At 33.5% G+C, this 134,271-nt stretch overlaps 2 protein-coding genes across 17 annotated transcripts; one reads left to right on the top strand and one right to left on the bottom strand.

The window, feature by feature from the left end:
• Window positions 1-18,369: 18,369 nt before the first annotated feature.
• LOC143229672 (tripartite motif-containing protein 2-like) lies at window positions 18,370-63,752 on the top strand. 12 transcript variants are annotated; one of them, XM_076462339.1, is made up of 3 exons: window positions 18,383-18,472; window positions 46,909-47,057; window positions 56,053-63,752. In XM_076462339.1, exon 3 carries the CDS (start codon window positions 56,072-56,074, stop codon window positions 58,118-58,120), a length of 2,049 nt encoding a protein of 682 aa, XP_076318454.1. In that variant the 5' UTR covers window positions 18,383-18,472; window positions 46,909-47,057; window positions 56,053-56,071; the 3' UTR covers window positions 58,121-63,752. The 12 variants fall into 12 exon arrangements, with proteins under 12 accessions (XP_076318456.1, XP_076318458.1, XP_076318454.1 ...); XM_076462334.1 differs by lacking the exons at window positions 18,383-18,472; window positions 46,909-47,057 and adding exons at window positions 21,429-21,676; window positions 55,115-55,214; XM_076462340.1 differs by lacking the exons at window positions 18,383-18,472; window positions 46,909-47,057 and adding exons at window positions 21,429-21,676; window positions 51,037-51,166.
• Window positions 63,753-68,137: 4,385 nt separating this feature from the next.
• On the bottom strand, window positions 68,138-109,638 carry LOC143229671 (uncharacterized). Of its 5 annotated transcripts, XM_076462326.1 has the most exons (10): window positions 109,141-109,500; window positions 107,059-107,153; window positions 99,035-99,304; window positions 96,090-96,252; window positions 89,237-89,378; window positions 83,947-84,071; window positions 80,022-80,120; window positions 75,929-76,364; window positions 73,141-73,631; window positions 68,138-68,383 (listed from the first exon to the last, which is right to left on the bottom strand). In XM_076462326.1, the coding sequence occupies exons 3-10, from the start codon at window positions 99,298-99,300 to the stop codon at window positions 68,318-68,320; spliced, it is 1,788 nt and encodes a 595-aa protein (XP_076318441.1). In that variant the 5' UTR covers window positions 99,301-99,304; window positions 107,059-107,153; window positions 109,141-109,500; the 3' UTR covers window positions 68,138-68,317. The 5 variants fall into 5 exon arrangements, with proteins under 5 accessions (XP_076318441.1, XP_076318440.1, XP_076318443.1 ...); XM_076462325.1 differs by lacking the exon at window positions 107,059-107,153 and having other exon boundaries at window positions 109,141-109,638; XM_076462328.1 differs by lacking the exons at window positions 107,059-107,153; window positions 109,141-109,500 and adding an exon at window positions 106,892-106,911.
• Between the last annotated feature and the right edge of the window lie 24,633 nt (window positions 109,639-134,271).

Genomic DNA, 134,271 nt, shown 5'->3' with positions numbered 1-134,271 from the left:
TTTTGTTTTGTTTTGTTTTTTTGGAATTTCGCGCAAAGCTACTCGAGGGCTATCTGTGCTAGCCGTCCCTAATTTAGCAGTGTAAGACTAGAGGGACGGCAGCTAGTCATCACCACCCACCGCCAACTCTTGGGCTACTCTTTTACCAACGAATAGTGGGATTTACCGTCACTTTATTTTGTCCCCACGGCTGGGAGGGCGAGCATATTTGGCGCGACGCGGGCGCGAACCCGCGACCTTCGGATTGCGAGTCGCACGCCTTACGCGCTAGGCCATGCCAGGCCCAGTATATATGCAAAAACGGCTCGTTTGGGTTGAGAAAATATTTTACATAGAAGAGCAAACAACGTTTCGACCTTCTACGTAAAATATTTTCTCAACCCAAACGAGCCGTTTTTGCATATATATTTCTCTACAAGTGGGTTTTCTCGACATCACAATGTTATACGACCCACAAAAACCAAAACTTTGTTAGCTGTAACATGAAAAAATATGTGCACTCAATTTTACTGAGATTTATCGAAAATGAATATAATTACAATTAAAAATTATGAAAGTGTGGTGGCTATTTGTTGTGATAACAAAAGAAAAATACAAAACAGCTGCATAATATTTCATCCTGTGTTGTAAATAAGTCTTCAAATAGAAAACTCCTTTTCCACTTGCTCTCGTCAACATATTCATGGCACAGATTGAAACACAAGTCCTAGATTCCTCGCTTGGTCACCCTCTCCCCTTATACTTGGCATTTTTGCCAGATTCACTTCTACCAAATGCAAGCTTTCTTTGAATATAAATTTTATTCATCTCAACATTCAATATACCACAAAATATGAAAACGGCTAACAATCATCCTAACTTAATATCGATATAATTAGATCCTAAAGATAATTAAAGACAAAAATTTACCATAGCAATACTTACAACGACCTCTACATTCCCTAGAATTCAGCTGATGAAATCAAGCAAAAAATTAATACGTTGAGAAACCTCATAAAGATTACTTCAGGATCCTACTCAACAGATATTGATGATGAAAACAAATTTTTAAGTCACTTTTTTATTCACATCAACATATTTTTCTTAGCTATCGTTGAAAAATATCACACAATCATCAAAACAAACACCTAAAAACTCAACTCGTGAACAAAACTAATGAACCCAAACATCATCACGTGTCGCCTTTATTAGGAAGGTTGGTTGTCAGAATCCTCCGCTTCTGTCTGTTTTGTGATTTTATAACCAGTTCTTTATATTTTACTAAGTCCATTCTTTAATATTTGTTGTCCTCTGTTTTTCATCTACCCCTTATATATTTTCCCTTCCATAGTAGTAATCACTGGATGTCTCGTTTCATAATATGACCAAAATATGCTACTGTCTTTTTTCTTGACGTTGATACAACATATCTTTTCACATTTACCACACTGAGAACTTCTTCCTTTGTTATTTTGTTTGTCCAGGAAACTTTCGTTATCTTTCTTTATACTAAAACCCAAAATGTTTCCAGTTTGTTAACCAATGGCCAAGGCTCATGTTTCACAGCCACATAACAGAGTTGAACATATATAGCACTTTATGATTCTCTTCCTTGTTTTTACGCTTAAGTTCTTTGATGTCAAACTTGTTTTTATACTATTAAAGCCAATTATCACCTCAGTTCTCTTCACTATTTAATTTTCACACTGAACCCAATAGCAAACCATTAAACTGGAATTTGCCATTCACCCCCGAAATTACTTTTAAAATAATTCACATTTGAACAAAACTTGCCGTTAGAGATGAGATTCCTATTTACTTCTAATTTACTCAAAAATTCGGCCACAATTTAAAATATTTACTAAATGTAAGTTATGTAGATTCAAACAATTTCCTAGGATTCTACATCGAGAAATCAGGAAATATTTGGAAACTAGACTCATCGAGCATAGCTATTTTTACAACTATCGTAACTGTGCGTGTGTGTTTTCCTTATAGGAAAGCATCAATGGGCTATCTGCTGAGTCCACTGAGGGGAATCGAATCCCTGATTTTAGCGTTGTAAATCTGTAGTAAATAAAAAAGTATATCTATTATGAAAAACCAAAAATATCCGCAAGTGTAAAATAAAAAAAAACATTTTCATTAAACAACATCGCCTTACTTTAAACCAGCACTTTGAGATGTCAAGATACCTTAAAGTGTAAACATTCTCTAATAATGACATGTATATATATATATTATATACAAAATTAATACTGATAGAGTTAAGTAGGGCCTGGCATGGCCTAGCGCGTTAAGGCGTGCGCTTCGTAATCTGAGGGTCGCGGGTTCGCGCCCGAGTCGCGCCAAACATGCTCGCCCTCCCAGCCGTGGGGGCGTTATAAAGTGACGGTCAATCCCACTATTCGTTGGTAAAAGAGTAGCCCAAGAGTTGGCGGTGGATGGTGATGACTAGCTGCCTTCCCTCTAGTCTTACATTGCTAAATTAGGGACCGTAACAAAATTAATTTAAAAATAAAAAACGCTGCTAGCACAGATAGCCCTCGAGTAGCTTTGTGCGAAATTCCAAAACAAACAAACAAAATTAAAATACAGCAAGTATTCATAGGGTAACAAGAAAAATGAGAAGCTAAAAGTAAAATCTGACAGCGTTTTCATATTTTAATTTTTGCGATAATTATACTGGGTATCCTAGATGACACATGACTGTTTGTTTGTTTTGAATTTCGCGCAAAGCTACTCAAGGGCTATCTGCGATAGCCGTCCCTAATTTAGCAGTGTAAGACTAGAGAGAAGGCACCTAGTCATCACCACCCAACGCCAACTCTTGGGCTATTTTTTACCAACGAATATTGGGATTGACCGTCACATTATAACACCCTCACAGCTGAAAAGGCGAGCATGTTTGGTGCAACCCTCGGATTACGAGTCGAACGCCTTAACACCCTTGGTCATGCCAAGCCCGCCATATGACTGTGTTGGACGAATTTGTTTGTTTGAAGTTAAGCACAAAGCAACACAGTGAGGTATTTGTGCTCTGCCCACCACTGGTATTGAAACCAAAATTCTAGCTTGAAAGACCATGGACGTATCGTTGTACCACTAGGAGGATGCACGAAAGATCTGCTCAAGAATATTTACTACAAACGAAGCATCAGAAAAGAAACCCAATAACCTAAGAATGTTTGAAAACTGAAATTTTCCTTCCTCACGATTACATGGTAAAAACAACAACAAAATTACAAAATATTTCAGCTCATTTAGAAAGAGATAAAAGTGTCAAATATTACATTAAAATGGAAAATACATCATCAAAATTTTAAATTTTGTTAAAATTGTAGCGATTACACAATGAATGTTTCTCAAAAATTCATATATTAATATTTCAATATTTGAAATGGCTGATAACCCATCTTATGAGTGTCCCTTTAGGGATACCTTAAATTCTCTGCTTACATTTTCCTTCATTGTTATACATTCGTATTTATATTCAAATAGTTAATACATTAGATAACATTAAATATTCAAATATCTATTTTTGTTTGTTTTAAAGCACTAAGCTGCACAACTGCATACCTGTATTGTACCTATTGCAAACACTAAACTCTAAATATGAGTAACACTGAACCACTAGGAGAAAATTCTTCTTTCTTGCAGTTTTTTCTTTTGAAAATTTTGTTATCAGATTAATGCATTTCTTAACACACCATTAACATTTCTATAGACTTTTCGGTTGAATTAATAGTTGTGTAAATGCTATTTGAACTTGGTTTTATTAAAACACAAACAGAAAATAAGGCTAATGCATGTCCTTAAAAATACTTGACCACAGATAACCTTGGTGAGCAAAGCATTTATAGCGTTGTGCTAAATTGCAACAAACCAAACCAAAATGCTTAAAGCAGAACTCGCTAAGGCAGATGGTAAAATTTCCTAATAAACAGTCCTTATGTATATATATATAAAATGAACCACCCTTTAAATTTACTCAAATAGATTACTTAAGACCAGAAATTCCAAAAATAACAATAATAACAAAAAGGTAATGCATGTATTCGCAGTTTTAAGGCTTTCAAAATGTTGTCTTTACTAAACCATGAAATTAAAATTCAAATGTCATTTTAGGTGCAATTGCATAATTAGGTGACTCAGCAATTTTACAAATTTTTTCAGTTCAAATACCCTATAACACTAAGCTTGTTTTTTTTTAATTTCGCGCACAGCTACACGAAGGCTATCTGCGCTATCCGTCTCTAATTTAGCAATGTAAGACTAGATAGAGGGAAGGCAGCTAGTCATCACCACCCACCGTCAACTCTTGTTTGTTGTTTCCAACCCTTTTCTCCTATTGGTATTACCCAATATTACCCAATGTGGTAATATAACCACAAAATTTAAACTATCAGGAGGGAATATTTCTGTATGTGCTTCCTTACCCTGAACCCATGTTGTGAATATCCAGATTGCTATTTAAGTATCCTGGAAATAAATTATCCACCTTAAACATAGTCACTGGTTGGTTAATTTATAAGCAGCTTTGCCTTTTTCAGAAAAATTATAATGTCCTAGACTATTGTACCATCCTTACAATGTGTATATTAATGTAAACGGTAATTGTGAGCCTTAAGAAATTACAAATCCTATTGCTTTGACAAAAAAAAAAAAAAGAAAAGATGTGAACTTTGGTATTTCAAGGTACATTTGACCAATGAATAAGTTAATTACTAGAATAAAAAATATATACGACATGTTAGTAAAGTTTAAATAAGCCAAACAGTGCAAAACAAACAAACAAACAAACAGCCAATATGTTTATTTGTTTTTTGTAACAAAGAAAACATTTTAATGATAAACATGAGCAGCTGATGTAGTATGCAAGCGTACTATACAATTTCTACTTTCTTATATCAGTATAAGAGTTTTCAAAACTTCTTCTTTAGTCTGATTATTGGCTGTTTTCGCATAAATACGTAATACAGAAAACTGTTGACATTTTATCATTCTTATTATTCTTTTGTTGTTCTTCAGTATCCAGATTTTCCTCTAGAATATTGCTGTAACTACACACATTATGAGAAAAAAACAAGTTAGTGACAGCAATGTTTTTCACTATTCTAGTCAGAGCCTTAACTCTTTTGTAAGAGAACAACCATCACGTATAACGCGCATCGTTCTGGGTAAACCTAATGATTCCTGTTCGCTGGAATATATTTGATTAATTTTACTTGACCGACAGTGAATAAGTAAACGGAAAGACTTCTGGACAGTAGAAAGCTGTTTGCTGATTTCCTGCTTTTGAAAATGGCAACTTTCAGTGTCTACGTAAGTACACAGACGGTCTTTGTGCTTTGCATCTACTAAAAACATTGTGCTTCATTTAACATGTAGTCTGGTATTTTTTCGAGTAAATTCAGCCATTGGGTTAAATTCAGGTACTTCATATTTATCCTGATCGTTCCTCCTGTTATAAATTGAACCTATCTTACACTTCTGCAGAAATCAGTTTCGCTTAACAATACCACACAGATAACTTGTTTTGATATCAGTGAGTTTGTTTTCAATAAAAAAAAAGTGATAAATAGTGTGGATCTATTTATGCCTCATTATAACGTATATAAACTAGTGGATTTAAGGGAACATTTGTTGAACAATTGTAAACACGGATACATACAGATGAGAGTATATAAAGATACCAAACTCGAGAGACAATTCGAAACGGCTAACAACACTCAACGAAAAGCATCCTAAAACCGAGCAATACTTAAGCTTCAAATATAATTACTCCTGTCATTACGTATCACTTTAAACTCAGAAAAGTTTCATGAATTTGAAAAAAAAAAATTCATCTCCTATAAGTTAACAATCGTCTTAAACAGATATTTCCTGACGTTCCCATTGTCTCCTTCAGAAAAAGGAGAACACTAAACGATATACCTATTCGCACAAAAGTGACTTACATCCCACCAGAAAATGGTTGTCATCCATGCAGTAAAGTTCGTTGTCAAACCTGTAAGTTCATAAAACTGGTGAATCATTTTCTGACAACCGCAACCAAAAGAAATCACTTGTGGAACACAAAACACCGTTTACCTTAAACAGTGTAAGAAAATACAGTCACCAATAGGTAGACATATACAAATAACTCTTAGAGGACATTTCAACGATCGTACATATTATATTAATACTAAAAAAAAAGATCTTGATTCTTAACACTTTAACCAACTCGGTCATTCTATTAACGATGTTACTTTCATCAGCATTGAAACAGGACATGAAACTAAAGTTGAAACAAAGAAAGTTATTGGGTTGCTAATTTAAACACTCTTCAACCTTGTGGTTTGTTTGTTTTTGAATTTCGCGCAAAGCTACCCTAATTTCGCAGAGTAAGACTAGAGGGAAGGCAGCTAGTCATCACTACCCACTGTCAACTCTTGGACTACTCTTTTACCAACGAATAGTAAGATTGACCGTTAATTTATAACGCCCCACGGCTGAAAGGGCGAGGATGTTTGGTGTGATGGAGCTTTGAACCCGTAACCCTCAGATTACGAGTGGAGTATTTTAACCACCTAGCCATGCTGGGCCTTTTAACCTTGCATAATCAGTGATCTCTGATCATTGATTTAATCTCTGTCAGAAAAATAATTTTTATTCTTTGGTTATTTCTTTCATGTACTGTGAACCATACTTTTACTACAACTTACTATTTTAGATAATTTTATATACCTATTTGCTTACGTTAATTAGCTCAACATCTATTTTTCAATCAGTCTTCAGTGTCACTTTGATTCTATTTAAAAACTTAAGTATAGTTTTATTTATTTTTCTTAACCATTTCTGAAGCAAAATATCGCGAACACCTTTTTACTATACAACGCTTTCATCGTGGGCTACGATGTACCGGATATAAAATACATTTACAAGAACACATGGAAAAATATATTAAACATTTCTTGGAAAACCATATGATCTCCATGACGTCACTCAACTTCCTTTATATATCACTCATTCGTTTACACCATCATTCCCAGTTTGACCTTGAAGAAAAATGTTCACCTTTGGAAAGCGTTCTGATTATAGGGTTTTTATTATTTCTTGAACCTACGTGTTTTTCTTATCATGAATATAAAAAAGAATGGTAGGTTTCGTGGAAAATGCAGAAATGAGTTTTAAATGAGGTTTTGAAAGTATATATATATATATATATAGGTAAATATAAAAGAAGATACTGTTTAAAAGTAAAGAGGTTTGGTATAATACTGTTTAAATATGATATACTGTATAACCTGTATCACCATAATGCTTCTAACAAGGATATTTCATTCTTGACGACGAGAAACCTACTTGAAGTAAAAATGTATCTCAGAACGGCTGGTATGGGTATTGACGTTTTTACTAATAAAGCAGAGAACAACGTTTTGACCTTCTTAGGCCATCTTCAGGTTAACAAAGAGAGAGTTTGCAACTGACCGTTGCCCAGCACATGTCTGATGGACGAGAGCATAAAAGAGTACTGGATTGTAGGGGCGTTGCAGTTAGATGGGTGTTTTCTGTGGTTATGTTGTTTTGATTTGTAGTATTCAACAATGTGTGAAGGTATTTTTTTGTGTTACTTGAGTCTGGTTTTCATTTTTCTACTTGTTTCTCCAGTATAGAGGTCGTGGCAGTTGCATTGTATTTTATAAATAATATTGGTGTTGTGTTTATCAATGTAGTGTTTATATAGTTTGGACTTTAATTTTACACCTGGTTTTTGAATAAATTTGGTGTTTACTGGAATATTGTGTTTTAAGTTTTTCTAAATGTTGGTTATTTTTTTCGCTGATGTCTAGAATATATGGTATGTAGCAGTGTAGGGTTGTGTAGTTTGTTGTATCTTGGGATTTATTATCGTTTGTTTGTTGTAGATCTAGGTGTGTGCGTATAATTTTTTCAACTGTTTTTGGAGGAACTTTGTTGATGTTGATGAAGTGTTGTTCATTTTGTTGATTTTATGGTTAATTTCACCAGGTAAGCATAGTTTTGTGGCTGTGTTTATTTGGTTTCTTAAAATGTTGAATTTTTGTTTTGTTTCATGTGTTAAGTCCCAGGAAATGTATAATCCAGTGTAGGCGATTTTTCTGTGGATTTCTGTTTTGAATTGTGTATTTTGAAGTTGAAAAATGCTATGTGGTTAGTTTTTTCTTGTTCACGGGTTAATTTAACGTTCGAGTGTTTGTTTGTTTTGAATTTCGCGAAAAGTTACTCGAGGGCTATCTGCGCTAGCCGTCCCTAATTTGATAGTAATTTGGGCTACTCTTTTATTAACGAATAGTGGGATTGACTGTAACATTATAACGCCTCCGCGGCTGAAAGGGCGAGCATGTTTGGTGCGACCGATTCGAATCCACGACCCCAGGATTACGAGTCGAATGTCCTAACCACTACGGGCCATGTTGGGGTGTATAGAGTTAAGATGGTTGAAAAAAACTAAGTGTATGTGTTCTGTAGATGTGAATCCAGCAATTGTATCGTCAACATACATGTACCACTATAATAGTGGGTGTAAGACTGAATTAATCTCAAGTGGAAAGTTGGAAACATTATTAAAAAATGTAAAGTGTAAGAATGAGTGCATCAAAAAGTGAGGAAACAAGGTAGGAATGGGCAAACTCAAAAGGGGGCATGTCTAACAACCGGCTCATGCCTACTTCATTTATTCTTTTTACCCTATATATAATAAGCCAAGTGGACTAAACTTTCAAACTTGACTCTGCTTATCATACGATGAATAGAGGCTTCTGTGAATCGAATTGTTGGAAGTGATATATGTGCTCTAAAGTCTATTTATACGACACCAGAAGAATCAAGTATTCCTGTAGACCAACAGACTTGTGTGTTTTTTTTTATGTACATCTTGTCCCTTCTTTTGTAACTGCACGAGAGGTTAAAAGGATTTCGTACATTAGCTGTATAGGTGGATTAAAATTCAAAAATAAAAACAATTCTGTGCATCAACGTCATGGATTCGTTACTATCTATACAAAAATAAAAGTACCATGGATATACTTTTGTATGTACATGTAAAATATATAATATCATGAATACAGGTAAACGAAGTAGCTGTAGACAGGTTGTACAGAAAAAGTTTTATCATACCTTACCCATTCCTACCTTGTGTCCTCACTTTTCTGGTGCACTCAGTCCTACATTTAGAATTTGTTCCACTTGTTCATGTACTTTTTTATTACAGGGTGACATCATCTTATGTATCTTTTATTCATTTTTTGTTGTTATTCGCTATGCTTATCAATAGTATTTGTGTAGACATTGTATTATGATATGTGCAAATAATGTTGTATTTGTGTGTTCTCTTTATTTGTTATGTGTATACACATTGTGAGTGTGCATATGTGCTAAACATGTGATTGCAAACAATCTATAGTGTGCAATGTAATTTGAAGTGTGATTTGTAGTTATGTGCATATACTGATGGTTGATAGATTATGTTAATTTAACTAATTACTTTACACTAACACTAATAAATGGTCCCTGTATTATTGTTCTACTTTGTACACTTGTAATTATGGTAAGTTTATAGTTACATAGTTAAAAACGTTCAACAGTGTCAATCAGTGAGAGTGAGAAATTTTGTGAGAGGTTTTGTGAAATATATGTATCTGTTCCGCAGCCTTTCTGAAGTGGATGTGACTTGTAATTTTGTACGTGGTTCGTTTATGACCTAAGATTTTCTTTCAAATATTTTTGAGTACTTGTTATTGGATTTTTCAAGACGTATATGAGTAAGCAGTTTCTATTGCATGTATTGTGTATCCGCCTCGTTCCTACTATAAATACTACCATACTCATATAATGCGTATGAGAAATTACAGGGCCCGGCATGGCCAGGTGGGTTAAGGCGTTCGACTCGTGATCTGAAGTTCGCGGGTTCGAATCCCAGTCGCACCAAACATGCTCGCCCTTTCAGCCATGGGGGCGTTATAATGTTACGATCAATCCCACTATTTGTTGGTAAAAGAGTAGCCCAAGAGTTGGTGGTGGATGGTGATGACTAGCTGCCTTCCTTCTAGTTTTACACTGCTAAATTAGGGACGGCTAGCACAGATAGCCCTCGTGTAGCTCTGCGCCAAATTCCAAAACAAACAAACAAGTTAATGTTTTGTATAACATATACTGCATGCTTATAAGCTAGATAGGCACAGTTTGAAATTTGTTATGACCAAATATTTTCATTGCCGGATCCAATAACATCTACAAACTGAAAAGAAAAGAAAAGAAAATTCATAAAACAATATCAAAACATTGTGGCTCCACCCACTTACCAAATATAAATATTGATATACAATACTTATAACATCTAAGATAGTAATAGAACTTGGATTACTCGGTACATGCTATCCCTGTCAAACAATATAACATACATGGTAAAGCAATTCTTTTTTTGTTAGCCTAGGAAGGTCGAAACGTTGCTCTCTATTTATCAATAAAAGTGTTAATACCCATACCAACCGTTCTGAGATACAGTTTTACATATATATTTTTTAATTTCACGCAAAGCTACACGAGGGCTATCTGAGCTAGCCATCCTTAATTTATCAGTGTAAGAATAGAGGGAAGGCAGCTAGTCATCACCACCCACCGCCAACTCTTGGGCTACTCTTTTACCAACGAAGAGTGGGATTAACCGTAACTTATAACGCCCCCACGGCTAAAAGGCCGAGCATATTTGGTGTGTCGGAGATTTGAACTCGCGACCCTTGGATTACTGGTCGAACACCTTAACCACCTGGCCATGCCGGGCCTAGCACCATTTGAAACTCTAATCAGTTCTATATCACTGCACTCGACAGTGGACGAAGATACCGAACACAATAATAGCACGTTTTGCTCGGAAACTATAATTCATATCTGACATTTCTTTTCAAGAAGACGTATCTCCACGGCAAGAGACTAATGTTACTATTCCAGAAAAAAACACATTTTATTGTGTCTGTTTCTGCGTATGTCTACTATGTCAGACACCGTCGAAGAAAATAACAACTTATCTTGTGCACTGATCACTTACAGAAACATATCACATCTTCATTAGTCCTGACCTTGAGTGATAGCTTGAGGGTGAGATTAACGCTGTTCACAACTGGATGCTAAACCCTAATAAACAATACTAAAATTTTAAAAAGTTGACTTGCATATATTAAAATACTAATACATTTCTTTCTTGTGGATCAAAGGATTACAGTCATTACATTTGTATATTACAATGAATTAAGTAATTTACAGTAACTGTCAAAAGACTGAGTTTTAATTAACGTATCAACTTTCAAGATATGTTGAAAAAAAAAAAAAAAATGTTCTGCATTACACAACACGTTAGGGCCCGGCCCGGGTCATATTGCAAATCATATTGAATATGCAGTTTGTTTTTATTTATTATGGTTTGGGGCCTGGCATGGCCTAGCGCGTAAGGCGTGCGCTTCGTAATCTGAGGGTCGCGGGTTCGCGCCCGAGTCGCGCCAAATATGCTCGCCCTCCCAGCCGTGGGGGCGTTATAATGTGACGGTCAATCCCACTATTCGTTGGTAAAAGAGTAGCCCAAGAGTTGGCGGTGGGTGGTAATGACTAGCTGCCTTCCCTCTAGTCTTACACTGCTAAATTAGGGACGGCTAGCACAGATAGCCCTCGCGTAGCTTTGCGCGAAATTCCAAAACAAACACAACACGTTATAACAATTATTAATAATAATAAATCGATTTCTTTCAAAATAACTCGGAGAATGACTAGCATGACTAGTTACCTTCCCTCTAGTCTTACATTTTATATAATCTATATTTCTTGATTTTTTCACAAAAATATTTTAGTGTCCAAAGGATATTTTTTCTTTTGTCATTCCACAGCATATCATTCCATTTGTTCTAATTTTGATGACTCTGTTCAAAGCTTGAAAACTTCATCCTGTTCACACGTGGAATTTATGGTTTTTAATGACGAAGATGAAGATGGTCGATAAAACATTTTATTTACAAGTTTCAAACGTTTCGGAATAGCATATTTTATCTTTAATAAATTCTAAAAATCCTGCTATGGAGATTTCTATGTTTTGAATTTTGTGCAAAACTACACGAGGGCTACCTGTGTAAGAAAAGGGGAAAACAGATAGTCATCACCATCCACCGCCAACTCTAGGGCTACTTTTTTACTAATGACTAGTGGGATTGATTGAAATGTTATAACACCCCCATGGCTGAAAAGGTCGTCTTATAAACCATGTATGAAATGTGAACCTTTAATCCTGTGGTGTACGGTAAGTTTATACTGGTGGATCCGATACAATCAGACAGTAAGGCTGATGTAAGTTTATACTGGTGGATCTGATACAATCAGACAGTAAGGCTGATTTCCAATATATTGGTGATGGAATAAAATCAAAATGACAAGCCAGATCTCCACTGAAGAGTTTGGCGAATATTATATAATATATTATATTTTAATAATAAAACTTAGTCTTAGTACTATTCAACACGCCAATCATACAGTTAGGCATCTTAATTAGTTGAAATCAGGCGTATCTGAAAAACTTCTGACGTCAGATGATGAATAAGATTTTGATTTTGAAGGATTTTAATAACTCATGATGATTTTAGTTGAAACTATCGATAAAACATAAACCTATAAAATGTTTTAAACTCTAGTAAAACATTTATCTTTAATATGTTTTAATTACTTATATTCTGTATAAAACCATAAAATGTATTGTACTGAATGTATTAAACATATTCAGTAAGCATGTATATTTTCTTTTCTTTCTATAGCTAAGGACTATAGCGCCTCACAGGTTCATTTGGTTCCACTAATCAAGTGCACGATTCGGGAGTTCGTTTTAAATGGCAAGTATAACCTGAAACCTAGACTTTAACTTGAAATTTACCGGGTGTCGTCATATACGTCCAGTCGCTTGTACGCCAGGACGGTAATTCACATGGACAGTTTTCTAGTCTCTCGTGTTCATTATAACATAGAAAACTGTTGACTATCGTCGGACCCAGCAGGGATGCCAAGATTATTTCACCAACTTGGTCACAAATGACATCATTAAAGAGGAAATTGTTTAACTTTATGGGGAGGACAAGAAGTTCCAGGAATTGTTGACGGGTGAAACCAAAATAATGTTCAGTGTCAGTAGGAAAGAGGTCATGACCTTAGAAGGTCGAAATGTTGTTCTCTCCTTATCAATAAACGTGTTAATATCCGTACCAGCCATTCTGAGATACAAAGAGAAGGTTTAAAGTTTCAAGGCAGATATTGATATACAGAGATTCAATATCAAAACTTGTCATGACATATTGACCAACAGAGAGAAAATTAGAAATTTCAGAAACAAATATAAAAGAGTCGGTAATCGTAAATTCTTTAAAGGTGAGGTGTTTAAAGATAAAAAAAATATACATTTTGACAGGTTGTAAATGCAAGGCTGAGAGAATAGGCTGGGGGTAAGTACCCAGTTTTGTGTATTTTAGATAGCCCATAAACAATGAGGGGTTTGGTGCCGCATGGGAAAGTTTGTTGAAAAGTCGTTTCAAAGAAAATATTTTGACTTTTGAGGGTTTTGAAGTGACATAGGACTTTATCTTCTCTCTCAAAGGTTAATGATAACGAATCTATATCTAGTTTTTAAATCTACAAGAGTCACTGAGCTGGTGGTTTATTTTATCAACATGTTCAACTGTTATTCATTATAACAATACAATTAGCTTTGTCTGATTTAGTAACAATAATGTATTCATTTTTAGAGAAACCTTTAAGGGCTTGCAGTCCAGCATAATTTAATAGAAAATTTGTAGAGTGAGGAAAGAGAGATGTTTTTAGTTTGGTTTTTATATTCACATCCGAACTTGACGAAAAAAAATCTTTACCATTCTCAGACGTCAGGATTACCAAAGAAGATGAACACGTTGCTACCTCTGTTTATCATAAAAGAAATTGCGCTGGCCTCTACATTAATTTCAATAGTTTTAACCCAACTTTTTCAAACGTGATCTGATTATATAATTGTTAAACAGAATTTTCCATTTTTGTTCTAAATATTTTATTTTACACGAAAAATATCCTATATAAAAAAAATGTTAAATAATGACTACCCGACTACAAACGGTTTCCTAAACAGCAAATTCCAACCACCAGACAATGAACACAGATTTTCTCTTATTATCTCCCTTCCTTTTATGGGTTCGCAATCCTTACCAATTAAAAAATAACTACCTTTCCTAAAAAAAACTCCAACCATTAAATTCAGATTAGAATAATGCACAGATCAAGCCTTAAACACTTATTTCAGTACAAAGATCAAGTGCCTAAATTTCTTTCTATGTTCATGGTTCGTTTAATGACTGTAAGGTAACGTTGTTTAGCAAAACGAAATGCCTTTTAACTAAAGTCTGTGAACAATTAATAGTATCTAACAGAACCAACCATCTACTACTAATACCCACCCAGTCACTCATCCATTCGTTAACATTTTGAAACCACAGGTTACAATTTGACAATTTCTCTATCATTGTCACAGGATCTTCACACCTTGAACTCATACATTAAAGTCCACTCGTAGATAAAGACAACCCGATTCTTAACGACTCATAAAGCTCTTTAGATATAAAATTATTCTAAATTTTCACACCTAATTTAGCTGTTATGTGTTACATATATATATTTATAAACATCGTTTTATCCGTCCATTTACCGCCTTTATTAACAACTAAGTAAAGTAATGATTATATTTTTATATTTTAATTTTAACAATATCCATCTCTGAAACACGATTTTCAGAATTCGCTGAAGATGGAATAAGTTATTCTGAAACGTTGTTCGAACCTTGTAAAATAGAATGTTTTATCAACCGTTTTATCTTCATTATTAAACTTCGGTTTCCCCATCATGAATTATGCTTTTTTGTATGCAGCTCTTCCATGTAGGCTACTTTCATTGGTCTGTAACTAATCCCAACGCCATGCATATCCATTATGTCCAAGAATGTATTGAAATAAGTTTAGTGTTAAAATGATACAGTTTTCCATTTTGAAACACTAATTAGACATATATTTTTAATTATACTCTAGCTTTCCAGTTACAACAAAAGGCTCTAATCTTCTTCGGACCGTATTCTTTCACATATTTTGAACAACAAAACATTGAATTGTACTTGTGTTTTAGTTATGAACAGCACTAACTGTTTCATATTTTTCATTGTTTAGTTATATATTTTTTGTGTGTGTATCAATCAGTTTTACCAATGTTGAAACTTATAGTCTTTGAACAGTTGATTGGCACCTTATTGGTCAGTTACTCAATTACATTTATTGTAACAATTGTTGTTGATCTAAAACAGGCGGAAACAATAAATATAGATGAGAAAACTTATTTAAATGGTACTTAATAGTGATTAATGGGTATTTTCAGGAAAGGTCACAATATTCACACTACAGATAAGCACTAAGTCTACAGCATTGAAGGTTCGGTGGATATCTTATCATGCTCAACCAAAATATCAGGAACTGACACAATGATTCAACTACGAAATAAGACAAACATTTTATTAATAATCAAAACAGCAAGTGATATCTTGAATTCCTTCTTTGCAGGTTTTCGACTTTTCTGAATTAGTGAAAATGTAACTTCTAGAAAACTGCACTAAGTTGACAGGAACTTTTCTGTACCATATGAGCTAATTTTTAGTGAACAACTAAATTCGCTTTGAACTACCTTCAGGCTCAAACATTGTTAATACTTCATACAAGCAACCTGATCAACTACCAGAATAAAGACATTCGTTTTTTACGTTATTAAAAAGTTGTAACCATAAACTACATATTACAGTGAGCACTTATATAGAAATAGTATTCATAAAATGTCATTCTTGTTATTGTAATCATGAACTAATCTACGCATTACAACTGTTAACGTGTTGTTTTTTGGTTTCGACAATTTTTCACATCAAAATTTACCAGCCAGGTGGTTAAGGCACTCGAGTTGTGGATTCGAATCCCCGTCACACCAAAGATGCTTGCCCTTTCATCCAAACACATCGATCATTTGTAGTGTTGAACTGAATTGGCTTAATTATGAAGGAAGGTTTGTTGTTCACTTGTAGTTTCATTGTATTTTGTTGTGGATCCACTGAGGTCCATCTATGTACCTGGGTTTCTAAAATTAAGTAAATATTCGTTGTTTTACCACTGTTCAATCTACTGGTAGTAATACGGCTCAGTATGTCTTCCTGTTAGAATTTTGCATTAAAATATACATATTTTTCTGTCATCTTGTTTCTCAAGACAGATAAAATCCAAAAATATTGAATGTGAAGATGTCATATGTTTTTGAATGATCTTCTGATCTATATGATAGCCATTTTGAAAACTGGATGCAAAGGCCCTAAACGTCCAAGCTAATTGAAGACTAAAGTAGAAACTGATTTATTTTCACTGACTGAGATATACAAAGTGATATATGATTGCTATATTTATCCAAATATATCAAAATGAAACACATTAAATCGGTCATGAATCCAACCTTTAAGAACAAGATCAACATTTCATGTCCTCTGACGTGTCTACTCTCTTAATTAAACGACACTTTTATTTACAACAAAACACTTCATCTGTTTTGCTCCGCGTTCACGACAATCAGTTCACATTCAGTACAATATATCGTCAGAAAAACTGTAGTTGGCATTCTTATTGTCTAATTACCAGTTTAATCTTTCAAGGAATGTTACTTAATGCCTATTGTCTTCCAATTGGCCGTCTCTAATTGTGTCTAGATTCGTCTTTGTCAGTATTGGATCTGTTATAATCTTCTGCTTGCTCGTAGTCGTTACATTTCCATGGTATTCTTACAAAAACAGTTATTTCTGACACATAAATAATCATTGTTACCAAAACATTGTCCACAACAGTAATACATGATGTATTTAATTATTTCTTGTGAGTCTGTCGATGCCAGAAAGAGAGCTGCTAAATAGATGTTAATGTGTACACTTTAGGCTCACGACGAAATACTAGTATTGGGTGTATTTTCAAGTATTATTCAGTCATGTTCTATCAAATATTAGTAAGTTTACATAAAACAGACTTACAATGTATTGTCTGCTAGTTTATGCCTTCATACTAAGTACATTATGAAAATTATAACTTATGTGAACGTGTTTACCAAAATTATAGTTGTTGTTTTATAAGCAAAAGATATTGCTAATTAATATATTTTGAAAACATTTGGATATTATTCATGTGATTAGATAAATAGTTACCCATCAAAAAATTTCAGCGTTTCTCTTGTTATCTATTTTAAATTGTTGGGATCTCAGTGCAATATGATATTGTATGCATAATTCATTACATTTGTTATACACTGTTAGAACAAGTATTAGAATAACAATTATCATGTTAGTTAATAATAGCTTACTTTGAGCTTTATGATAATAGACTACATTTCTTGATATCAGCCTTTGTTTGTGTATACACACAGGGAGATTTAAATGCTGGATGTCAGCCTCTCTATCTGTGTATACACAGAGGTAGAGAAACTCGATGTCAGTCTTTGTTTATGATTATGGGTGGTCTATAATAGCCTTGTCATATTATTTTTGTCAGATTCATAGATGAGGTATGAACACGTCAAATATTGTCAGTAACATTTATATTTCCACATTTAGTTTTTATTTACGTTTCTTTATGGTGTTTGTACTATAGTAAACTGTGCAAAATAAACATTTCAATCGGTTCCAAGTTGTCAAGGTGATCAAATATGTTTTCCCAAAACTACTGTTTCCTCTCCAGTGACTTCCAGAAAAACGTATGGAGGTCAAGCATAACACATACGCTTTAATTTTCATATTAATCTACGCTTATCTTTCTTTTTCCACTCATATGATGTTATTAATAATACAGTGCATTTAATACTGCCAATTGTAAATCACAGGTTTTAGATGTTTTTGTTCCAGACCTTGATTGTGTGCGAGTTCACAAAGATATCCTCTATCTGACTACTTCTTTCAGCATCAGGCAAACGTACTTACAAACTTGTGAAATTCCTGGAACTAGAATACAGCCAATAATAAACAATGACTTTACTATTCCTGGTTCTTTCCAACGTGCACATGAATTAAGTGAACTTTCTCCCTCCAAAAACCACTTTAGAGCAAGCTTTGATTTTACCTACCTCTTTACTGACATACCTTTAAATAAAACCATTGAAATTTATATATCTGAACTATCACGTAATAATATCTCGCTGAAGAGTTTTCAGTAACTTAAATTAAGTCTATGTTGGACCTTACAACACGAAAGTAACATTTCGTATTCAATAACACCCTATTGAAGAAATAGATGGCGTAGCGATGGGCTCCCCGCTGGGGTTAACGTAAACATATATTTATTTCGTATCACGAACAGAAACATCTCGGCACCTGACCCATTGACTTCAGGCTTATTCTTTACAGAAGGTATGTAGACAACACTTATTATTTTCACAATAAAAATCGTTGTTCTAAATTCTTAGATTACCTGAACATCATATCATTAAGCTCACTTGCGAGGTTTAAAATAATAATTTACTTTCTTTAGAGATCCTTATTAATCGTAATACTAACTAATTTGTTACATCAACAGATAAAAGACAGTTACTAGACTCCTAACACAATTTAACAGTTTTATCCAACCCATATACAAGAGAAATCTGGTAGCATGATTATTAAACAGAGCTTATGATTTATAATCTATGTACGTTAAGCTATACTCTGAAATTTCGCACGTGCAGGATAATTTAGAAAGTAACGGATTCCCACAACATTACTTACAAAAATATCTAATAATATGTTTCTAATTCACTAGTCTATCCAGGCTACCAACTGTATCCAAATTTGCTATATACTCTTGTCTTACGTATAGTTAGTTTTTTAAAATCACATTCCACATTCAGGAATTTTTCTGTACTAAAAACCTTATAATTTCTCTTTGTTCTTGACTTGTATATACATACACGATTGAAGACTGTAAAGCCTCCTATACTGGAGAAACCAACATTTACTAGCTAGAGACAAGGAACATAAGGAATGTTATAAAAACACAAAAAAGAGTTGAATAGCTCCTATGCTTCCTTTGTGTGTCATAAAGGTGAAAAAATAGAATATGAGCTTAACCTATCAAATTTCAATACCATTTGCAAAGCTAACACTGATCTGGAATTACTGATTAAATAATTCCTCGATATCGAAACAACTTTCCCCAACACTGATCAACAAATAGTCTTTTATTAAAGTACACATTTTCTATTATGTTTAGCATTTTGTTTATTATTCATTTAGTTTTATGTCGTTTCAGTTTTGATTAAATTACTGCTATTATAAATGTATTTTAGTTACTTACTTCAGGATGATGTAGTTCTTTAGTTTTGCTTTACATACTGAAGAGAGGATCTCTTGAATTCTAAAGCGTTTGTGTGTATATGTATGTTTTTCTTATAGCAAAGTCACATCGTGGAATCTGCTGCGTCTACCGAGGGGAATAGAATCCCTGACCGTAGCTTTGTAACTTAGTAGACTTACCGCTGCACAAGCGGGGAACCGAAGTATTTATTTGTGTCTCTTTGTGTTATGAATGAACAATGTTGTTTACTCTTAAATAAGAATCTTTATCCTTTTTATTGTGAAACGTCGGTTTTCTCCTAACATCAATTGCCATTTTTTGTTGTTTTTATCTGAAGCATACTTTCCTGAATTGGTTCAGTTCCAACTTACTTCAAGCATAGAATGTGCTTCATATTTTTTTGTTATTGAAGTAACATCCTGGTTTATTTTTATTAAGATTCAAACATAAGAACCTCTATCGTGAACTTCTGAAATAGAAATTACAGAAAACGTTTAACAGATTAAAATTCATGTCTATTACATGGACTAAAACTTCCAACGTATTAAAATGTAAATATCCTGTTAAATGGTATTAATAATTCTTTCTTTCCCAAGTGGTACCTCGTTTGTCACTTGTAAAGCACAAAGCTACAATATGTTATCTACACTCTGCTTACCGCGGGTATCAAAACTCAACTTTTAGCATTATAAGCCCACTGACTCATCGCTTAGTCACTGGCACGAATGATATCCACAAAATTCTATATAGGAGTTTGGCGGAAAGTCTACTGATTCACAACGCTAAAATCAGCCGTTCGATTCCCCTTGGTGGACTCAACAGATAGCCTGATGCGACTTTGCTATAAGAAAATCACAAACACACACAAACTCAAAAGTAGCAATCTACACGAGTAAAAACTGAAGCCGGGTACTTTCTGTTAAAAATGCCATGAAAAATGAGTCCTGAACTGGCAATAAAACACAGTAAAGAATAAATAAAACTGGCATTAGAATAATCATAGATATCAATATTTTAAGGGCATAATATGTAGTTATTTGCTGTATGTACTACAGCTACGTTTTTCTTGAGATTTGTAGACTTGTTTAACCTCTTTTGGTTTTTAAATCGAATGTTTTAAACCCTTAGCAACTTCACTTTATTACGTATGTCATAAAATAAATCCTCGCTTACACCTTAATCTTATCATATTTTCTACATTTCCTTTAAAGCTTCTAATTATTAATACCTGAGCAGTAAAACGATACCTGGATTGGAATGATTTGGTAATCTAAAACCCGCGGGGTATTAGGGTATTATAGTAAATGTTAACCTCTAGAACAAAATGTAAGCCGTGGAAGGGAAATAATACTATATTGAAAATAGGATTCTGGTCAAATTAAAAGGTGCATAAGTTAAAATCTTTGGTTAAAAACACTTAGAAATGGTAGTTTTAAGTTGGTGTTTATTTATTCCAAATTTAAAAATAGCAATAACTTTTGAGATTAATATTCAAGAAAATCGACACCATTAGTTTCTAACAGTAATATTTTAAGATAACAGCCATATTGCTCGAACATTGTTTAAGAAATATAGCATCCATTCGATATTTTTGCATATCATGAGTCAAGGTGAGAAAATGAAATTATGAAATCAATTTTGTAATAAAATCTAAAGGGAGCTTTAAATTCTTTATAATGAGCCATTCTATGGTTTCAACTTTTTCTTTGTTTTCTTGATAATTAATGCTTTTCTGGAAACGAAAACTTATTGACATTTTGAATAAATAATTTTAACATTACTTCTGTTAGATATTCCCTGATTGATAGAGTTTATAGTTATTATAACGACACTATTACACATAGATTAAAATACTTAAAAATAATATGATTCCATTTCGCATTATGAAAGTTTATAAAAGGACTGTCTATAAGCATGTTTTATAATTGCAAGATATTAATTTGAAATTATTTTTGTTGCTATAGTATAGTAGCGTCCTCTCTCAGCAGTATTTCGTATTATAATAATATTACATCCGGGCTTTTAAACAGCTGCAGAAGATTTATTGATTTTGGAGAGGTTGACGAGTGAAATTGGACGGGGCATGAAGTAATAATATATGTAAAAGATATTTTGGGTCTAGGTCTAGGTCTAGGTCGAAAAGTAAATAGGTTTAGTTGTTGAAATGAAGAAAACAATCGATAACATTAAGCTATGCGACATGCTGATCGTTGTCACTGTTGGGTTGTATTTTCTGTCGGCTGGAGTACTAGCTAAAGACTTCTGAAGATTAGTAAATATCGGTAGGGGCCGTACTGGCATAGTATTCGCTTAGTTACACAGTTGTTTACTGTTGTTAGTAAATATTACTGTTGCAAGTTTTTATTTTATTTATGTATAACTGATAGATATAGTTTACTTATTAACGTGAACAGAAGAGTGGTTGTATATTTGTATAAGTTACATATAATATATATATATATATATATATGAAAGTTTCATTGATGTCCATAAATAAGGTGTGACTAATATAATTAGGTATGTATATTTATATACATTCACGCTATATGAATTACAATTTACAGATTATTCTACTGAAATGGAAGGCGATATAAAGTACGATGCTCAAACGGAATGTATATATATACATACACTTGTTAAATATTGCACAGTCCAGAAACCTTGCTGTTAGCCATGGAACTGTCTAATTTTAAATTGCAATACTTCAGTGTGTCAGCATACAAAAATAAACGAAAATCGTGTTTTAGTTATCGTAGTTTGAAGTCTATTAATTTCGTCTTGCATGTATAAAGAAAATAATAAATCAAAACCAAACATTAAAAGTTTTACTATTTACAGGGCTGCAAGTGCTGATGTTGTTTCCTAAGGGGGTCTTGGGACATGTTTTCCCTATATTTGTTAATTAATGAAAGAAAATGGTACAATTTAGCCATTGCATTTCCTGGATCAGTGTGGTGATGAATTTGGCCTGGGTCCAGCTGGTCAAACATCAAAATGTATTATGGAAAGCAGCCAGTTTGAGTTGTGTGTGTGTGTTGGTATGTCTGCATTTAGTTGAGATGTCATGTTTAAAAAAAAAATTGTTTTACAGTACTTTGATATGGAATTTGATAACCAAATTTTATTAATCATTTTTTGTTTTGTAAAAATAAGTGTTTCATTGAAGGTATTAATCAAGTGCATAATTTTGTTTGATCAAGTTAATAAGTAATTAAAAAATATATATATTTGTAGGGACATGTGTATGATAGTTTAGGATGTTACTTGTTATTTGGAGGACAGAAAGGGTGTGATTTAGTGTACTTTATTTTTTTCTAGAAAAAATTGATAAAGTGCTACACAGAAGATTGGGTAAAAAAAATCACATTTGTGTTTATTGGGGGAATATTAGTTGATTATATGGCATCTGAGTGAAAGAAAACTAAAATGTGATACTGATGGAATCCAGTCAAACTGCAAACTGTGCTTATAGCTGCGTGCCTCAAGTGTAAGCCTACGTGTATATTTCTAGCTATATTAAGAACACTGAGGCATTCAGAATGACTTAGATCACTTGAAAATTTAGAAATATGCTTATTAAATGACTTTATAGAGTGAAAGATAATGCATTTGGGTCATTGCAATTTGTGTTATACATTTTGTACAAATGGTAACCCACTCAGTACTGATGAAAAGAGTCTTGGCATATTGGTGATAGAGACACTCAAGCCAAAAAAGAAGAGAAAGAGGTAATTTTATTTTAGTTCACAAGCTTATAAGGGGAACTAATAGCCTTTGATTTCTTTATGTTATATACTGAATGAAATAGATTGGTTTGTTTTGAATTTTGCAGGAAGCTACAAGAGGGCTATCTGCACTAGCCATTTCTAATTTAGTAATGTAAGACTAGAGGGAAGGTAGCTAGTTTATCACCACACACTGCCAACTCTTGGTCTACTCTTTTACCAATGATTAGTAGGATTAACCATCACATTATAACACCCCCAAAGCAGTAATAGGATGAAAGGATGCATTTAACATTTAAAAAGATGAGCTAGGCTTCACTTAAGTTAAACAGTTTTATTTATCTAACAGTCTTATTAGCTTATAAGTTGCTATTAGCAATGATGCAGGCTGGCACATAAGAAAAATTTAAGAGGAGAATCAATGAATTTCTGAAAAATTAAAGATGGTTTAAATTTTTTAAAATGTCTTTTCTTCAGGTGTGGATGTGCAAGGACAGCCCTGAAGGATCAAGTGCTTCTTAATTGTCTTTTTACAATATTAAATATCATTATTTTAATTTTACATTATATTAGAAGTGTTGTTATCCTATCCCATATAACACAGTTATCAAATGGGTTAATAATTTTATTATTATTTATTACATACATTGTACTCAAAGGTTCTTTATTGTTTATGTAATAATAAACATACCACAATGTTAACACTTCTTCCAATTTTTTTGTTACAGTTTTTTTGTACTGACATTGTTGGGATGGGTTAATCTGAATCCTTAAGCACAAGTTTGGGTTCCAGTTAGGGCAGAGCTGTTAACTTTCTCTAACTAACTGTATAAAAGAAATTTCACATAAATACAAGGATTTTTTCTGAAATATTGTCATTTTCATAATGAAGCTCAATAACATACTGTTTCGTACATTTTCATATTATTTAACATGTAAACCTGTTTAGATAACAAATGTGCAGTAATGCATAATAAAGGATTATTAGCCTATTGGATAATTATGAGGCATGATAATATAGCTTTCAATACAATGTATATGCAAAGTTAAATTCAGTGTAAAAATAAGAATTAAAACAAATCTTCAAGATTATTTATAAAACCAAATAACAGAACTAACTGGTACAATATTGCTCTCTCTTGGATTGAAAACAGGTTTTAGTAGTCATTTAAATAATGTCCATAAAACAGATGTCATTGCAAAATAGTGACAAGTCTTGACAAAACAAATGTGCACTTATACTGAAATTGTAGATTTGTTGTGGTTCCACAGTTACAGTATTTTACTTCTGTATGATAAATGTATTGCTTATTGTTAGTGGTAATGCAAAATGTAAATTACTAGAAGTATATGTAAGCACCTTTCCTAGTTTTAATAGGTTCACAATGACAAATTATTTTTCTTCTAACTGAATGTTGTTTGCTTTATTAAGTTACTTACTATTTTTGGATTGATTACAACCTTATGCTACTCATATTTACATGCTCTTGTATACATGTTATTAATGTCCTAGTAATAGAACCTATAAAACTTAAATTACATTTAGGGTGTACATATTAAAATACTGTATTCAATATTTAATATGTATCTTTATACATATTTTTTTTATTCTGCACTATGGCATAAATACACATTTGACACATACTTCTCATAGATATATCAATTTGGAATCTGAAATTGGGAGGAGCACAGGATCTATATTGTATAGGTATGGCTTCCCCTAGCAGAGATTAGAGATAGTTATTGTTTAAAACTAATTATTTCATTTAAATATGCTTCTACATTTATCAAGAAAATACTAAATGCCAAAACAGAATAAAAGATTTTAGATGGAAAAGAAAAACCTTGTCAAATTTAAAATGTATTATATTCACCCTTCCTGGAAACTGTGCAAAATAAACTCACAATTGATAAACATGAATTACTGATTAATAGTAGTAAATAAAATACAAATGCCACAAAATTCAAATGTATTCTCATGTATTAGAATTGTAAGTATTGTACAAGATAAAAATTCTCTTTTCAGATAGAAGATTAATTATAAAGCAGACTTTTTCCCTACTTTGTAGTTTTTTCACTTAGTCACTTCCATAATAAGAAAATGCTTAGCAGTGATAAGAAATTTTTCTCCATTGGAAAAAGGCGGATATGGCTGCTAAGTAAGTCAATAATGATTCTGAAAACCAAGAATGTCTAGTAGTTATATATAAATATTTATTTATTTCATAATTGTGACAAGTTATTGTGAGTATTAGATATATGCTAACACAACATTCGAATTATGGAACAGTTTTGGGAACAGGTACAAAAAATAGTGGTAATGCGTGGCATGAAGTTAGTGGCACGCTTATGTTATCATGTACTACTGATGATGGACATGGTGTAAACTTAATTTTTTTATTTAGTATTAAACCAAGAAAAATTTCTTCTTTGAGAAAAATATTCAACTTTACTGTTAAGTAACATTCAGTGTATTATCCATTCAGTATAAGCAAAGTCTCCAAGAAGATTGTTTTTAGATGGTATTTAATAGGGGGGTGCTATGGGTCAGAAATTAGGGTTTCAGAAACTGAGTTTAACCAGTAGGTAGCCTGTTTTGATTATGAATATACAGTAAGTGAAATTTAACATTTTAGATGAATATATGATTGTAAACTAAAACAAAATTAAGCACAACATGAGTACTTTTAATCCTTACAGAAAATGAATAGTTTTTACATGACTGGAAGATGTAAAAAAAATCATCTTTCAAGACCTTGGTTTTATTTTTTTATAAATTTAGGAAAGACCTCTGTCAAGAGATTCTTAGGATGACTTAAAATCTTGTGAACAAGGGCACATACTACTTTTGTAAATTTCAAAGGACTTGGTGTGTGATAAGTTTTTATGTGTATAGTAAAGTTTATAGTCTCTGAAAGAAATACAATTTGTAAAAGCTATTTTATTGTCTCCCAAAGGGACAGTGGTAAAATATTTAAAAAGAAAATAATTGCCTCAAAATTGAGGAGCAGGGCTAGTAAGTTTTACAGTATTTCACTTGCTAGCACTCAATATTCAGGTATTGTTGACTCATTCTTAAATTGCTTTGATTTACATTTCTATTAACATAAACTATCTTAAGTTTTTAAACAAATTATATACTGCAAGCATATGCCATTGGCTCATAGGCCTGACTAGGAATAGGTGACATAAAAAGGTTAAAACTGATGTGTTACCATCTACTTAATTAAAGCATTGTGTGTAAGTATTACATATTGTGATAATGTAATATTAGGAGAGTAACAAATAACAAAAAACCTTTTAAGATTATTTACAAGATGGGAAAAAGTGAATACATTTGATATTACCAAACATGCTGTTAATGTTTAAATCCAATGCTTAATGTAAGTAAATGATTAAAATAAAATATATAGTCAAGGTTAACTACTGATAATTGTACTAATAATTTGCCAGATGTTAAATGAATATGTTTTAAGTAAATGGATAGTCAATAAATTAAGGACTACATTAATTTAAAATTCTGGTATAATTCTGTTTTTTGTTACAAAAAGTATTTTATCAGTCAGGACATTAAATTTGATAATTTTAAAATGATGATGTAATTTACAGAGATGATGTTATAATATGTGTCAAGAGTTATTTATAAAGGTAAAGTGTATGTTAAGTAAATATTTCCTGCAATGAACAAGGTAAAAAGGAAAGCATATACTGCCTTTTATGACACTCCAGTTTTGCAGATCAAATTTAAGTGCATCTGTGTGTATATAGTCCTTGTGTAGCATTGCAAGAAAAGTCTAAAATAAAATGTTGTAAGGACCAAATTCATATGAGTGTCTATTGCATGTGTGGTTCAAAAGTTAATTGCTCCAAAGCAATATACTAATTCTTTTTTATTTTAACATTTCAAATTAATGTAGAAATGTATATCGAACACTATAATAATGACATTTAAATTGATAAGAAGACCAATGAGTTTTGGTGCTGCGTATTAAAATGCAGGTCAACTAACTTTCGGGCAACTCTGTATATGTATGTACGTGTAACGTACTGTTTTGCTGCAGGCTGCCTCAATATTATTATTACTGTTAGTGATATACATGCACTCCGTTGGTTTTCTTGTTTGAATATAGCATACTTTTATCATTAATATATTTTCGTTATTTGTTACTATTTTAAAAAAGAAAATAGAAATAAAACTAAAATTTTAGCTTTTTTACATATGCATTTACTGAAATTATAAAACTTTCTCAGTCATTTTGAAGCTAGGTATTTGATATAGTAGTTCATATTGTTTGATATAATTGTCAGTTTACAGTCTGTTACTATTAGACAAGAAAATATACCAAAAGCTTGGCCCGTGTCCAAGGCACTGCACAATGTTTCTAGTAGTATGCAGTTGTACATCTAGAACTGTTTTTATGTTGTTTAGATATGTTACGTTTATAAGTCTAGTCGCGTTGTTGTTCACGAACGAGGGGTTGAGTTAATAAAACATTTTTATAATGAAATTCGTGGGTTGAGCATGAGTTTATCGTTCGAACCGTTGAGGAGGTCAAGGCTGTATCCTAGAGTTTGAGAAAAAAATTAACGTAAAAGAAAATAACTTTTGCGAACACTTTAACGAAAATGGTTCTAGCGTAGAACACCAACGAGAAACCATTCTAGTATAGAACATTAAATGTTCTATTGTAGGAGAAAAAAGTACGGAATGTAAAAGTAGTGAAAGTTTATTTTTTATCTTCATTACTCAATGGTTTAAGTCGAAGTCTAAAGTTAATTAGGACATGAAAGTTCAGCAAGAAACATATTTTTCATGTCTTTATTTATAATATTATCATAACGTTTCAATTGATGAATTAGTTATCAAACATAACCAGGTCTTATGCCTATGTTAAAATAATAGTTGTGCAATGAACTATAGTTTGCTTAATGACGTATTTCAAGATAAAAATAACCAATTCTCCCTGTATCTGATAGTATGCGTTTTATTTTAGAAAACAGTATAGCATGAATAGAGGAAGAAAAAATTATATACGTAAATAGTTTTATGAAGGAGTTTTTGTTGAAAAACGACCTTTGTTGCTGAGTGCGAGTTGAACGTCCATGAATTATACCGGCACCTGTTTATTTCAGTTTTTACTGGCGTCAGTGTTGAACTGTAACGTTACAGATGCTTATTTAAAACTGTTACATTGTTCATGTTCTCTGTTTCAGTAATACAGGTGTGGCATATAAAAAATGTTGCAGTTTTCTACGAGTGTTTAATTTTAATATTCGTCATATTACGATTTCTCTAGTTAAGGTCTCTCTCTTATGGTTATTTGGGTATTTGTATACCCGTAAAGGTCGGGTTTCGTCGACCTTTTCCTCCTCCTTTTGTATTGTTTTAGCGACTATCAAGTGTATTTATACATTCTACACGAGGGCCAGAATAACTTGTAGTTAGGCCGCTATCAGGGTGATGTCCATGCACTATCTACATATACACTTGGTGCAAATATATTATTTCTCTTAATAGTTCCATAGCAATTTGCACTATCACTAGATAGGCCATAAAATATTTACATAAATCCCTTTCAGTGTTTATTAGTTAACCCCTAAACTAATGTGGAGTCCAGTTTATAGGTGGCCTTTTTGTTTTATTTGAATATATGTGTATTTACTGGGGAAAGGTATTTAGGACTATCCTCATCATGTATACGGTATCTGTCTAGTTCGCTTAATAGTTTTTTGTTCTCTAATTTTTGTCAAAATAATTTACTATACTATGTAGGAGTCTATCTGCCATTGTTGCTATGTGTGTATATTTATGCATGAATTCTGATGAGGTAGTTCTGGGTACCTTATAAGTTGTGAGAAGAGTATTTTGTATTGTTTGTATTGCTTTTTACTTACATTTATCCATCCGGGGGCTGCAATGACAATTACGGGTCTAATGTATGTTTTGTATATTTTTAATATCTTATCTGCTGTTGCTCCACTATTTTTACCAGTTAGACTCCTACCATAGTTTTTTCCTCACCAATTTTTTTTGTTTTAATACTATTTATGTGGTTTATCCATGTTAATTTAGAGTCTAATGTTAGTCCTAAGAATTTTGCAGACATAGCAGTCTGAAGGAGTGCTCCATTCATATAAATTTCTAGTTATGCTTTTTTGTGTTTAGTTAACTTTGGGAATACTGCTAGTTGTGTTTATTTCGATTCTGTATTTTTTACAGTATTCACTTATTATATTTAATTGTGGTTGCTATTGTTGGTGTTGGTGCACTTTTCCAGGCTGCCACATCATCAGCGAGCTGTGAGGGGAGTACCCATGATTTGGATCTTTCAGAGGCGTACTGTTCACGTACGTGATGAATAAGATAGGGCTAACCACTCTTCTTTGAGGGACGCCTGCTTCTGGAGTAAAAAACACTCTGAGAGGGTCCCTTCAACATTAACTCTGCATATTCTGTCTTCCAGAAAGCTGTACAGCCAGCGAATAATTAATTACCCGCGGTGGTCCAATTTCTTTCATTCGGAACCGGAGTCCATTATGCCATACGGTGTCGAAAGCGTTCTCAATATCGAGAAAGCAAGCGACAGTGCATTCTGTTTTGTTAAAACTATTTACTATTGCTTTTGTTAGTCTAACTAAATGGTCTGTAGTTTGCCCTAATTTTCTGAAACCGTTTCGTTCTTCTTGTAATTTTGAAGTTTTCTACAGGAATGTGGAGAGTCTGTTACTGATTATTCGTTCAAGAATTTTGCTTACACAGCTGGTCAAGTTGATCGGTCGGTAACTATTTGGGTTATTGGCTGGCTTTCCTTCTTTATGGAATATTAATACATTTGCATTCTTCCAAGAAACTGGGATATCAACAGAGTATAATGATAAAGTAAAAATTGCTATTAGATGTTCAAATAATTTCGGAGTTCCTAGTTGAGGAATGGTTTGTTTGTTTGTTCTTTTAATTTCGCGAAACGCAACACAAGGGCTATCTGCGCTAGCTTTCCCTAATTTAGCAGTGTAAGACTAGAGGGAAGGCAGCTAGTCATCACCACCCACCGCCAACTCTTGGACTATTTTACCAACGAATAGTAGGATTGACCGTCACATAATAACGCCAACGCCCCCATAGCTGAAAGGGCGAGCATGTTTGAAGTGACGGGGACTCGAACCCGCGACCCTCGGAATACTAGTCGATCTCTTAACCACCCGTTTCATGCCGGAATGGAGTGTAATGAAAATTTCTTACATACACTTGAGTACAAGTTTTATTTTAATGACATATTTGTTATATTTGTTACATTAATTTCAAAATTTTCAAGAGATTATAGTATTTTATTTTTTTTAATTACAGCATACAAGTCAAAATTGCCCAAATTTCGGAAAGAAAGAAAATTGAGAGGTGTTTAAATTACCGAATTAAATATTTACTTTTTTATAGAAACAAAACAAAACGCAGGTTGTTGGCTGATAGAAGCAATAAAACCTGTCATAATTTATACAAAAACATGCGAGACAAGTTACGTTAGGTTTTCAGAATTTCGTGGAAAACTATACATGTACTATGTGTGTATATTCGACCCTAATTTTGAACAGATAGACAAGAGGGAATGAAGCTAGTTAATAGCATTCATCGCCATATCTTGGAGTTCTTTCGTCTGATCAAATATTCGGATTTTACTTTGACTCTTTTGATGCATCTTCGGCATAAGATGTTGCAAACCATGAATCTACAGATTCTTTGTCCGAGTATGTGTAATACTAAGACAAAACAGTTTGCTGAAACGTATTTCGATATATATATGTATGTATGTGTACGAGGGCTGTTCAAAAAATACGCGGACTGACGTCATAAAACAAAATGTACTTTATTTAGAAGTTACAGGTCTGGGACCCCTTCAAAGTACTCTCCTCCCCAACGCACACACTTATCCTAACGGTGTTTCAACTTGTTGAAACAGTCCTGGTACGCTTCTTTTGTAATGTCCTCCAGCTCCTTCGTCGCATTTGCCTTAATCTCGGGAATCGTCTCAAATCTTCTTCCTTTCAAGGGTCTTTTGAGTTTGGGGAACAAGAAAACATCGCAAGGAGCAAGGTCAGGTGAGTAGGGGGGGTGGGAAAGAACAGTGATCGAGTGTTTGGCCAAAAACGCACGCGTTCTGAGGCACAAATTTCGCAGCAACACGGTGCATCTTCAATTTTTCGGTCAAAATCTCGTAACAAGATCCAACTGATATCCCAAACTCTTCAGCAAGCTCCCTAACAGTCAGACGTCGATTTGCCCGCACCAGGGTGTTGATTTTGTCGACGTGTGGGTCGTCAGTTGACGTGGAAGGACGTCCAGGACGCTCATCATCTTCAATGGACTGTCGACCATCCTTAAAACGCTCATGCCACTTGAAACATGCCGTACACTTCATAGCAACATCACCGTAAGCCGTGTTAAGCATAGCAAAAGTTTCAGTCGCAGATTTTCCAAGTTCAACACAAGATTTCACAGCAAGTCGTTGCTCCTTCAGGTCATTCATTCTCAAATCCGCCAAACGAAAAAATCGCACTTCACTTAAAACCGCGTAGCTAATACACAAATGAAGATATTTGCAATCGGGAAATGGCGTCGTAATCAGCTGATCTGTGCGAACCTAGCGACACCAAGCGGATTTCACTGGAACCAACTGGAGCCGCGCAATTCAAACAGTCCGCGTATTTTTTTGAACAGACCTCGTATTTTACTTTTAAGTTGAAATTTGAACATTCTCGCAATTGAGTTTTGGATATTTTTTGTGTTAAGTACGTTTTTCAGGTAGAATGCATTTGAAAGGGCGAGTATATTTGGTGCGGCCGGGATTCGAACCCGCGACCCTCAGATTACGAGTCGAACGCCTTAACCCACCTGGCCATGCTGGGCTGTTATTAACAAAATATTACTAAACAAACTAACAAACTACATTTACTGAACAATAAAAATAAAATAGTTTTTTACTTATTTTACAAATATCATCTAGTTTTCTTTGAAATTTATATCGAAAACATTAATAATTTAAAACAATAAATTAAAAAATCTGTACATTATTTGTAAAAATTATAAATTATGTTTAAATTATTGTAATATTTATATTTCGTTAGCAGTTTTTTATTATTCTGGTACAATTAATTCAACGTCCATTCCATGTAACAAAACATAATTTTAATTTTATTGCTGTATCTTTACACACTTGTAAACCGTAACTTGTTTATAGCCACGATATCTACATGATATTAACAAAAAATAAACTTACTTGTATAGGGCAGCTCAATGTACATTACCTAACACAGATCCAAAAACGTAAACACTGATTGATTCTCTTTACTGGCTAGAAAATAAAACAATACATAATATTTATCTTCATGGTACCTCACTGTTTCATCGCAATCTAATTCAGCTAATTAACTTGCTCACCCATGTTTTAGCACATTTTAATAGTTGTTCCAGATATTTCGCAAACCTATCATTCGTTAATATTCCAGAATATTGTTGGCCTAACTTGATCTTAACGTGATGTGCCGTCTGGCTAACATATAAATTATGATTCTAAAAATATAAATGATAAATGGGCAGCAACTGTTTGTTAGAGAACACTGTAGAATTATATTGATGACTACAGTCGAGATGCATTAGTAGATTGTATAGAGAACAACGTTTTGAAAGTCTTCAGCTTTTCCTCTTTGTGTTAGTTTGTGACTACTTTCCTCGAGATAATTGGCAGGTATTTGGACGTTGACATCCCGGGTGTTCTAAAATAAGTAATTTCTCTTCGATCCACTAGTGATAAGTTTTATGAAGTAATTGGTTTAGAAAAATAATGAAAGAAATAAGTCGATAAAGATTTAGGGCTAGGTCGTGTCTATAGAGTGAAAAGGTGGAAGGTAAATATTTAAGATTGGTAGTGGCAGGAACAAACGGCCTTTGTTAGGGTGGTAGAGGTCTATAAACCAAATGTCAAGAACCTACATTGGACAAACAGGAAATCGAGTCGAAACAAGGAAGAACACAAGACCAATGAAAATCACAGAATTCAGCCATTGGAAATTATATTATGTCAATTTGACCCAAGACAGAATGGGACAAAGTTAGAATCATCAACTTCAACAAAATTTCAATCATATATATGCAAAAACGGCTCGTTTGGGTTGAGAAAATATTTTACATAGAAGAGCGAACAACGTTTCTACCTTCTTCGGTCATCGTCAGGTTCATTAAACGATTCATATGTGGACATTATTGGTCGTAATGGACAATCTGGTTTATGAGGTTTGGGGATGCCGTATATTTGTGGTGTGCGTGAGTCGGTTTTACGTAGGTAGGAATAAAGTGTTTGTGAAATTGTGTTGGCTTTTTTCATTTTTAGTAGTAATTTGTTCAGTTGCGTCTCGTGTGTTTTTGTTGGATTTGTGTGTATTGGTTTACATTTGTTCGTGTCTGATAGGATGTTTTTCATTTTTTGGATGTATTCATTCGTGTTCATTATGACTATAGCGTTACCTTTATCTGCTTTTAGAATTTTTATGTTTTTGTCTTGTTTTAGGTTTTTAATGGAATTAATGTCTTTTTCTGTAAGATTGTTTTTTAGTTTTCACAAAACATATGAATCGTTTAATTACAATCTTGGTAAATACATAGCATGGGTATTCTCCAAATATGTAACATCAGCCAGCTCATTCATCAAAGACTTTTAATTTCAAGTCTAATTTAAATCCTTAATCATAAAGCCTTAATGGCCAGTTTCGATGTTATATCCCTCTTTACAGAAGTTCCAACCACTGAAGCCTGCAAGATAACCTTAGAACTCTATATCCGAGACCCTAACCCAACTATAGACATTCCCAGCAATCAGTTAGCAACCCTAATAGAATTCACCACGATAAAGACAAACTTCATGTTCAACAACCACAACTATATACAAACAAATGGCCTAAGCATGGGCAACCCAGTATCACCAGTTCTAGCCAATAGTTTTATGACACAAGTTGAAACACAAGCAATTAACACAGCATTACATCCACCACTATACTGGTACAGATATGTAGATGACACGGTTGCTGGATTCAAATCTACAGAACACATACTTAATTTTTTCAATCACATTAACGCTATACATCCCAACATTAACTTCACATGTGAACAGGAAGAAAGCAATCAAATATCATTTCTTAACCTCAAAATTATAAGAACCGACACACAATTCAAAACAGAAATCCACCGAAAAATCACCCATACTGGACTACACATACCTTGGGACTCAGCACATGAAACAAAACAAAAACTCAACATACTAAGAAACCAAATAAACACAGCCATAAAACTATGCTTACCAGATAAAATTAACGATGAATTAGACAAAATAAAACAATACTTCATCAACATCAATAAGTTTCCTCCACAAACCGTAGAAAACATTATACGCACACACCTAGACAGAAAGCAAAATCAACCAACAAAAGTAAATATATCTCACGAATCAAAAAATCACGAAACCATATACTGCTGCATACCATATATTCCTGACATCAGCAGACAAATAACTAACATTTGGCAAAAACTAGTAACAAAATATGACATTCCAGTTAATACCAAATTTATTCAAAAACCAGGCACAAAACTGAGGTCTATACCATGTAAAAACTACACTGACAAACACCACACCAACATTATTTATAAAATACAATCTGATAACTGCCACGACTTCTATATTGGAGAAACAAGTAGAAAAATGGAAACCAGATTCAAAGAACATAAAGTAACCTTCACACGTTTTCGAACACTGCAAGTCAAATAAACACAATATAACCATAGAAAACACTCAAATACTAAATAAAGAAACACATAAACAAACGCAAAATTAAAGAAGCCTTACTTATACAACAACTTAAACCCAAAATAAACCAATATAAAGGAACGCCTTTATACCTATATTAATATAATAAAATAAATAAAATTATATATTCAAACATCTAACACCGCCCTCTACATTCCGACACTCAGGTACACAACCCCTTTCAAACATGTGGTCAGCTTCCGGTCAGTCACCTCTTTCTTTGTGAACCTGACGATGACCGAAGAAGGTCGAAACGTTGTTCGCTCTTCTACGTAAAATATTTTCTCAACCCAAACGAGCTGTTTTTACATATATAGATAAAGCTCTTGCTCTATGGAAGTATCAACAATAACGTACTGCTGAATGACATGTCGCCCACTGTGCTTCCAGCTATAAAAATATGTCAGTTTCTCTCTGATGTTTGATTCTGTTATTTTTAATCAAGAGAGACAAATATTTCACTGAAATGACAGTTATAGAGTCTGAAGGTTGGAGACAGTGGAATAATAACTTGAGCATCATTTTTTCAGATTTTGCCTGTTGTAGCTTACTTAATCCTCTGTCTCTTTGAAAATGACCAACTTAACTGATATCAAAATTACATTAAAATATTATTTTGACAATTATCATCAAAACTCTTAATTTCATTTTAAATCAAGCTTAGAGCCTTTGCTTCTATTTGACTTGGCTAATAATAATGCCAGTCACTTACATTATCAAGTCACTTGGAACAGTACTTGTCTTTAGTCACGTATGAAGATGAATGTTCTTTGGACTGGATACTTCAGTCACAGAGCCTTCAAACAAACTGGTTTACCACATGATCCTCAAACCAAGAATACTTGACAACTTCACGCCGTCAGCACTCGGCGCGACTTCGGATCTCCTCTTACCCGATCTTCTTACGGCTTCACGGACAACTAGCAGTCACCGCAACAAGTGCAGTTTTAGACACCCCTTTTTATATCCTTCCATATCTAGCAGAAACATCCTAATCCAGTAATAATATCCTTCAGCTACAAGCGGGATGAAGAGAGTTTCCTTTAAATTGAATATCCACTTAGGACAATTTAAACCAAATTATTACTTCGACTATCACTCAAACTGACCAAACCGAAACTCCGTCATAACCCGCCAACCCTGTCTCTTCTCTTCAGGTTATCTCAGGCACGGATCAGTTAGAATTTTCGGCACCTGACTCGTGAAAGTGACGTTTCCTCCCACATAGAATTTTAGGGCGTTGTATTTAGTGGTCTCATCCTAGACATAAGATTTACACTTTTCTGCTTCTCTGAAGGACCATAAGTAATTTACGGGTAACTTGGGTTATTGAGGACGGTAGGAATCAGGAACTATAACGCCCCTCAGTGGCTCAGCGGTATGTCTGCGGACTTACAACGCTAAAAACCGGGTTTCGATACCCGTGGTGGGCAGAGCACAGATAGCCCATTGTGTAGCTTTGTGCTTAATTCGAAACAACAACAGGAACTATAACAACCAAGGTTTTTCCGGATTTCTTGAGGTGGCTTAGCATCACCCCTGTGCCTTTATGATAACAATAATTTACATTTCCAATTAATTATTCTAAATCCTATAGCTTGTGCACTGTCGAAAGGTGGACGTTTCTTCTTTATTGTTTTATATCAAGACTCGTTGAGCATCCGCGTTTTTCTGACATGTATTTAAAATAAGAGTTACAGTGAATCGGAATAGTTATTTAAGATTGTAAAGAGGATTGATAGTATTGATGCATTATCTCTTTTATGTTTAACTAACAGAAAGCTTGATAAGTATATTAATGATAAGGACTGACTTTAATATTTTTTTAATTTATTAATTAATAATTTTAGCTTAGAACCTGGAACAGCTGAGATGGACCAGTAGACCCCATATTGTCCCAAAACGTTATGGTATAATAATAAAACTCCATGTTTATATTCGAGTAGTATTTCACAATAATCCATAAATTGTAAACGAGGCAAAGAGAGATTTGAAGATTTCTGAACTCCCATGGGTATTTTTCTTAACCTAAATGTCTGACATGAAACTGACCTAAAGACAGAATACTTTCGAAACGTCGGCTTCTATATTTAAGCTGCGTATGCATATTGTTTAGTTGCCACTGTATTTCTACAAGCGTTTATCTAAAAGGTAGTTGGCGTCCATTTAACGTCAACTCAATACTGTGCCTAAACCTGCTGTTAAAAGAACATGTTTTCAGATACGTTTTGTTGCTGTAGACCCATTTTTGTAATCAGTTGTTGTTCAATAAAGCATATTCAGAAAATGACGTGTAGCAAACAAAATGAAAATCAAAATATTATATTTGTACAAATTTGACTAGAAGTTTGTAATAGGCTAGAACAACAACGAAAGAGGGAATCCATGAGGTCGACGTAACGTCACAGTCATGTGATTTTGACTGGTAACGCGATCGCCATCTTGATGAAGGTGTAACAATAACAAAGCGAGTGCAGCTGCTTGTACGCAATTTATATAGATCTACCATGTATAAATATTACTGCTGAAGTTGCTATACATATTACTCAATTATCATTCATATGTTCTTGTTTGATAGTGAAATTATTAATTGCAGTGTCTTACCAATACGTATTAGGAGTTGTTGGACGAGGCATTAAAGTTGCAGCAAGTAAAGTTACAATTAATTTAATTTCATGCTTTTCCATAACATCACCTGACAGAATAGCCCAATATGTAGTACCTAGTCGTGTACAATTGTCTTGTGTTCAGAAAATCTAAAACAATATTTATATGATGTAAAATGAGCTTGAACACATGTAGTTACGGTCAGACTTTGGTTCTTACAACTTCTTTGTTTTTGAATTTCGCGCAATGTTACACGATGGCTATCTGCGCTAGCCGTCCCTAATTGGGCTACTCTTATACCAACGAATAGTAGGATTAATCGTAACATTATAACGCCTCCACGGCTGAAAGGATGAACATGTTTGGTGTGACGGAGATTCGAACCCGCGGCCCACAGTTTGATAGTCGAGCGCCATAATTACCCGGCCATGCTGGACCCCTTTCGCAACTTTCCTATTGCTTCTTCTGTTCCGCGGTTGGTAGCTTTCAAACATAACAACACTCTTCTCGTTCGAATCTTAGTACAAGGATTTATATATTTTTGCCTGGCTCTCTTAAGGTCCGTTTGTTGGAGTATTTTGTCAACAGTGTTTCTTCTCAATGGACCTACCTGGCTGGCCATGGATTCAAAACATTTTAAGTAGCTTGACTGGGTACCAAATAGAAGGAAATTTCAGGTCTTTTCGACTTGTTATTGGTACATTTGAACCCACAACAACTCTTCACCATATTTGCAGGTTAGGAATAACAAATGTTTGTCATAACCACAAAGAGCCGTTGCGAATACGAGTTTGTATAGTGGGCAGGTGTACAAAATGAACGAAATTTTCCATTCGGCACCCTATTAGTTTGCTATTTGCCACGGTTACCATGGAGACATTGCATTGTTGCAGAGCAAGTTTTCTAGATACTTTCAGGTATCATCAATAGCCTCGGCACTAGAATTGCTTTTAGGAAGGATTAGAGTAAATTAATCTATAATACTTTTGCTCCTTTTCATTAACCATGTTCTTGTGTGCCAGTAATACCAAGCACGGGCGCACGTATATCCTATTAGATTTTATGACTCATAAGGATGTCTACTAACCTGCCTTCAAATTGGAATTATTTTAGGCAGAATTAGGTTAAATTAATCTTTGAGATCTTGAGAGTGTTCAAACACATGAATCAAAAGTGTTTGATCTCCTGAGTCCAAAAATTGTAAAAAATAATTACATCGCAAATCAGGCAAGAGGTGACGGAGTTATAAGCTAAAGGTTTGTACTTAAAATTAGTCTTGTAGCCATATCTATTAGTCGCGGATAAAAACTTACGTCTATCATGATGTTTCACTACATGCACTATACCTAAACTGATGAATATTTCAAACATTTCCTACTAAATTACGCCAGTTTCAAAATTACAAATAAATTAACGTACTTAAATAAATTGATATTTAAAACTACTGAGAATTCTATAAATTGAAACATAAATATTTTATTCGGAGAGGAAAGTTATATTTTACATCAAGAATACCTTTAAATAACTAGAAAATGTAATGGTATAAATTGTGTGCGTTGGAAGGTTATCGGTTTGGGTCGCGTTATTGCCTCTGAACACGCTTTACAAAATTCGCCTAAAAGTATATTTTTTCGTTGTTGGATTTCTCGCAAAGTTCCACGAGTACTGCTGAGCTAGGTGTCCCTAATTCTGTACGTGTAGATTAGAGAGGAAGTAACTAATGAACACAACCCACCACAATATCTTTGGAATATCTTTGTCAGAGTAAATAGTTGTTTTTGACCGTCATTCCTATAAGGTATTCACCATCCTTTTGTGCAAACCACGGAATCTCACCTTCATAGTCCAGTACTGTCGGCGAGGAGGTGTTCATAACCGAGGTGGTCATTCTCATTTCTCACTGGTTCTCCCTTCAGTCATTATTTCTAACTTTGCACTGGTTATATCGGTTTTTTGAGAGGTCTGATCTGGTCGCCTATTCCATGTGTCGCTGAGGTTGAAATATCAAGTAGAAATCTGCGTCTTTAAGAGTAACGTAAATATGTATATATGAAGAGTATGGATTTTGTGAAAGTTTATGTAAAAACATATATTATATGATCTTTTATAGTGTGTGTGTAATAAACGTTTCCACAAAAAAGGATGGAAAATATTGGTAAAAGTGAGTATTATTATATGGTTTCATATATATACATATGAATACTGAAGTAACCCCTTAAATTTGCTGAAAGATCTTGAGTTATATCGTAGACGGAAAGTTATTAAAGAATGTTTAAAAATCTTTGTTTCAGTTTGATGGATTTTATGGAAATGCAAGAAAAATTTCCTGTGAAAATATTTTTGATTTCAGTTTATTTCTACAAAATTTGGCTCAACTGATTTTAATAGTTGCTGTTATTTGATATTCGGTACAAATGTTTCCAATAAATGACATAATTAATACATAAATACACATTTCACGAACATTTTATTCTACGTATAGCCACATTACTTTATACAATTGATAAGTTAATTTTAATCTCGTAACAACATGTAAGAATGCTTGTGGATGAAGCTATCTTTTGTTTATTTCTTAGCAGATTGAAATAACTAATTATTCACACTTCATCATGCTTGTATAGGGCTGTTGTTCAAAATAAAAGAGTCTGTACTTGATATGAATGAGCGTAGGAAGTAAATAATACCAGTATTTATTTTTGTAAAACGATACAAACTTGTAAAGCTGACCATTAATGAAATATTGTAACATCTGGTGTTCCACTATTCACTCACCCTAAGTGCTCTAGTATAATATTTGAGCCATTCGAATTTTCTCCCTGAAATACAAAACGTAAAAAAAAAGAAAAAAAAGAGAAGAAAACACTTAAGAACTTTTAAGTAATCGTAGATTCTCCTTAGAGTATCAACTCTATAAAAATTAACCAAATATAAGTTACTCTACGTAAATATTGCCACTGTAGGCAAAGGGGACAGGTGTCACCCCACTTTGAATATATGTTTAACAAAACAAATTTCTTGTTCCATTTCTAGCACGTTCTTCCTTGCTTCCTCCCTCACACTTTTGAACAAAGCTAGGTGCCAGTAAACTGTAAATGTAATTATAGTTTAACTGAATAGCGTTATGTATAGATAAAGGAAGCGGTGGATGCCACTCAACTTTACACAGGTTCTGTAAACGTTGTATATCAACTATAGTAGCATACGCTGTTGTGGTTTACTACCATTTTGATGAAACAAAGAGACCCATTAGCAGGGATTTCCCTACAACACCCAAGGGGAATGGAAATACACCCTTATGAATCTTCCCATCAGTCTTCATAACAGGCAGCTAGTCATATGACTTTGTGCTAATTTTGTTGTTTTCGAACTAGACCTAGTAGTTTCAAAAGTGTTCTCATTCATTAGAAATGTTGTTGTATGGTATAATTTGATATTTCAATTAAAATTTTAAGATGTTATTAAAATATTGTACGAAACATTCATAATGATTTTTTGGTTTAAAAACTTGAACCAGTTTAGAAATTCATATTAATTTTATATAATTAACTTCGGCTCAAAAACAGTTTATAATTAACCCATTAAGCAGCTGCAGATTATCTGAACACAATAATTCTGAGGTGGTTTCAAGAATGTCTGATTACACCCCACTCACCCGGCGTGGTGTAAGCTGTTATGTATTTATTATAGGGAAGTAGTGTAAATGCCACATTTGTAATGTGTGTAAGAATAATTATTTTTCAGAGTAATTAGATATATGCTTCATTTTTTTTATTTAATATTGGTGCTTTTGCTCAAGATAATGGACTGTTCTAATATTGATAATGGTCCTAAATATGTCCTGGGTGGAGTTTAAAAATTAATATTCACAAATTGAAAAAACATGTATGAATTTATTATGTTTAATAATTAAATGCTATCTGGATAAGTTTTATGAAATATTTCTATTTTACTTTCCGCCTCATTTAATTAATTGAAGCAATATTGTTTGTTTAAGAGCAATGTTATATTGAACTATCTGTTGTGTTCACCGGATTTTAGTGTTGTAAATCCCTATATTTACTCTTATTTCATTGGGAACAAATAATTTTATAAAAATGTTCATCTGATAGAATATTGTGTTGTGATGGATACTGAATTTAGATGCCTCTGAATTCGTATTCTCTCGCACAGTTTTTTTCCGGTTTGACAGATATAATTTTCGCAGCAATTAGAACGTGTTATATAATATACAAAATCGTCATAATAACTGTGTTCATGTTGGCGTAAACTTCTTAAGGTTTTTATTTATCTATTTATTTAAAGGTGTTTATTTCTCTGTTTGTTGGTACTCATATGTTCCGTATTGTTAGTTCCGCAAATGTTCCCCGTCACTCCTTCCTTTCTCCTCGTAAACTTTATACAATTATGAGTTTTATTATGCACTCACTAAGAGGCAGAGCAGGACATTTTAGTTTTCTCCTCTTCAGTCGTCCGTCTCGATCTTGTGAACTGGACAACTCAGAATTGGGTGGATGGATTTTGAACTACAATTTTACAATAAGTACAACATAAAAAGATCTAGGCCATAAAGTTGAAGGTCATGAGTCAAAGCTCAAGGGTAGAGTTTGGCATAGGTGTTTCGTAAACACGGTTTGCACATGTTAATTTCTGTCATTGTCTTCACGTGTTTACGATGTTAGAAAAAAAGAAAACGTGGGTTCAGAAAGTCTTGATAGAAATAAATAAAACCACATAATCCGAGCGCTTTCGACAGATGGATCTTTCTTCTTTTGATAGCAAGTTTGCTCTTGAAGAAGAAAGGTCCACCTTTCGAAAGCGCTATTGTTTTCGTCTGTGTGTTATTCTAGATGTCTTTCCTTTTTTAGCCAGTTTTATCAGTGTGTGTGTGTACAGTATTTACACAGGTGACATTATTGTGAAAGTATAACTCATAAAACGAATACATTTTAGTTTCTGAAAGGTGAATGACTCTTTCGTTTTTCGTTGTTATTTCAGTAAACTATACAGGTTGAACACAACCTTACTGACTAGCGCATCTAATTGCAGCATTGAAGTTCTGTAGTCTGTACCTTGTTATCACTGAAAATAAGTCTCACTCCGCATTTAAGCTGTGGGTACGTTATAAAAGTGACAGTCAAATCCCACTATTTGATTACAGTAGCCAACAAATTGGCAGTGGGTGGTATTTGACTAGCTGCGTTCCATCTAGTCTGTCACTTTAAAATTAGGGATGGCTTCTGCAAGTAGATCTTGAGCTGTTTTGTGTGAAATTCAACAGATAAATGACACACTGCGTGAGTAATCAACCACTAGAACAACTGGCTCGTACGCGATGATATTAATTCGGTAGGGGACCCGGCATGGCCATGTGGTTAAGGCACTCGACTCTTAATCTGAGAGTCGTGGGTTCGAATCCCCGTCACACCAAACATGCTCGTCCTTTCAGCCGTGGGGGCGTTGTAATGTGATAGTCAATCCAACTATCGTTGGTAAAAAGTAGTCCAAGAGTTGGCACTGAATAGCAAAGAACTGGGGCTTAATGATGATAAAGCACCCAGTCGCATGCAAGCACCTTTGTATAATGCGACTACAAGCAGAAATCATATACCATTCCATTTTCAGATATCTCTTTTGTACTTTAGTGTTAATCAAACAGATCTTCAGAAATCATCGCCTGGGCACGATTTACAGATTTTAAAAATAAATAATGATGACAGGAATCACATTAGCTTTAATTGTATTGTGTAAACGTCTTCTGCATTGGAAAGTGGACTGAAGAAATAGCCCATATCCAGGCTTCCACACTAAACAACATCAACCATCAACCTAAAAGCAGCATTTTTACACCAAATAATCGCTTTCAAGCTGAGTTATTTTCATCAAGTAGTTTAGTTGTTATTTGGTTGCTGTTTGTTTCAATCTGATAAGAATGCAGCAGTGAAATAAAATATGAAACATCGTTAAGTTATACATAATCAGCGTACGCTGTGGAATTCTTCAAGTGTTGGCGCTGTGACAGAATGCCAACAATTTCTCATGAAGGAAGTATTCTAGAATTAATTACCAAAGTGGTTAACTTATTCGATCCGATAAGAATACTTAACAGAGACAAGGGAAGTATTTGATTCTAGATTTAATTTCTTGAGAATATGAATAAAATATTTTCAAACCAAAGCAACCTGTATATAATACATGTAGTATCAGTGATGTGAATGAATGGTTATATTGATAATAAATAATGACTTATTCTGCAATAAAAACGGGAATAGCTCGTGGGCTGTCCAATGTAATTCAGTCAAGTTACATACTACTTTCTGTAACAAAAATTCGATTAATGTTCGAACTAACCTTGAGAATGTGATAAATCAAGTTCAACCCTTTTAATTGCACCACTGAAGGGTAATCGTATTCAGTCCAGAAATGCTATGTCGTCTCAGGTACAATATTTTGAATATTTAAAGTATAATGTATATTATACATTGTATAATACATTGCATGTGCAGGTATGTAATTTGTCGTTTTTCTAAACTGAGGGCAACTCGGTGGTTAGCGTGCCAGACTGTAGGTCTGAGGTTCTGCGGTTCACGTTCTGTTGCCGAAGAAAAAAAAAAACACATTTTGGTTATGAGTACTTTATAAGAATAATTGGCGGTATGTTGTGATATCAAATTATGGTGTATCCCCTCGAAGGGGGCGACAGTATTTCTTGTGGGGAGAATGATAAGTGCTAGGAAAACATTACGTCTTTCCGTTTTTTAATCTAAGTATACCGTTCTCACCATTGACTGTGTATGTACGTGTGTACACACACACACAATCACATTTTAAATTAGATAAAACATTTTTTGTTGTTTTTTTTGGAGGGAGTAGAAGAAAAAAGGCGCCACCTAGAAAAAGTTTGAGAAACACTTAATAATCTATATCCCTTTTAAAGTAACAATTCCACAACAAGCACGAGAGTCAGTGCAAATAAACCATCGAGCTATTTTGCGCGTAATTCAACATAACAGACGAATTATAAATTACAAGTTTATATTTTCTAAGTTTGTTTTGTTTTTTTGAATTTCGCACAAAGCTACTCGAGGGCTATCTGTGCTAGCCGTCCCTAATTTAGCAGTGTAAGACTAGAGGGAAGGCAGCTAGTCATCACCACCTATCGCCAACGCTTGGGCTACTCTTTTACCGGGATTGACCGTCACATTATAACGCCCCCACGGCTGAAAGGGCGAGCATATTTGGCGCGACGGGGATGCGAACCCGCGACCCTCGGATTACGAGGGTCCATATTTTCTAAGACTGATATCCTTTTTAAGAGTAAGAAAACAAATGAAGTTATTTGATAAGTCGAGAGCGGTGGTAGCAAGAGAGTATAAATACCGTGCACCCTAATTAAAATGGTGTACTTTTTTAAGGATGAAATAGTTTTCTTATACATTTTTAAAAACATAACCATGATAATTTTATAGAGTTTTAATGCTTTTTATTTTCAAGAATATTTAAGATGACTTTGATTAGAACGCTACTATAGTTGGTTATACGTTTTTAACTTTGAAGTATGTAATTAGCGATCATTTTATTCTTAAAATAGTAATGGAGTGTGTTAGAAAGCTGGCCAAGCACGGAGGCTGGGGCTGTTTTCTCCACTATATTTTTAATTTGCCCATTTTGGATTTTGCATCATAAGAAGTATTTTTACACGGTTATAGTTTGAAAAGCCAAATAAACGAATTAACAGGAATGTGGAAAAGAAATCTGAACCTAACGTGATTGTATAACATTTGTTATGTCATTAAGGTTACAAAACTTTTGATGCTACAAAGCTAGTGTTATTTTAACCTTTTTTTTTTCGTCTGTACCGTAACTTCATTTTGAGATTTTTGGGTCATGACTGTTTGCATTTAAACAAATCATCTCTTCTGACAATACCATGATTAATCATTTGTCTTCTGAATTTACAGTTACTTGGTTTAAAGTAAAGAGTGAACATCCGTGTTTTTAAAAGCATAAATGTTAAAGAGCGTGATTGCATTTATTATATTAGGATTTGTTTAGCAGAGTATTAAATAAGATGTGAGAATTTCTGTTGAAAATCGTATGTGCATAGATTTATAGCATATATGTCACAATATTCTTAATATGTCAAGGATATCTAGATTAATGTCCTATGACTATTTTTGAATTTTCCTATGGAGTTGGACCAAATGTAGCCCGGGAGTTCGTGCTTTTGGGCAATGGGTTTGTCATACAAGTAGCGGCCAAATCCCATTAGTCGGTCAGATGAGAGTAGCCCAATGATTGGCAGTGAAGGTGTTTACTAACTACTTACCTTCTCTCCAGCCTATCCTTTGAAAATTAGGACAGCTAGCCCAAATAGCCTTGAAGTAGCTTTGCGCAAATTACGTTACAGTATGTCTCTCACGTTGTGTCACGTACATTGGTTGGGCCTTATTGCATCTCATCAAAAGACCTCGTGTGTTACAACAGTTTACTGTGTAAAGGCATAATGGTTTGTCAAACAAGAAGAACAACACCAATCATGTTATATTTAAAAGATGTAAATTAGACATCTAAACAAGAGTTCTGATGTCTTTTGTGTCATTATCTGTATTGTTCGAAGTACGTTTACTTGATCGAATCCCGGTCGCACCAAACATGCTCGCCCTTTCAGCCGTGGGGGCGTTATAATGTAACGGTCAATCCCACTATTCGTTGGTAAAAGAGTAGCCCAAGAGTTGGCGGTGGGTGGTGATGACTAGCTGCCTTCCCTCTAGTCTTACACTTCTAAATTAGGGACGGCTAGCACAGATAGCCCTCGAGTAGCCTTGTGTGAAATTCAAAAAACAAAACAAACAAACGTTTACTTGAAGTAATTTGTTCAATCGTCCTGTGACTAACATAGAATAATTGTTTTAAGCACTCCTAACGAGTATTTTATAATAAAATTGTTGTTTTTTCTTTTTCTTTTCAGTGAGCAATTAAATAAATGATTACTTTTTCTGGTAGTGTTGACTTTTTCTTTTTACTGAGATACAATGCTAAATACGTTTTTAAGTTTTAATATTGTAGTACGTATATTATATATCTGTGTGCTAAGATGAAACCGTAGACAGAACCATGCTAGAACTGTCGCGAAGAATTACAACAAACGCAAAGGAAATGGTCATTTCTGGGAATTATTCATATACTGTAAAGTAGATCGAAAACAATGCTTATAAGCTTCACAAGGAACGGACACATGGATTACATTTATCGCAACTGTAGGATAGGGGTAACATACGTGATATGTTGAACCTAGTGGTAAAGCTCGTTTATCGCTTCTCGTCTTTTCTTACACAGAAAGAAGGCCAAGCATGATGTTCGAAACGTCATCAGTGGGCCCAGCATGGCCAGGTGGTTACGTCATTTGACTCGCAATCTGAAGGTCACGGGCTCGAATCCCGTCACACCAAACATACTCGCCGTTTCAGCCGTAGCGTCTTTATAAGGTGATGGTCAATGCCTCTATTCGTTGGCAAGAGAGTAGTAGCCCAAGAGTTGGCTATGGGTGGTGACCATAGTCTTACATTTAAAAAAACAACAAACGAATTAACATCATCATTAGTATCAAAACTCTCCTGTAATTTGTCATGTGTATACACCATGTGTAATATTTATACGTTTTTGGTAAAGTAAACGATATACCAGACTGAAAAGCAATCATGGTTAAAAGTCTTGTAGGGGTTGAGAATTTTAACTGTTTAAATATGGAATCAGTGTAAAGTGATTGAACATTCTACATATAAGGTTTGGTAAACGTTGTACTGCCGTATGGTCAGAGAGTTAATTAGAGGGCAGTATATATTTCAGAAGGAGAACCTTGATATAATAAAACTTTGTAGTTTCAGGTGTGCGTGCCAAGGATGTTGATATTATATATATATGCAGAAAAATAACAGCCTTCCTTGATAACCCGTTTATAATCGACGTTACTGACCTATTTTAAACCATCACTCTTGTTATATAAAGTCCTCGGGTGAGTCAGCTGTAAGTTTACAGACTTGCTACGCTAAAATGCGGGGTTCATGGACCCGCAATGGGCGGAGCGAGGTAGTCCAATGCAGTAGCTTTGCAGTAAGAAAATAACAGAGCAGCTATTTATGTAGTGTATACAAACGGTTGCACACGTTTTGAATTACCATAATGTTTAAACGAAGAAATAGAGTGGCATAAGGTAAAGTGTTGGTGTACTTATTCAATAGATTTAGACCACGTCTGTGATCTTTTTCAACCTTTGCACTTTTAAAGCCATGTTCACTTTTTTTTTCCTAAATGCATGAATAAGCGCACGTTCTGGAATTGTATCAGTTGTTTCTTTGATTCAGTTATTGACATACAACTTGACAAAGAGATAATAAAAAATCGTAGGTTCGATATCGTCCACAAATGGTTAAGTCTGGAAAGCACAGCGTCCAGAGCAAGTCTCACAAAGTTAAATCCAACAGTCTGGTAGGAAACTGCTCAACTTGGTATGTTATGGACCAAAATGAGAAATGGGATAGTATCACATCTTGCCTGAAGAAACTCGCACCAGGAACACCATCTTGCACCTGCAAAAAGTAAAAGCTTTCCAGCATGTCTTGGTGTGATAGTCCAGTGACCTAATTAAAAGGAAAACGGTGTCCAATAACGATCTTTGTAGAACCTTTAACTGCTTGTCTGATACTTCTCGTGCGTGATACTACTCATAGACTTGTCGGAACTGATGTCACAACGGACTTGATTCCAGGTACGAATAATGAGCTGTTTCTTTTCTTTTTTTTTGCAATATCTCTTGACAAATTTTTGAATTCTGTTTTAGACCAAAGCTGCTAAGATGGAATGAAACTTGGTTTTTATGTCATCACATACGCATGCCCGTATCTTCGTTTTTCTGAAGTTGAAGATGTATTGCGATTTCACCATTCGTAGGCACTGCCCCACTATAAGCTGTCATTTCACACTGAGTTACTTCTAGTTTATTAATTGCTTTCTCGTGTTTTACGTTGTTTTCGATACTACTGCAATGCTCTATTAAGAACGTAATTACATACGTTATGCTATCTTTTCTGACATGTTGTTTGCTAAAGGAACGGTATTTCACTGAGAACGTTATTGCAGCTTTCACGGCGTCTTCATTATTATGTATAATCATTCGCTGCACTCTTGCAGTGTTCTGTTCCACCGGAAATAAGCGTCTAGACAACCAGGATTAATTATTTATACGGCTTAAAATAGTACTTCTTGGCTTTTCTTAATAGTTCATGTATTACCAGAACTGATTTGCTTACGAAGTATTTTACAGTAAGCTCACATATTTGGTTAAGTCTAAAATTGTGACGTGTAAATAATAATGCGATTACGAATCATTTCTGAATGTCATTAATTTATTTACTCATGTTAAACGATAGCTAGCGAGATTAATAGTAAAATTTTAAATGTTGCGTATCGTACAAAAATAGTCGCAACATTTTGTCTACTAGTGACTACTACAAGCTAGAAAGCCTAAAACTAGTGGTGTATGTATGGGTAACATGTTCGGGCGCATTTTGTCACTTAAGACATGATTGTCAGTCAGGTTGGTGAAAGTACAATGGTGAAGTGTGTATAATATAGAATAATATTATAGAATATTATCCATACGAGGAAAAATGAAAAACATCTGTGCACATCAAAAGGATTCGCAGATAATAAGGTAAAATTTAGTATGGTTTAATATTTGCGCATCCACACGGAAATACAGGTGAATTTGATAGTTTGAATAAGAAACAACTTGAAAATTGCCTTCTCTGTCAACTTCGCTGAAGAAAATTAAACATGGGATAACCCTGGTTCTGATGTTGAAGAAACAAAAACAAGAACGTTGTTGTAAAATAATATAAATATTAAATTGCTGTAAATATTTAGCGAGTTAGGTGAGGCACTTGCTGATATGTGTTTGGGAAGTGTTCACTCTATAATTTCCTGTGGATTATATTGTATACACAAAGGAAACTTGCGTCACACGCTGCATATGTGACATTTTTAATAACTTTCAGTACTTTTCAACTCTTAATGTCACTCCTCATATAATCAGTTTGTTTTATTTGCGTGAAAGTTCTATGATAGTTGCTATTACTTGGTGTATGCCAGCTCCTGGTACCTCATGAAGCTATAAGTAGTCGGAAGAGTGTTTTTTGAATACTTGAATTCATCACACATGAGTGCTTCACTTTACTTTTCCTCTAGACATCATTTTTTGGATGAAGCTTACATGTAGTTATGTAAAGTTTGCTCATTAAGTACTTAATTAGTTGTACATTAAAAAACTTTGTCAGATAGATCACTCACCCACTGTCTAATTTTATAGTAGGTGTTTGTGGTAAGATCACTGTTCTCTAATTTCACAGTAGACGTTTTTTGTAGTAAGATTACTGTTTCCAATTACACAGTAGATGTTGCTTGTGGATTTATAAATAATTAAATGTTAAATTATTTTTAAAATGTGAATATAACAAGAAATCTGTATTACAAGTGAACGCGATACGATTCTCTGCTTTCATTAAACCAAGTTCTGGTGATTTGGTAACTTGATGAGTATGAGAAGAATGAATGAAATTAAAGTTAATTTTGCGGGAGGAATAGCTTTATGGTATTCACTCCTGTCAAACGAGAATGAAAAATTCAATAAATAGGTTTTTTTATGATTGGAAAACAGTGTTAGCTTAATAAAATAAACGTATCTTGCTTTACTTTTGTTATTACATCCGCACAATGATTTGTTGTAAATATCAGTTGTAAATACCAGGGCGGGAACCAGTTTTTAATCCACGTAGCTTTCAGTTTCAGCTACTGTCAGATTTATTTTAACGTTATCGCTTGTACTGACTGAACGACTTTGAGGGATCAGCTTATACAGAGGTATTATATCAAAATCCAAGTTAATACGTTCTTCCAAAACGACTTGGAACCTTCGTGGAATAGTAAAAGTGGTATTTAATATGTTATTATTTGAAAAACCATAAAGTTAACAAAGCTATTAAGTAATATTTTTAAGTTTTGTAATGAGATTCATTTTTAGGGACAGAAACCATAGTCCTCGTCCAAGTAATGCTAGGTTAATTTTTAGTTTCGCTGAAAGTACTTAACTTGCTCTGATCAGAGGTTGATATTAGTAACTATATGTTTAGTGGGTTTTATAGGGAAAAGTAGTCATTAACATTTTAACATACCAATAACTTAATTTCGCCCCCTTTTCATTATGTATTTCTACTGGTTATTAGGTTTAAAAACGTCAAAGTTATGTGTGCGTGTGTGCTCATATAAAGTTTTTACCCTGATGAAGAAAGGCCCACCTTCGAAAGAGCTTAGATTATAGGGTTTCGTTTTGGTCTTTAGTTGATTTTTTTGTAACCTACTTGCTTTTGTGACATCGTAATATATGCTCACATTATAAAATTGTTATTATAGCATTTAGTAACCTACCATTCGACTCCCTGTCCAGCGTGCTTTTCGGAAAGCAAGGTCATTCTGCTCGTCTGCAAGTTAGTGTTAATGCACTCCGAACGTCACTTCACAACTTATCTGTGCACGTGCTTAGGTAGTTTATATATTTTTTTGTTTGATTTGGTTTGATCCAGTGTTTGTCATGTAAGAAAAAAATAGGCCATCTTTTTATCTTTTGAAATAGCTAGTGGATCAACCAATATCATGTATTTGAAGTCAATAACTGTGTTGCTAAAAGACCGTTACATTCAGTTTCAAAGATTTAAGTTTACTTATGCTACTTACAATCTTTGTGTTCAGAGATTTAGAACAAAAAATGGATCAGTTACGTTACTCTATCCAGTAACTTGCATTCTTTGAGTTAACAACTGATCCTATATATAGGTTTTAACATTAATTTTATACGTAGGAATTTGTGTGGTGATAGGATGACATCTTCCCTTTGTAAGTTTGTTTCTTTTTCTGTGTAATTGACTGCATTCTTCTAATGTGACTTGTCTAGTAAAATGTGCAGTTATAAAATTTTCTTTTTGCATTTGCTATTGCGTATTTTTTATTTATTGCGTAAAATCGGTTTATATAAGTTGTACATAACTTGAAGAATAACATAGCATGCAAGTTGCACGTGTACCAAAGTTACACAAAACTGTTTTAAAATTTATTACTTGTTATTGTAAATATTACAAATAAATATTTGTAAATAAATTGTAAATAAACATTCGTAACTGTTTCAAACAGTTATACTGTTTATTTGCATGAAAATTTCTTCCAAATTGAATCAGTAAACTGAATATTTTCATACTTCATAAAAGTTGGAAGTTGTATTTGCATTCTTCTGTTCAACAATTTTTGAAAAATTTTATGGTTGAATTTCAACGTTACTAAGACATATAGCCATGCAGATGTTTTTAAGTAGTTTTATCCACAATCAATTTGTGTCTTGATAGTTTTGTTCTCTTATAAAATATAGCTTTCTTAAACATTTAACATTTAGGACTTGAAACTTCATTTATAGTATTTTGGAGGCTAACAAATGGTCGTAACATACATTGTACAATTTAGATATTGACACTGAAGTTACATAGTTCATATCTTGATCACACTTAAGAATTTCTTAGTTTCATTGGGTTCAGAGTTTGGGAGGTTGGAGAATGGTTATCAGGAATAGCCACAGGTACAGATAGATGCATTACAAGAATTAGTGTTGATTTCATTATTCTCAGGTTCTTACCCTATCACATTTGTGTACTTGAAGTTTAGGCTTTTGTAATAATTAGTTTATCACCTGAATTATCAAACAGTTTTCATGCTATGAGCAACTGTAGTATGAGGTATCAAACTAAAAAAAAAACTACTTCAGCATTGTACTTATAATTTGTGTAGTTCAGTCATTTTGCAATAAAATTTGCCCCAACCATAGCTGAGTAATGAGTGGTTTTTGCTAAGTAATGTCTCCCCCCCACCCTGTGTATAACAGTGAAAAAAATTAAAGGGGCATATATTAGTATTTCTATTTTTACCTAGTTTTTTAAAGTACTTTTTGAGTCATTCTTTGTTGTATATGCTAGATATATTCTGGAAGGTACCATATGCAAAACAGACATTTTAGTTTTTGCTAAAAATATTTTGGCACAAATGTTTTTAGTAAAATATAATATAGATATTTTCTATTTGACAAATGAATTACTATTCTTGAGTTGAAACAGTATTACATTTACCATTTTATTTTTAAAATAAGCTGTAATATAAATTTGATTTTTTTATACATCAAAAAAATTGAACTTTAATCATAAGACCTCTGAAACCACCAGGTTATTCTTATCAAAAAGAGAAAAACTTGAATTTAAAAATAAATTATAACTCTAAAAATGGGTTTCAATATTCCCATTGGGGCAAACACATATAGCTCTCAGTGATGACGAGAAACCCACTTGTTGAGAAATTTATATGCAAAAACGGCTCGTTTGGGCTGAGAAAACACTTTACATAGAAGAGCAAACAACGTTTCGACCTTCTTCGGTCATCGTCAGGTTCACAAAGAAAGAGGTAACTGACCGGAAGCTGACCACATGTTTGAAAGGGGTTGTGTAACTGTGTGTCGAAATGTAGAGGGCGGTATTAGATGTTTGAATATATAATTTATTATATTAATATAGGTATAAAGGCGTTCCTTTATATTGGTTTATTTTGGGTTTAAGTTGTTATAAAATTAACGATGAATTAGACAAAATAAAACAATACTTCACCAACATCAATAAGTTTCCTCCACAAACCGTAGAAAACATTATACGCACACACCTAGACAGAAAGCAAAATCAACCAACTAAAGTAAATACAGCTCACGAATCAAAAAACCACGAAACCATATACTGCTGTATACCATATATTCCCGACATCAGCAAACAAATAACCAACATTTGGCAAAAATTAGTAACATATAGCTCTGTATGTAGCTTTGAACTTAAGAAACAAACATCATGTTAGTTGTTTGATTATTTGGATAATTAGTCAGTAATAATATGTAACCCTAATTTTGATGATAATTTTCATGAAAATCAATTTAATTATAATTTTGATTAATCAGTTGTTAGATTAGTTGAAAACAGTGATAATTGAAAATATTAATTTTGATTTATTAGTTGATTATTTTTGTGATATTAATCATTAAATGGTAATTTCAATTAATCTGTTAGTTCAGTTTACACTAATTATTGCTCATTGGTAATCAAATAAATTACCTACCTCTCATCCAGTTGCTCCTTTATGTGTGACTAATTGTTAGTGCAGTTCCAAATATTGCAGGAAATTGTGACACTTCTGCATATTCTTTTCATAAGCAGACTTGGTCATGGTTACTGTAAAATAATCTATTTTGTGCTGGAATAATTTCTGTGTATCTAGTGTATGTCTTTTTTATGGTATTCTTTGTTTAGAACATTATGTTAAAAATAAAAAAATCTTACTTAGAACACAAGACATTTGTATGTTAGTACATGTGTTGGATGAAAGAAATGTTTCATTGAGTGGCATAACTTCCACTTATAACAGGTAGTCTCAATTTTGGAATTATTTACCTAAAAAGGAATTTTGTTTGTCTTAATGTTATATTGTTACATGTTGAACATTTCAGTATATGGTTTCACATATCATGGGCATTGTTTAACATTGGTAGTGTTAAGCAGTGATTCTAATTGTTTCCATCCTTGCATCACAGCTTTAGTGCTTAATATGTACATGATCATTACATAATTTCACTTTCATGACATATTGGCCATTTGTGACAGTTGTAGAAGCTTTAACTCTAAACAGTTCTCTAAACTCAAATGTTATACATGCCTGTTTTCCAGTAGTCTATGATATATAAAACATTTACACCTGGACTGTAGAAACTGAATAATTCATCATTTTCTTTTAATGCATCATCTTATTTACATGAAATATAAGTTTCTACATATTATTAATTTATTTTTATGTTTTTATTTTAAAGTTATAATCATTACTTTTTCTGTGTATTTAACATAGCAAAGTTGGCTAGGACTCATCAGTGCTTGTCTCCAACACAAAGAAGAAGCAAGATCTTCCATAGTCTGTAGAATACTGCCTTCATTGTTTAGACAACCAGTTCTAGCTTATTAAGTTTAACAGAAAAAAAAAATAAGAAAATCCCTTTAAATTATTTCTGGATTGTGAACATTGTTTATATGGCAATGTCAAGCTTTAAAATGATCATCCAAAGAAACAGTTTTCATAATCTTAAGGTGTTCGAGCAGTGTTTTCTGTATAGATATTAATATATGTGTAAATACAACTAGTCTGATTGTTACATGAAAAGAAAAAATTCACATTCTACTTTACCTTTTCTGAATCAGTAACTGGGTAATACATTTGTAAAAATACTGGAGCATAAAAATGGTTTTCTTGCTTTCATTATGAGCCTCAAAGAATAGTAATTACTAGTTATTATAAACCTTGAATGCTCTTTGTAATTATTGTTGCATGTGCATTACGGTTTATTACAAAAAATGTTTACTGTTTTCCTCAGTAGTGTGTGTCTAGAGCACAGGGTTAACAAGATGAGAAAACAGGCAAGAAACTGAAGAAATAACACATGTCTGACTTGTAATTGCTATTATGAAATATAAGTATGTTTGATATTGAACATTTATGAATAAAATTATAATGTTAGGACATATGGTTACAAAGACCCTTTTGTAAGAAGCAAAAAAAGTATTATTGGCTATAAGGAAATGTTTTTATGTACATACAAGTGCCCTTATAATGACATTGGGATTGTGTTATGGGTATGATTTGCTTTCAATACATGCAATTTGAACACTTTAAATAACTTAAAAATTTTGCTTTTGTAAATATAATCTATTCTGTTAAGCATTTAAACTCATTTTTTTCAGAATAATTTCACAGAGAATTACAAAATTGCATGAGACTAGTTTTTCAAGAAATCACATTGTCTAGTGAACAAAGGTGTAATTTGGCAATGTGTCTATATTGTATAAATGAAATACATCTGATTGCCATGCTGCATTTGATAAAAAAATTATTACAATTAGTTGCATGTTGTTTATACTCCATAACAACAACTGATCCTCTAAAGAATAGTACAAAAATTGCTTTGACTTGAGAGCTGCTAGTTTATCATGGTTTGCCAAACTATAATCATGCCTTAGCTTTCAAGTAATAAAAACTGAAAAGTATATATGTCCACCTAAACTCATGTAGTGCTTATGCATTGGCATATAGCCTAAAATATTCTTAAGGAAATAAACTGAATTTGTTTTTTTAATTTATATATCATATATTTCTTAGAAAAATGCTAAGTTTGAATTACTGAGCAAGTATTTAGAAACTGTTAAAACTCTAACATCATAGAAGTTGCCATAACTTGTTTCATATATGCATCTTAAGTAATGTTTCACTTTAAAAATGAAAGTAGTTTATAAAAGTATTTATCATGTTTTATAGGTTCCAGTTAGGTAGAAAGATGATGACACCATCAACCTTGGTGGAAACTGTTTCAATCAACTATGAAGACTTCAGTGAACACTTCCTGACTTGTGGCACCTGTCTCTGCACATACGATAGCCAGGAACACATTCCCAAGTTACTGTCTTGTTCACATTCTGTCTGTAGAAGTTGTTTGGAGAGGATTGTTGCAGCAACTGGTGTTCGTGATGCTGGATCATTTCGTTGCCCAATTTGCCGGGAAACAATTCCCCTTCCTCGTGGTGGGATTAATGCTCTCCCTCCAAGTTTTCTTGTCAACCAACTTCTTGACCTTATGTCTAGACAACGAAGAGAAGTAGTCCCAAGATGCTCAACACACACTGCTCAAGAGCTTTTGTTTTGTGAAAGCTGTGACTGTGTGTTCTGTTCAGCCTGTAATGAAGGAAGTCATGAAAATGGAAATGGAAGTTACAGCCATACAGTGATACCTTTCTCTATAGCAATCAAAAGGATGTCAGAAATTTTGCTGTATAAAGCAAACCTCTGCATAGAGAAGCTGAATGTTGCAGCTGAGAACGTAAACAGTGAAATAGGCAAACTAGATCAGAATGTGGAACACACTTTTGAGCTTATTAATAGGACCTTTCAAGAGATTATTAATGCTGTGGAAAAGAGGAGACAAGAAGTGCTTGGGATGATTAAAAAGATGCGAGATGAGAAGAAAAAAGTTTTGCTGGATCAGCTTACTATGATCCAAGGAGAAAAATCCACAGTTGAAAAAGAATGTCAGGGTCTACAGAACCAGGTGGAAGTTAGAAACATCACCAAAAAAATTAGTGATTTGAATGAAAAAATTGATGCTGTAAAAAATTTCATGGAGCCACGAGAGAATGCTTTTATCAAGTATGAGCACCTGCATAATTCTGCATTTTCTGAGATTGAGGCTGCACTGAATGCTTTTGGAAGGGTAAGAACTAGTAAAACTTTTCCAGCGCTCTGTACAGCAGATGTATGTGATACCTCTGCTCATCTTGAGTCTTTTTCATTGCTAAGAACTGTGGATTATCATGGCAGTTTGCAGTCAGCTGGAGGTGATCCTGTAGTAATTGAACTTCGTTACGAAAATGGAGAGCAAGTAGAAGCCCAACTTTTAGATGAAGGTGATGGAACATATAATATCAGATACACACCTGAACAAGTTGGTATTTATGAACTACATGTCAGCATCTTTGGACGACCAATAAAGGGTAGTCCCTATCATTTTACATCATCTGAGCACATCAATCCTGTTATTTGTTTTGGGTCTGCAGGAGCAGGAGATGAACATTTCTTGCAGCCTGCAGCAATTGCCATTAACAAGGCAGGACGTGTTTTTGTTCTTGATACAGGTAATAGTAGAATTAAAGTTCTTGGACCGTCCCTAGAGTTTGTTCAACATTTCCTTGGTGATGGATTTGAGGAACGAGGGGGAACAGGGATTGCAGTGACACCCAGTGATTCACTACTAGTCATCAACTGGAGAACCAGATATGTCACAGAGCTTAGTTTTGATGGCACGTTGGTTAGTCAGTTCACCCATTCTGATTTTGTAGAACCACTTAGTTTAGCAGTGAATAGCAAAGGAGAAATCTTAGTCGTGGACAACAACCTAAAATGTGTCTTCGTCTTAGATCCCTCTGGGAAACTATTACGCAGGATTGAATTAAAGAGGAAAGGAATTCGCCATTCAAGATTTGTCAGTCTTATTGCAACAGGTCCTCAGGATGAAATTTTGATTGCTGATTCTCATATTCATGTTTTCAGCCCAGGTGGAGAATTCCTCAGGGAAATATATCCAGATGGTAGAAATCGAGGCCATTTTGGAGGTATCACTTATGACAAGAAAGGACACATAATTGCCACCCGTTCTGATAAAAATAAACACTATATTCAAGTGTTTAATTTTATTTCTGGCCAGCTCTTGTATTGTATAGACAGTGCTGATGCTAAATTGAAAAGGCCAGCAGGATTGGCTGTTGATGACCAATACAGTGTTGTTGTGGTTGATCTTGGGAATGATTGTGTCAAAAAATATCGGTATAAATAATGAATAAAATGCATTTAACTTAGATAAATTATCTATCTACGCATAAAGTATTTACGTTTTTCTGTTAGCATACATACAGTTAAGAGATAATAGACCCAATCTAAATGTGTATGTAAAAAAAATAAGTACCAATGTTCTTGAGTGTATTGCTTTCCCATTTCTTTATACAAGGTTAAGGGAACATATTTATTATTTCTGTAAGGGAGTAGATAATTTCATAAGGTCTTTCAAATCTAGCTATTCTCAGTAATTATTTAATTCTATTTTATGACATGTATATGTAAATATTAATTTTCATTAATAACTGCTTGGTATAGGAAAAATTAACATTTATTTTTAAAACATTAAGGCAGTATTTTGTTCAATATATTAAAGTTTCTTCTAAATTTTGATGAAATAACTTATTTTGAAGTTACTGCCATCTGTTATAAAACTCTTGAATTTAAGCTGACACATTTTGTAGTAAAATACTGTAAAAATATTTCACACACACAAAGAATAACTATACCTATGATAGTTAAAAAAAATTACTTTATTTATTTAAGGTTGCAGAATAATAATTTCATGGATATTAAGTACAATATACAATAATAATTGGAAGTAGCATTCACATTTATAAAAGCATGTTGGTCAAAAGAATGTCCAAAACTAAAATGTGTTGAGATAAATAATTGTATTATATCCAGTAACTCATAAATGGAAGATGATTATCACTCTTATTATATGTGATATTTAACTTTAATAGTCATTAAATATTGTATTTAATAGCTTTCAAAGCTTGTCAGGTTTTCTTTTTCAACAGAAAGTTTTCAAGCTTGCACAAACTTTCAGTAAAAGTTAGCAGAGGATGAAAGAAATGAATACAAAGGGATTTTATTTTAATATGTCCCTTATAATTAAAAGTTTGATATAATATATTGAGTTGAAATACTACTGCATGTATGTATTTAAGGTCTATACTTATAGAATTGTTTTGAGTTATCTGTTTTCATATACAACAAGTGATGATCCGTGTAATTTAAACTGATGTAATTTGGAATATTCATCATAAGGAGAAGCAGTCATATTTTATTTGATCATCATATGTTTATACTTTATGAATGTGAATAAGCAAACTGTGTATTATATGAATATAGAAACTGATGGACTTAATGACTACTGTCCTTTCTTTTAAAAGTTTTAACAACACTTGAACAAAAGCAGCATTTTTAAGATTAAACCAAGGTTTGTTGGAACTGCACTTTTATTATTTAAAGGAAGGAACGGTACCTTGTGTAATCTTTGATGTAGACTTAAAGTAGGGTCTTAATTAACAAATTGTAACTGTGAATGTATTTATACACGCATGTATGTGTATATGTGATTAACTAGTCCTGATAGTGGTGCTGTTTCTTTTGGAAACAAAGGTTTACTACATATTAGGAGTGTGATATTTATTTCTTCTTTTTTACTGAACTATTTTTTCATATTTATAGTAGAAGCCTTGAATATAGACAGATATTCTGTAATTCTTCCAAACTTTATCTAGTTTGTAGATTAGTCTCGAGTTAAAGGTTAGAAACAAGAGTGATGAGCTACATACTCTTGATATGTTGATGCATATTTTATAAGTTCTTTTTTCAAAAAAAGTCCTCGTGATGCTTGATTTTGTTGAAAATGTTGATATCTGTGACATTTATTTGTCTACAAACCCCTTCCAATAAATGCATCGTGGTAGTTATGGTAAACATATACTGTTTAAAAACTTCTATAATTAGTTTTTTATTCCAAAACTGCTTTTGGTTTTCACTATTCCTTTCAAAGCAATTTCATTTGATGTGTTACTTGATAACTTAGAAACATTTAAAATTGTAGAATGCTTGAATATTGCAGTTTCTTAGTTTTGTAGCTGAAGACTTTATTTGCAAATAAGATGCAAGTTATACACATATTAAGGTGTCGGTAAGGTGAAAGAAAATGTATTACATTTATGATGTTAACTCTTTTGACTAACTTTTTTATGTTTCTGCTAAATTTGTTAATTTCACTGAGGAGAAATTTTGTATGTGAAGAGACATAAGTACTTATGTTTGTATAAATTTCAGTTGTCTCATAATTCATAGTTAAAAATACACATATATGGTATCACTTCAGTTTTATAAATGTTCCTTCTTTTTTAACTGTTTTATTGAAGTAGATAGTGCATTTTATTACTGATATTAAATTGCTGTAGTTTATTGAATTAGACTACAGTAAGTTTGCATTTTTTATATTGTTTATGATTACTTTTTGGGGAAACCAGTTTTCTAAATTGTGTAGGTATGAACTGAGTTTGCATTATAGTTTTGTAATCACGAATTAAGTAATACTCAGTAGGACAGTGTGGTTACTATGCACATTTACATCATTATGCATTAGATAGTTGCATTTGGAAAAAACTTTAATGGAAAGGTTAAAATAGACAGTTATATATTATGTGTTGGTTTATAATTGTGTTGAAATAAGTCTGAATTAATCATCTTTTTCTAATAATCTGAAAGAGTCACATGAGTAATTGGTTTGAAATTGGTGTTTATAATATAGTTCCTGTCTTTGGCTATAGATTATGGGCTTCATAATTGTTGTAGTAGGCAAGCAGCAGCTATTGCTAGACAGTATTTTTCTATGTTTAATGATAGGAAAATTAGTTTCTGGATGAATTTTAGATTGTGTTAGCTTGGTGAGAACTCAGTGCTCTTATTCATATTACACATTGAAATTGAATATTAAACTTTGTGTGTGTGTGTGTGTGTGCTATGTATCTACTGGTTTTTTTGAACAAGACAACTTTTATCAGTCCTTTTTGTTGATGTATGGAATTACTTTCTGGCCATACAGATAACAAGTATGACAAATGGTTGAGCTCAGATGTGGTGTACCAGTTATTTTACCAAAACAAATTATGCTTGGCTAAAAAAAAATTCATTTTTTTGTTTTTAGTGGAGATGTTGGAAGTTTAATTATTTAAATACTTGTTTGGAATGGTTCAGTTTTAAAATCAATTTTATGGTACAATTTTATGTGCATGTTATTAATGATGTTACTTTTTAATTTGTGCAGATGTATTGATTGTATAGTAGTAAGATTTTAATGCAAAATTTAGGCTTTGGAGCTATCTGTTGTTGTTGTCTTCTAGTGCATCATTTATTTATATATTCTTCTAATTAGGATTGTGTCCATTGTTACTATTTTTCATCTCTGGAATTTAATCTTTTAAGATAATTAATCTCCTTTTTAATCTTGTATTTTGTCTTTATTATCTATCCTATAACAAGAATAATATGTCATTGCTATATCATGAACTATTTTTCAGTTGTTTCTTTTTGAAACCATAAAGTACTTAAATGACATTTCTTCATATAAACCATGGTTGTGGGTAACAGGGTGTGTATGTAATTGAGCAGGATTTTGATGTGTGATATTTTTAGAAATTATTAAACAAAAACGTCCAAAGAATCTAGTTAATCAAAGTAATTTCAATACTGTCAAAAGTTTTTCTTTGCCAGTTTTAATTGTATTTGATCTATATTTTAAGTTGGACACAACCTAAACATTCACAATCATAGGTTAAGCCAAACACAAAGAGATACAAGATGGCCAAGACTAATTAAATCTCATATTTGTAGCTTTGTTATGCTGGCTTCATAATAAAGTATCCATTTTATGATAAATGTAAAGTATTTACATGTTAAAAAAAAAAGGAATACTTGATTGAAAAGGAATGACATTTTCCTGTTGTATAGAAGACATATCTTTACAGACATGAAATGACTTTGGGATTGTGTTCAAGGTGTGATCTGATTCCAATGTTATGATTACTTGATTATATACTCATTGTTTACTGGTAATTGTGTGTGATTCAATTATTTATGTTATACATATATTACCAACAGGAATTTTGTAACTTTTAAAAATAGCATATCTAATTTCTATTTTGGTATTCACTAGCTCACTCAATGTTGATGTATGTTGTGGCCTTTTTCAAAACACTTAAAAAAATACGGAGTGTGTGTGAACTATAATTATTTTCCTTGAGCTATAAGCCACAATGCTTTGAATAATCAAGTGCTATATTGCATTGTTCTAATCATCTATATTTTTGTTGAATTGGATTACAACATCCAAATCATTCTGCATAATTGCAAAGAATAAAAGTCAATCTAGTAGTTTGTTTATTTTACTGTAATTCCAACAGAAAGATCTAATGGCATAGCTAAAGTATCTTATGTGTAATTGTACATGGTGTATGTTTTAGAATGAAAAGTTTCTTTTATAACTCACTGTATTTTTAAGCTTACTATAATTTACAGGTAATAAACTGAGCAATATGAGATACAGGAACTGGTAAGCTATTGACAGTTTGCTTTGAAAATATTATTGCGTATAAGAGTCAATATTTTTAACAAGATTCTGTTTTTTATGTTGTTTAATATTAGACATTTCATTATCTGGTTTATAAACACCAGTTGATGGATAAACTAAGATTAAATTGATTTATTTGCTTAACAGTTTGGAAAAATAATGAAAGTAGAATTTAAATATTCATGAGATCAACAGTCTCCATTAGAAAAATAAAATAAATATTTGATATGGTAATTAAGGTATTAACAAGAAAACCATTTTGGTAATCATGAGTCATAAGAAAAGAAAAATTTATAAACCATACAAGAGTTGAGAGATTAAAAAAAATTCACCAGTAATTTGACAATTTCTGGGAAAAAAATACAAGTGATCAGGTAAGTTATGAGAAAGGAACAACATTTCATAAAGTTGTGTTACGAAAAAAAAAAGTACCACTGTACCAGCACAAGTCGTGAAGAAGAAAATATGTGTACCCAGGTGAGCTTTGCCAGAAAAATATTTAAATATTTTCATTAGTGATTAAGAATATTAATGTTGGTCAAGATTAAAAACCAAGTTAGTATTGAGAAAAAAAGTCATCTCAAACATCCTTTTTTATTTGTCATGTAACTTTTACTTGAACAAGTAATAACAAAAAGATTTTCTAAATCTGAAATTCTTGAACTTCACAATAATTTAAATTTATTCTTTACCTAGAAGTTTACTTGTTCAATGTTATAAGTGCAAATTATACGTCTCAGATTATGTTTTAACACTAAAATGACATGACCAAGCCCAGTTGGAGAGCATACATTTACTTGTGGGGATCACTTTTGTGGGTACTGATTGATGTACTTAAGAATGGTGCTCTTACTGTCTCTGTGTGTACTTTAGCCATGCATAGAGCTGACATTAAAGTATTTTGTATCAGAAGATAATTTGGAAGCATAAGCATATGTTTTTATATAGATGTACATATTTGTATTAATTTTAGCAGCCTTAGGCTTCAACATTATTTTATGATAAACAATTTGACCTTACATTGAAATATCAAGTGCTAAGCCATAATAAAATTTTAAATAAATCTAGTCTTTATTTTGTATCCAGTGTATGATTACATAAACTTCAGAATCTTAGGATGTATACAAATAATCTTTCAGGTATTACAAACTTATTGTGAAACATTGTATCTATAGTTGTGAATTTTTCTAACTCCATAATGTAAACATATGTATAATTAAAGATTATACCAATTCAAAATGGTGTTCTTTATAACTAATGACTGATTGGTCTTTAATTTAAAATATTCACCAAGTATACACCTGTTTTGTTTGAAGCTAGGAATTCAGGTAATTGAAATATTTTAAATATCCCAGTGTCTGTTTTACTTGTTTCTTTAACAAGTATATTTAAGTGAACAATGATATTGAAGACGCTTGAGTTTGAATAACATACATTTCTGTCATTCATTTTTGTGGACATTCAAAATCCTTTGAAAACGTAATTCTCCTAAGCTGTTGTCTCCTTTATTTTCTATTTATTTTTTTGCCTATAGGTTAATATTTCTTTCCCTTTGTAATTGTCACTGATGTAAATTATTTCAATGTATAGGTTTGTAGTATTTGTTCGAGAAAGTACTTCGTCCAAATTGTAACTGCAGGGTCATGTTTATTTTGTGTACTAAAACACAAACTTTCTCATTGTTTTTATTTTATCTTTTTTTACAAAAAGAAAAGAAGCAGGAGGTTTACATACCTACTTCTTAATGCAACTATTAATTTTGTCTTAACTCCACTTATCTTAACATTTACAACTATAACAAGATCGTGGACGGATATGATGGGTTGATGAAGCTTATATACAATAACCAACTTCTTATGAAGATCCAGTGATAGCATTCTGTGGAATTGATTTTTTTAATGAATACAGTGATAATAGAATTGTCTCTTGAAGATCGTTAGACACGAATAATAAAACCCACCTAATTAAAAATAATTATGGAGAATTCGATAATTGTTCAAACTGTAACCCATTCATAAGAACAACTACAAATTCAAATCTAGTTTCTTTGTTCGCAAACTGCACGGATAAATTTGTCTTAAGTGTTTAAAATGTCGCAATAAAATATTTTGCAGTATTTTATATAACTTAACAAAACATGTCTAAACAAAAATACATTAAACAGGAAACGGTGCACTGATTGAAAAGGTTCCAGGGTACAAACTATAATGTGTGATTATTAAATGTACCCTAGGTTTTGGAGGTGACTGAGGAAATAGGACCCACCTTGCGGTGGTGATACACCGTCTATCAGACTTAACCTCCATTTGTCAGTCTCAAATAAAGAGTAGCAATAGAAAAAGAAATGGTAGTACCTTATTTTCTTATTTCAATTAATTTTTCTTTCTTACTTTGAAAAGTAGTCGCCTTCCCCCAAATGTCTGCAAGCAGTGAAGGGTAGTATAGATGGGGGACGTTGTGGACTTGAGCCTCACATCTCGCTCTCCTAGTTGCCATGTCTATTGCTATTATTTTTATTTCTTCTGTGAGACTGGCGAATGGAGGTGAAGAATAATATTCCCTTTCAGATGGCGCGGCCTGGCCAAGCGTGTTAAGGCGTTCGACTCGCAATCCGAGGGTCGCGGGTTCGAATCCCGGTCGCACCAAACACGCTCGCCCTCTCAACCGTGGGGAGATTACAATGTGACGGTCAATTCCACTATTCGTTGGTAAAAGAGTAGCTCAAGAGTTGGCGGTGGGTGGTGATGACTAGCTGCCTTTCCTCTAGTCTTACACTGCTAAATTAGGGACGGCTAGCGCAGATAGCTCTCGAGTAGCATTGCGGGAAATTCAAAAAAAAACAAACAAGCCCTTTCAGATATTTGAATTATTTGACCTTATCTATTATACCCAAAGACAGTGGAACTAGATGTGACCAGTGGTTAGCGTGCCCGGACTGAATTCATGGTTCAATTGTTGCAAAATTTCGCTCAGTATGTTCGAACGCGGATACTCTGAGAATGACGATAATATTCCACTATTCCGTCAGATAAAAGTGGCTGTAGATAACCCTTGAGTAGCTTATAGTGAAAAATCTAAATGTGATGTTAATGTATAAACATATGCTGTGTAGAACTTGTATCGTTTATAATTGGCAAATTTCATGTAAAATTTACACACACACACACACACACAAATCTAATCGCTACTGTTTTCATTGTGGTAACAAGAAATTAGCCTTATAATTACAGCGACCAATAAAGTACACTTTGACAGCACTTTATGATGGAGGTAATGTTCAATAATGGTAAATGAATTGATAAATAGTTCTGTGGTGTTTTCTTCGCCGATAAATTCACTAAAACGAGGTTCATGTGAGTCTTGCAATAGTCTTATTTGTTTCAATATATTCTGATAAATCAGTTTCAAAATTCTATTTTTCACTTTGCATTTTTAAATGCTTAAAATGGTTAATTTTTTTTGTTTCTAATTGCGAAACAAAGTTAATTTCATTCTAAATATATTAATATCATTCACTAAGAAATCAAATAATCTGTAGTTGTCTTGTAGTTTCACGTTTAACTTGAGATGATCGGTCATGTCAACTATAAATGCTAAATCACATAACCAATTACTGACACATAAGAACACAAACTCCTTTTATCTTCCAAGAAATGAAAAATACTGTCTTTTAATTGCCAAAACCTCTTCTGAACGTTTCCTTTCGAGAGCCACACACATCATAATGAATGAGATTCCCGTTCTAACACAACACAATATGATATAATCATTTTATTGTACTCTTATCCACATATTTTACCACTGTTAACATAATCCCTTGAAGAATTACACTTTTCCCACATAATGATTCTTTGTGTATAATACAGTGATATTTCAATACAGGACAATTAAACAACTTTTCGATCAAAGAAGTGGTGCCTCTAACTTTACCAATCATTGAAAGAGCTCCTTCAGTGCAAATACTAATGAACTTTTTCCCAATCTAGTTCTATACATGACTTTAATTTCACGAATATGTCTGAACCTTTCATTGTTCCATGATGTTACTGGAGACCGATAAGTTCCTCAAAGACGTTAAAAATCATAATCAATTCCCCTAATAATAACGTGGCTGTACCACGTGTCGACAAATTCGTCCAATGCAATTGAAAAAAAAACGTGAAAGCATGGGCCATGTTTTGTAGTTGTCGAGATATACCAATATAGAGATTTTCAATATATCTCGTTATCACCTGCTTTGAGAGTTCAAGTTCCCTTACTTTTCTTTCAACTTGATCACAAAGGCATCTGGCAAATATTTCTAGGCTAAACTTAATACCTTGGCCATCAGAAAATGACTTTTTGTTGGCTAGCATTAAAGCTATTCCGTATGATGATGTTGACATTTCAGAACTGTCACAGTTTCTTTTCATAAAATAACTTTCAAGCTTCCCCATCTTTTATTTAGTCTTATTTAAAAAAATATTTCCGTTTCTTAGATCCCACAACTAGCTTTGATTTCTCTTCTGCTTCTACCTTGTTACTGAGCCGTATAATGTCTATTGAGGTAGTATCTCCTATCATGTGACAGTGTACTTCCACAAACTACGCGCAATAGATCGCCAAAAGGTTCCATCATAAATAAATATTGAATTTCCCACTGCTCACTAAATTCGCGGTCATTTTCTGTACTAGCTTTTATTTTGCTCGTTTTGCCTTCTATCACGATGGGTAAACAAATACAAAGCGCTAAAATTCAAATTCGTTGATACTCTGCTTAATTCTTAATAGTTCCACAGAGGATATTTTCAAAGTCAAACTTACATGTGATCCATCCAGAGCTGCAAGGCTGAGGATATGCAGGTTTGGGTGAATGACGAGACGAATGGGTCTGAAAAAAATGTTTTTCTCTAGTAACTCATGTTTTTTTATTATTTTTTATAGACCAATGCGCCACAGGTTGGCCCTCCCTGGTCCACCATGTCCCATAAAGTTACAGCACGATATCTCATGAATCTACTAGTGGCTCAGTGCCAAATCTGATGGCTCATAACTCAAATGACCGGCTTTCGATAGCCTTGGTGAGCACAGTATAGAGGCGCTATTCATAGCTTTGTTTTAACAAACAAAATATATCTCGATTAGATCAGTTTCTCCGACTGTCCGAATTCAATTTGGATAATTTATACAGCAAAAAAAACAAAAAAAAAACGCTAAATTAATGTTTATCATCATAACTGATCTTGTGATGCACAGAATTTATTTCAAACACATTTCATTTATCTGAACAAATAGTTACAACTGTGGTGATGCTCCAATTTTTAAGAAAGAGAGAAAAGTGTTATGTCGGAAATTTTAAGCCATCTAGTCTTAATTTTGCGATAAGAAATAAGAAAAGTAGATCAGAATTTAAAGTTTGAGACAGTTTTATTTATTTAATAGATTTGTGGAAAATGTTGAAACTTTACGGAAAAAAACTTAAAAAATGTTTAAAAGATCACTGACTTAAAAAAGTCAGTGACTGCCAGGTCCCCGTTAGTACAGCGGTAAGTTTACGGATTTGCAACGCTAAGATCAGGGGTTCGATTCCCCGCGGTGGGCTCAGCAGACAGCCCAATGTAGCTTTGCTATAAGAAAACACACACACACAGTGACTGCCACATGTGAATTGTATGTATTGATTACGCACACAATAGAAGCTAAGAAACTTTATAAAAGTGAGCTTTCATTCTCATAGCACAGAAAAACAAAAACGAATACACTTAAATATACACAATACACATGCAAAATTATTTTTAAAAAATGGTGTTTAAGCATTTTAATGACTCCTACGTGAAGTTATACCGACAGATGTGGATGGCGTTTTTGGTTGAGAAAATAGTCCTCTACCAACTGCTCGAAAGCCTGTAAAATAGAAAATATTATTATTTATTTTAATTTATTTATCCTTCTTTGTCACAGTTGTGAGCGTGTAAAGTGGACAGTGTCTAACAAAAAGACCTAGAATCGAATGATGGTTCCTGCTATCAAATAGAGTACTTAACAGAAATTCACTAAAACCATCACAAGATTAGCAGCTGAAACGAATGATATGACATTTAGTGACAAGAACTTCACAATGATAAATAATCAGTCATTACACCTTAGTGTGTAGAAAGTATAATTACATTATTATAGTATTTACTAACGATATTTCAAGCAAATGGTTGATTGTTGTTCAGTAAGAAGCTATACAATGGAATATCTATGCTGTGCCAACCACAAATACTGAGACCCGGATTTTAGCGGTGTGAACCCTCAGAATTACAGCTGTTTTATTGAGAAGCTACGTAATCTTTGTTTGTTGGGTTTTTAAAAGAATATAACCACGTTGAGCTATCTGCATTGTCTACCGTGAGAAATAGAACCCCATATTTTACCACTCTACGTAAGTCCGTAAACTTCCCAGTGGATCTAGCAAATGAAATAAACATAATTATGAACATATCTGTGTTCTATAGAATTAGAACCAACAGAACAGACACTAACATGCTTAAAGACAATATTAAGGATTAATATTAGTTCATTCTTTTTCTGTTTGCTAGTAAAACTTCATACTCGTAGCAGGTTCGGCATGGCCAGGTGGTTAAGACTTGTAATCTGAGGGTCGCGGGTTTAAATCCCCGTCACACCGAACATGCTCGTCCTTTCAACTGTGAGGGCGTTATTATGTTATGGTTAATCTCACTATTCATTGGTAAAAGAGTAGCGCAAGAGTTGGCGGTGGGTGGTGATGGCTAGCTGCAAATTAGGGACGGCTAGCGCAGATAGCCCTCGTGTAGCTTTGCGCGAAATTCAAAAACAAAACAAACATGCTCTTGGTGTTAGCTGTGATCGTCGTGAAAAGTCTTAATATTGCAACAATTACATTAAAGACGTAAGAGCCTCAAATTTTCAATGTAATTTCATTTGAAACTTCTCTTTTCGATTCGCGGGTTTGAGAATTTTGACGCATTTGTCCTAAAACAACCAAAGTAATTTAGATAAATTATTCTATAGATTGATCCTGTTTGATTTGTTAAGGCTTTTCTTAGTATTAAAACATACATTCTTATGATATTTTCTGATCTTTTGCTTTAATCATAAGTGGTGACATCCTGCGAGGAATAATATCTGTAGTTATGTACTTCTGCTGAAACTTCGCATCGTAATTATTAAAATAATTATTTATTTTTGTTATAATGTTTAATGGCGCAGAACAACAAAGACTATCCACATAAAACATTATTACTTTATACTGAAATGACAAACAAGTCGTTGACAGTAAGTTTGATTTGGGCAAGATTGTTAGCGTTGTTCACCTCAAATTGCTTGCTGACTGACACGAAATCTTGCCCTGATGGCAGGCTTGAAATCAATATAAAAAGCTGGCAAAAGTTTGGTATTACTAATAAAAATAAATTAGGCTACAGTGTCAAAAAGCTCATTGTCTTGAATATAAATATAACTAGTAATTCAGAAAAAAAAAAAAAGCCGGAATAAACAACATGATGTAGAGAAATGAATATCTAAACAAAATCAGGTGTTAAATGATTTCAGAAGCTTCAAAGAGATATGCAAGTTATACAAGTTATATCTAGTGTATCAATTAGCTTTTATTTAATCCATGGTAATTGGAATTGCATACTATAATCAGCGAACACAGAATCTGTAGAGAAAATCATAATAAATCATTGCATACCCCATAGATTCACATGTTTTAACAAAATCTTAAGGGTAACTTTGAGTGGCATTTATTAATTAGAAGAGAAATTCATGTTAAACTAGAATTTTCGCATGATCTCGCTATGTGTGAAGTTTTAACAGAATTAATATTAGTCATGAAATGTGCTAAATTTGGATCATTCTGTTTTGTTGTCACATACACTTTACAATGGGAAAAGGTTGTCGTATAGAAGAACATACAATATAAAGAAGGGCAGTTATATGTTTCATTGGCAGGTTAAGTGATTACCGTGATCGATTCATCACGCTGATATACGATTGATTATAATCTGTTAGTGTCACATCCTTTGCTGACCAACAAGTTGAAATAAAAACACTGTAAATTAGTTGTGTTTGTTTATAATGTTCACTTTCTCCAGGCCCGGCATGGCGAGGTGGGTTAAGGCATGCGACTCGTAATCTGAGGGTCGCGGGTTCGCATCCCCACCGCACCAAACATGCTCGCCTTTTCAGCCGTGGGGTGTTATGATGTTACGGTCAATCCCCCTATTCGTTGGTAAACGAGTAGCCCAAGAGTTGGCGGTGGGTGGTGATGACTAGCTCCCTTCCCTCTAGTCTTACATTGCTAAATTAGGGACGGCTACTGCAGATAGTCCTCGAGTAGCTTTGTGCGAAATTCAAAAAACAAACAATACCTAATTAAAACAAATTATCTTTACCATATGTCTGAGAACAATGTTTGAAGTCTTGTTTTTCGTCCATAATTTTATTCTGGGCAGTAAAAATATATAGAGAAAGAGTTTGTTTTTTGAATTTCGCGCAAAGCTACTCGAGGACTATCTGTGCTAGCCGTCCCTAATTTAGCAGTGTAAGACTTGAGGGAAGGCAGCTAGTAATCACCACCCACCATCAACTCTTATACTACTCTTTTACCAACGTAAAGTTGGATTGACCGTCACATTATAACCCCCAACGGCTGAAAGGGTGAGCATGTTTGGTGCGACCGGGATTCGAACCCGTGACCCACAGATTATGAGTCGAACACCTTAACCCACCTGGCCATACTGGGCCATAATTAGGTATTGTATGATTTTCAAACTCGCTAGTTTCATTTTAGTCAGAATAAATTCCGAAAATTGTCTCAGACCTTTAATTTTGTAATAAAAGCTCAGCTTGATCAGGTTTTGTTACTGTATCCAATGAGAATAATCGTCTGAAAGAGTCTGGCTGATTGCAGAAATATTCAGTTTTCTTGAGAGGAGGTTGTGAAGCAGAGTTTAACAGAAATACAAATAAATCAGTAAATCTGAACAATAAAAACTGGTTATCACAGGTGATGAAAAATCATAGCTGAACACTTGATCGTTTGATACTTATGATAAATCTTCGATTATTCTGGTTCATCGTCATATAACTATTTGACACACTATGACGTAACATTACGTTCGTTACTGTCTTGTACCTCACTACCACGACAGTAAGCACTAGGTAAGAGAACTATGACAAGAATTCGTGGAATACCAGTTTGTTTGGATTTGAAATATCTGAGTAAATCTTTAATATAAGGACAAACAGAATAATTCAGTATCCTGCCTTGATAGCAGCAGGAAGTGATGGTAAAACTAGGTCAAATTAATCACCCGGGTGGGTGAAAGTTCACACACTTTGAGACACACTCGGTGGTTAAGAGGACTTTGTTTCACCTTCACTTCATGCTGTTATCACTGCACACTACTTGACAATATAACACCCATGCACTGAAGTTCAAAAAGAAATTTTTCTTTTGGGTCACTGATAAGATCTTGTTTAGGAATACGTGTTCTAGAGGAGTTAATAATATTATAAGGAGTTACCACTGTTGAAATTTCCCAGAGAACATCCGTAATCAAAGCCCATTTCACGTGAATGTTTCAACAATCAATTCGTACGATCTAGGTTTTCCATAGATTAAACGTAGCCAACAAATTTCTCTAAGTCACTTTTATAAAAGTTACATCTTACCAAATAATTTGTCATACAATAAATTTATCTTCAGTGTGGTTTCTCTTAAGGGTTTTTAGAAAATAATTTTTTTTCTAGAAAGGAAATAAAAATTAATTAGTGCTCACTAATCCTACCCTCATGGAGACGTAGAAGAAAAAGTGTGCTTTCAAAATCTCAATCCTTTGAGGACAATATAGCAATGCCAGGATTTCATGGACTCTATACTCAAACTCAACACCATAGTTACTGTTCACAACATCCACTAATAAAATAATAAGGATGCTTAATACAGGTACTAGTTAACTCTAGCTATTTCTGATCAACTGAATGATCCTCAAGGAGCAACCCAATTCCCTTCATCCCGTATCTGCAGGTATGGTACACCAAACTAGTGTATTACTGTGACAATTGCACTACTCAGTTACGATGAATCTTTGTTTTCATTCATTGGCTGACATGCAAGGAAAACACAAAAACAGATGTTTGGATTCCAGAGAAAGTAGAGTACAGGTATAATATTCAATGAGAAATCTCCTTATCAATATTAGGAATCTACATTGAGGGAAAATAATTAATGTATGAAGTTTTCTTTCGTTTCATTATGAAACAGTATTAAAAAACATTCGCTCATGAGAATACCTTGATCGCGTACTCAAATATTAAGATAACTGTTTCCTGAAAAAATCAGTCCTATATCAAAATAAATTTGGAAGCTATATTAATAAACTAACATACTTAATTTTTAGTTAAAGTTCAAATAAAGAAATACACAAATACATATACTATTAAAAATTAGTGGTAAATGGCAAAATATTATTTTAAAAAAGTTAATTCGAAACGCACTACATGTATGTTTCACTGCTGTGATTAAATGTTTTATACTGAGCAGTTTATTTTGTCATTACATAAAGTCTGAGCTGTTCTAAAATAAAAATAATTATTTCTTTAAACTATTCACTTAAAAAAAGACATACTTCAATTTCTGCCAAGACACGAGGATTGATATCCGTTTGTACGTCTGAACTGCGGTCCTCATCCTTCCGTTCATGGAGTGCAGTTTCTTTTTTGTCGATCAAGTCATTACAATTGTCCTTTAGCTCAGGAACGGGATCCACTTTCATGCATGTCTCTAAGCTTTTGTTTTGATCATTCTTGACCACAGTTGATGTCAGTTTGGAGGCAAGTCTTCTATAATCTTTATACCCCATATTTTCATTCGATGATGATCGCGATCTAAACACTTCAGAGTCTTTCCTGGACCCTTCGAAGGGGCGCTCTGCAGACCTATTTCGTCTGAGGGGTACAATTCTTCCTCGGAGTTGAGTTTCCATAAAATTCCCAAGCATGCGAAATGGGCTGGTTTTTGTTTTTGATACAGTTTGGCTATTCCCTATATCCTTTTGTTTCAGATCATTAATGGAGTTGCGCAAATCATCCTTCAAAAAACTTTTATCGGTTTGAGGCACTGAAAAAATTATTAAAGTCTTATTATTAAATATACATGAGGAACCCATATATTGGTACACTGATAAAAATAATCAGAATATACCATATAGGAGCACATGTTGTTATTCAAGTTTTTCCTTAAAAAAAGTTTGGTTTGTTTGGAATTTTGCGCAAAGCTAGGGCTATCTGCGCTAGCCGTCCCTAATTTAGCAGTGTAAGGCTAGAGGAAAGGCTGCTAGTCATCACCACCTACCGCCAACTCTTAGGCTACTCTTTTACCAACGAATAGTGAAATTGACCGTCACATTATAACGCCCCCACGGTTGAAAGGGAGAGAATTTTTGGTGTGATGGGGATTCGAACCCTCGATCCGCAGGTTGCGAGTCGAGTGCCTTAACCACCTGGCTATGCCGGGCCCTTAAAAAAGATGTCATTTTGGGATATGAAATGTCAAGTTTCACCTCGTAAAAGCTATTTACGATTGCTTCTTGCAGTGGTTTTCAAAATTTGTTTCGTGGAAACCTGGGAATTCGCGAAAGGTTAACAGGGTTTCCCACACTCACAGAAAAGATAATGTTGTGTTGTATTTTTAGTTGTTAAATGTTAACCCGTCAGGGATCAAATATATTTTAAAAAATCACGATTCTGTTGATGTTCAGTATTCTTCACACAGTAAAGTGAACAAACACAGAAAATAAGAACTATTCGTACTATATGAATTATAAGGATGGGCTAGGTATTATGGTTCCTAAATAAAAGGATTCCATTTTCACCACTTGGAATAAAATTCCAGCCATCCTTCTGCAAACGCTTATATCGACCATGCCAAAGCGAATGTTTGCAGTTATTCGCAATAATAGCCGTGCAACTCACTACTGAGATCTCTTGTTGGGCATTTCCTACCCTTTTTAGGACTTCTTTTTGGTAAGGTCTTAAACTTTTGACCAGCTAGTATTTAGGCTAATTTCATAGTGTTCAGATTTTCCATATTAAATGCTAAATGTTTTCTTATTTTTATTTTCCCTTTTCTTACTTTCATCTTTCGAAGCTCTACTCAAATAAGTGGTTGAGTCTAACAACGCAAAATGCATATTTTTTCTTTATGTTCATTGGCCTTAAGATTTTGGCCAGCAGTGTATATGTATATATATATAGAGAGAGTCAGACTCTCAGAGAAATGTTTTCACAACTGTAGTACCCCAAGTTAAGATAAAACATAGCACACTAACATTGATGTTCTTTGATGATTGTACAGATGATTATGAAGACGATGGGTGTGATACGTTCTGCAGCAAAACGTCCCTGTAAAACTAATGATAAGTTTTATATAACACCATACGCACCATACCATTGGCTTTTGGATCTATCTCTGATACACAAAAAATGTTTTAAAGTAGTTTGAAATGATACCAACGGATATAACGCCCCCTGTACTTATTCCACTGAAAGGTCAAGATCAGTAGGTGGATTTTATCTCATGTATAGCTAAACTAATGAAAACTGATACAGTAAGTATTATTATTTATTGGTTTTTGCAGCTTGAAAGTTAAACTCATCAAAATGGCAGCGGCTCATGTTGCAAATAATTTCGTTTGTTTCACATATAGAGACAATCAAATTATATTCATTCACTTATCTTTCAGGCATTGGAAATTTCTGGATTTTAGTAACAGTAGAACAGCGAAGTATTTTTTAAAAATATACAATTTTGCCGAAACATTGTTTTACCTACGTGAAGATGGCGCTGTTTGCCTATGAAGACCATAAATGCCAAGTATATATCGAAATGAATTTCTAATTTCAGTGAAAGCCACTTTAAATTAAAAACAAATACTTACAGAAGTGAAAACGTATGCGGTTTCAAAATACGGTTTTAGTTGTTTTGTAAAGAAAGGTATTTTTTAATTAAGAAAGATTCTGTTCGATGTCGAACAAATAGATTAGGTGCTGAAATGTCACATATGTGAAAGAAAAAAAACACAGAATAACAAAATGCGCACAAAGTTGCAATATCTAAAACAAAACCTAGTGTTAATATTTAAATGTCACAGCTATTTTAATGGAATTACTGATTTACAAAATTAAACTGAACAAGTATACTTTGTCGTAGCCAGAACCACCACTATTAAAAATGAAACCTTAATATTAGAAGTTTAATTTATTTATCTACAATTACTCCTATGTTTAGAAAAAATTAAATAAAGATTTAATCAACGTATAAAGAAGTTCCCAAAATGAGCTTTTGTGTTCCAGCAGATTGAATTCACTAGTTTTTTCGGTGTGGTACGGTACGTGGCGGTTTATTGCAATACTTACAAGATGGTGAAGATTCTGCCGTTTTCAGGTCATCAACGCCCAGTTTTCTCCTTAGTTTTGGAGAAGGGATCAGTTTAGCAGCCTTAGCTTTAAGAGATACACCTCTACAGTCGTCTACCGACTTGGATACACAAATTTTAGGTAGTTTCTCTTGAGATGCTTCTGCAGGTCCTCGCCTGCAGGAACTCTTGTTATTGTTAGATTCTAATAGAGGACGTCTTTTAACGTGGAAGTTTTTGTTAGTTGTGATGTCTAGTTCTCTTAGGCTTGCGTCTACGTCATGTGCACTCTTGCTCAGGTGGCTGTCGATCTCTTGTAATGTTCGGTTCAGTTCCACTAGTTGTTCCTGAAAGTGATGTTGGGTTTGTGGTATTTGATGGATACTATGTGGCCGAGACTTTTTGCTGCCTTGCAACTGCTTTTGTAAGGTATCCATCTGGTGGTAAAAGTGAACTTTATCACAAAACAATATGAAACAAAATGGCACTAGACTAATTACAATTGCTTTAAACGTTTTGCTTCTTTGACGAGTTGAGAGATTTTGAAGAATGATAAAACACACCCAGTTTCGTTACTGACAGTTAAAATAGGATTTACTGATTGAAAATTACATTATTGTAAGTATTCAACGACATTAAACCTACAACCACACTGTGTGCTAGTTTTAATAACAGTAAAAGAAATATTCACACATTGTAAAAAAGTAATGATATCTTATTACGTCACACACGCATGCGTAAAAGGCATTGCCTTGGAAAGTATTGTGTTATTACTCACAGAGAAGGCATGATGACAAAATAGGTTATGTAGTAGCTATACACATTTTAAGTGTACATGGAACTAACTTACTGTATATTTACTATTACTGCACTCATAAAAGGATTTTAACATACCTGATATGTTTTTATATATATTGAACAAGACAGCTCAGTGTGTTTTTATAATTTAATGAATTGATCTATAGTTTTACTTTCTACATTTACTCATTTGTTTTTTTTTTACAATTAATGTCCTGAAGAGGGAGCTTATCTAAATATTATACACTTTCACTAGTATACAATAATTTTACATTGACTGTAACATACCAGACTCATATGAAAGTTAATTTAATCTTGTCACTTCAGTATTTGTAATTCATGCATATTTCTGTTTGTGTTATTTGTAAGTATCAAATGTTATCAAGTTGTTAACTTATCAGAGGTATATACACCTTGGACAAATTTGAAGAACATAGTCCAAATTTCTTTACGTGCCTAGTAAATACACATTCAAGAAGTTAGAGTACAGATCTCGGTGTGTTATATTTCTAATGTTAGATTGAAAGCAGAAAGTACTAGCTTTAAAAGCAGAGACAAATTTCCTAATGTCCCATCAGGTATTGAGAATTTCTAATCCTTTGATCAATAACACGCGACCACGTGACGATATTTATATTTCTAACAAAATAGCAGTCTCGACTGACGTCAGACAGATCTATCTCAAAGTTTTTGTATAGAAAATCAAGTGAACAGTAAATGTTGTTATATTAAATAGTAGTCAAGTTAAACAGTAAGTCGTTCATTTAGATCACTTAATATATTTAGTTGTAACAAAATGTAATCACACATTGGAGGGCAATAGAAAGCGTTCTTTTCAATATGATAAAAGTATGTTACGTGAATTATTGGTTAAAATAACTGCCTAATTCAAATATTGGTAATAAAATATGATATACAGGGAGTGGACAAAAAGTAACCCCCCTTGAAAATGTTGTTAATTTGTTTTATCTTTTATTAGATAACACAAAAAATATATAAAACTATGTTTTTAGAAAACACTCGACGAGATCTGTTCAAATATGATCTCAAATTCTAATTTTAGCATTAGTTTTTCTAAATATTTAAACTGGTCACGATTTTACTTACATTTTGTTACAAAAAGTGTTGTGCACCTGCTGTAATTTCTTAGATATTATTCTAATTAGATTACAAATTGATGAAACAAGTTTCTCTGCAGTTGTGGAGTTATTACAATATATCTTATAAATAAGTTAATTAATGTTATGGAACGACCAGGTCAATCACCTGATATCAGTCCGATTGAAAATTTATTTGCTGAGTTAAACAAATTAATGAAAGATTGAAAACCAAACACGGAAGTTGAGCTTTTTGTTGTGGAATCATTAAAAGATATCTTATAAATAAGATAATTAATGTTATGGAACGACCAGGTCAATCACCTGATATCAATCCGATTGAAAATTTATTTGATAAGTTAAACCAATTAATGAAAGATCACAAACCAAACACGGGAGTTGAACTTGTTGAAATACTTAAAGAAGGATGACAGTCAGTCTTTCAGAAATATCTACCTAAAGTCATTGCAAACATGTCACTTCGATGTCAAGCAGTACAGAAATACAAGGAAATGCACACTAAATATTAACTTGTTAACCTGGTTTGTGTTATTTTGGTTTAGTCTGTTTTGAATTTCGCGTAAAGCTACACGAGAGCTATCTGCGCTACCCATCCCTAATTTAGTAGTTTAAGATTAGAGAGAAGACAACTAGTCATCACCACCCACCGCCAACTCTTGGACTACTCTTTTACCAACGAATAGTGGGATTAACCATAACATTATAACAGCCCGACTTGAGCCGTAACCAATTGGCCATGCCGAGCTTGTTATTTTGAGTTTTGTTTTTATGCTTCACCTGTAGTGTTTGTAGATGCTGCTTACCTTTGGATTCATGGTTGAATAAAGTAATTGATATTAATTGGGAGCGAATAAATGATTCTGAAAGTGTAGAAAGAAGAGTAATAAGCAGGACAAGTACCCTGATAGGTTAAAACTGAATTAGATTAGAAGAAAGTCAGCTGTACGATTTTGATTCTGGAGAAGATGGAAACGCTGAGACATCTAAAACCATTAGTGCTATATACAGATGTATCTTTTTTTATATTTCACGGATTTCAAATCTGAATAAAGATTCTGAACAGTAGAGTCGAGTTGTCTATTTCTACCAGTGAGCACCTTCTGGGACGTAATATTTCAAAATTTGGCGCGACGTTCAGAGGGGTCGGTTTTTCGTGACAAGTTGTATACTCATACAGCTCAGATAAAATAATCTAATTACTCAGGTTAGTTCCCATGTTTGTGCTTAATCTTATAAAACTTTATCTACCTATTTTTGCTCTAACAAGAACAGAAAGGAAAAATTTTAAATTTTCATTTTAGTATTTTAAAACCTATAATAGTCTGTTTTTATTGAATTCACGTGATTAGTAAACACCTATTACTATAGCTAGAATTATAAAATCTGTGGTCGTTAGGGTAATGTATTAATAGCTCCAAACAATCGACTTTCTGATAATGACACTTTGATATATTACGGGTTGGTTCGACTGACGTTCCCTTGAGTCAAAATATTGATTTATTGTATTTTGACAATCACGAAAGTTTTTATATGGTATGTTTAAAACGTGAAGCTACAAACAAAACTGATTAAATTAAAGTTTCTTAGTCTTTCCAGTGGGAACAGTTTCATTTGTTGAGCGTGAACCTACACAAGGGGCTATCAAAGCCGAATCTCGTCTGGATAGAACACGTTACTTTAACATTATATCCTTAAACTTTATACCAGTTGTAGTTACAGAGAAAGCAGTAATAACGTGAACGTTCAAGTGATTAAAAATAAGCGGTCGTGTAAGACATGTAAATCTACACATAGAGATTCATTTTCTGGTATAAATCTATTCATTTGTTTTTGAATTTCGCACAAAGATACACGACAGCTATCTGCACTAGCCGTCCTTAATTTAGCAGAGGGAAGGCAGCTAGTCATCACCACTCACCGCCAACTTTTGGGTTACTCTTTTACCAAAGAATATTGGGAATGACCGTCACATTAAAACGCCCTCACGGCTGAAAGGAGAAGCATGTTTGGCGTGTCGAGGATTCGAATCCGCGACCCTCAGATTACGAGTCCAGCGCTCCAACCACCTGGCCATGCCGGGCCCGGTATAAATCTAAACCACAGCCATAAAACTTAAGTACATACTAAATAAGCCATAATTATAGGAATACATTTCAACATTATTAAAATTACCTTTACCTTTAGCTGCGTCGAAATCTTGCGTTGGCGCAAATGGGTTACCCTCTGGAGAGCCTCATGATGAGCGTAGTTAGAGGTTTGGTCTAAACTCTGCATCTTCTATGAGGTGAATAGCAAATACATAAACAAATGTAAAAAGTTTTCTTGATGTTTTATAAATGTAGTTGTGTACAAAAATAAGCCCTCATTAAAGTTTCTCATAGAAATTTAATTTTATTCTGAATAAAACATGTTTGAATAATATTAAACATTTTAACTATAAAGAAATAGTTTCATGAAAAACGGCTTGATTTTAAATCAATGCTCAAGAAAAACCATTAAATAGTTAAACATCACTCTTATTGCTGCTCTGCCCAAAGGATAGAAAATATATACATTACTTTAACTTTTTCTTGAGAAATTAAACATTCGTTTGAGGACTCTTGTAGTTATAAGTAACTGTCGCAAAAAGAACAATAAAAATAAAACAAAACATTGCCAAGTGCAAGGTAAACAAAACATTGTGCTATATCGTATAAAACATACTAGATGTTTTCTCTTTCCTTTATTTGTTCCAAAGGTTTCGTGCATACACGTGTATGAAGGTTTAAAAGTAGAACATTAGTCAAGGAATGCAGACTTTCGCTTAGCCATACCTATAACTGTAGCCGTTCTCTCTTCTCGTGGGAGAGAATTTTTTAAAGCAGAATATATTAAATGTTAGGCAGACAATGACAGGTACTTTGAGGTTATACCGTCTTTAATTCTCTACTAAAATCACTACAGCTGATGTATGTAGAGACGGCACGTTGTTTAATTATTAAAATTACTTTCTAAGTTCAACAAATAAAGACAACTAGTTCTTCAAAAGTCTCTCATCAAATTCGTAAGATAGTTTAAGAAAATTAACAATCCAGTTAACAACCTTGATAGATTTTTAGTATAGATTAAAGACTGTTTTCACTGTTTTACACTATGTTCAGTTCACTTCTTTCTCATAACTCAGTTCAAATTAAGAGGAACTTCCATTTAACTACGAATACTTTTTTGTTCAATAATTTCTTGTTATTTACGGTCACTGTCGAATCTTTAGAGAAAAAATATATATCTCTAAAGTAAACAACTAGACATTGTCTAGATACAAAAAAAAAGTATTTGTTTCTGAATTTCGCGCAAAGCTACTCGAGGGCTATCTGCGCTAGCCGTCCCTAATTTACCAGTGTAAGACTAGAGGAAAGGCAGCTAGTCATCACCACCAACCGCCAACTCTTGGGCTGCTCTTTTACCAACGAATAGTTGGATTGACCATCACATTATAACGCCCCCACCGCTGAAAGGGCGAACACGTTTGGTGCGACCGGGATTCGAACCCGCGACCCTCAGATTACTTGTCGAACGCCTTAACCCACCTGGCCATGCCGGACTACAAAAAGTATAGTGGCCATGTAATGTATATCAACATTTAATATAATCATATAACATTATTGGAAAATACAAGTATATTGGCGTTAATATTGTCAGCTCAACCGAGAATTAAATTCCGTATTCAAGATTATTCATTGTCCACTCAGTAAATGAACATGCGAGTAAAATTCTTCATTTGCAAAGTAAACATTTTGTTAAATACAGTGCGACGCAATTGATGATCTGTGTAAGTCTGTCGACATACCGCTATGACACTGGCTAACTTACAAGATAAGGAAGAGGTATGCTACGTTATCTGTTAAAATACGGTATGACTTCTGCTGAAGAAGATAAAGGCAAGATAATTAATACCTTCTATATTAAAATGGAGCTTGTTGAACAGTCTCTCTTTTAATCATTTTTAACTGAGTAAGCTTAAAAGTAATCTTCTATAAACTGTGAAACGTTAAAAATACAAATAACCAAATTATATCTGTATAGCGAGAGATAAAATTATCACGAGAACTAAATTATTTGACTGGGAGTTTATTTGAATGTGAATATATATACATGTAACATTTGCTATTTAGTTGTTGCAACCAATATCACGCACTTTCTGGGAAGAGTTTTTCAAATTTGGTAAGTTTATGTCTACACCTGTTTGGGATGCAATACTATTAGATCACTCCAAATTTCGTGTTTTAAAGAAATATCCGGTTGAGTGTTAATTTTTTATTTAGTAACGCTTCCAGTAGTTTTATTTTTTGTACTTATCTTCCTTGTTTGTTTGTCTGTAGTTAAGTGCAAAACTGCATAGTGAGATATCTTTGTTGTGCTTTCCAAAAGTATAAAAAATATTCAAAGACCTAATAAGTACTACACCCAGTATGGCTAGCTTGGCCATGCTATTTAAAGAAACCTGCCTTAAGTTTTGCTTTCTTAAGAACCCATTGATAAAAGAAGAAACAGAACCCAAATGTAAAAGTAATGAATCAAATTACACAGTATAAATTTAGGCCTAAATGAATGTACTTAAAATCAGAAATCAGAAATACCTAAAGCGTTTGAAAAAGTGCAAGCTTAAGACTGTATACTTGCTGTATTTAAATGCTTCGATTGGAGCATTATAAATAGAATTTCATATTAATTAGTTTCTTGAAAACGCCATAAAGATTGTATCCAGAAACGTAATCTTGCGCATGCTCTCTACAAATCTCCTGTTACGTAGCTCAATACGTTACAAGATTCATAAATTCATAATTAACGAGAAACAACGTCTCAGAGGCTCTATTACCGTTGTTATTCTAACGTATCCATAACTTACGTAAAACGTAAAAGCGACATTTCAGTTACAATTATTTGATTGATGTAAACCCTCACTTTGTATACAGTAAATAAAAAGCAATAAAAACATTTTATTTTTAACTGTAACTGATCTATTTTCCTTTTCCTTCTATTTCGTATTTTTTGGTAATTTGCAAAATACCGTCTCTTGGACATACACATAAATGTACGTCAAAATTACCTATTAGCACAAGTAGATCTGAAATATTTCAGCATTAGACGTATGGCAAGTAAGATGGATCATTATTAATATTAATATTCTCCGATATAATTCAAACAACATTTTCTTATTATTCAATTATGATAAGTGAGAGGAATTAAAAGTATTAATAACTTTCTGTGGGTTTTGGAAAATGTCAAATTTTGATTTTTTCGAACAGTATCAACAGTTTTAATGTGAGGGAAATTATTTTCACTTGAAAAACAAAGAAAAGCTTAACTAATTTTTTTTTAGTGTTAGACGTTGTTATTTCTTTCAGCAGTTCTTTGTTACTCACAATAATAAGTACCCGGATGATAAACCGAAGAACAAAATCAATGTTTTTAGGCTTCAGAAATCTGTAAGAGCCAGCACTTTCTAGCTCTACACAAAGACTTTTTCTGTTGCTGTTTTCAAGATGTTTACGTTAACCGTTTCTTGTTATAACTAACTTTTCAAGCACTCACGATGGTGTTGCTCGTCAGCACCGATTTCTATTTATATCTACAATGAAACTTAGGCTTAAGAAATTAACTTTAGGCAACCTGGATGAGGTAATTGTAATAGTTTTTTTTTAAAGAGTTGCACATGCTACCTTGATGTTTTCTTTATCGACTATACAGACATATTAAGAATAGCAAAAATGCTATCCAAACAATGTTGGCCCTCTGTGATTTTAACGAAAAAATCATTAGACATGCATGTTTCTCTTTTTTTTTCAGATTTTTACAGCACAGCGTTTAAGTTGCTCAGAATATTAACTCATGAGTATTCTGAACTAAATAATGAATTAATATGTATACATATAATATTTCTATGATTCAACAAACAACTAGGATGAGAAACAATGCTACGATTAAACTTCTACGTTTAATTTAGCGATCAATTTGAAATATTAAAGATAATCACATTTTTGTGTTCGTGTAGGGATAATATGTTCTGTTATACAATAAAAGGTGGATAAAACATTGGTTTCGTTGGTTGTTATAAAACACTTACAGGGAAATATCGATGTTTTTTCTCTGTGAGATCTTTCTTTTGCTTCAGTAGTTCTCGCAAAAGTTCGAACTTCTTATCCATAGTTTTATCGTCTGTCTGAGGGCCATGATTTGTACATCTACGGACTAAAAGTTTTAATATGCTTGAGAAAACAATAGAAACAACACCAACAAACAACTAAACAGTACTGCTTATTGTTTCAGCTAAACTCAATATGAAACTCCTTTTGGAAAAAAAAAAACAGCAAAAATAATTGAAATTATTAAAAATGAGTTGTCTTAGGAAAACAAACATAACTGAATGTGAAACAAATAACATCAGAACTACATTTACGTTAATCTTTCACAGTCTGTTACCAGTATCTTCCTTACTTAATATTTTTTAAAACAAATATATTAATATATTTTTAATAAATCTTAAAATCCTTCTCCATGTTTTTATATTTCATTTTTGTTTGGAAAAATTTATAATGATTTGGTTTGCTTTGAATTTCTCGCAAAGCTACACGAGAGCTACTTGCGCTAGCCGTCCTTAATTTAGTAGTGTAAGACTAGAGGGAAGGCAGCTAGTCATCACCACCCACCGCCAACTCTTGGGCTACTCTTTTAACAACGAATAGTGGGATTGACCATCACATTATAACGCCTCCACGGCTGAAAGAGCGAGCATGTTTGGTGCGACGAGGATTCGAACCCGCGATCCTCAGATTACGAATCGAACGCCTCAACCCACCTGGCCATGTCGACTCATATTTTATAACGATAGAAGTCCAATATTTTGCACATCACATAAGGTTAAATTCCTAAAAAGTAACAATCTATTCTTCTTTTATATTTGATATTTTTCTTTTGGCATGGTAAAATACAAAATTGGAATGTCCACTTTGCCTTGTTTCAAATACTCACGTTTTAACCTTTGTACACAGGACAAACAATAGAGTAAATAAATCAAAGCACAGATCTTTCATCCACACACACACAAAACAAAAAATATCACAAACGTATTTATAGAAAATATGTTGAAATAACATAGAATTATATTCGTGTCTCTTAAACAAGTTCACGAAACATAAAATCCTTACAAAAATACGAAGACGAAACGCTGAGGGCGTTGTTCGGTGTACAGTGATACTAACAATTTTTAAATAAGAAATGAACGTTTTTAAGACGAACCACGATCACAACAGTAATTCATAATTAGGATCACAAGGTACAGCACACAACTCTAACAGGAGTTCCGATCAAAAAAGCACCTTAAAAAACAAATATTTTAAAAGTGTTGTTTGAACTAAATCTTTGCTGTTTAAGGTGCTAAGGCTGTAAACATATAAAAATGCACACAAAAATACACATGTTAAACTTACAAGGAAAAGGAGGTCTACTAAAAACGGCCTGTTGGTAATTTTTCATCTTATTGTTATTATTTTTTATAACAAAAATTGTTTCGTATATTGCATCCAACTCTTTCGTAGAATACCAAACAAGTCGTGAGAAAGTCTTAGATGTACTGAAAAGTCAACTTGCTTTTTTTTGTTATCTTTTACATAAGCTGAAAAAACATCACAATTCCAGTGTAAACGATTTTATAATTACCCCTGAAGTCATCTTTCGTAGACAATATTTGGTGTTCCATAAGAAAACTTAAGTATAGAGTTAAACAGGAATTACCAGCCAATAATGGATGGACATTAGATGTCTGTAACATTTAGATAATCAATGCTTTGTACACTATACAATCGGTGTCTTTTGGGAGCCAACACCTATATTATATACGAGGTGAAGGAGGAAAAAAAAGATAAATACACGTAACATCCAATTTTGTTATACATATCTGTAGAATAATTACTTTGAAAATACACGCATGTTTATTTAGAACGATGTTTTAGACGCGTATGCTTCATTTCAAAAAGGCTGTTTTTCTATTGGTAAAATTTTATACGCGCTTGTGTAGGTTGTATCTTAATCAATGCATATATTTGCCTATTGCTATGCATTACACATAGATAATTTGGTTACACAGGAACTATAGACGCTCACTATATTCTCAAACAAATCTCCATGACAATCTCCAGCTGCAGTTTAAGATTTTATATCTCGATATAATGTGATCAAATAGTCAATGGCTATAGTAAATCATCATGCACTGTGTCAACTAGCTGCTAGCTATGTTTATTATCACCGCAATGTACAAAGTTAACTACCATATCAAATAATCATTAGTCCATAGTTGAGCATAAAAAGCCAGAATATAATACAACTAAAATACTAGAAATTTGAAAACCTGCAAATAAAACCGTGAAAAAAGTAAGCAGTAAAAGATGGAGATACTGCAGACGATATTCACTGTAACTACAATTCCCTATTTTGACTCCACAAAATGTAGCTTAAGGTAACAAAATGGAGACAAAATAGGGATTTCTAGTTTGAATAAATAATGTCCACAATATTTCCAGCCTTGTATCCTTACTTTTTTTCCGATCCCTGTTTGCAAGTTTTTAAATTCCCAGTTTTTATTTATCTCGTTATACAACACAAAGTTTAATCGCGTTACTTTAAAACCTTAAAACATTTTTTTTAACATTTGAATCAGAATCAATTTAAGTAAAAAGTTACGTATCAAGATTGTTACCACACGATAAGCCAAGTATATTAACGCTATTCTACACAATTATTCAACAGAACCCACGAAAAAAAATTAAGGTTATTAACTACATTGAATGAAATGTTTAACAACAGAACAAATAATAATTAATAATTAAAGGTAGTCTCCAACTACCATAGAACGAGAAAGCTTAAGTTCACAAACACTGAAGGTAGCCGTGAGTTATTAGGTAAATTGTAAAATGTTTCTTTTTTGTTTACTTTAAGTTAAGCATAAAGCTACACAATGGACTATTTGTGCTCTGCCCATTACGGGTATCAAAACCCGATTTCTAGTGTTGTAAGTTCGTAGACATTCCGCTTTGCTAATGGCGACTAAAATGTTCCTAACGTACTAGGTTGCCGGCTGTTACATAACGGTCTGATCCATTAGTGTGCCTTTAAAGTGATTAATAATAAATTAATAACAACAACAACAAAATATACAACAAGCATTCACTGAAAGTAAACGGTGATTCTCAAAATACCAAAATAAGCATCATATTTTAACTTTAATATACTTCAGAATGTGATGGGATCTAAGTCAGAAATACTTTCTTGAATTATAAAATACAGGTACAGTTTCTCAGGTAATTAATAAAACTATCAAAATACATTTCATTAAAAGTTTGTTATAAGCTTATTAAATAAAAAAATAAAAGACAGAAGATAGACCTCAAATACTATTTTTACACAATTCCGACTCGATACCTGTAACATATGCGCACAGTCCACTGCGACGTTACCACGAATATTGGATCTTTCAATTACAAGCAATTTTTATAAAATGTGAACTATAAATTAAATGTCAGTTATTTAATATTTTGCTTCTGACGCTAAGAATATAACTTCTGTAGCTAAACTATTACAAAAAACAACATATAAATTTGCTACATAAACTGATAAGAAAGAGTATGGCAAAATTTATCATCTTACATATAAATGATGAGGACAGTATTATAATTGAGAACTAGGGTTTAAATTTCAGTCTATCTGATATCCTCTGATATTGATTTTAAAAAACAATGCCTGAAACAGATGGGTTTTGTTGAATTACGAATTCGTCTTCAAAAGAATTGCAGAAAATTAGTATATGCAAGGTAATTTTCAACCAGATTAATATTAAGCCCAAATGAAGTACATTCTTACAATCCTTAATGCTTACCACTACACAATTTTGACAGAGTAGTTTGGTTTAATGAATATAACAAGCATCTTGACCCTTTACAATAATGGCAATCTCCTATGGGAGCAGCCATGTTAATGGAATGACTTCTCATGAAATCAGCCATCCAGCATAGAAACAAATTGAGACATCTTTCTTTATAAGCCTGAGTCATTCTCATTGGTAGCACAGTGAAACATGATAAGCCTGAGTCATTTTCATTGGTAGCACAGTGAAACAGAAGAAAAATACATGTATGGTTATCATTCGATTTTAGCTCAAGGCTACACCACAAAGTCAAGATGTCGTCCGTTCGTAATTACAGTGGTCAACGTTGCTTAACGTTTGTTCAAGCTAGAAATATTTTGTGTAGATAGTGATTACGAGTACTCGAGTTAATATTTACACCCTCAAGAAAAAAAACATTAAAAGGCTATACTAAAAAAAAAAACTGTGAACATTTTCAGTTTATAATGCTGACAAGCAGATTGGATAACGTGCGATTCCTATACATAGGTGCAGTGAAGCGTGACCGGGTATCCAAGGGTTGAAAATCCTAGAACTAGGATGTAGCAGTTACGAAGTAACCATTTTCTGCTCATCCAATCATATTTATACCTTCCTTTCACGTGCTTTCAAAGTTATGTTTTGTTAGTAATTATTCAAACCACCTGATGTGACAATAAAACAAGGTTGGCAACCAAGGAGTTTACTCATAAAACAGAGAGAATTAGAAGAGAAACAAGATATGGATAATGTATTCTCAAGGTCTGATTGGCTTGGCTGTTTTTAGAGTAAAGCTATATTGAACTAACTGCTGTGTACACCGCGGGGAACTGAACCCCGGATTTTAGCAGGGGAGGTTTTCAAAGGATGATCTTTTCTAGCGAATAGAAATGCACACCTTGAAATGGATAGAAAAACATATCTAAAAAATCCTTAGATGCGTTAACTGGTGAGATTCCTTCGAGCAGCACAGATTTAATAAACTAACTGGAAGATGGGCCATCATGGAAGCCCAACAGGACATTTTGTAGCACTCAAAATCTATATATATCATGCAATTTCGATTAATTCTCTACTGTGTTCTGTCAGCTACTTTTACAAATAAATAATAATAGGAAGAAAAACACTGCACATGTCACTTTCCTTTGTATTTACTATTCCTCGAGTTGCTGTAATGGAAAAATTTAATATATATATATATATATGTATACACATATAACATATACAATTTCTTAGCCTTAAGGATAGTTGATACACCTTTTAAATACACAATTTGCTCAACAACTAGTACAAGGTAATAAGCATTTCATATAGAATCAGTGAAAATTTAATAAACAAATTATTAATCCGCAGATGTAGTTTTAATTCTGTTCGTTCTTTCAAAATATATTTATCCTTTTCCATATAAGGTAATATAATGCATTGTATATTATTTAGAAATATCTGAACAGCAAAAATCATAACAGTTAACTAGTATTACGTTTTGTCGTTCTTTTCAGGTCACCATACTCCAAGTTTAGTCCTTCCATACTTAACGAACAGGAATGGATACTGGACTGCAAAGCTTCCTTCCAGTCCTTGTGATCTGCCCTTTCTGAATATAAACAGACTGAATTCTGCCCCTAAATAATACACAAACAAATGCCGCTCGTGTTCAATGTCTTTCCCACATCAGGGTTTAGTAGGTCATCACATAAATTTCAAAGTACGATAAACGTTAGTTGTTAAAAATAAGAAACAAGCATCAAAGAATTTTGTAAAGGTCTCAAAAAATGTGCTAGTTTAATTTATTGTTTGTTTGAATTTCGCACAAAGCTACTCGAGGGCTATCTGTGCTAGCCGTCCCTAATTTAGCAGTGTAAGACTAGAGGGAAGGCAGCTAGTCATCATCACCCACCGCCAACTCTTGGGCTACTCTTTTACCAGCGAATAGTAGGATTGACCGTCAAATTATAACGCCCCCAAGGCTGAAAGGGCGAGCATGTTTGGCGCGACGGGGATGCGAACCCGCGACCCTCAGATTACGAGTTTAATTTAATGCATTGATATTTAAGTACAATATATATGCATATTTACGTTGTATATTATGCATGCACACATACAGACACGTTTACAAAGTGCAAAGCCAAGGACAGAGACTGCATTATTGTCAAAGATAGCCAATTTCTTGCGCATGCTCTGTGAAACACGAAACGAAACTGCTTTTCTTTTTCTTGTGACGAAAATGTTTCAGCATTTTTAATAACGCTTAAAACGTAAATATCATTATTTATCTGTCTGTTTGTCCGTCTATCCACCTCGGACCAAATACCAAAAAATACGGGGTATGACGCTTTGTATATACTACCTACAAATTACAGCAACGCCTGGTAACTACAACCAGACAGGGTCTATACAGAAATAAATAACGTAAGTTATAGTAGTCTTACATTAAACTACAAAAGTCGTTTTACCCCAGGGCACACAGACGAGACAGAACTTCTACACCAACTGTGGAATACGGTACTATGGTAACTAGAGTAGATTCTTTAAACAAAATTGAACATTTTTTAAATCGAAAAACAATAATGCTGCTGTCATATAGTGTGTGCTCGTGATTACAGGTCGAGTTCGTAAACCATTTCTACCAACACAGGCTCCACAGTGAGTGACGGACAAATTCCACTGCTCGATCAGATAAGAACTGGTGATTACTATCTTTTCTCTAATGTATCCATTGAAAACTAAAGACGACGAGAAGCAGGCAGTTTATTATGTACAGTTTCTGTAAAATTCTGAAACAAAACCATAATGTATACTTATGAAATATATTCCCCTGTTCTACTTTTTTATACGCATTATTGCGTCTATATCTTCTCCATTTAGAAAAGTCAGGTTGACAGAGTTTAGCCTGTATTGACACATCAAAATGTATAGTACCAGAATGATGTGGAAAAATTGATTTTAAAAGTAATATCACGTCGTTGTCCATTCAAGAATGTGATGTCATGGTGAAGATTTCGATTTAGTTTTGTGAACATTTCTATAACCTTAGAATTAAGTTATAGTCGTATCTTAAAGCAACTTTGTCAGCAAAATTAATGTTTATTATTGTTTCAACTTCGTTATCTTCTCTTGCGTTTGTTCTGTTTGTGAATTTCGTGCAAAGCTACGCGAGGACTATGTGCGCTTACCGTCCTTAATGTAGCACTAAAAAACTAGAGAAAAGGCAGTTAGTTACCACCACCTCTTGGGCGACTTTTATCAACAAATAGTTGGAATGGCCGTCTCATTATAACGCTCCCACGGCTAATATTTGATAGGATAGGGATTCGAACCCGTGACCCTTCAAATGCGATTCAAGGGCCCTAACCACTTGTCTTTTCTCTTGCCTTGACTCCATTGCCAGGTGGATTAAGGCGTTCGACTCGTAATCTGAGGGTCGCGGGTTCAAATTCCCGTCATACCAAACATACTAGCCCTTTCAGCTGTGAGGGCGTTATAATGTGACGGTAAATCCCACTATTCGTTGGTAAAAGAGCAGCCTAAGAGTTGGCAGTGGATGGTGATGACCAGCTGCTTTCCCTCTAGTCTTACACTACTAAATTAGGGACGGCTAGCGCAGATAGCCCTCGAGTAGCTTTGTGCGAAATTCTAAAACAAAAAAAAACCAACTAAAACCAAAATAATTACCAGTAGGAAAATTACTAAACTGAAACCCTGTGTTTGGGTACATTGCAACTGATTTTATTTGTCTCGGTGAACCAAAGCCGTACACAGGAGGGCTAATTCCCCAAATTTCTCCGATCCAGACGTAAAAAACAAAAAAACAAAGAGAGAGGCAGAAATTACATTTCTGCAGAAATGGAAAAATGCTATAAATTTTAAATATAAATCAAACGTAGTGCTGGGAGTAACGATGTATTTCGATATTGTTTGTTGTTTTTTTTTGGGGGGGGGTATTTTTGTATGTATATTTCCTCTCCCACGACCCTGTATTAACTGAAGCATATCTACGTGTTTGACAAAATCAGCAATCACCACACTGCCTTTTTTTAATTATTTTGAACCTTATATTATCTACGGAGAAAAAATAAATAATTGAACATTATGAAAATTCAAACTGAAACCAAATTATTTACTTGAAGACATGTTCGACGATGATTTCCGCTTCCTTTTAACCACATTCGCGACTTCTTATGACTATTCTTCCATAGAGTACTTATTTTTATACTACACTAAATAATAAGAGGCATACGTACTAATATCTGAATATTACACAATTTATTGTTTTCCCAAACTAAAACTGTGAAATAAGCCGCTAACATGGGTATATATATATATATATATATATATATATATGTGTGTGTGTGTGTGTGTGTGTGTGTGTATGTGTGTCACTGTATGCGAATTACTTTTATTTGTTTATCATTTTTGAGCTTAGCTGTCTATAATTTTGATTTGACAGACGAAAGGAAGATAGTCAAAAGCACTCACCGCCAACCAACTCTTGTGCTTCTCCTATCTCACATTCGTGTATTGCATCATAACCATGAAATGTAAAACATGTTTTTTTAGGCAATGGGATGCAAACTCGAATTATCGGTTTCATAGTTAAGACACATTAACCTGAAGGTCACACCCGGGCCGTTTCTTTTAATAAGTTACTCGCTTTAAGTTATTTCCTTTAACTTAGTGACATTGGTTATAACTCTGTTTCGTAAACAGTGGCATTGTATTTCCATTTGTGAGTCTCCGATACAATGCGAGCTACGTCACATGAAAACTTTATAGCCAGGTTTTATGCAGACTATTTCAGAATAAAAACGTACGGTAAAGATCTATTTCGTCCAGTGTATTTTCTATAATAACAAAAGTGATGTGTTTAGATTATTTTGGAACTTACTATTCTAATAAGTACAGCTGGTAACTGAGAACATCTTTCAATACTAAAGACAACATGTGAACATTTTGACTGCAATACCAAAATGTTTATAATAACCTGTTTCTAAACTCTTTTCAGAGACACTATAATTTAGTATATAACTTCACACTCCAAGTATAGTAGGTTTTATTATTTTTATTACAAAACACCTTGAATGAATTGGAATTAAACATTTTATAGAATCGAATAGGTTACTATATTATAGTTATTTCGAGTTCACTAGTTTCACATAACTAAACAAATGTTTATGTTTAATTAGTGCACTATCCGAAACTTACGGTTAGTCTTACCTTTCCTTCAACGTTTTGAACTGACAGAAACTGACTTAGGAGCACACTAGAACATTCAGAAGATTTTCCAGAAATCATTGTTCATTAAAATTGTTTTTAATAAATAAATCCAGAACACCAGTCAATAAGTATTACTTAAAGTTGAAAGCAACTCTTGGCATTTTTATCGTTTACCAAAGCTAGACAGATGATTGGATTGCAATCATGCATCTTATGTTTAATAGAATAAAATGTTCACTAGTGGTATAAAACAAGTCTAATGAAAATGTTTCAGATTAAGTACAGTTATCACACGTGAAGTGGGTTGATATTCCAAACTGAATGAGACACAGAATCTTGTAAGATATCGTCCCCTCCCCCTTGTACTTTTACGGACTTACAATACAAAATTGTATTGTAATTATGACTGTCACTTCAGTCATAAATGGTCTTTTTTTCCTCATCACTCTTCACATCTTTTCAATTAATTAACCAGTGTTAATAACTGTTTATTACCTTATAAACCAGCAGCAGTTTTAAAGCAGTTACGCGTACACTGCTTCAAAATGTTAGTAAGTTCGTCAGTATGAGATAACCGTGTCACATGTCTCGAACTTTACAATTACATTTACAAAAATATAAATCATCCAATAAAGTCGGCCAACCATACCTCCAAATTCACTTTTAATCTTACAGATATTTCACAATACACTAAGTAGCAAGCTGTAGAGTGTAGATTCAGATGTTCACTACAGCGACACTGAAAATAGGTACATTAGCCACAACTTTTTCACTGCTAGCTGTTAGACCGACATACGTATCTCTACAGACCGGATTTACATCTACATTCAAGGGTCTTGCTTAAATTACTGACGAGGTTCACTCACAAATTCTAACGCCTAGCGGACAAAAGCTGAATTAGAGAGTTATATAAAACTGCCAAAGTTTCAGACTTATTTATCAAAAGGTCTTTGTTTTTGTAAGCTAACAATAACTTTCAACTTACCGACTTGTTGGTCATTATCCTTAAGGTCTGTATTAAATCATATTAAATAATTTTATGTTTTTGCTTCTTAAAACACTTGGTGAAAAAAAAAAGAGTTAAAAAGTGAGTGCAATTACTCACCTCTGTGTAAAATAAACCAGAAGAGCTCATCAGTTGTAACAGTAGGCTTAACTGCAATACTCGTACGTAATTATTGACTTGTAACTAATAAATATCTATAAGCAGTTCGGTGTATAAATAGTTTAGACAAAAATTGATAAAAATTGGTAATTCTAGAGTTCAAAAGATCCGAAAACGTGCGACATATTTCAGTGTATAATGTATTTGCAATGTTGTGAGAAAGCTTCCAAATGTGTATTACGCCATATAACAATTCCTCTACATTGGTATGAAATTACTGACGTTCGGTAGTATCATAAAAATATTGAAAATATTGTTAACTGTAAGGGTATCCAACTGATAAATGAGTGTACTGTAATTCCTGTAATGTGATTTATGACATTTAGGTACTTCTAGTCAGTTTATTATACAGAATTACCAACTTACTTTCTTACCATTTTTAACACTGAATTAGAGAGTTATCTTACTTTTGATTGGACCGGGTTTCACACAGTGGTTAGCATGCTGGACTATTAATCGTGAAGTTCATGACTTGTGCTTCTTTCTCGTAAGATTGCGCTCTACTTTCTGGCTGTGGGCGAGTTATAAGAGTGACTATCAAACTGAACTAGTTCGAGAGTCGGCATTGGGTGCTGTTTACTATCTGTCTTTCCTCCAGTTTAGAAGTTCAAAACTAGGGACGTCTAGGGCAAATATTTGAAGCCAACAAACAAAACCTTTGATCAAAAGTTATCGATAATAACTAATTTCAGTTTTAAAATACAATGAATTTAGGCAATCACTGAAATGTGAAACTCACGTGACACTTTTTATAAGACTAGTACATGAAAAGGTTTCGTGAGTTTAAACATGCGTAAACAAAGTTATGTAAAAAACGACCAAATATTTTTAGAAACTTAACGTAATGAACATACTCATCAACGTCATGCGCTCATTGTTCTTTCACGTTTCGTTTCTCACGGTCTTTGCCAGTACAGTCGCTCAACAGAGTTTATATAAGCTTGTCTCATTTATTTACTTGTTGAACCTCCAGGAGATTTTGAAACTCCCAAAAGAATGACGATTTTTTGTAAACATAATTATTTACGTCATTAGCACAGTTTTAAATTAACGTTATTTTGTCAGGATTCAAGCATACAGTAAACATCAAATTTATTCAATCATGGCGCAGCGCAACCACACTGTTCGAGTGGACCCCTATATAATCCCTTCCGGTGGTTCATTACTATGCTTGAGGGCTTTTAATTGACACAAAAGTTCAGTCCGTGTTATGTGCACAGCACCTGTCATCCTGCCACATTGTAGCTTTGCACTTAACAAAAAATAAACAAACTTCTAAAGGCACAGAACTGTTATCATTATCTTGAAAGACAAATAAACACGTTAATAGAACAAATACAGAAACTATTCATTTTAACGAAAATTTTCTTTACCTCCATTTGAACACTGTTTTGTACCAAATAAGAGACATTGTTTGAGACAGTTCATCTGTATACGTTTTTTTTTTTTTTTTTACTTGTGTGCTTATCTATACTATGAGTAGCCGCTTTTGTATTAGTCCCAACTGCTCTTGATAAGATGACATTGAAGCACTAAAGCAGATCCATATTCATCGGTGTTACATATAATTCGAATAAGTTTAGATGTATTCCGTAAGGAAGTTACGGTGAAAGCGTGTGCATGTTTAGTATTTATAGAAATTACAATGTATATTTGAAAGTGTGTGTATACAGCATGATTCAGAAGTCTTGAACAATTGAAAAGAGTTCATTGGAAGCTTAATTATCACTGGTTTCTTACTACCTATTTACATAGTCATGGTAAATACAGGACAGCAAGTGATATGCTTTATGCAGGTATCTGCGTCTGTTACATTACACGTATTTCTACAATGCGTTTTTCTCCAAGTTTGTAAATGAACCGACAAACATATTGTCAAGTCACCTGTAATCAGGTGATAAACTAACTCTCTCTCTTACACACACAATAATAGGATAGACATTTATTCAGTTACCTCTTTCACTAGACTTATTGGTAAGTAATTATCGTTTGATTCATCTTCCTCGGGCTTTGATGGTTCCAGTTGGCACCCTGAGAGCGGGACAACATCCATTGGTAGAGGATCATTGACGTTATAGTATACCTCTATTCTTTGAGACTTCAGCGCCACCCAGACTCTGATTGTAAAAGTAAATATTGCAAAATTACAATGAAAATTAAATAGCTAAATGGAGATTGCTTTTAATTTATCTCTTTTATTTCTTTGAAAAATAAATTACAATCAAACTAAAAATACATTAATAAAGGATCATTACAAAATATTTGTTGACAATTAAAAATGTATTAGTTATGTTTACCTCAGAAACAACCTCGAAATATTTCTCAAGTCGCCCACTGACCCAATTAAGTCAGAATGTGTTGATAGTTCTACACTTAGATAATTAAGCTTAGAAATGTTTACCAAGTTATTTTTCAATCTAAATGTACCCAGAATGATTTTCAATTACCACAATAGTAAACGTGAACTCAATATATCAGACTATACTTAAAGACTGGAAATATACGAACAGTGAGAGCGCTCTAGTGACGATTCAGTGACATGTTTGTTTGAATTTCGTGCAAAGTTACACAAGAGCTATTTGCGCTAACCGTCTATAATTTAGAAGTGTAAGACTATAGGGAAGGCAGCTAGTCATCACCACCTACCGCTAACTCTTGGGCTACTCTTTTACCAAAGAATAATGGGATTGACCGTCACATTATAATGTCCCCACGACTGAAAGGGCGAGCATGTTTGGTGTGACAAGGATTCGAACCCGTGACCCTCAGATTACGAGTCGAACGCCTTAACCCACCTGGCCATGCTTGGCCCAGTGACATGTAATAACAACTTTTGTGAAGACGTGCTAGTTTTTATCGTAAATCGTATTACGACCATAATTACTAGTAACCTGAATAAATAACTAAAGAATAATTGTAGTAGCTAACAGTGGCTAAATCTCATATTAATCGTAATTATTAATGCTGAATTGTTTCGATTAAAGTACAAATATTGTGATGTCAGTTTTATTTTATATTATTTAATCATTGTATTCAGACGTTACTTACAGTTGATAATAACTAAGCACAGAATGTGTCATAGGTAAAACATTTGTGTAACCATGCCCAAAATTATCTCATGCCACGCATATGTATAAATAGGTCTAGAATGTACCCCACGTCACAAGTTTGTGTAACAAAGCCCAGAATGTATCTTATATTATTAGTTTCAGAAACTAAGCCCAGAATGTTGTACATATCGATAATTAGGCTTAGAATGTATCACACATCGTACATATGTATAATTAAGCCCACGGTGTCTTCCATATCACACATGTAAAAATTATACTCAGAATATAGCTCTGAAACCGAGTTTGTCATTGACTTTAAACAGTAGTTATAAAGTTAGTCTTTCTAAGATATTAAGTCCAGCCCATATTAATCGTTAATTCAAATGCTTACGTTTTACAAATAATCTAAACCCGGTTTCAATATCCAACTATGTTTAATTTTCAAAAATGTTAATAAACTGTTTTAAGGGATAGAAAATGTTGAGTCTTTTTCAAAAAAGTCTTCACTAAGCCTTTTCAAAACCTAACTTATAAAATACTCCTAAGCTTACTTGGAGTCCAGTGACATATTTGAATTTACTAATGGTGCGAAACTGTTTATATATATGTGTAACGTAGAATGTGTGGGTGTTTTCTTATAGCAAAGCCACATCAGGCTATCTACTGAGTCTACGCAAGAAGAATCGAACCCCCAATTTTAGCGTTGTAAATCTGCAGACTTACCACTGCACCAGCGGGGGACATGTAACGTAGAAGTATAATCACGTAATATATTTGAATATTAATAATTAAATTTTAAATTTAATACTTGAGTTGCAAAAAACAAGTATGTTTAATAGTGTATTTGGTGTGCAATAGTTTGACTGCGTTTGAAAGGTATAGCTAGTATTAATGTTTTTTCTTTACGTAACTTTGGTAAATATTAGTATTAACTTTTGATCAAAGCAAGCTACTTACGTAGATTAGAAGTAAACATGCACCTATAATTAACATAGTCAATTGAAAATATTGTTCACACTATCTTACTTGCAAAGATTAGAATGCATTGCTTTGTCAACTAGATACTTTCACTGTTAGTGATATTTTCGGCTGTCAACCCAATAATACCCCACAAGGTTCCGCCAGCTCTGTATGCTTAGATTATTGCTTTCTACATACAATAAGCTAAAAATGCTGAATAAAAATACTTACTGCAGTGACATTATGAACATAAAATATAATAAATAAAAGTAAGAACTACTACAGTGTGTCCAAGTAAGAACTATTACAGCATAGTAACAATTTCACTTGTTTAGGCCGATAGATACCCTGTTAAGAACACCACACCGTGTTGAAAGTTATTCTTGGCTTGGCTAGATTAGTAGATTTAGGCTAGCTCTAAATCTGTAAACTAAGCTGATAATTTCGAATAATTTTTGTAGGTTGGTTGCAGTTAAGCGCAAAACTACACAAAGAGCTGTCTGTGCTTTACCCACCAAGGGTGTCAAAACTTGGTTTCTAGCGTCATAAGTCAGCAGACATACATAAAGATAAAATTAGTTATAACAAATATACTAATCAATACTGTTAACGAAATTGACCGTAAATAATGGAAAGAGTATAGTGTAGTAAACGTTTCATTTGGCGAAGCCAATTTAGTAGATTCAGGTTAGTCATCAATCTACGAACTAAGCTAACAGTGTGAAATAATTTTAATAATAAAATATAGGATAAGAATTTATTACAATATGTACATCTAGTAGCGAATACTGTTAGTGACAGTAAATATATGATAATAATTGGTTATAAGTAATTCGACGTATTCGTATTATTATACACTTTAGTTTTATGTTATACAGAACTGCCTTACCTTAATCTGTTACCTGTATTAGTTGAAAGGTACAGGTGCCCTTCTTTCATAACACTTGGGTGGTCTGTCAGTGTTACGTCATCTGTTACTGAAGGACTCGAGGAAATTTGCTCGGCATCTGTCGGGTATTGTCGGGCATCATTTGCTTTTGATTCTTCATTTAAGAAAATCGGTAAAGTGCTTCCGTTAGTAAAACGAGCAGTAACGAGGTCTTCAGTTGACCTGCTGATGGATAACCGATGACCTTTTCCAAGACAGGACTTCATTTCTCTGGAATCATAAAACTATTCTAATCAATGACTGGTGGGTAAAATTCAAACACTTTAAACGTAATGACACCTCATAACTGCATACGTTTCAGCTCTTGATAAAATATTTTCAGCGGAAGATTTAAAAGCTTGTGATTTTATTCGTGAATTAGTAACCATAGGATTACACGCTTCTAGTCTACTGGTATATTATGGCTTTCCGTTTACGGGTCATTGTTGTCACGCCCATTACTAAATCTTTATGGACTCGATGTAGTTTGGCGGATATGTTCCTAAAGTTGCATGTATTACATATATAACAGAAATGTTGTCCTTTAAATTTGTGATGACAGTTGTACGAAAACAAAATTAATTAAACATTATAAAGTATTCTAAATATTGGTCGAACAGATACCATGTGGATCTATTATATATTAAAAAAAATTGCTTTAACTTTATGTTATTTGTGAAATAGATTTTTTAACTGTTATTTTCATATATGAAACTTTCTCTGTTACGAAATTGGTTAACTGGTGCTGAAAATTGGTTAAGAACAACAACGTACCGTGTAAATCTAATTAGTAATACTCGAGTGTGGATTATAGCAAACTTATTTGTAATTAAGAACAAAGTTATACAATGGGCTATCTGCGCTGTGCTCATTACGGGTATAGAAACTCGATTTTTACTGTTGTAAGTCCGCAGACATACCGCTGAACCACTAGGGTCTAGTAAACTTGTTATTTAAGTAAACGTCAGCCAGTCAGATCACAAAGTTAAAAATTATAAAAAATTAAATCTACACAAGGGAATCTCTTGTGACTTCACACTATGATGCTCGAAGTTCAGAAAATCATTCAATAATTCAACCAAAAGTGGTCCAACTTTTTCAAACCTTCAACATTTACTTATTCGGATTCAATCTTTCTATGTACTTTTTTCAGTTTTAATCTACGATTAAAAAGTGTTAGTGTCACAAACGAATTTCATTCAGACACAAAATAACAACAATAAAATTAACTGCGTGTTCTTTGTACTCGCAGATTGGCGACGAGAAATACATTTAAACTAAAATACACCAACGAAAACTAAAAACTTTACTTCAGATCAAATGTAAACCCTGATGGATTAGGATATTTGTCCAGTTTTGTTTAACAATTCAGTAAAAGGCGTGTTATACACCCGTGCCTTCCCAAAACACGACAAATCATTGACACACAAATACATTGAAAAAGGACAAAGCTTATAATTCCCTTACTTTCCGACACCATCGTTGGGTTCTGGTTTTCTGTTTACAAACACCTGAAACTTTGCCATTAGTTTATGTGTAGAAAAGGAATTTTCTTTCTTCAAACAAACATTTCGAGAAATAAATCTGATAAAAAATCAAAGTTGTTGTCATTACGCAACTGTTCCATTAACGGATTTCACTAACGGCCTAAGCCAACAATCACAATCTGATGACGTAAGCAGCTTATAAAACAAAACGTTAGATGACTTCTCAAAGACAAATTTACCGATGATATTTTTTCTTATTGAAAATAAGTATCCCACCTGAAAAAACAAAAACAGGCTGGGACTAAACAACAGCCTTAAACTTTTCACTGATTCAAAATAGTGTTATTGTTTTTATTGCTTTGTAGCTTTTGTTTTGTTTGTTTAGAATTAAACACAAAGCTACAGTGGTGCTCTGCCCACCACGGGGATCGAAACCCGGTTTTTAGTGTGTAAGTCCGCAAACGTACCACTGTGCCACTGGAGGGCTGCTTTGTAGCCAAACAGTATAGAAAAACTTTTCTCTGTTTGAAAACTAAACTCCGTTAATATTTTTATTGATTAATAGCCAAAAACTGCTCCAAAAACTTTCACTTGCTGGAAACTAAAGTGTAATACCTTTATTTGTTCGTAGCCAAACAGTACACTAAAACTTTTCACTGGCACAAAACTAAAGTGCTAATTTTTTTCTTTATTCGTAGATATTCAAATTTTATTTAGTGATTTTAAACTAAAATACGTGCTAATAATAAAGTGGTAATACTTTTCATTGATCTGAAACGAAAACATTAGTACTTTTAATTGAATCAAAACTAAAACAAAGCGACAAAATGTTTCTCTAATAAAGAAATGCTTTCAACTTTAATCCTTATGTATTCCACCACGTTGGGTTGTTTATGTTTATCGTCAAACATATACACAATGGGCTATCTGTAGTTTACTCTTCGTGAGTATTGAGGCCCGACGTTTTGTGTTATGAGCTCTTAGATTTTCCTCTGATTCACAGAGGACATGTTGATTTGATTACTAATAGTAGGTTAAGTGCGTGTTTTTCTTATAGCAAAGCCACACCGGGCTATCCTACTCGGCCTTATCGAGGAGAATCGAACCGCTGATCTTAACGTTGTAAATTTGAAAACTTACAGCTGTTCCACCGAGGGACTGTAGGTTCAGTACCAACCATTCCGTGTTACAGTCTAGCTTCATGTAATCAAAAACTATTTTCAAACGAATTTGGTATTAATATATTAATATTTTCTTTAGCAGATAATTTTCTAAAAAAGAAAAAATCTTTATCACAGACACTTCACGAAAATTTAATCAAATCGACTTTGTAATGTTTTAACGTATTAAAAGAAATGAATTTGTCTCACGCTTGAGACATTGTCTTAAAATAGTAACTTTTTGTAATTTTATCCAGAAACTAGTAACGCGTCTTCGTGCTCCGAAGTATTACTACAAGCAAACCTCTCTGTTTAATAACTAAATTACAGTTTTGTAAACACACTTTGAAACAAAAATTAAAAGGTATTGTAACAAAAGTGTACTAACAATTTGTAATATGTTTCTGAAAGACAATAACCACGAATCTGTTATTTTAATGCCAATGTGGTTTGTATTAGATTATTCACAACGATTAGATACACATACAAGTTTGATAATAGTGAATGAGTAGAGATTTAAATTCTTAAGTATTTTATCTGTTTCGTTTCTATCACCATCATGCGATTTTCTGTATGTAGAAACGTATCATCGATTTGTAATACCTCAATTCAACATTTCAGTTCCTACAATTGTTGTAATATGTGTATTAGAATGATGAAAGTAGAAAAATACAACCGTTATATTTTAAACGCAAAGCTACACAATTCGCTATCTGCCACATATACTCACCTCAGGAATCAAACATCTAATTGTTGCACCACAGCTTTATCTCAAACGCATACAACTGGACTAATTTATACAAATTATTTGGTTCCATTTACTTGTCACCATGCTTTTAGAAAGTATCCTAAACTTTTTTTATAATCGTTGTTGTCGTTGTTGTTTTGAATTAAGCACAAAGCTCTCAATGGGCTATCTGTGCTCTGCCCACCACGGGTATCGAAACCCGGTTTTAGCGTGTGAACTTTTGTTATAAAGCAACAAGAGTTATGAACGTTTTCTGAACAATGATTTTCAATGCCGACTGAGAAAGACCTTATAACAGTCGATAATAGGGAACTTATTAACTTCCTATATAAGGAAATATCTTGGATACGCAGTGTTTAAGTTTCTTGTGGAAAAATAATAATAAATTATATATATATATACTAGCATATGTCCGTTGAAACAATTCAACAGTAATTTTCCTAAAAATTGTGATGAATTAATACAAATAATTAAATAATGAATTAATACAATAGTCAACCCTTTGAATCAGAGCCTTATCTGCAATATGATGTTCTAGTAGGCAGTATACAACAGTATTTTGTCATTTCATATGTTATTTCAATTAATATAATTACATTGTATTTGTTTTTAAGCAAAGGAGATTAACTTCAATGCGTTTGTAGCAAAAATGTTTGTGTTTCAATACAATATGTGCATCCAGCACAATAGAAGGCTCAGGTTCGCTAAGTAGCCATGGAGATTTTTAAATTTGGGTGTCAACATTCCCTCTAATTTTACTGAGTGCAAGAAAGACCGATACCGAAGTGAGCGCTTTATCACAGTTGTAACTTCTATAAGAAGCGTCAAAGAGGAAATATTCAATTTAACTTATTTATTCGAAATGGTACAACCAAATTATGCATGCAATAGTACCGATATGAAAAAATTAAAATAAAAAAACATATAAACAGAATAACAACAAATATATGCTCAAACATGTTTTTTTTATTTACACTTTTTTTTTCTGTTTATGTTATCTTAGTTTACTTGACTGGTCTGTGGGTATCCGCTTTTGATATTCCGATAAATATATACGAATATTTTTTTTTTTTTAAATAAGTGGTTAACATATCATGCACACACTTAAATATCTTTGCAATTCAACGGATAGACACATGAAAGTTTCTAAAAGTAAAGGATATAATTTATACGGATATAAAAACAAACAATAGTATTAGAAATTATGAATTTTAAAATGAAACACCTCATTTTGGCCTACAGATAATTATATAAAACTGCCAAAGTATGGATTAAATTTTATAAATTTGTAATTAGGGTTTTAACTCTTCTTTTATTTTTTATAGCAGGATCCCTACTTCCTTTTCAAATTCATAATTTTTAATACTTTGGTAAGAAACAGCTCTAATAGTTTTATTATGTAAAATTTAAAAATAATGTTTGTTGTTAGTTATGTTTCTATGTGAGAATATGTCAGATGTAATCTGTGTATTACTTGTCACTTTCGGAGAACACCACAGACTTAGTTATAGCAATAGTTTGCATAACCACACATAAAAGGAATTTGTGGCATCTGTGCATTTAAATTGTAAATCCTTCTGTTTACTTAAAAACTCATTATTCAGTGAACTGCTAACTATGCTAACTAAACTATTCAGTGAACTGCTAACTGTGCTAACTAAACTATTCGGTGAACTGCTAACTATGCTAACTAAACTATTCAGTGAACTGCTAACTGTGCTAACTAAACTATTCAGTGAACTGCTAACTATGCTAACTAAACTATTCAGTGAACTGCTAACTGTGCTAACTAAACTATTCAGTGAACTGCTAACTATGCTAACTAAACTATTCAGTGAACTGCTAACTATGCTAACTAAACTATTCAGTGAACTGCTAACTGTGCTAACTAAACTATTCAGTGAACTGCTAACTGTGCTAACTAAACTATTCAGTGAACTGCTAACTATGCTAACTAAACTATTCAGTGAACTGCTAACTATGCTAACTAAACTATTCAGTGAACTGCTAACTATGCTAACTAAACTATTCAGTGAACTGCTAACTATGCTAACTAAACTATTCAGTGAACTGCTAACTATGCTAACTAAACTATTCAGTGAACTGCTAACTATGCTAACTAAACTATTCAGTGAACTGCTAACTAAACTATTCAGTGAACTGCTAACTATGCTAACTAAACTATTCAGTGAACTGCTAACTATGCTAACTAAACTATTCAGTGAACTGCTAACTATGTTAACTAAACTATTCAGTGAACTGCTAACTATGTTGACTAAACTATTCAGTGAACTGCTAACTATGCTAACTAAACGCAAGAAATAAGATACCATGAATCATATTTACTTTAGCATATCTGACTTTACAAATAAGCCTAGTCTTGTAAAACATGTAGAGTATCAAAAGTAGCTACACCACAAATATCCAAAAGACCAGAAAGTACAACCTTGCAAATCAGGAAAAAATTAGAAAGCTAGCTGAACAAACAGTTAATAGTCGAAGACAAACTTTTGAGAGACAAGGCATCTCTTGAATAATTATTTACTCATGAGAGCACCTGACAGTTATACACATAGGTAGTATATATAACAACGTTTCTCCGTGAAGACTTAACTGGAACAATTATGTTAATTGTTCTATATCCTTCCTAAATGTTACCAAAATAAGAAAATTAAAAGTAACATTTATTTCACTTAGAATCTTTAATTCATGCTGTATTTGAGTATTATCGATTGTGGTATCCAGATTGTTTAACTATGTATAAAGCATGTGATGTCACGATTAAATAAACAATTGTAATTATTGCCATTATTATTCTATCATGTAGATCATCATATCTCTCTTCTAGTTTGACCAGATGTTTGTGGTACTTGCATAACTGTACCTAACAATTGTTTTTACTTTACTAACGGCATTACTTTTCTTCATAAAAGTCAATAACACGAGTGAGAGGAAAAATGACAGTTGTAATTAATTATTGGTGATGCACCATAAAGAAACCTTTACCGTGTGTCGGTAGGACGGATTGACTGTAATGTATATTATATTTAGAAATGTAGGTAATTTATACTATTAAATTTGTTATGTAAAATCTTCGTCTATTTACTAAAATTGTAGAAAATTTTGAGTGTAAGAATCAACAATGTACGCTTGTATGTAAACACTGATGTATCGTTTACATTGTTGATTAAACCTAAGTTTTCAGAAAATCTCTTCAAGCCTATAAATATAATCAGTACGATGCACCAAGAAACAGTATATATTGTTGGTTTGCTACAGTTCATGTACTGTAAGTTTTAGAAGCTGTAAATAACTGTGATTAACGATTATTATTCGGTAACTTTAGATATTTTGACCAGGAACGTTTATAGATTTCGAAAATTACGAACCATTTAACATCAGTGAGTCCACATCGGAGATTAGTATTATTACAAAATATTGCATAACTTTAGCGGTAGAGTAACTCAGCGTGGCTGGCTAAGAAGAAAGAATACGGAGCTAGTTAGCTCCCAAGTAAGTGAAGTGTACCTACTTAAACTCGAAATTAAGTTGCTTATAGCGAACCCTCAATAAGATATCAAGGAAGTTCTAAGCCAGAAAGAAGATTCAATATTATTTGTAAATTTGCAAAACCTTTGTACATAAATCATTATTTGCAATAGCTATTATTATCAATTATGTTGTTGTTTCTATATTAAAATATATTTGTATTAAGTAACAAAATTGTGTGTGTCAATATTGTTGGCAAATATTAATCTGATACATATCGACATTTATTTAGCTCCTAAACCTAAATTACAAGTTAACTAAGTTCCAAGCTATTTGAAATTATAAATACATTACGACACGCGGATTTTAGCATTTTATATTGTTGTATTGCAGGGTGGGGTATTGTCATTTCGGAAAGCTGCATAATCTAAACTTTGTTAATAGCCAAAACAATTGAAATAATATTTGTGTGTATTTTTGAACAAAATATTATGTTATTCTGTATATATAACAAATTTACCATTAAACCCGAAGTACCTCTTATATATCTCATAAGACGTTTGTTTATTTGTTTTGAATTTCGCGCAAAGCTGCACGATGGCTATCTACCCTAGGCGTCCTAATTTACCAGTGTAAGAATAGAGGGAAGGCAGATAGTCATCACCAACGACCTCCAATTCTTGGGCTACTCTTTTACCAAGTGGGATTGACCGTAATATTATTACGCCCACACAGCTGAAAGGGCAATCATGTTTGATCACAATGTTGAAAAGTAAAATAAAACCACAACAAAATATAACGTGAATACCTTTACGACATATTCATTTATCAATTAAAAGCAAACTAAATTCAATCATAAGATCCAAGCAAAATACGAATTTCACTTTCTTTTCAAAGTTTGTAAGTAAAAGGCATATTTTCATAAAATATTTACCTTGGTGTTTAGATCCGTCTTGCATTACTTTTCAAAACCTTCAGTCCTTTCAACAACTTATCTTTATGTAGAATAAACAAAGTAGATACGCCACTAATATCTAAGATCCTAGAAAGTGGAATTTACCATTTGTATGTATTGAATCCACGGTTAATTTAGTAGCTTACCTTTAATTTTATCCTGTAGAGGGTTTGTGGATACCATACATCAAAATTACCTCATTCGCTCGAAACAAATGAATACAAGGGTGCAGGATACAACCCTAAAAACACAAGGAAAGCTGAGACTGAATGTTTATTATAAACTCAAGAGGTCCTCGATAGTGTCTGCTATTTCAGAAACTCAAACAGACAAAACGGAAATATTATGTCTGACGAAGACCAGACCAGGTTGCTTAACATTTAAAACACTTCTAACCAATAGAAAGTTATCCACCCATGCGGAAATAAAAATGGAGTTACTTATCTAACTATGCATCTATAATTATCCAGGTTAATGTCAACACATGGAGTTAGTGCTAAAGCTACCAAATCCACTTCAATTACTTATGAAGTATTCATTCTAAAACACACGTGACGAACACACTGATCTCAATAACTGGAGAGAGAAACAACCAACGTGTGTATGTAGTTCCTAAAAGTGAGGTCATATAACGTTACGCTTAAACAATTAAGCCACTGTGAGTTTGAGGTCTGCGTTTGCATGCGTTACATGTATAAAAAGAATTCTCTAATATGCATTGCAAGTTATTTAAAATTCCATCAAAAAACAATAACTTACCAAAAACTGACTGTTCGACAGGTAACCTAGTGATAAAAATGTGTTAAAATGTTTAACTTTTAATAAAAAATATAAACCTTTTATGGGGCAAATTCTTGCGGAGAGAAAAACAAAAGGAAAAATAATGAACCAATTCACAATAAAACATTGAAATGTTGAGTGTACTATTAAAAGTTCAAACAATCATACTAAATGAAAAAGTTATATAAAAAGAGTTGAAGTAAGATGATAAAAAATGAAATTTCAAGTGTTAAAACAAAATTAAAGAAAGAAAAAAATGGGTATAAAAAGAACAGTGTTTCTGTGTAATAGCCGAACTGTTTGTAACATTCGGTAAAAACGGTATTATTATGGTAATAAATAGGTTTCGTTTGTTTTTAAATTTTGCGCAAAGCTACACGAGGGTTATCTGCGCTAGCCGTCCCTAATTTAGCAGTGTAAGATTAGAGGGAAAGCAGCTAGTCATCACCACCCACCGCCAACTCTTGGGCTACTCTTTTACCAGCGAATAGTGGGATTGACCGTAACTTTATAACGCCCTCACGGCTAAAAGGACGAGCATGTTTAATGTGTTGGGGTTTGAACTCGCAACCCATTATGTGTCAAGCGCCGTATAAGATAGTATACTGGTTATACCAGTTATGTTGTAAGCTGGTAGTTCATTCATAGTGGATATTGTAACATATATGATTTGAAGGTTTAACATGAAAATATTTCTTCCTCTCAAATAAACTCCAAACAAGGTAATGTTTTGGATCGTGAGAGATTCAGACTTCATCGATATCAATAACATATAGCTAATTAAATACATACATTTTTTTAAGTTTGGTATTTATGAAGAATTAACCTTTGAGGTTTACCATTCATACGGGCTCTTCTTCGGTAAAATATAGTGGGATTACCAATTCTGATGATTGATTGGTCAATTTATAAACCTTTATCTTTGATTGTGAATTATGTGCTAGTTTTTGACCTACTTCTTGTTCTAATCGTAGAGTTCTTTCATCTTACTGAAACATAATAGTCTGCCAGCTCTGTGTAACTGTGTAACTCAGTATACGCTATCATTCTTAACTCGAAATAACCAATCACGTATCTCCTACGAGAACCTTACTGACTATGATATTATAATTTAGTAAGCACAATAATAATCGTAATATAATATTAATCAAGCATAGTTTTACTGCTTTCAGTTCTGCTATCGTTTTAACAAATACACAGATAAAAACACATCAAATTATATTTTACTCGTTTCTTAAGTGTCCTTAAAACGTATTATTATTTCAATTATAGCCTTTAGTAGTTTTTTATACATTATAAATTATTAACAAAATGTCTATGTAAGAAAAAAAACACGAAAAAATATATTCGCCTCTAAGCCAGTATCATTCATTTTTGTATATTTATGGTATGTTTTAGAATCTTTTCTTGAAATTAAAAACCAAGTAAAAGATAAGAAACATAACAACCTTTTTTGGGTTGCTGCTCAAAGCTATCCGACGTCTTTCAACATAACACTGGGCACAAGATAAAATCGCTCAAATAAGGATATCTGATCACCATAGTATCTGTTTGGTACCAGTAAACCGAATAACGTTTTAACTTGTCACAACAGATGACGTTACCTTAGTAACTCATCTAAAACGTCAAACACAAAACACACTACATAAAAATCAGATAAGATGATGCTTCAGTGGGAAGAATATTACGCAACTACGACACGAAAGTACTTCAGTTAGAACTCCTTATACAGTTCACAGGATGCTCATATAAATAAGCTCACCAGTAGGGTAGGCCCGTCAAAAACTGAGGTGGAAACTAGGTCTCCGTGCCTGTTCACAAAGTGCACGAGTGCGTCCTGCCGATGAAAGGCGGCGTGTTATTAAAGCTATAATAGTTTGAAATAAGGTCTTCCCGTGTAAAGAAACTCACTAAAATACGAGCTTGCGCTTGTCTGCATTTACTGCAAATGTAAACTGGTTACGCACGTGGCTTCACCGTTATCATCCCACCTCGTATATCATGCTGATAAAATGGGGCATTTCATATTTATTATTTAGATATAACTTTAAATTTAATATTTTAAACTATGTGAACCACTATAATGCTCTGTTATAAGAGCAAAAACCTTATAGTAGAAATAAAAGAAAGAGATGATCTATTATAATAATTGTCAGTTTTTTGTCTCTTGAAATGATGTGCGCGCGAAACTCGTTCAACGAATGTAAATGTACTTTAGCAGACATTTCGTGAAATAACATATTAAAATCTTATTAAAGTGTTTAAAAATGTCTAACGTTAGGTCGTAGAATAACAGTATAAGTTTATTTGTTGATAGTACTGAGTGCTGTAAAGATGAGCTGAAACTAAACTAAACTATAGTAAAGAGTATACACAAGTTACTGTGTTAATTAATCTCTTTATCTGATATAGGTCCTACTTAATAAAAGTTTAACTCATGTTAGGCCTAAGATATACAATTAGAATTATTTTCAATTATTATAAAATTCATACATTTAATGAAGCAATGTTGTAATAAAGATACTAATATGACTAGAAACGTTTTGTGCGTCTGTATTGATTATTATTATCAATCTAAAATAGTTCAGAACACGCTTCCATTCAACGGGGGATGTTAAAGTTTGTTTGTTTCTTTTTGAATCTCGCGCAAAGCTACTCGAGGGCTATCTGCGCTAGCCGTCCCTAATTTTGCAGTGTAAGACTAGAGGGAAGGCAGCTAGACATCACCACCCACCGCCAACTCTTGGGCTACTCTTTTGCCAACGAGAAGTGGGATTGACCGTCACATTATGGCCAGGTGGGTTAAGGCGTGCGACTCGTGATCTGAGGGTCGCGGATTCGCATCCCCATCGCGCCAAACATGCTCGCCCTTTCAGCCGTGGGGGCGTTGCAACCCTCTGATTATGAGTCGAGTGCCTTAACCACCTGGCTACGCCGGGTCAGAAGTTATAGTATGGGTAACTCACGCGGTAAAAATTCGTGTACCATCTGTGAAATATTATTTATAATTTCTATTAGAAAGTCAGTTTTTTAACACTCTAATTTTTATATATAAATCATTAAGCCGAGAAAAATGGTTGAACTAAAAATGGAGTATTAAAGAGACCGACCATGACCTAAAAAATTATATGTGCAACGTAAATATAAAATTGTAGAATAATCACACAGTCTTACTTAAGTTCTGAACAAGGAGCCTAAAGTGCCAAATAGCATGATGGTACGCAATAGGATATCTGTGCTCTGCCCACCACGAGTACTAAAACCCAAATTTTAACGTTACAAACTTACAGACTTTCCGCTGCGCCAGTGGGAGGGAGCAACAAGTTTGAAATGTAATATCTCTGAAGCATTTTGAGGCACAGTTTACAATAAGTGGGGTACTAGGTGTCAAATAACTTTGGAAATACATTTAAAAATTCATAAGGAAAAAGAAAAAAAGGTGTTGAAGTGAAACCGGATATTTGTTTATTCAACTTATGGTAACATTTAAACCTATTAACATAACAGGTCAAGATTATAATTGTTTCTGCAAAAAAAATCAAATTGTTGAAAAATTGGTAAAATATAAAACATGTAATTAATTAAAAATGCCAAACTGACACTGTGGATGTTTTCGATACGATATAAAATCGATAGTTATCAAACAAATGCTCCCCAGTGTCACAGCGGTATGTCTGCGGACTCACACCGCTAAAAACGGCGTTTCGATATCCGTGGTGGGCAGAGTACAGATAGCCCATTGTGTAGCTTTATGCTTAATTCTAAACAATCAAACAAACATTTATATTTTGATGGTATTTAGTAAACTCGTATTTAATATTTTCTGAAATCAATAACTGAAAACTTAAAACACTTAGTGTAGATTATGTTGTCTTTTTTACTAATAAATAAAATGACTTAATATATTTTTGGATAAAAAGCCGAGGATAATCTCACTGAAAATGTGTCAGAACTGTGAATTCGAGGATTCCCAATTACAGTCCCATTGCCACAAAGAAATCCACTCCGCATTTTAGGCTCATTAGGTGCAGTATAAGAATAACAGTCGAATCTTATAATTCGACCAATAATCCAAGAATTGGTAGTGGGTGTTGCCAACCAGCTGTCTTCGTTGTTGTCTGTTATTTGAAAACTTATGCGCATATGGCTCTAGAGAAGCTTTGTAGGAAACTTTTGAAACAAAGAAGTTTTTATCGTAACTCTCTTTCGGATATCTGTTAAAATAACTCAGGTACATAAAAAACGAGAAGAAAATTCAACTTAATGAAGGATCAGCTGTTCCACGCTGCTAATGTTTGAAGAAACCACACAGACTGTCTATGAATCGTCCCATAATTTTATCAAGAACTTTCACAGATAATCCACTTTCAAGAGAAATACGGTTACTTCTCAAAAATAATTTGACATTATACACAGGAGATTCGCTCTGTGGAAGTAGGAACTGCCGAATTTTTATAGTTTACATATTAGCTACGATCATCGCAGGTTTCAAAGTGTTATATATACTAAAATTTATGTTCGTGTTAATAAATGAAGAAAAAGCGCGTGAATGAACACCACCTCTTTAACCTTGACCCGGCATGGCAAGGTGGGTTAAGGCGTTCAACTCGTAATCTGAGGGTCGCGGGTTCGAGTCCCCGTCGCACCAAACATGCTCGCCCTCCCAGCCGTGGGGGCGTATAATGTGACGGTCAATCCCACTATTCGTTGGTAAAAGAGTAACTCAAGAGTTGGCGGTGGGTGGTGATGACTAGCTGCCTTCCCTCTAGTTTTACACCGCTATATTAGGAACGGCTAGCACAGATAGCCCTCGAGTAGCTTTGCGCGAAATTCAAAATACAAATACTCTTTCAGCCAGGGAGGGGGCGTTATAATGGGATGGTCAATCCCAGTATTCGTTAGTAAAAGAGTAGCCCAAGAGTTGGCGGTGGGTGGTGATGACTAGTTGCCTTCTCTCTCGTCTTACACTGCAAAATTAGGGACGACTAGCGCAGATAGCCTTCGTGTAGTTTTGTGCAAAATTGAAAACAACCCAAACCAATCGTTACCCTTGATGGTTTATTTTCCCAGACAACCAGGCCAGAAACAAAAAAATCTCGCACAAAAAATATATAAAAAATAAAATTAGGGTACAAACTGCAACGTACGAATAAAAAAATTAATCGTAATGAGGGACGTACATTTATAATTAAGACTCACACAATGGCAAGTGCAATACTGTCTAGATTTCGTTTCTATTTAGATGTCTTACTTGTGAAACAAAACTAGAACTAACATATGAAAATCAGAAGCAGGTATGGCTAATGAAGTTGTCCTAATATTGCTTGTGTAATGCCCCCATCTTATTATACTTTATACACGCATCCGTTTTGTTTTCTTTTCTAGTTAAGAAAAACGTTATTAAGACTATAAGTTTATGGCGATTAACAGTCAAACTTGATATCACTTCAGTTATTGTATGAAGTGATGAATATCAGCTTCTAATCAAAGCAAGCTATCTGCTTAGAATGAATCTACGATTTAGCCTGGTACTGGTATTGGCTATAGCTAATGGAATAAGCTTTTCTTACACTCTTTCATCTCGATATTCAGCCTTTGATATTTACCTCTCATGCTGGATTTTTCCCGATGGCATGTATTGAGACTACTCGTTGTAATAAGCTGATTGGTCAATTTATAAACCTTTAGTTTTCATGTGAATTATGTGCTTACTATTTGTTCTGATCTCAGTGTTCTTTAATTTTACAACTAGAGAACCAGTTTAAGTTCAGAGTCAGATTTATTTTATTTAATATTCATTCCACTGCAGTTTAATTTGATCATATGTTTAATTTATTGTATAGTTATTATTGCCGTATATGTATACGTGTTAATTTAACGTCATATTTGGTTTGTAATGCATTTTTGTGTTTTCTGTTGCCTATCTGATTTTTTCTGTTCAATTCGTCATTTAAACGGTTTTGTGTTATATTACCAAATGAATCCACGATCTTCCTGTTGTCTGTAGATCATAATGCCCCACGTCAGATAGTCGTGAAAGTGGAACACAGTAACAATGAAAGAGAGAGAAAAATATTTCCATGAGCTTAAAAAAACCAAACAAAAAAACCAGTGTGGGTGAACTCAGCAGACAATCCGATGTTGCTTTGCTATAAGAAAAAACAACAACAAAAAAACACACACACACAATGTGACGATAGAAATTCCCAATAAGCCGTGACCAAAACTTGGATTATAATTTACACTGGTCAGTACAATCTGAAAAACACTTTCCATTGAAAGCAAAACGAGTACAACGTCTGACATGGTCAACCCAGGACTGTGAGATGTTGAGGTCAGGTGAATGTTTTATGACTTCCAGTGTTGCACAGTTCTTTCAGTTCTTGCACAGTGCAAAGGAATATTTTTTTCTACTCTAACATCTGACAAACATTAAGCAAGCCAGATCTTAGTGTTTAAATATAATAACTTTTAAACCGAAACATTAGTACATTTTGTGTTGTAAGAATAAATGCTACTCTTGTTATTTCATGTTAAAGAAACTGTTGCCAATCTGTTTATTTCACTTCTCTGAGCTGGATTCATTTTATTCAAAATCTTTCTTTTCGAGCCACCTGTTATCTGCAGACTTTATAGCTTGCCTCAGGACACCACTATACCTGAATACCATAAGAAGTAATAGTTACACTTCAAAGTTGTTATTCCAGTCGCTATAATAATTAGATACCTGTTTGAATAGTGAAACACAAGATCTAGGTCAATAAATACTCCATTACAAAAACCAAAATTACAATTTCTATCAATGTAATAATGTACACGTTATTGTCCCTGACTGATATGCTTCTAAAGTGGTCGCTCAGTTCTGTTAATAACCTGAAGTATTCACCCATGTGCTAGTCACACAACCTAACTTTGTAACATGGTAAGAACAGAAAATAAATGGTGTAATTAAAGTAATCGATATAAACAATTTTTTTATTTTTAAAATTTTATTTGAAACCACTCTAGTAATATTTTATTCCTTTTTTTTCATTTAGTAAAATATCTCATAATATTGTATTAAGTATTTGAAAAGTAATAAAGTTGTGAAAGAACATTGTGTTCATAATCTGTTTTTATTCATTTATTTTATTGGTTCCAGGTGGTGACCAAGTGGTTAGCATGTTGATCCGTGAAAAAAGAAGTTCCATAGTCCTCATCTCATTATCATATAAAAAGGAAAAAAAAAGCTTCCTATTTTGAAGCCGTGAGTGTGTTATAAAAGTAACAGCTAATTCCGACTCTTCTGTCCAATACGTTTCTCAAAGTTAATGGTAGATAGCACTGTCTAAACTAATTTTTCTCTCTAGTTAATCACTTCAAAATTGGAGACGATTTTGATCGAAATTCGACAAATAAACAGATTGCTTTAAATTACTTTTTTCTCTTCATTGTTTTCCCTCTCAATATTCTACAAACAACTATCTGGATGCAGATGATGAATGCTAGTTTAAGGTGTGGAACATTACAGACTTGAAGGGCTAAATTTATTCGTAATTTCTGTCTTTTAGTTCTAATGTCATTTGACAGATTGTGTTAACCCATATTTTGAAGATATATTGGTATTCCCAGATTTTATCTATAATTTGTTTTAATTTGTATGCAATTTATACTGAACTTGGACGTTTTGTAAAGCTCAATGAATGTTTCTTTTACTGTAGAAGCAATATATTGTCCATTTAAATATAAAACGTAGCACATGGAATGTTTTAAACTAAATATTTGTTAGTGATTATAACAAGCTTTTTTTTAAGGTTTAACAAGAGTAAAATCTAGCTGAAATGGAAAAACTCTTAAGTCAAATAAAATAGACAAACTGAAAGAACAGGAATCACAGATTAAATATTTTTCTGTTATATTTTCTTTTCTCCGCAAGGAAAAATAAATCACAAGAACATTCATAAAACAAAATAATCAGTTCACGACTTTTAGGGTAAAGGAAATTTAATATCACAGTTAATTTCCAGCACTAGAACTAATCTCATAAAAGTTGAAATATTAAAACTATTCACAACAGCAACAAAATCTTGTTTTACCAGTCATTATCCACAACCACTAGGTGGCGCAATGTCTAGACTAGAGATAAACGTCTTAACTTTTTGTTACTAAAATATCATGTACGATCAATTTGCGATTTGAAAAAAACGTAAGAATTCGAAGCAGAACCTGAATAACCATCTCCATGAGCTGTCTCTTCTTGAGAATAATAAGTTTTAAAAAAGGAAAATTAGGCATACTATTCACAGGCAAGATAAAACTGGTGAATGCAAAAGAGGTGTTTAATGCCATCACTCAAGAAGACAAATTATTGCCGTTTTAGGTTACACTTTCACTGAGGGCAATGACTTGACTTACAGCATACGCAACACTTTATGTGAGGCACAGCTGTGGCTCGCTAAAGCTTGACTCTCTACTATAAGTGGGTTTGTCGTAAATTGTACATATGAAAAATTTAGTTTATTACCATGAATATAAATCAGTCCTCAATATGTGTATACATATGTATACCAGCGAAAATTCAAACTGATCCTAATCAGGCTTAACTGCTCCATTCCAAAAACATGTTTATATGTGTATATTTTGCAACGGATGTGCTATTATACATTTATTTTAATGTCGTTGTTTGTTTTAGTTAAATTTATATTTAGAAATGTACGTAACTTACTGTGTTAAATGTGCCTTGCGAAATTCCTGCTTATTTCCTAAATTTGTAGAATCTTCTACAAGTGCAAGAATCAACAATATGTGTTTTACGAAAGCACTAGCGTATTGTTGGGCCAACTGAAAGATCTAGAGTTTCGCCTTAATTTTATAAACCGATGCTTCAAGACAATACAATTGCTGCTTTACTACAGTTGATATACTATAAACTTCAAAAGCTATAGCTTCAATTAACGCTTATTATTCGGGAAACAACTGATACTACACCAAGAACGTTTATACGTTTTAAACATTACAAACCGTTTAAGTACACTGGATTAACTTCGAACGTTAATATTTCTACGAAGACTTTGTAAAACTTCAGCTGTGAAAAACTTACGTGTGAATAGCTAACTAGCTCTCCGTTAAATGAATTGTACGTATGTTCACTCAAAATTAATTCACTCATCGTGAACCGCCGATAAAATATTCAGTTCCCTGACCAGATAGAAGACTCAATATTGTTTGTAAGTTTGTAACACCCTTGTATATAAACAATTATTCGTCGTAACTATTTGTATTAACTGTTATTATAAATTGTATTATTGTTTGTATATCAAATATATTTGTGTTAAGAAAGAAAACTGTATATCAATCTTGCTTTCCAATATCATAAATTTGATACATTTTGACATTTAATTAACTTATAAATTTAAATTACAACTTAACTCAGTTTGAGGCTGTTTGAACTCGCAATACGTAACACAATAAATCGGAGGCTCGTCCGAGATAAATTACAATATGTAACAATATACATGTTAATTTCATTTTACAAATTGTAGATGTCAATGTTTGGAATAAAAACACAATTACAAATATGTGTGTGTACATATATGCATAACGTTAAACAAAAATCTGATAGGAAACAATTATTTTTGATCACATTACTCTTGGAATTCATATAATCATTATATTAATACAGATAAACACATACAAACACAAATAATGTAACTTGATATTACTGTTTTAATACTTACCAAAAGAAACTTCTCAAATTAAATGATAATATTCTTCAATTTCGATATGATCGATCTCGCCACTTATATATTCCAAGAACTTTCTTTTCATTTCAGACGACATAGGAATTTTCCCAAAATGTTTAAAAGTGGTTGAGAGATCCCTAGAAAACAAGAAGCTCCATTTTGGAACTTGAGGTAAACAAGAAAACATTCATTGAACACAACTATAGTTTCAGAAGAAAGGTATAGAAATAAACGTTTGATGACAAAGTAAAATAGATTTGGTTTGAAGTTTGGAAAATGGTGAGCATATTTCTGCGAGAGGGATTTGAACCCACTACCTGAAGATTTTCATGCCATTCCCAGGTAAAAATAGAAAAGAAAAATGTTTAAAGGTTTAATTGTTGAGCCAATTAACTTATTTCTTGTATTTTCTGTTTTTTTATTTTTTGCTATACTAGTTACCCCACGGGTCTCCTAGTTGGCCAGGGCAGACTAAACGACTCAAATTTTGGACCATGACCCGCACATATGCTTACAACAGCACCACAATGTTTGCTTTAGGTTATTAGTTCATTTCATCACATTCATTTAGTTGCAATGTACTGCATAGAGCCAATTTTCAAATACACATAATAGAAATATTTTCTATTTATAATGCACTGAGGTATATAGCACTGTAGTCTATATCGTTTAGTAACGAAATCACTTTGCAGATGCTCCAACTTTGTTTCGATAACAGACTTTAGGTCATGCCCAATAAAATTACTCATAGCATAAAATACTGTATAAACACAAACATAAATGAGTTTGGTCATTATCAGTAAATTCTAATTAAAATAAGCTACCTATACAGATCAGAACTAAATAATTTACCAATGAATAATACAGTTAATTTAATATACTAGTTTAACTAGCTTTACTCAGTGCAAAGAAACATAAATTTATAGTGAGTAACTTGTATTGATTGGATACCCTCGCTGTTATTGGTGTTTTTTTGTTAAAATCCCCATAATATCTCACCAGGTTAGGCCTGTTAAGGAGGTTTTGGGTTGTCGTAAAACCACGTACTAAGGTAAAATTGCATAATATTCCTCATATATATACACATATGTGTACGTATTTGTTCGCTTGTTGCTAAGCAGAAAGCTAGAGAGTGAACTATTTGTGCTCTGTTTACCACGGGAATCAGTACTGGGTTTTTAGTATTATAAGACCTGATATTTATAGTTGAGTCACCATGGCAATATATTTCAGCCATAAGGCTAATCTTATTATTCGTTGGTAAAAGAGCAGAACAAGAATTGGCGGTGGATGGTATTGACTCTCTCCATTTTTGTTTATAGTCTATCACCTCTAAATTATGGATGACTAGCGCAGGTAGCCCTCGAACAGCTTTTACGAAAGTTCAACAAACAAGCAAACAGTTATATATGATATATTTAGTCGTAAAACAAAAGAGAATTTTAAAACAGCACTAACTTCAGTAAGGTTGTCGTTTACAATACCTACACTACGATGGACACGTTGAAAAACTTGCATCCGGGACACTTTTCAATTTCACGTGTAAGCATTATGAGTTTTTCAGAAGAGTCTAGGTAACTTCTTTGTTTTCAATTAAAGGTAATGGTTCATAATCTCCTGTTTAAAGATGTTTATGATATATAACATATCCTAGTTGAACCTGTAAAAAACACTTTTTTCACGAAAAATTTGAAAAGAGCATGCGTCCTTTTTTTCCCACTTGAATGAATTTGTCTCTGATTAGATCTCTTTCAGAAAAGTTATTTTAAAACTGGCACTCTTTACATGCGCCTCTCAGTCACGTTCGTCAGGGCCCGGCATGGCCAAGCGCGTAAGGCGCGCGACTCGTAATCCGAGGGTCGCAGGTTCGCGCTCGCGTCGCGCTAAACATGCTCACCCTCCCAGCCGTGGGGACGTTATAATGTGATAGCTAATCTTACTATTCGTTGGTAAAAGAGTAGCCCAAGAGTTGGCGGTGGGTGGTGATGACTAGCTGTCTTCCCTCTAGTCTTACACTGCTAAATTAGGGACGGCTAGCACAGATAGCCCTCGAGTAGCTTTGTGCGAAATTCCAAAAACAAACAAACAAACACGTTCGTCAGTGCAAACTGAATATTATATTCGATCCATTGAGATATTAATGTACCATTAATAACGACTAAAAGGTGAAATAATTTTTGTTTTTTGCTGTTTTCAGAGTTTGTAGGCAAACCAATGACCACACTATAATATGTAGCGTTGAGCTCTGTTGAACAACAATACGATTTTCGTAATTTATTATGGTATGTTTTTGGGTTGTTTTTTCGCTATCTTAGGTATTTCAAATGCCATATACATAGTACGAGTGGAAGACAATTAAACGCACGAGTTTAAGTTGTAGTAGCAATACCCTCAGAGAACATTCTATACATTAAAATTAAAAATAAACGCTTATGAAACGAAAATAAGGTTAATAATTACTGTCAAGATAAGTAATTCTGTTTAGTACTTACATACGTACTCTACTAATAATGAACATCCATTGTACATTAAGATTATTTGATGTTTACTATCTAGCAATATGCGTCTGAATGCTTTCCGCTGTAACACTGGGATGTCGAGTGTTTGAAATCACTCTCGTACATAATACATCTGTGTGTGTGTGAGTGCGTATTTTACCATAAACTTGGGTTTACTACGTCTGATAGCTGAGTTTTCAAGACTGATAAATTACAATGAATGAACCACCCACGTCAGCGTTGGTTTTAAAGCGTTTAGTGATCTAAACGCCCGGATAGGAAATTACTAACTAAAGCCGATAATTCATGATGAAGAGAAACGCACTTGAATAAAAATGTATTCTAAAGACGGCTGGCATGGATACTAAAACTTTAATTAAAATAAAGGGGATAATTTTCGCAGATGTTTTCTCGAGTGAGTTTAGTTTTCTGTTTGATATTGTTGTCGTGACCTATCGTAGGGTTATCTGGTAAAAGAATGCTATGTCCAATCAATGTGAGTAGTTACCAGAAAAATCCTGTGTCCAAAGGATGCCGCCTCAGGAGGGGCTTGCCAGGTGGGTGGAAATCAAAGGATGCCGTCTGAGGGTTTCAAAACTGTAACTTAACATGCAAATGATTTCGACACCTGAGAGTTAGGTAATATAAAATGATACAGTATTTGTAAAATGTGAAGGAAAAATGTCTTTTTTTGTATAAAATATATTTTACTACAAGAAAAATAGAAGCAACAAAATTACTTTTTGCTTATTCTACAGATTTTTTTATGTTCTTAAAATCGTTAAAGGTAAGATGTGTGTGTTTTCTTTTAGCAAAGCCACATCGGGCTATCTGCTGAGCCCAACGAGAGGAATCGAACCTCTGATTATAAATCCATAGACGTACCACTGTACTAGCGGGAGGCTGAAGGTAAGATGTTTATTTTGATAAATCTTAGTCAAAAACAATTATTTATAACTTGAAGTTGTTTCAGTATATGTGATACTTGCTAAGACTGTGTTGTACTTACATATATTGATTTCAGACTATGGTAAAACACGTCGATTTTAAATGATAGGGAGAGGTAATGTGAAGGTTAGGGTCTAATGTTCAGCGTGACGGGGAACAGCTAAATTAATTAGGAATATCAATAGTATGATATATTTTGTACAATTTCTAAATGAAGAAATTGGCTATGATCATATTAGCTCTAATCACTTTCGGTATTTTTTCTTTTGTTTTGTTAACAGTGATTTATTCTATTCGACTAAATCATGGTAGAATATGTATGTACCACTGGAGATCGTTATTTTATAAATTAAGATTTTTGTAGTTTTCGTAAATAGTATGTCAGTGCATCAAAATCTTCAAGATTTATTAAAAAAAATGTTTCAGTGTGTGTAGTACTTAAGTCTAAGATCTTACTTACATGTATTCATTGGGCTATGAAAAAAAAATTAAATTAGACAAACATTTGTTTGTTCGGACTTTAGTACAAAGCTACAAAATGGGCTATTTTCGCTCTGCCCACCACGTGTACCGAAACCCAGTTTCTAGCAGTAGAAGTCCGCAGACATACTGCTGTGCCACTGTAGAATAAGACAAATATCGAACATTGATTTGTAACTGACTATTAATACATTTGATGACATTGTATGAGTAAAGTAAAAGATAACGCATCATACATTACTTCAATATCTATATGAGGACAATGTCTGTTTTCAAATGTAAAATAGTCATAAACTAAAAACCTACATGTTTAGTTTGCATTGTACACAAAGTGTGAACAAATAATATTGCCGGTGTAACAAAACAATTGTGTTTGACTGTAGTACACACGCTTGAATCCTTTATTTGTTGAAATATAAATAAATATATATATACAGTAACATATCATTATTGTGATGTACTAAAATGTCTCGTGATAACTTCAGTGTTTGTTTTCACACATTTTTAACCAAATGAACTACAGTATTGACATAAATATATAGATCCTAAGTGAATCATTTAACTGCCTTGTCAAGACAACTTTTATTCAAAACATTATAATGCATAAGCTTGTTACTGAATTGCGTCATGTAATTACATTCGCGAGTGACAAATTACATGAACAATAGGTATGTAAACTTTGTAAGAGGGTCGCAAGACAACAGCTTATTAATCAAACATTACAGTAATTTAAGTGAAAATGAAAGCAATTATGTCACTGTAATATTTCAAAGCTAAAACTCTGACTTATTTAAATTAAATAATATAGTAGTACTTGTTTGTAACAAGGGTCTCTGAAATCGAACTGCATACAGATTTTGTAATAATGGGTTTACAGTGCGACACTTATATACTTGTAATGGAAAAGTCATGTTTTATCCCATATAATTGAAATAGTGTAGTTTGGATTATATGATTCATTTTTCCAATTTTCTTACATCTATAAAGTTGTAAGTGTGATTAGCACGACTGACGCAACTGTAGGTTCACAATACACAAACAATTTAATTAAGAACACAACAAGGGTGATTTGGGTTTCTGGAATGTTAATATTTGTTAGTACGGTTGTTAACTACTGATAGTAAGAGTCGCATAAATATCGTTGTTCTATCAACTACATAGAACTTGGCCTTGTACACACCCAGCTATGGTATGTCAATGGCCTTAGGTGAATACGACAACATACCGTCAACTATGATGCGTCAGACTAAGTAACTAACAGGATTAAATTGAAAAGGTGTTACGCAACTTGGTTTGTATGAACAACGTTAATTTTATATGATATATGTAACACACTGGTTTTTCTTTGTTTGTTTTCAATTAAGCACAAAGCTACGCACACCACAGGTATCGGAACCCCGTTTCTAGCGCCGTAAGTTCGCTGGACCACTTGGGGTAATACATTGTGTGATAATAGTGATTTCGTTAAGTTATTGGTTTTACTTATGAGGTATTCAAAATGTTTTATAATCTGTACAAATTAGTTTTTTTTGTGTTTTTTTTACTGAAAACACAACCTCGTTCAAATAATAGTTCTATTTGTAACTTTTCAGAACATATACTCTTCAAAAAAGAAACGCAAAAGGCAACATTTGAGACATATTGTTAACAAGTTTATTCCGGGTAGTTCTGTATGACATGTGTGAAACTTTGCACATTCACTGCTGAACATCCAAAGTCTACAAAGGCGAAGTCCACGCTCACTAGTTGAAGTTTAACGTCACTCAACATCAATAACAAGAATGCCCCCCGTGAGCATCAATAACTGCTTGGCATCTCCTACCCATGGAAGCGATGAGATAACGAATCACATCCTGTGGAATGGCTGTCCACTCATCCTGCAAAGTTGCTGCAAGCTGAGGTAGAGTCTGCGGTTGAGGTTGTTGCCGTCGCAGACGTCGGTCCAACTCGTCCCAAAGATGTTTGATGGGGTCTAAATCTGGTGATCTGGAGGGCCAGGGAAGAACGTTGATGTTGTGGTGTCTCAAGAAGACAGTGGTGAGTCGGGCTGTGTGAGAACGGGCGTTGTCATGTTGAAAAAACGTCATTGACGTTCACCATGATGGGTTGCACATGGGGCCTAAGAATCTCGTCCACGGTTGCGTACGGTTTGATCGGAAATCCTACGCAGCCCTGGTATGGTTGAGGTAGTAGACGTCGCAGTGGTGGTCCTATCCCGAAGGTGATGTAACCGGATGTAGCGATCTTGTGCGGGCGTGGTCACATGAGGTTTGCCAGATCGTGGACGGTTACAAGTTGATCCATGTTGTTGGTGACGATTCCATAGCCTTTTGATGGTGCTTGGGTGGACATTTACAGCTCTGGCAACATCTGATCGAGATTCACCTGCTTTCAAGTGACCAATGGCGTTGTTGCGTTGTGCTTCAGTCAGTCTTGGCGTAACTGTATTGCGTGTCAGTGGCTTAACACTGAGCTATGTAAACCGAGAACCCGTCACTTTTATAGGGATTTTGCACATGTTGCACTTGCAGAACATGCAGATCTCTCAAACAAATTTATTGGACACGAATGCGTTTTGGCGAAAAATCCGATGTTTTCCTCCGTTTTCAAAGTGCACAACTTTTATTGTCATTTTGGTCTGACAATCAGTGCCTTAACACGTGTAACATCACATACTCTGAGCTTGTAACGTTCTTACATATATTTCTCTTTAAAATAACAAAAATATCCTTTTTGCGTTTCTTTTTTTGAAGAGTATATAATTAAATATAGACTAAAGTATTAAAGTCATGTTGAGAAACATTGATATCTGTTGATTTATATCACTCCCTGTTGGTTCGTTTGCGAGCTATCTGCGCTGATAATCCCATCGTCTTACCTCTTATCTACTAACACGCCCTCTGGTATCAAACTATGGTCTTACCCATAGCAATACATCTTCTGGTGCCACTCCATGTATGCCATCGTCTCTGTCACTCCTCTTCTGGCATCCTTTGTATATTACGTAACTCTCACGTGTCGACGTCATTTGCATATTAAATAAGTGCATTCTTTGATCTCCACTTACCTGACAACCCCTCACTGATGTTATGTCCTTTGGGCACAGAAGTTATCCTGTTAACTGTTATGTAACGATAATGAGTTTAATTCTTCAACAGTGTTTACTGCAGGCTACGTTCTCTTTGATGCAAACTGTAGGCCTAAGTTCACAAACACATTTTTATAATATATACGGTGACTCTACTCTAAGCTTAATACAATGATAATGACCAAAGAAATTTACTTGGCTGGTAACAAACCTGACCAGTTTAATGATTAATTTACTCTCGATCGATATTTTTCGATCACGGGCTACTCTACCTTTCACACGTTGAATATTTCATTGAATTTCTCATCACTAATTAATAACTTCTCAACACATTATTTACTGATTCTCATTCTCTGATTACTCTTATTTGTAAACCACGTACCCTTATCTGAGTAGAAATTAATCAAATTACTAGACTATTACATCATCATCATCACGGTTAGCAACTTTCTCTAGCAAACATTGATAAACATTTACAACAGTTTTCACTAGGCAGTAGGAAATGAGTCAACTTATATATTCGTAGAATTTTATCGAGATATAATAATTAACAAATCGTTCTAGAAGAATATTAACTAATGATATTTTCGAAATGAATAATAAAGACCTGTAAATTATTAATACCGAAACTGTGTAGAAACTTTAATAGCTCGAATTTACTTCCACAGTATACCAATAATTGAAAAACTTATAAAGCAAATGAACAAAAACATAACGCACGCTCAGTTTAAAAGACTACATAAAAATATTTTAAGTTAACTGATAAAATTTTCAGGATGACTCATTTGCTAAATAATAAATTATTTCTTCTAGTTTGATAATTCATATAAACTACCCTGATATTAGAGATGTATATTGGGTGCTGAATTAGTTTAACTCACTGTTAACTTTATTAGGTACAACTATCTAGTACCAGGTAGGACTCTCTTTTGCCTCTAGAATAGCCTGAATTCTTTGCGGCATGGATTCATTAGGATGCTAGAAACATTCCTTAGGGATTTTGGTCCATGCTGACTCGATAGCGTCATACAAATTTTGCAAATTTGTTGGTTACACATTCATGCTGCGAACCACCCGTTCCACCTCATCCCAAAGGTGCTCTATTAGATCGAGATCTGAGGACTGTGTAGGCTACTGGAGTATTCTTAAGTCATTGTTATGTTCGTGGAACCAGCTTGAGATGATGTGTGTTTTGTAATAAGGCGCATTATACTGTTAGAAGTAACCATTGGAAAACGGGTAGACTGTGGCCATAAAGGGATACACATGGTAGCAACAATGCTGAGGTACGCTGTGGCATTCAAATGATGCTCAACTGGTATTAAGGGGCCTAAAATGTGTCAAGAGAACATTCTCCACCCCATTACATTACTAACACCAGCCTGTACCATTGACACAAGGTAGGAAAAATCCATGAATTTATGCTGTTTATGCCAAATTTTGATCCTATAAACTGCATGTCGCAACAGAAATTGAGATTCATCAGACCAGGAGAAGTTTTTCCAATCTTCAGTCGTTAGGTTTTGGTGATCCCTTTCCACTGTAGCCTTATCTTCCGATTCTTAACTAACAGGAGTGGAAGCCAGCATGGTCTTCTGCTGCTGTAGCCCATCCGCTTTAAGGCTCGATGTGTTACATGTTCAGAGATACCTTTCTGCACACCACTGTTGTAAAGAGTGGTTATTTGCGTATTTGTGGCCTTCCTGTCAGCTTGAACGAGTCTGACCGTTTTCCTCTGACCTTTCTCATTAACAAAGTGTTTTAACTCACAACTGCTGCTCACTGGGTGTTTTTTTTTCGCACCATTTTCTGTAAACTATAGAAACTGTGGTGCGTGAAAATCCCAGGAGGTCAACAGTTTCTGAGATGCTGGAACCACCACATCTGACACCAACAATCATTCCATGGTCAAAATCGCTTATATCACGCATCTTCCCCATTATAATATTTGGTCGAACAACAACTGAACCTTTTGACTGTGTCTGCATCTTCATATATTGAGTTGCAGTCACACGATTCCCTGCTTGGTGATTTGCGTTAAAGATCAGGTTTACCTAATAAAGTGGCCACTGAGTATATATATTTTTTATATTTTTAGCTGCAGTTATTTACATCATAATAAGATCAAATACAGGTAGTATTATTATTACGCATATAATAGTAATAGTGGATTAAAATTAGGCATAATGTATGCACTTCCTTTTTAAGAACGCTTGTGTTTCGTTCTCTTCAAAAATTACATTGTTCTACGTCCTTCACGTCTGGTTCTGTGTTGCTGAACACCATTAATGAAAATAGTTGATGAAAACTTCGGCAGGAAATATTGCTTTATTTGTAGTACTTAGTAGTGTTTTTTATTATAATTTTTGTAACGCGTATGACTTGGTGAAAAATAATGCAAAGTCCATTCTATATTACGATAAAAAAAATTGTTTATTTCTTCCTTAACATTTGGCCCTGGGCCCGCCATGGCCAAGCGTGTTAAGGCGTGCGACTCGTAATCCGAGGGTCACGGGTTCGCATCCCCGTCGCGCCAAACATGCTCGCCATTTCAACCGTGTGAGCGTTATAATGTGACGGTCAATCCCACTATTCGTTGGTAAAAGAGTAGCCCAAGAGTTGGCGGTGGGTGGTGATAACTAGCTGCCTTCCCTATAGTCTTACACTGCTAAATTAGGGACGGCTAGCACAGATAGCCCTCGAGTAGCTTTGTGCGATATTCCAAAACAAACAAACAAACAAACAAAACATTTGGCCCTATAGAAGTACAATGGTAAGCCTGTGGACATATAACGCTGAAAGCCATATTTCGATACAAGTGGTGGACATTCCAAGATAGCTTTGTGCTTGTACAGAAACAAACCTGAAACCTGTAGCAAAGGGAACTAAGTTTTAAAATCCAGTGGGAAGAGAGAACGATTCTCAAGTACCTTTATATCACTGGAGAAGAAAAAAAAACTTAAATGAGGACCTGAACTGATAATTGGGAATGTTTCCTGCATGGTACAGGGAATATAAAACAATTTCACAACCTACTGAGTAGGAACAATATACTATATTTTAGTTGAACATTTATTTGTCTTTATGAATAGGACAACTCAGAAGTCTAGACCTTGAGTGTAGACCTACAGTTAAACAGAGACGTGACCTCTGTTTATAAGTCTTTCAACGGAATTAATTTAAAATTAAAATTAGGAGCAGATGTGGGTGGTCAAATCTGCAGCGTATCCCAAATAAATTACTTATTGCTACCTACACAGCCACTTCTAAAAGAGATAGAACAAAGAAAACAAAATATTATAGATTATTAAAAGTAGATTATGAAATGAGATGACTTAAACATGTATTCTAAAGCTGGAATTTCAACGCCCATAATGGCCACGATACCTATGAAAAGCATGTAACACTGTTGACGAAAGTGTTTAATATACAGCAGTAGGTAACATATCTTGAACTGAATTAACCCACCGAAATATATCAGTGGAACATAACAACAAACTAGAAGATATGCATAACTATTTATTGTTTTTTGAATTTCGCACAAAGCTACTCGAGGGCTATCTGTGCTAGCCGTCCCTAATTTAGCAGTATAAGACTAGAGAGAAGGCAGCTAGTCATCACCACCCACTGCCAACTCTTGGGCTACTCTTTTACCAACGAATAGTGGGATTGACCGTCACATTATAACGCCCCCCACGGCTGAAAGGACGAGCATGTTTTGTGCGACCGGGATGCGAACCCGCGACCCTCAGATTACGAGTCGCACGCCTTAACAAGCTTGGCCATGCCGGGCCTGCATGACTATTTAACTGTATAATATTAAGCATTTTACAAATCTCTAGAACAGTATTCTCTGTAACAGATTTACTGTTGTATGCTTATTTTTCTTTTTTGCCTGTGTATTGCCTGTGAACAGTCCCACCTGTTCTCGAAATTTGTTGAAGGTTCTTGAGTGTAAGAATCAACAATACTCGTTTTACAAAAACGCTGGAGTGATCGATCATTGTTGAAAGCCCAAGAAACTCGTGTGATTGACATATACAAAAACCGACGCGCCGGAAGATTATTACTATTATTGAACAGCTACAGTCAGTGTGCTATAGGCCTCTGAAGCTATAATTGTGATTAACGCCTATTAATCAGAAAATTACAAAATTTTCCAGGAAAATTTATAAATTTCGAACATTCCAAACCATTCAACTTCAATGAATTAACTTTGGACGTTAGAGTTTCTACGAGGACGTTAATTATCTCGATAAAAGTTGCCTTATATACAATGTTAAGCCAAACAAGCTAGTTAGTTCAAGCGAGGTGTGACAATATTTATTCAGAATGAATTTGATCGTCGGGGACCTGGATCGTCAATAAAATATTTAGTTCTAGACAAGATATAAAACTCAGTATTCTTTGTAAGTTTGTAAAACTATTGTATATGATTTTGTTTGTTTGTTTTTTAATTTTGGGCAAAGCTACATAAGAGTTATCTGCGCGAGCCGTCCCTAATTTAGCAGTGGAAGACTAGAGGGAAGGCAGCTAGTCATCACCACCAACCGCCAACTCTTGGGCTACTCTTTTACCAACGCATAGTGGGATTGATCGAAACTTTATAACGCCCCCACGGCTGAAAGGGCAAGCATGTTTGGTGTGACTGGGATTCGAACGCCTTAACCTACCTGACCATGCCAGGCCTATTGTATATGAACCATCACTTGTTATTATAAATTGTATCGTGCTTTTTTTGCTTGTATACTAAAATATATATGTGCTGAAAAGGGAAATTGTTTTTATCAATTTTGTTGGCAAATATTATAAATTTGATATATTTTAAAATTGAATTAACTTCTGAATTCAAATTCAAATTTTCGGTTATTTGAAATGTGAATTTGTAATACATAACGCACTTTACATAATAAATCGGAGACTCGTCCGAAATAAATTATAATACGTAGCATCTCCCTCACTGGCACAGCGATAAGTTTGAAGAGCTATAGCTCTAAAAACAGGATAAGAAACCCTTGGTTGGCTGGCACAGCAGAGATAACTTTATATAGATTTTATATATAGCCTGTGTAGCTATGTGCTTAATTACAAGAAACCACAAAAAACAAATATAATACTATATGCAAACTGAGAATCAAAACTAACTCAGCACGTTTCGAAATTTTCCACTACAGTATACTGACGTAATTTTACAAGAGGTACATATTAGATGTAACTAACCACTACTTGTACAAGTATATAATATATATATAAACAATAAACACTTAAGAATAGATCACTTCAATTTTATTAAGTTGACATTTGCACAACAACCTACATATTTTTGCTGAAAGTACAGTTAGAAAAGTGAAGTATAAGATAATAATTATTATCAGAATACAAAATAATGAACCTGTAGTATCGTCTTGCATAATGAAGGGATGTTAATAAAATTACAATTTTGTTCTTCAAGAACTTGATTTTAGACATCCAAGTTTTCCACTTAGGAAATATATACGAAAATACTATTGCACCCTTTTTTTGAGGTTCTTCACAATACACTTTTTTGTTCTATATAATGTATACAAGTTGAAAGAAATAAAAATGAAACGCGCTGACATTTTTACTTATTAAAAATGTTAAACCACACAATAATAAACTATCAGAAAAGCAACAAATTACTTTCTAATGAATTATAAATTAATTATCTATGAAAGTTGTATAGAAGTTTCTTAACTTCTACGCAGTTGATTTCAAGAGCTTGCGTTTAATATATTATATAATAAGGCTTATTTTGAAAAATTGTAGTTGGAATAATAAACTGCTACCTATAGTAAACAAAAGTTATATCCTATTTAAAAACTTAAATAATAAAAGGTGCCATCCTTTATTCTAATTCATCTGTGGTCGTAGTTCTTCGGTGAAAAGAAACACATTTATAGATTATGGACAAATAAAAACCTGACTTGAAACCACAATTTTATGTACAAATCCTTCCAAAGCCATCAAGTATACTGACAAAAAATTTAAGCACTTTTTTTAGTGAACAACTACAACCACAGATCAATATGGACAAAAGATGGCACTTATAATTACGATAGTTTTATTTTATTTTCATTTTACTTTTGTTATTTCAACCTGTAACTCGGATAGAACTCTTGTTTACTATAAGTAGCAGTTTATTATTCCAACAATACAGTTCTTTCAACAATGAGCTTCGCTATATAATATTTTCAAAACACTTTGTGGAAATGAACGAAACAGATTCGATAAGAATTTTTCATATAAACATATTGAAGCTTCGCTTTGTCAATTAAGGTTTATGTTTTAGTGGAACATTTGTTTTCTTGAAAAAGCTATAAAGCAAAACGTTGAGTATCCATTTAAAGAAAATAATAAGGTCGTTTATTATTAGGACTAAAATGTCTTTTATACACCATTATGCATTATAGAAGTTAATAATTACATTTGTAATAGGTGTATTACGCACTTAGCAACATGTTACATATAACCCCAGCAACGAGATCGTGGTCGTGTAAACCGCCACAAATATTATCAAGTCTGATACAGGAACTAAGTATGAGAAACATTTAAAAATTTATATTGGTAAGAATCTTAAATTCGTTTAATTGTTTTTCAGCTACCAAATTAATCTTTATCACAATTTTAGGGTTAAAAGCAGAGATAATACTTTTGGCCTTCGTTTACCAGTTTTTACTGACGTATGTGCACTAAGGAATATAATAAACGTAACCCAGAATCTACTGAATAGACTGATAGGCTGACGCTACTCGTGTAATTGAGATTTAATAATTTGAGCTCTCAAAATATAAAACTAATTTTTATAAATGTATCTATTAAAAAGTATGCATTGTTTTGAAAATAAAAAATAAATAAAAAACAGTTTTATATTTTGAGAGTTCAAATTATTGATTCTCTTGTTAAATGTTACTTGATCTCTGTAAAAGCACTACACCAATAAAAAGAGATTAGACGAACATGTTTAATAATTATATTTTCTTGGTATGACCTTAGTGCTGGCATAATAAATTATATAAGTAATTACAAATAATTTTTATTAGTTAAAACAAGAACGTTATGAGAAATGAATATATTACAGAATATTTTTTTAATGTTAGGACTGGCCTAGCTTATAATTTTTACATTACAAACTAACGAATCGCTTAGTATATATAAAGAATGGAATAGGCCTAGAAGCGACGAGTAATTTTACACTTTCACTCGTAAACGTTAGTTAGATAATTTATTTTGACATAAATCTCGAAAAACTTGAAGAAATGATAAATGGACTTTACTAAACAAGCGTGTAATGTAAATGAAAGTGTTTATTAGCCTAAAGAATGCAACAAATAACTATATATTGTTTATAATAAAGAAATATTAAAAATATGTTTATAATGTAAGAGAAATGATCGGCCTGCATCATGGTAGTCATTTATAAAGAGAAATGAGAAGGATACAGAACCTAGTGAAAATTAAGCGTCCTTACAACTGAAGAGAAAGAAATACTTAGGCCGCTGTATCAGTCATAATGTATGGAACAGAAACGTTGACTGCAACTAGAAAAACGGACAGAACTAATGGTAACAGTTGTTCTATATAGCATGAGAATAATTTTGTTACAACAGGAAAAGACAGAAAAAACGAATGAATAGATAGAACAGACAAAAATTACCTTTGATAAAGATATATGAAATGGCATTAGGCTGATTATGTGATTTAACGTCTGATGGTCATTGGACAAAGATTGCGTCTGTTTGGACATCATCAAACGAAATTGTAATACCAAAAATGAGGTGAACTGCACAATTTACAGAATGATTGTGGTTAAACACAGCTTGGCTAATGCAAAATAACGAGAATATTCACGAACAGATTAAACTTTAAAGCCATGATGAACGCATTTAGTGGTTAATAATATTTATTTTCAAATGTACGATCTTCAAGCCTCTTATCAATTTTCACCATAAGACAATTTTACTATGAGTTAATTACTTGCATACAAATCCCCACATTATTAGAAATAAGGAGCTGTAAAACCATCAGTAATTTAAACATAATTGAAGATTTGATAGACTATAAGATTTATTTTACTTTGCAAAGGAAATAATGGTAGGATGATAAACTAGGTTTTAACGTTACAAAAATATATTGTTATTATTATCAGGTATTAAAAATTGGTGAGATAAATAGATTCATTTCAGCTATCGTAATCCATTATGTTTATCTTTGTGCGTTGTTTAATTGCATTTTGTTTAAAATAATTTTAATACTTTGTTTTGCAGTACTAACTTGCTATATGGTTTTAGAACTCATTTAAATCTACTAAGTTGTCTTATTCTCACGAAATAGTATTGGGATAACGGTTTAAAATATTATTAACAACAATTAATTGATGATCTAAAACCTAATAATTGTAGGTTTTAGTCACTTGTATGTTAATTTATTGCATTAAGTGCTTTTAATCAGTGCCTGTTATACGGAACTGGGGATATGAAGTAATTAATAAATAATTTTAGCTCTGATCAAAATTAAGTGAATTATGTTTCATCAACAATATATAAAACTAAAGCGATTCTTTTTTTTTATCTCAAATTATATGTATGGGTTTGCATTGCTACTTTGGAATTAAGTATTTCACCGTATTTGAAAAATAGGTCTTTCTTATTTCCTGGGCCTGGCATGGCCAAGCGCGTAAGGCGTGCGACTCGTAATCTGAGGGTCGCGGGTTCGCACCCGCGTCGCACTAAACATGCTCGCCCTCCCAGCCGTGGGGGTGTATAATGTGACGGTCAATCCCACTATTCGTTGGTAAAAGAGTAGCCCAAGAGTTGGCGGTTGGTGGTGATGACTAGCTGCCTTCCCTCTACTCTTACACTGCTAAATTAGGGACGGCTAGCACAGATAGCTAGCTTTGTGCGAAATTCCAAAACAAACAAACAAATACTGATTTTGGGAATTGCAGCAGTTTTGGTGGTCAGACCACAGATGAGTTGTACTCTGTATGCACTGATAAAGGTAGGTACTACTTGAGAATTTGTAGATAATGTATGAGAGGCCAGGATGCAGGCTACTTTTGTATTAGACGCTGCACATGAAGGCACAACCTTAAACATTCAGTGCTCATTCCTTTCTGGCAAATGGTGATCAACCGAATGTCAGTGAAGAATTATACTTCCAAACAAGCTCTCTCGAATCTTGGTTTTAGTATTTGGATCCAACTTGATGAACATACTGGAGAAATCATCAGTTATATTTGTTTATGTAGCAATAAACTAAGTGCCAACCATATTAGGCATAGAAATAGGGAGTTGAAAGTGTGTACTTTAAGGATAAAGTACATTCAAATACAAAACATGATCGTTGGTGTACTGTTGAAGAAGTCTATTTGACTTTTATCTGTAATAAAATAGATTCATGAAATATACTATTTCTTTTTCAGAAAGCAGGCAGCAATATTTTGAACAGTTATATGTCTAAAAGATGTTATATATCAAGATTTATCTCGGACGAGTCTCCAACTTATTACATCTTACGATTTCTGATAGCCAGAAATTTGAAATTTAATTTAAAAGTTAATTGAAAATCAATATTTCACAACGAGATTGATACACACAGTTTTCTCTCTCAACACAAATACATTTTAATATACAAACAATAATACAACAATGATTATTACAAATATTGATGTATAAACAAACGTTTTACAAACTTACAAACAATATTGAGTCTTCTATCTAATCTATAACTGAATCTTTTGTCGACAGTTCACGGAGAACGAATTAATTATATGTTGATACACAGGTACAGTTTTCTTGAGGGCTAGCGAGCTAGCTGCTTCAC

Source organism: Tachypleus tridentatus, chromosome 10 (genome assembly GCF_004210375.1).
Source record: "Tachypleus tridentatus isolate NWPU-2018 chromosome 10, ASM421037v1, whole genome shotgun sequence".
NCBI lineage: Eukaryota > Metazoa > Arthropoda > Merostomata > Xiphosura > Limulidae > Tachypleus > Tachypleus tridentatus.
This window is presented reverse-complemented; position numbering and strand designations above follow the sequence as displayed.

What these genes read in the sequence shown, in the direction of transcription:
- LOC143229672 (XM_076462331.1), top strand. Translation starts at nt 49,239, where the DNA reads ATGAAAAACATCTGTGCACATCAAAAGGATTCGCAGATAATAAG. An exon ending in AAGGATTCGCAGATAATAAG is followed by an intron (nt 49,283 to 56,052) that starts GTAAAATTTAGT and finishes CATGTTTTATAG; the next exon opens with GTTCCAGTTAGGTAGAAAGA.
- LOC143229671 (XM_076462325.1), bottom strand. Translation starts at nt 99,300, where the DNA reads ATGAAGTCCTGTCTTGGAAAAGGTCATCGGTTATCCATCAGCAGGTCA. An exon ending in AGATTTCGACGCAGCTAAAG is followed by an intron (nt 76,365 to 80,021) that starts GTAAAGGTAATT and finishes TTTTACCACCAG; the next exon opens with ATGGATACCTTACAAAAGCA. An exon ending in GTGTCTTGGCAGAAATTGAA is followed by an intron (nt 68,384 to 73,140) that starts GTATGTCTTTTT and finishes TCTATTTTACAG; the next exon opens with GCTTTCGAGCAGTTGGTAGA.